General features: G+C 46.6%; 1 protein-coding gene and 1 long non-coding RNA gene across 2 annotated transcripts; one reads left to right on the top strand and one right to left on the bottom strand.

Moving 5' to 3' along the window:
• Nucleotides 1-28,353: 28,353 nt before the first annotated feature.
• Nucleotides 28,354-91,785, bottom strand: LOC136631998 (uncharacterized). The gene is made up of 2 exons (XR_010793126.1): nucleotides 91,695-91,785; nucleotides 28,354-30,687 (listed from the first exon to the last, which is right to left on the bottom strand). It is a non-coding gene; the product is annotated as an uncharacterized lncRNA (long non-coding RNA).
• Nucleotides 80,850-118,137, top strand: LOC136631997 (phospholipase A2 inhibitor and Ly6/PLAUR domain-containing protein-like). Its single transcript, XM_066606526.1, has 5 exons — nucleotides 80,850-80,992; nucleotides 82,705-82,812; nucleotides 111,967-112,113; nucleotides 116,826-116,966; nucleotides 117,806-118,137. The coding sequence occupies exons 1-5, from the start codon at nucleotides 80,938-80,940 to the stop codon at nucleotides 117,937-117,939; spliced, it is 585 nt and encodes a 194-aa protein (XP_066462623.1). The 5' UTR covers nucleotides 80,850-80,937; the 3' UTR covers nucleotides 117,940-118,137.
• Nucleotides 118,138-144,179: the final 26,042 nt, after the last annotated feature.

Below are 144,179 nucleotides of genomic sequence, written 5' to 3'. Positions count from 1 at the left end.
AGGCTGCTACTATTACTGAGATGAAACTAAGACTGCGCTCCCACTATACTGCTGCTTCGGAATTGTTACTGGGGCCTGTGTAGGCTGCTACTATTACTGAAATGGAACTAAGACTGCGCTCCCACTATACTGCTGCTTCGGAATTGTTACTGGGGCCTGTCTAGGCTGCTACTATTACTGAAATGGAACTAAGACTGCGCTCCCACTATACTGCTGCTTCGCAATTGTTACTGGGGCCTGTCTAGGCTGCTACTATTACTGAAATGGAACTAAGACTGCGCTCCCACTATACTGCTGCTTCGCAATTGTTACTGGGGCCTGTGTAGGCTGCTACTATTACTGAAATGGAACTAAGACTGTGCTCCCCCTATAATGCTGCTAGTGATATGTTAGTGGGGCCTGTCGCTAATGCTACGGCTGAACTGTTACTAATTATGGGCTCTGCCTGTACCGCTGCTAATGGTATGTCTCTGGGGTGTGGAAACAGAGGCTTCCCAAAGACATGATGGCGGCGAGGCCATTTCCCACCAACGCTGTTACTGTTAAGGTGCATATAACCACGGACACGTGGAGAGGACACGTAGTGCCTCAAAAACATCCCCCGCCACGGCCCACTTAATCCTGGCCACATTCCGAAAACCAACAAAATAAAACCGCGCTACTAGGTCCGCAGTCACCACCACATTACCACCAACGCGGTTACTGTTAAGGTACATATTACCAGTCTGACTGGGGCATGCAGTGTGGGCCGAAGCCCACCTGCATTTAGCACGACATTACTACCTCAGCTGTGTTGGGCAATGCAATGGGATGTATTTATGTACCGCCGGTGGCTTCCTGGCACCCACCCATGCTGTGGGTCCACAGGGAATTATAAATGCATCTGTTTCCACTTCTAAAGAACCCCAGTCAGACTGGGGCATGCAGTGTGGGCCGAAGCCCACCTGCATTAAGCACGACATTACTACCTCAGCTGTGTTGGGCAATGCAATGGGATATTTTTGTGTACCGCCGGTGGGTTCCAGGGAGCCACCCATGCTGTAGGTGCACACGGAGTTTAACCTACATGTGTCCACTTGTAAAGAACCCCAGTCTGACTGGGGCATGCAGTGTGGGCCGAAGCCCACCTGCATTTAGCACGACATTACTACCTCAGCTGTGTTGGGCAATGCAATGGGATATATTTATGTACCGCCGGTGGCTTCCTGGCACCCACCCATGCTGTGGGTCCACAGGGAATTATAAATTCATCTGTTTCCACTTCTAAAGAACCCCAGTCAGACTGGAGCATGCAGTGTGGGCCGAAGCCCACCTGCATTTAGCACGACATTACTACCTCAGCTGTGTTGGGCAATGCAATGGGATATATTTATGTACCGCCGGTGGCTTCCTGGCACCCACCCATGCTGTGGGTCCACAGGGAGTTTAACCTACATGTGTCCACTTGTAAAGAACCCCAGTCAGACTGGGGCATGCAGTGTGGGCCGAAGCCCACCTGTATTAAGCATGACATTACTACCTCAGCTGTGTTGGGCAATGCAATGGGATATATTTATGTACCGCCGGTGGGTTCCAGGGAGCCACCCATGCTGTCGGTCGACAGGGACTTCACAATAGGGAGTTGTACCTGCCTGTGTCTATGAATTAAAAAGCCCGGTCTGACTGGGGCATGCAGACACCTTGACAGAATGAATAGTGTGTGGCACATAGGTTCCCCATTGCTATGCCCACGTGTGCAGCTCCTGATGGCGGTGGCACAGGATTCTATTTCTCATTGCTTCTGTACAGCATTGTGGGCTATCGCCCCGCCCCTTTTAAAGAGGGTCGCTGCCTAGCCGTGCCAACCCTCTGCAGTGTGTGCCTGCGGTTCCTCCTCATGGCAGACGCACTTATAAATAGACATGAGGGTGGTGTGGCATGAGGGCAGCTGAAGGCTGCGCAGGGACACTTTGGTGTGCGCTGTGGGGGGGGGGGCGGTTGGGCAGCATGTAACCCAGGAGAAGTGGCAGCGGAGTGTCATGCAGGCAGTAATTGTGCTTTGTTGGAGGTAGTGTGGTGCTTAGCAAAGGTATGCATTGCTAATGAGGGCTTTTCAGAAGTAAAAGTTGTTAGGAGGGGGGGGGCACTCTTGCCGGTATTGTGGCTTAATAGTGGGACCTGTGAACTTGAGATGCAGCCCAACATGTAGCCCCTCGCCTGCCCTATCCGTTGCTGTGTCGTTCCCATCACTTTCTTGAATTGCCCAGATTTTCACACATGGAAACCTTAGCGAGCATCGGCGAAATACAAAAATGCTCGGGTCGCCCATTGACTTCAATGGGGTTCGTTATTCGAAACGAACCCTCGAGCATCGCGAAAATTTCGTCCCGAGTAACGAGCACCCGAGCATTTTGGTGCTCGCTCATCTCTAATTACAACCAAAATGGAAAAAAGAGGCAAAGAATCAGAACCTGAAAAAAAACTAAAACTGAGCTTTGTTTGTACATTTCTATTAGATTCCACTAATAAAGAAACAAGAACTAATGAGGATAATGGAGGAGCTACTATATTCTCTCTGCTGCCTCCACAGCATTGAATCATTCACAGGGGTTAATTAGGTTTCTTCAGGCCGCTGGCTCTATGCAGGTAGAGACGGGAATTTGTGGATGATTGCAGTAAATATTTTCAGCAGTCTTATTTCAGTAGTTGAGGCAGTTTGGTGTGGCTTGGCTTTGATGTCTCTACAGTCCAGCCCCACAGGGCATGATGCCTCCTGGGTAAATATCATCACCCTATATCTGCTTCTGCATCCTAGAAGAGTATATAAGAAGCCCAGATGACATCCCTGACCACTACCTAAAAATTTCATCTCACTCACATCCTTTGAAACTGTTGTCAAGATGAATGTCTTCTCTACTGCTATCCTCATCGTCTTCTGCTCCTTGTTGGGCTCAGGTCAGTTTACATTCGGGAGAGTTATGAAAGTCGGTAGAGTTTGGATTGCTTAGTATGCAGGTGACACAGGAAGGAAGAAAGACAAAAGGCTGAAACAGGTGTTATACAGGAGGGAGGAAAAAGAAGAGGTGAATCAGGTATAACACAGGAGGGAAGGAAAATGTGATTGTTCCCAGCTAGAGAAACCACGTAATCTTGTAGATATGATACCTTTTAATGGCTAACAAAAATACATGACGTAATAGCGGGCTTGAAAACCTCTGGGGTTCTTCTTCAGGCTAAAATGAAATAGATCTGAAGAGGCATGAATATTTATACACACTTATAACATACATACTTATAACAAGGCACAGAGGACATAAAGCTGAACCAGATTTAAAACAAGAGGGAGGAAAGAAAAGCAGTGAACTATGTATAACACAGCAGGTAAGAAGGAAAATAACTCAACCTGGTGTGACACAGAGGGGAGGGGGGGGGGGGGTTGTGATTGTTCCCAGCAAGAGAAACCATGTGATCTTGTAGATATGATACTTTTTAATTGCTAACAAAAATGAATGATGTTAGTGCTTCCGAACCAATGCATGGTTTTTCTTCAGGGTTAAATGAAATAGATCCAAACAGGCATGCATATTTAAACACACATACTTAATACAAGCCACAGATATATATGCGATTGGTGTGCACTTAAAGGAATACTGCAACAGAAACACAAACATTTTTAACTAGACACTGATAAGGAGTGAAACTTTTATGGTCCGTGAATTATTGTTGGGGGGTCACCAGGCCAGCAGTCTTATCTGTGCTATAGATGTCTCATACCTCCCATTCACGCATGAATCCTCATGAAGAATTTAATCCACTCTTCAAAGTGCCAAAAGTTGTTATAAATTTATATTCCCAAATTCTTCTATGGCTTCGAGACTTGAAACCGTCCTTTAGTATCATAACATTCATATGTTCTATGTCGTGTCAATAACTAGAAAAGTGCTCGGCCACAGGTAATTCTGTTTTTCTCTGTTTACTTGTGTGGCAATGAGATCTCATCCTGGCTTTCAGTTTTTGTCCTGTTTCTCCAACATAAAGGCCCCCAACCGGACATTTACTACACAGGATCAGGTACACAACATCAGACATGGAACATGTGAATGTCCTCGGGATCTTATAATCCCATTGTGTGTTGGAGATTTGTATCCTGTCCGTGGTCAGAACATGTGAGCAGGTCGTGCAGCTCCTTACATTGCGGGGATAAGTTCCTTTCTGTGTGTCAGAGGGCAATGCAATCCTGACTATGAAGTTCCTCAAATTTGGAGGTTGCCTGTAACACAGAAGTGGAGGGTCCGGGAATATGATTTTCACATGGGCATCCTTGTGTAGGATATGGTGGAGTACAGGGGGAGGAAGGACATAAAGCTGAACCAGGTGTGACAAGGGTGGAAGGAATGACAAAAAGCTGAACTAGGTGTGATATGGGGGAAGAAGAGTACAAGAAATGAACCTGGTGTGACAAAGGAGGGAGGATGGACGAAGAACTGAACAAGGTCTAACACAGGATGGAAGAAAGACTAAAGAACTGAACCAAGTGTGACATGGGAGGGAGGAAGGACATAAGGCTAGACTAGGTATGACATAGGAGGGAAGGAGGACATAAAGCTAAATCAGGCCTGACATGGGAGGGAGGAAAGACAAAAGAACTGAACCAGGTGTGACATGGAAGGGAAGGAGGATAAAAGGCTAGACCAAGTATGATGTGGGAAGGAAAGAAGACATAAAGTTGAATCAGGTATGATACAGGAGGAAGGAAGGAAAATAAGTAAACTAGGTATGACACTGGAGGAAAGGAGGACTGAAGAATTGAACAAGATGTGACATAGAAGGAAGAAAGGACATAAGGCTGAGCCCAGTATGGCACAGGGGTGAAGTAGGACATAAAGCTGAACCAGGTATAAACTGGAAGGAAAGGAAGTATAAGAAAAAAAATAAAGCGAGCACCACTAAATATTCATTTACCATAATGTCCATCCTGACAGCACACATGGAGGTTGCCCCTCTTGAGTTCATTGTGACAGGAAGAGGAGAGTTCTTAAGGCCACCTCCCACCACCATTCTCCAGTGTTTCTTTCTGTCCCAATGGACACAGAGGGAATTCTCTGTGCCGGAGGATAGACGTGAAAAATTACTCACCCAAGAGTCCAGATTCTGGTGCCCGTTCTGGAGAGTGGAAAGGTGGTGGGGACACCGCCGGTGGTCAAGAGATTGCAGCCCTTCGGCAAATGCCTTAGCAACCCTTCGCTTGGGTCCGGCGTCTAACGGTGGCCGGCTCGGAATGATGACACCGCACCGTGTGCGCTGAGATCAGACACACGCTCCATCGGCGGCGGTGCGCTAAGGGAGAAAAAAAGTGCCAGATTTCAATCCATGAGAGCTTTTCCTACGGGATTTAAGCTCTGCATAACCTCCCAAATGCCATGGATAGTGTGGATGCTGACAAGGGGAATCTACCAACTGTAAGTAGTCCACTTGGACAAACCAGAACTGCAAAAGACATTTGAATGTTGGTATGATGGCTTCTCCTATTTACAGGATGAAGCATTAAAGGCAAAAATTGACAAAAAAAAAGAGTAAGGCGATGTGCATTGTGTGCAAAAAAATTGGACGACAGTACAAAACAGCTGATATGTATAGACTGTACAGCATAGATCGTTAAGGACGAGCAATGATCTGCCTTATGGTGAGAGAAGAAGTGCAGGCTATGCATTTGGAGCTGGTCTCCCGAACCTCAACCCGGATTTTCCAGATAGGCTACAAGGGCCTGTACACGGGACTATATGCTGTCCTCTTCTGAACCCTCTGAGTTGGACTAATCTGAGGATGAATCATCCGAGTTGTCAGCACCTATCGTAATGGAAGAGAATGATAAGACATTTTATTTTTCTAACCAGGACCTTGAGGAGTAAGAAACGGGAGTACATAACACCATGGAAGTGATTGAAGTCCAGCAGCCAAGATCAGTGCAAGATGAAATGTTTGGGGGTCTCAAATCTTGACGCAAAAAATGTTCCAGTCAATGAGAATTAAACTTTTTCATTTTCAACTCAAATTGTTAAAAAAATTCCTCAAACACCTGTGTGTTCAAAACGCTTACTACACCCTTTAATACATTTACTGAGAGGTGTAGTTTCAAAATGGGGTCAGTTTCTGGGGGTTTCAAATGCACTGGTACCTCAGGGGCTGCAAACACTGCAGGGGGTCCAAAAATTATTCCAGCAAAATCTGCATTCAAAAAGCCAAGAAGCGCTCCTTACTTCTAAGTCCTGCGATGTGCCCATACAACAGGCTACATCCACATATGGGGGATTTCTAAAAACAGTGGAATCTCGGTAATACATTCCAAGTTTTGTTTCTTTGCTAACTCCTGCTGTTTTATAGGAAAAATGGTTTTAAATTGAAAATCTGTAGAAAAATTAAACTGTTCTAATTTCTGATGGACGTTCTTCTAATGTAATGTAAAACATCTAAAGGGTTAATAAACTTCCTAAATGTCATTTTGAATACTTTAAAGGGTGCAGATTTTAAAATGAGGCAATTCATGGGGGATTCTGATATACAGGTTCTTAAAATCCACGTCAGAACTGATTTGGTCCTTAAAAAATTCAGATTTTGAAATTTGCTAGTAAATGTGAAAAAGTAATGCTAAATTTATATATTTTGTGGAGTCTGCAAAAAATAAAATAACACTTAAAAATTATTGCAGTATAAATAGAGATGAGCGAGCACACTTGTCCGAGCTTGATGCTCGCTCGAGCATTAGGGTACTCGAGATGCTCGTTACTCGAGACGAGCACCACGCGGTACTCGAGTCAGTTCCATTTCCTTCCCTGCATGTTTAGTGCCATTTTCTGGCCAATAGACATGCAGGGAAGGCATTACAACTTCCTCCTGTGACGTGCCAGCCCTATCCCACCCCCCTGCAGTGAGTGGCTGGTGAGATCAAGTGACCGCAGAGTATTTAAAGCGGTCCTGCCCGCGGATCGCCACAGACACACGCTGGCAGAGATTAGGGAGAGTGCTGTTCCTGCTATAGGGAGAGTGTTAGGCTACTGTTAGCGTCTTCAAGAACCCCAACGGTCCTTCTTAGGGCCACATCTGACCATGTGCATTACTATTGTGGCTGCTGGGATCAGTTTTGCACATTTTTTTTTTTCATCTTGGGCTGTGCAGGCTATAGCGTTCTCAGTCTGCAGCCAATTATACAGAGTATAGGGGCAGTACTGTTGAGGCAGGAACAGTGCTAGTGTAGAATCCTGTCAACAAGTCCCCCAAAAAAGCTCCTTCTTAGGGCTACCTGTGACCGTGTGCATTGTACTGCGTGGCTGCTGGGAGTTGCCTCACTATTACCCAGCTAGGCCTTTTTGCAGACTTGCGTATAACTTTTTTAGGACTGCAGTGTGCGTTACATAACCGCTGTCAGCCTCCAACTGCACGCCAATAATTGCATAATTATTCAGACCGCTCTGTGTCTGCTCTATTCGTAATCCACCATGCTGAGGGGTAGGGGTAGGCCTAGAGGACATGGACGCGGGCGAGGACGCGGAGGTCCAAGTGAGGGTGTGGTCACAGGCCGAGTTCCTGGTCCAGGTGAATCACAGCCGGCTGCTGCGGGATTAGGAGAGAGGCAAGTTTCTGGAGTCCTCAGCTTCATATCACTATTTATGGGTCCACGTGGTAGACCTTTATTACAAACTGAGCAGTGTGAGCAAGTCCTGTCGTGGATGGCAGAAAATGCATCCAGCAATGTATCGACCACCAAGTCTTCTATGCCGTCCACTGCTGCAACTCTGAATCCTCTCGCTGCTGCTCCTCCTTCCTCCCAGCCTCCTCACTCCATGAAAATGACACATTCTGATGAGCAGACTCCCAGGAACTGTTCTCGGGCCCCTGCCTTGATTGGGAAAAAATGGTTCCTCTCTCACCTGAGGAGTTTGTCGTGACCGATGCCCAACCTTTGGAAAGCTCCCGGGGGATGGATGATGAGGCTGGGGACTTCCGGCAACTGTCTCAAGAGCTTTCAGTGGGTGAGGAGGTCGATGATGATGTGACACAGTTGTCTATCTGTGAGGTAGTAGTAAGGGCAGTAAGTCCGAGGGAGGAGTGCACAGAGTATTCGGAGGAAGAGCCGCTGGACGATGAGGTGACTGACCCCACCTGGTTCGCTAAGCCAACTGAGGACAGGTCTTCAGAGGGGGAGGCAAGTGCAGCAGCAGGACAGGTTGGAAGAGGCAGTGGGGTGGTCAGGGGTAGAGGCAGGGCCAGAGCGAAGACTCCCCCAACTGTTTCCCAAAGCACCCCCTCGCGCCAAGCCACCCTGCAGAGGCCTAGGTCTTCAAAGGTGTGGATGTTTTTCAGTGAGAGCGCGGACGACCGACGAACAGTGGTGTGCAACCTGTGTCGGGCCAAGATCAGCCGGGGAGCCACCACTACCAGCCTCACCACCACCATCATGTGCAGGCATATGATGGCCAAGCACCCCACAAGGTGGGACGAAGGCCTTTCACCGCCTCCGGGTCGCACCACTGCCTCTCTCCCTGTGCCCCAACCTGCCACTCAGATCCAAACCCCTATCAGGACACAGGCACGAGCGCCTCCCAACCTGCACCCACACCCTCACCTCCGCTGTCCTCGGCCCCATCCAGCAATGTCTCTCAGCGCAGCATCCAGCTGTCGCTAGCGCAAGCCTTGGAGCGCAAGTGCAAATACGCCGCACGCTCAAGCTTTAAACGTGCACATAGCGAAATTGATCAGCCTGGAGATGCTGCCGTACAGGCTTGTGGAAATGAAGGCTTTCAAAAACATGATGGCGGCGGCGGTCCCACGCTACTCGGTCCCCAGTTGCCACTATTTTTCCCGGTGTGCCGTCCCAGCCCTACACCAGCACGTCTCCCGCAACATCAATCGTGCCCTCACCAACAAGGTTATTGGGAAGGTCCACTTAACCACGGACACGTGGACAAGTACTGGCGGGCAGGGCCACTATATCTCCCTGATGGCACATTGGGTGAATTTGGTGGGGGCTGGGACCGAGTCAGAGCCTGGGACCGCAAACGTCCTACTCACACCCAGAATTGCGGGTCCTTCCTCGGTTCTGGTATCTGCGGCGGTCTATGGCACCTCCTCTAAACCCTCCCCCTCCTCCTCCTCCTCCTCCAACAATAAAAACATTCTAGGCAAATGCTTTCACTTTGGTCCATCTTGCGCCGGTCCAAGAATTTCACCTCTAGCGGCACAATACGAATGCCCCCGGCCATCCCTCCAAATCATGGCCCCAGTTCCGAAAACCAACAAAATAGAACCGTGGTCCTATTCCATTATTCCTAGCTGAAACATTCAGCCGACCCCCGGTATAAGGAGAACCTTTCCACTCTCATTCCCGAAGAGGAAAGGGGTTCGAGAGTGATGCAATAACACAGGGCCCTGGTGGACAAACTGGTGGTAAACTTCCCCTCTGACAGTGCTAGCGGCAGAAGGTGCAGTTCCGAGGGCCAAGTAGCAGGGGAGGCGCGGAGATCAGGCAGCATGTTCAGCGCAGGCAGGGGAACACTCTCCAAGGCCTTTGCCAGCTTTATGGCTCCCCAGCAAGACTGTGTCACCGCTCCCCAGTCAAGGCTGAGTCAGAGGGAGCATTGTAAAAAGATGGTGAGGGAGTACGTAGCCAATCGTACCACCGTCCTCCGTGATGCCTTAGCTCCATACAACTATTGGGTGTCAAAGCTGGACAGGTGGCACGAACTTGCACTGTATGCCCTGGAGGTGCTTGGTTGCCCTGCCACTAGCGTCTTGTCAGAGAGGGTGTTTAGTGCTGCTGGCGGAATCATCACGGACAAGCGTACTTGCCTGTCAACTGCCAGTGCCGACATGCTTACACTCATAAAGATGAACAAAGCCTGGATTTCCCCAGAGTTCTCTTCTCCACCAGCGGAGAGCAGCGGGACCAAAAGAATCTTTTCGCTGCAACCGCAGATAAAAGCACTCCTCTCTATCACCGGGAAAACAGGGCATTTCTCTTTGTCAATCTGTCTCTGATATTATTCCTCCTCCTGCTACTCCTCCTCCAGAAACAACATGTCATCGCGCTGAACGGCCAATTTTTCTGCAGCCCAAAAGGCTCATCTACATCTACCAATGTTTTTACAATTTTTCTAAGTTTCAAAAGTATTGCGACTGTTACATGAACCAATTTTTTTCAACAGGGCTGCCTACAGGCTGTGTTACAAATTAAGCAACAGTGAGCTGTATCTTTAAAAAAATGTTTATGGGTTTCACCTGCCCTCTCGGTTGATAAATTTTTCATAGTTACACTTGTACTCTTGGTACACTAGTTTTTGAGGCTCACGCCTACACTCTTATCCAGCTAATTTTTCCGGTCTTCGCCTACGCTCATGGTATCCCAATGTTTCAGAGGTTGGCCTATACTATTACTACAGAAATTTTACTGGGCTCTGCCTGCCTATACTTCTGCTACGAGAGAGTTACAGGGGTCTGCCTATACTGCAGCTACTTACATGTTACAGTGTCTGAAATTGCAGCACGGCATGCACCTGAAGAGAAAACTTCTGCTGCTGGAGCAGAATTATGTAAATGATTACTTTTATGATATAACTGAGTAGTGCCTTTAACCCCTTCAGCATGCAGGATTGCATTTTTGTTTGTTATTTTTTTTTATGCAGATTAATCCCGCCATTTCTCAGTTTTTTTGTATATACCCTGTTATTAGAGATGAGCGAACGTACTCGGTAAAGCACTACTCGTCCGAGTAATGTGCTTTATCCGAGTAACGCTCTGCTCGTCCTGAAAGATTCGGGGCGCGCCGCTGCTGACAGGTGAGTCGCAGCGGGGAGCAGGGGAGAGCGGGCGGGAGAGAAGGAGAGAAAGATCTCCCCTCCATTCCTCCCCGCTCTCCCCTGCAGCTCCCCGCTCCGCGGCGCGCCCCGAATCTTTCAGGACGAGCAGAGCGATACTCGGATAAAGCACATTACTCGGACGAGTAGTGCTTTACCGAGTACGTTCGCTCATCTCTACCTGTTATCCTGAAAATAAAACTTACCCTGTAAATAAGACCTAGCATTATTTTTCTGGATTTTTGAGGATGCTTCAAATATAAGCCCTACTCCAAAAATAAGCCTAAGTTACAGTTAATGAAAAAAAGCCAATTTAAATAGTGCCCAGGCAGCCATACATGTAAAAAAGCTAAAATATTTTGAAGCAAAAATTAATATAAGACCCTGTCTTATTTTTTGAGAAACAGGTGTGTAATCTTGTAGATGTGATACCTTTTATGACTAAGACAAAAAAATTAGGTCATAGCGATATATATATATATATATATATATATATATATATATATATATATATATATATATATATATATATGTTTCTTCAGATGTTTTGCTATGCCAACCTGGTGAGGAGGCCTAAGTAGCCTTGAAAGCTTGCTGCTGGTATAACATCCTTTCTTTTAGTCATTTAAAGGTGTCACATCTACAAGTTTATTTTGTTTCTCTTACTGAGAACAATAATAATTTGGTTTGTTTGGCACACTCAGGGTCATAACTTTTTTATGTTTTTGTCAAAGTACAGAAGTTGTATGATGCTTGTTTTACTTTTGCAGCCATTGCATTGACTTGGCATGTCCTCGTAGATATCTACCAATAGTAGACCAGGGGTTTTTGTCAGTCCCCACCTGCTATGGCAATCCATCAGAATGTCATGGCGTTACAGATAGGTGGACAGACAGAGCTTTATTCCTTTGTCAAACACCTTATGTGCCATGCCTTACAGGGCCCACACATTCACTGCATCCTAATAGTTTGGCAGTTGCTAGTAACACCTCACTAACTGCCAAGAACTCTTAGGGTGACTACCCACTACAGTTTTTTTTTCCCTGCGAAATTCGCAGCATTTTTTTTTCTGCAGGGGTCTATGGGACTTGTAATGTTAAAATCGTGATCGAGCAAAATAGCAATATACCGCGAAATCGCGATTTTGCGCGATCGCAATTTTAACATTACAAGTCCCATAGAGCCCTGCAGAAAAAAAATGCTGCGAATTTCACAGGGAAAAAAAAAACTGTAGTGAGTAGTCACCCTTAGGGTGGATTCAGACGAACGTATATCGGCTGGGGTTTCACACCCAGCCGATATACGTCTTCTCTCTCTGCAGGATCGGGGGCCTGGAAGAGCCAGGAGCAGTGCTCTGAGCTCCCGCCCCCTCTCTGCCTCCTCTCCGCCCCTCTGCACTATTTGCAATAGGGAGAGGCGGGACAGGGTGGGGATAATTCTCAAAACTTAACCCCGCCCCCATCCCGCCTCTTTTTGTTGCAAATAGTGCAGAGGAGCAGAGAGGGGGTGGAGAGGAGGCAGGGAGGGGCCAGGAGCTCAGCTCCTACTCCTGGCTCTTCCACCCCCCCCCTGCAGACAAGGACACCGTATATCAGCTCGGCGTGAAAACTGAGCCGATATACAGTCGTCTGAATCCACCCTTAGCCTGCAGCGTGGAAAAAGATTAAACCTGAGGTGAGCTGTGAGAGACCTACATGTGCGTGTAAACTATAGGCAAGTCCTGTAGCTTTTAACTCATTCCTTTTAAAAATTTAGTGTGCAGTGGGTGAGTAATTTCCCAAACCACTGTAAATATACAGCATAGTGATAATGACTGCTATGGATACAGAAAAGAGCCTGCTGCAACAACTGGGACCAGAGATAGAAACATATAGTTCCAATCCTGGCCATTTAACTACTTTGATGCCAGGGACCACTGCATTTTAAAGGGGTTCTGACATAAAAAAAAAAAAATTTTACTCACCTTGCCTGGCCTGGCCCGATCGCCAGGCATGTCATGTCCCCTCCAGCCGGCATCTTCTTCTGTGCCTTGTAAAAGCAGAGCAGGAGCAGTCAAAAAGACCGCTTCCTGCTCTGCTCCATCCATTAGGCACTTCCGAGGTGAACGGACGGGCCGCCTACAGCAAGCACGTCACAAGCAGTGCTTGCTGTGGGCGGCCCGTCCGTCCTGCTGAACTCCGAGATTCTGCGCATGCGCAGTGGAGACGCGGCCCATCCTGACTCCTGTCAGAGGGCACCTCTCCACTGCGCATGCGCTCGATCCCGGAGCGGCGCGGCTCGTGCAGGAAGAAGAGGATGACCCTGCTGCTGACAACCATAACAGAAGAAAAGGTAAGTATAAGATTTTTATGCTTTAGCAGCCATTAAACCATGGGTTCCCTGTGTCCATTAGGCAGAGCAGGGAACAATGGCTGCTAAAGCATAAAAAAATTATTTGTGTCAGAACCCCTTTAAGGAGTTTGACAGAGGGACTTTCACTTTCAGAGGGAGATTGCTGGATGATGGTGGATTGTCATAGCAATTAGGGGCCAAATGAAGGTAATCAACTCTGCTATCTTTGAATACCTATGAGGCATAATACGCTGCAATACAGAAGTACTGCACAGTATTATAAGAGTGATTGACAGATTACATAGTCTAGTTCCCAGTAGGGTTAAGAAATGTAAAAAAATAAAAAGGTCCTACTTCCTTAAATGACAGTGACCTCACCTTTTAAAGATAATGAGATGCCTCTAGTGAGAGCAGTCTAATTTTAATGAGATGTCTCTATTGACTTTTCCCTCCAATGATAATGAGAGGTGTCTGATAACTTCACCCTCTAATAATAATAACAAATAATCTTTATCTATATGGCGCCAACATATCCTGCTGTGCTTACAATACAGGGGAGAACAGATACAAAAAATATAGATACAAAAAGCACTGTTACATGTAGTAATTGATTGATGGAAAAAGTAGGGGTGAGGGGCTCTAACGAGCTTACATACTACAGATAATAGGGGGAAACAGAAGGTAAAGGGTCTGGAGATGGCGAGGTGGAGAGTGAGGGATGCTATACACACAGACAATGGACAGACCTAAGCTGTGTGGTGGCAGAATCAGTGTGACTGCAGGGGATGGTTGATTATGGCTAGCAGGGATTGTAGTCAGCAGGATACGGAGCATGTTATCAGGCAGAGTACAGGGGGGTTCGGTTTAGGAGATGTGGTATGTCTCCCTGAAGGGGTGCGTTTCTAGAGCATACCTGAAGTCGTGCGAGTGCCCGGATAGTTTTGGGTAGCACATTCTATAGGACTGGTGCTGCTCTGGAGAAGTCTTGGAGGCAGGAAAAAGAGGTTCGAATTAAAGGGACACAATCTCATTGTGTTAACGGAGCGAAGGGCGCTGGCTGGGTGGTGGATTGAGATGAGGGAGGCAATGTAGGGCGTGGCGGTGCTGCAGAGGGCTTTGTGGATGAGGCTAGTGAGTTTGAATTGCATTCTATATTTGACAGGCAGCCAGTGCAGTGACCGGCACAGGGGAGAGGCGTCTGAGTAGCGACTGGACAGGAAGATGAGCCTGGCTGCCGCATTCAGAATGAATTGGGGTGGATAGAGTCTGGAGCAGAGGAGGCCAATCAGCAGCAAGTTGCAATAATCGAGCCAAGAGTGGATGAGGGCAACAGTGAGCGTTTTTTGTTGTTTTTTTCTTAAACTTGTTTTATTGACAGTATGTATTACATACATTGCATGAATAAACAACTTTGGTTACATCATAGGCTCTTATGATTGTATAATTACATTTAAATACGTTACATTAACATTAACACATGCTAGAGTTGAATACAGTGTGACAGTGTATTTGTTCATGGAGTCAGTGGAGGACCGTTACTTTCTCATATTTTACCGGTTCGTTCTAGGTACTGTTACTCTCAGCAGGCTTTGGAATTGGTCTTGTGTGAATATTGTACTCATTGATCCGCACCATCTTTCCCACACCCTATCGAATTTCTCGGGGCATTTTCTATTTTTGTACACTATTTTTTCATATGGTAGGATAGCATTTACTATGCTCTGCCATTTTGAGAGTGTCGGGGGTGTCTATCCATCCATCGCAGAGCTATTGCCTTGCGGGCATAGAATAGTGTCTTAGTAAGAAATATCCTGCCTGATATTGCCACTGTTCTTCGTCTAGAATGCCCAGTAAGCAAACTGCTGGGTCTTGTGGTACTGGTATACCCATCAGTTGGGTTAGGAACTCTGTGATTTCTCCCCAGTATGTGTAGATGTTGGGGCAGCTCCATATTAGATGATTGAAGTTTGCATTGGGGGCTCTACATCCATGGCACTGATTTGTGGGTATCCTATTCATTTTATGCAGTCTAGTCGGCGACAAATAGCACTGGTGTAATATATATAATTGAGTTAGTTTGTTGTTTGCAGCTGGTGATACCGCTGTGTACGTGGACATTGCAGTTTCCCAGTCCTCATTAGTGAGGGTGGGAATGAGCTCTTTCCATCTTTCCACCACTGTCATTGGCGTTTCAGGGATCTTGGATTGTAGTAGGTGGGTGTACAGTGCCGATATCAATCCTTTGGGTCCCTGGGTGCACAGTATACCTATTAATGGGTACTGTGAGAAGGGTTGTCTGGGTTCTGGGAATTGTGCTGTTAGGGCGTGCCTGAGTTGTAAGTACCTATAGAAGCCTGTTCTTGGGATTTGGTGTAATTCTTGTAGTTGCTCGAAGGAGAGTAGTACTTGATCAGTATATAGGTGTTCTAAAGTAGTGATTCCTAGATTTATGCAGAATTGTTTGTCTGGTAGATTCACCAGATGCGGTAATGCTCTATTGTCCCATAGAGGGGTCTCCAGAGGGGTGCCTTCCCGTTTGGTCAGTAGCTTGCATGCCTGCCATACATTAGTCGCAAGTCTGTGAATGGGTAACATCTGTTTCGTCAACAATCCTGGTTTCTCCAAGAGGATCCAAAGGGACGCCTCCGACAGGAAAAACATCAGGTGGTGCTCGGAGTTGGGGAGAGAAGAGCCCGACAGCCAGTGGCGGATATATCTGACCTGACCCGCTAAATAATAGAGCTTTAAGTCTGGTAATGCCATTCCTGCCATTTCTTTGGGTCGCTGTAGGGTGTCCATTCGAAGTTTGGCTCTAGTATTCCCCTAGATAAATGATACTATTAGGGAGTTGGTTTTTTTGAAGAATTTCTGTGGTATTGTTGTTTCTGCGTGTTCTAGACAGTATAGATACTTGGGGAGTATTATCATTTTTATGAGATTTATTCTGCCTGCTACGGACAGTGGCAGCGAGCTCCAGGCTTTCAGTTTTAGTTGTAGGGTTGTCAGTAAGGGGGTGATGTTTAGGTCAAGGCTCAGGGTATGGTCCCTGGTAATATGGATCCCAAGGTATTTAAACTGGGGGGTGACCTGTAGATTACAGAACACCTCCCCCGTCTGCCAGCCCTCTGGTTTTAAAGGCATATATGCGGATTTCTGCCAGTTTATGCGGAGGCCCGAGAAGTTTCCAAACTGGTCTCTTAGGGTGATAGCTAGTGGTAGGGTACTCTTGGGGTCCGACATATACAGTATTATGTCATCCGCGTATAGCCCTATCCTGTCTTCTCTGGGTCCCACTTGGACGCCTCTATATGAGGCATGTTGTCGGATCCTCAAGGCCAGGGGTTCTATGGCAATTGCGAATAGGAGAGGGGAAAGCGGGCAGCCCTGTCTGGTCCCTCTGTGAAGCAGGAAGGAGGCGGAGGTCAGGCCGTTTACCACCACCCTAGCCGTCGGTGCCTTGTATAGAATAGAGATCCATCTGACAAATGCATCCCCGAATCCAAACTTCCGTAAAGTCCTCATCAGGTATGGCCATTCAACCAAGTCGAATGCCTTAGCTGCATCCAATGAGGCCAGGGGCCAGTCTGACCTCCACCTCCACCCCACCTGTGTAATTACCTGCGTCCTTCTAATGTTATCTGACGTGGACATTCCAGGGATAAAGCCTGTTTGGTCTGGGTGTATAATGTTTTTTATGACTTGGTTTAGGCGTGAAGCCAGTATTTTAGTGAGGATTTTATAGTCTGTGTTCAGTAATGAGATAGGTCTATATGAACTACAGTATATTCACTGAGACAGAAGGGTTAACTGTATGTTACTGGAATGTTCTGAGACGGGATCCTGATCTAGCGGAGTGCCTTTTGGAAAAACCTTTAATAACGTACAGGAAAGGGAGAAGTCTAAAAGATAGGCTTGTCCATAGCCACTTTGTCCCGCCACCCGACACAAATAACTGGTTAGGTCGTAACCTGAGCGTTGGATCTTTCAGATGTTCAGGATGTAAGGTCTGCCCGTTCATGGAGAGAACGGCTTCGTTTACTTAAGCCGCTACAGGGAAATCATATGACATCAGGAGCTTTATAAATTGTCGATCGACTGCAGTCATCTACGTCGCAACCTGTCCCTGCCCAAAAGATTACGTGGGAAAAACAATGCAACAGCTGAGAAGACGTGTTCTAGCCCACTTAGGAAATATAAATCGCGGCGAAACAACCAGTCTGGCGAACCACGTTCGTGAGGCACATGGGAATGATCCACATGCAGTAAAATTCAGAGGTATCGAGATACTCAGAGTCACTGCACGCAGAGGTAACGTGGACCGTATTTTACTCCAAAAGGAATCGGCGTGGATACATCGTCTCAACAGTGTGGCCCCTAATGGACTAAACGAGTGCCTGTCTTTTGCCCCCTTTATTTCGTAAAATTCACCCGTCACTAAACCGATAAATTAGGCCCTGACACCCGTACTTGCCTAGTCCTTTGATTTATAGGGCTTCTTTAACGTGTCATAAATCCGAACCGGCCTCTACACGTCTTAATGTTGATCTGCCACTCAGTGGCCATTTCAGTACTGATTCAGTTCTGTCTATGCGGTTTGAGAGGCTTTCACATCCACTATATGCCCATGTGGTTACGATATACCCTGGGCACGCTTAGTCAACATTATCTATACCTTAATATACATCGGCTAGTCAGTTATCTCTTGAAATCTGACTTGCCTGTTCAGAATATGTGCTAAGGCATCCAGTGATCCCCTCCGAACTCTACAACTACCTGGCGTTTGACACTATGATTTATTTGATTGGTTACCTTTGTACTTACCGTATCTGCATTAACTTGATAGAAGAAATCTCGTGGAAATCGTAAAAATTCAGCCAAACTCATCAATCATCATCTTAAATTTATTTATTTTTCAGGTGTTTGGACACAATATACATGATAATTCATGCAGTTTCCTCTCAACTTCAGTGTACTTAGATGACGGTACATCATAGTTTTATCACCCAATGATGAACTTTCACTGCAGCAGCATATTTCTGCAGTATACAGGCACTGCCCCATATAGTCTCCTAGCAAAATGCCGAAAGGACGTTCCTGAGATGACAGGGGATGGTCACATGACCGCATCTCGGAGCGTCCCTCTGCTGCACCCATAGAGGAAGTGGATGGGTACATGATTACATCTGAGAACTTGCCACTGTGGTATCCTGCAGACGCAGGCTCTGGAACTGCAGATAACATGACAGCTCTCACGAGAGCAGCACTGTGATGCAGCATCTGGGGGAGAATCAGTGAGAGGTCACATGATCATCCGGCCGGAGCCGACTGGCCCCGCCCCTAAATGATGATTTGTGCTGAAGCAGACGAGCCTCCATGAGAAGAGGTGGAGCTAGCCCTACTTAAACACCACTAGGTCCGCTACTTACCAAGTCTGTCAGATGGTTGTGGGACGTTGATCCCGACAGTTATGTGTGTGTGTTGTGGAAGTGATTACCTACTATTATAGATCTTAGCAGGCATTTGGGCGCTGTATTCTGGTAGCTTTCTGGGGCAAACTATATCGGACCCTGAGTGCTGAGGCCATCATCTTGGTCAATGCACTTATCATTTAGGGCAAAAGTCTATGTATTCAAATAGACCTAACCATAGGTTATTTGACAGCTCAAGGCTGCAGCACATTTAAGCGAATACTACTTACTCTAGTCGCTTTTATCATTTTGACTGAATAGTAGTATGATCAGAAGTCCCCACTGCCAAATACGCAGCAGCAGTCCTGTCAAGTGCTTATAGTAAGCAACACCTCCACCTTTACCCTGCGTACAGATCTCAATCACGCACAACACTTAACAAGGGTGTATAACACGTAACCTATCCACAATAATCTGATATTCAGTCTTCCTATCTGTTCTAAACACAACCTCCTAACTCACATTACAACTGTGTATCGCTAATGTGAAAATAGGAGTTATCAGTCCACGCCAAAAATTGACAAAGGACTCTATAGCTCTAGCTCAAGAATCCTGATGAATCAATTGTATATTTTTTGCAATTGAGGAAACGCGTTGATTTTTTTGACTACTTCAGGAGCTTATTTTTCTAGAACCTGGCTAATCAGGTATCAGCAACATGGTACCTGTAGTACTTTTGCATTAAATGCCATAAGAGCCATAAGGCCCCTTTCATCTGTGGTCCTTGATTGAACAGTAATTACTGTATGTAGACAGACTTATTCTCTATTCAACGGAGTGTTATAGATCCTAAATAACAGGACACATAAACTCCGTTGTTTCTTTCTTTTATAACTAATGACCACAAGCTCTTAACACCATACTCCAAGGTCCACGATCCGATTTGGAGTCTTCTGAGGTTTAAGGGTACGATCTCTTCTTCCAGCTACAACAGCAACCAAGCAGAACATTGATAAACCCTGGAGCAATAAAAGCATACTAGGTGTTTCGTTAAATGTGACTTATTCTAGTCTATCTGGAAGCGACGGAATTATCAAGAAAAACTTTCCTATCAACTTCCCTGTTACTCTATGATAACCTAGTACCTGTATTTCATTGATTAATTGCTTTAGTGGTCAGTATTTGTCGTTGAAACCCATGGGCATAACCTGGGCAATTCTCGACACTCTGTGTATGAAGTGTTCGTGTTTGTAATAATGAGTTCCACTTTTTAAAATATCCTTATTAAAAGTTAATTTTTAATTTTTCATCAAACAAGTCGTGGGTTTTCTCAGTGAATCCTATATGAACTACATGTCTTCTGGGCTTTTTCCCGGCTTTAAGATGAGGACTATGGTGGCCTCTAGCATTGATTCTGGGAGCTGTTTTTTATCGAATATGTGTTCGTATAGGGAGAGTAGATGTGGTATTATTTCTTGTTTGTATTGTTGATAGACCTCTATCGGTAAGCCGTCCGGCCCCGGGGTTTTGTTCTTTGCCATGTCGTTTATTGCTTCCTCAATCTCCTCGTTTGTTATGGAAGAGTCTAATAGGGACTTATGGGCGTCTTGTAATTCTGGGAATATTATGTCTGTTAAGTAGGTTTCCAAGTCCTCAGGTGAGTAGTCCGTCTGTGTTTGATATAGGTCATTGTAATATTGTTGAAATCTATCCATGATATCTTTTGGGTCCGTGAGTGTCAATCCCTGGGCTGTTTTGACTCTTAGTACGGTCGGGGGCGCAGTTTCCTGTCGGGCCATCCAGGCTAATAGTTTGCTAGATTGGTTTCCCAGTTCAAAAAAGGATTGTCGAGTGTAGAAAAGATTCCTCTGGGCTTTTTCTCTAAAGTATAGTAAGTAATTCCTGCCCGTTTGGAGCCATCTGTCTTTTTTGATGTCTGTTGGGTCTGCAATAAATTCTCTCTCTAGCAGTTGGCATTGCTCTGCTAATTTTTCTCCTTCTCGTGCGGTGGCTTTTTTTTATGAAGGAGATTGAGGATCTAAAGCATCCTCTAAGGTAAGACTTGAATGCCTCCCACACTAGCGTCTTATCTGAGTGTGCCTCATGTGCCTCATAGTAAATTTGAATCTGGTCCGGTATGCGGTCGTTAGGGCCGAACAGCGAGAGCCAGAATGGGTGTATTTAAAGTCTTTTGTGTATAGTCAGACCTGGGTTTTTAAGGGTCATACGGATTGGTGTGTGATCCGAGATTCCACGGGGAAGGAATTCTATGGAGCCAATTTTAGGAAATAATGAAGGGGACCCGAATATGTAGTCAATTCGACTAAGTGCATGGTTGTGGGCTGCGTGGCAGGTGAATTCCCGTGATTGTGGATGGAATATGCGCCACAGATCCAGCCACCCCACCACTGATATAATGGAAGCCAATCGGGTCACTCCGGGGTCTCCCCCCCTCCGAGCACCACCCCCGAATCTGTCCGCAATGGGGTCCATTACCATTTTCATATCCCCCATACAAATAATGGTTGCATCTGGTGAAAATGATGCAAATTGAATGCCATCTGCTAAAATAGCTGTTGTTGCTGGTGGTGGGTTGTAACAGCATAAGAGGACAAATGGGTCATTATTGATTTTAGCTCTTACAAATATATATCTACCCTCCGGATCTCTCCTAATTTGTTCTACTTCCCATCTTAGTGATCTTCCTATCAATAGGGACACCCCTCTGGAGTATGTCGTGTGACACGAGTGAGCGGACCACTGAACCCATGGCTTTAGTAAGACTTTTGTAGTTTCGGGTGTAAGGTGGGTCTCCTGCAAACATAGTACATGCGGCTGCCAGGAGCGTATTAAAGAGTTTATTGCTGATCGCTTTCTGGCTGATCCCATGCCCCTGAGATTCCACAACACGAAAATTACCATAGGCAAGGACAGGTTAATCGAGTCCGGATAACTTTTTTTGTGGTTTTCTGTCTGTCAGGAGTTCCCCCCTGACGCCCGATTACCTTTTTATCATACGTCATGCAACTGTATTTCAGCACATTTCTAATAACAACATAGAGCACTTGATGTACACAACTTCTTAACATTTCAGTAATATATTACCAACTTAGAACTCAAACTTTTCTTTAAACAAAAGCTAAGTTTGAACGCTTTCTCTACTGAAAGAAAATTCGTGGCAAACTGTTATTAGGGGGAACCTACATAGTATAGCTCTAACCTTGGCTATACTTGAGGTATTGTTATGTTTAGTAAAACAGTAGTAAAAGCTGGCCTTAGCCTGTTGGGTTTTGACCCTTTAGGTGGGAGGGGGAGGGGGGTTCCTTCTCTCTTGGCTTTCCGGGGGGAAGGGAAAGACATGGTAGGTCAAGCAGGGGTAGGTGATTATTGCTTGGGGGGAGGGCGTCTTGCCGTTGTTATCTGAGGGGTGTGGGTTAAGTATTTATCTAAGGCAGTAGGGGTCTCCATTTTGCATCTCAGTTTTGAACAGTGACACATTATTTCTAGGGCGCTGTTGCTGGCATAGATTAAAAGAGTTTTAGGTATACGTTTGCATATTTATACTAGAGTCCCGTCACCTAGAAGGGGGAGGGAAAATGGTTATGTATACGTTACAGTCCTTCTGGTGGACGTCTGGTAGCCAGCCAGTCTTCTGCTTCGGATGGTGAAGTAAAGAATCGGGTGCGTTCTCCATCCACTACTCGTAGTCGTGCTGGGTACCCCATGGAGTACGATATTTGCAGGTCTCGTATGTTGCCTTTTGATTCCGAAGAATGATGCCCGTTGTTTCTGAAGGTCTGCTGAGAAATCCGGGAATATGGATATTGCAGCGTTGTCGTAGCGCAGGGGACATAGGCGTAGCGTCAGGGGGTGCTGGGGTCGCCATGGCGACCCGGCCCGTAAGCTCAGGGGGCCCCAGAGCCGCCCTCCGACATACCCCCATGCACATTCAGTGCATTAATGGCTGACCGTTCTTTCTCCCGCATGATGCGGCAGTCAGAATCAGAACAGCCAGCCTGAGAGGAAAAGCAGGGAGGTACTTACATGGGCCGGCAGGGGAGGAGGTCACATGGGACGGCAGTGGAGGAAGTCACATGAGACGGCAGGGCACAGTGATCATGTGCTGCCCCCCCTGCTTCCTGCTGAACGGGGAAGCTTCTGAGTTTACCTCTCCTGCTGCTGCTGTCACATGGAGGAGAAGTGGACCGAGCCCTGGGGTAAGTGTATATATGTGTGTGTATCTGTCTGTCTCCCTCCTCTATCTATCTCCTATCTATCTATCTATCTATCTATCTATCTATCTATCTATCTATCTATCTATCTATCTATCTATCTATCTATCTATCTATCTATCTATCTATCTCATATCTATCTATCTCATATCTATCTATCTCCTATCTATCTATCTCATATCTATCTATCTATCTATATCTCATATCTATCTATCTATCTATCTATCTATCTATCTATCTATCTATCTATCTATCTATCTATCTATCTATCTCACATCTATCTATCTCATATCTATCTATCTCATATCTATCTATCTCATATCTATCTATCTATCTATCTCATATCTATCTATCTCATATCTATCTATCTATATCCTATCTCATATCTATCATATCTATCTATCTGTCTATCTCATATCTATCTATCTATCTATCTATCTATCTATCTATCTATCTATCTATCTATCTATCTATAAAACAATGTAAATCAGAAGCGGCGCTCCAATGGTATATAGGAATCTAAACAGAAACAGAAATGATGCGGAAAGGGACTCACCGCAACTGAACCGGACCTACGTTAAAGGAACCGGTCAGTTTGTTATCCACGTGAGCCTTTTTTCTTACTTTTCATTATCTATCTATCTATCTCATATCTATCTATCTATCTCTATCTCCTATCTATCTATCTATCTATCTATCTATCTATCTATCTATCTATCTATCTATCCCCTATCTATCTATCTATCTATCTATCTATCTATCTATCTATCTATCTATCTATCTATCTATCTATCTATCTATCTCTATCTATCTCCTATCTATCTATCTATCTATCTATCTATCTATCTATCTATCTATCTATCTATCTATCTATCTATCTATCTATCTATCTATCTATCTATCTATCTCTATCTCCTATCTATCTATCTATCTATCTATCTATCTATCTATCTATCTCTATCTATCTCCTATCTATCTCCTATCTATCTCTATCTATCTCCTATCTATCTCCTATCTATCTATCTATCTATCTATCTATCTATCTATCTATCTATCTATCTATCTATCTATCTCCTATCTATCTATCTATCTATCTATCTATCTCTCTATCTCCTATCTATCTATCTGTCTATCTATCTATCTATCTCCTATCTGTCTATCTATCTGTCTATCTATCTATCTATCTATCTATCTCATATCTATCTATCTATCTATCTATCTATCTCCTATCTATCTATCTATCTATCTATCTATCTATCTATCTATCTATCTATCTATCCCCGATCTATCTATCCCCGATCTATCTATCCCCGATCTATCTATCTTTCTATCTATCTATCTATCTATCTATCTATCTATCTATCTATCTATCTATCTATCTATCTATCTATCTATCTATCTATCCGGGGTATAATTTACACATCTCCCTGGATTTACTGTATTTATTTGCACCCTTTACACGCAATTAAAAAACGCATCAAAACCGCATGCGGTTATTAATAGTGTCTGCTGCTCCTTTAGGGTGACTGCCCACTACATTTTTTTTCACGGCGAAATGCGCAGCGTTTTTTTTTTTGTAGGTGTCTATGGGACTTGTAATGCTAAAATAGCGATCGCGCAAAATCGAAATTTACCGCGAAATCGCGGTTTTGCGTGATTGTGACTTTAACATTACAAGTCCCATAGACCCCTACAGAAAAAAAAACGCTGCGAATTTCACCGTGAAAAAAACCTGTAGTGGGCAGTCACCCTAATACCGTACGCGGTCTTCAAATACTGCATGCAGGTTTTTTATGTGTCTTAATTGTGGTTCTAAAGTGCAACATAAACATGACCCCCCTGAGGCCGCTCTCACATGTGTTCAGAAAACGCAGCTCAAAATCGTGGCATTTTTACCGTAATTTCGAGCAGCGTTTTTGAACACAGGTTACAGCGATTGACAGCACTCTTCAATGCACCCCATCATTGTAATGGGTGAGGAGGTGCGTTAAAAACCACAAAAATGCAGGAACAGAACAGACAGCTCTCGAAAATCACAGCGTTAGAAACACCGTGTTCGAGCGCAAATTTGAGTAACTTCATTAAAATCTATGGGAGTGTTGTACCGCGGTTAGTACGGCGCTCGGGACACCGCGCTAATAGCGGTAAAAAGAGGTGTGTGTGAGAGTGGCCTGGGGGCTACAAACAAATCTTCATGTGCAGGAAATGCATCATGTTTGGAAAGATTACGCCAAGGGGCAGATCATGTATGCAGCACGATATGGGTATGGGTACGGGGGCGTGTGGGGTGGAGGCCCGGGGTGGGGGGGCCCCGAGCTGAACTTTTGCACCCGGGCCCCTGAGCCTTTAGGTACGCCCCTGGCAGGGGACCTCCTTTTCTTGCAGCTTGCAGGATTGTGTCCCGGTCAAGGGAGTTAAGTAGTTTCACCAGAAGGGGTCTAGGTGGTGCAACGGGTATGGGTGGTTTCATGGGCACCCGGTGCGCTCGCTCGATTACAAAGACTTGTGAGAGTCCTGCATTAGGGAAAAGTTCACAGAGCCATTTCTCCATAAATTCTTCCGGTCTCTGCCCTTCAGCGCGTTCTGGTAGACCCACTATTCGTAAATTATTCCGTCGGGAGCGGTTTTCGAGGTCGTCCGCTTTTTGTTTCCAATATTCGGCTTTTTGCGTGAGGTCTCTTATTGCGGCCGACATTGGGGATACAGTATCATCTAGTGTAGAGATTCTGTTTTCTCTATTTGTGACTCATTCTCTCAAGTTTTGAAGGTCTTGCCTTAGTAGGCTTACGTCCATTTTTACTTCGTCAATTTTGCCAGTGAGAGTAGCTGTAGACGTCTGTATTGCGGATAGAAGTTGTTCAGACAGTTGTTGTAAATTTGGACTGTGCCCCCAGGTGGTCTTGGGCTAACGTCTTTTGCCGCTGATGTTTCTGCTGTGATGGGTGTAGTGGGCTCAGGGCCAGGGTCTTTACGTGTATCTCCTCTGGCGAACGCTTTTAGTTTGTCGGCTGCATGGTTCTGCCTGGTAGGGCCCATTGTGGTATCTTTGGATATTACTCTTTTAGGAGGGGTAGTTCTGCAGAGTGTGGAGGTCCCGGCAGGGGGCCTATAAATGTCTCTGCTCTGTTACACAGCTTCTTTGGGGTATTTGCTATTTGTGTTAGTTGGTGAGTGCACCGCTGCTTAGGGGTTGCTGTGGCCGCCCTTTGGTGGTTATTGTGGCACAGGTAATGCCCTTTAGTCAGGCATATATTGTTTACTGTACTGTGTGTACTGCTCTTTTCTCACTTTTGGCTGTGCTGGTGCTTCTGTTTGCCAGGAGTCTGTGCTTATGCACTCCTGGAGGTGGCTTTAGTACAGCGGTGCCAGCTCTGTGCGCTGCTTTCTCTGCTGCTCACTCTCTGCAGCTTCCCCCTCGGCCACCCCGCAGTTGTGGCGGGAAAGAGCTCAGCTCCCGTTCTTAGGGCTGTAAGTATGTGCCGCTTTGGTCGCTTCCCCTCCTGCCTCCGCTCAGGAGGCTCTGTCCCCGTGCCGTTTCGTCCCTCCGGGAGTCTTTTCCCTGCACTCCCCGAATCTCCTCTCTCCCCGCGGCCGGCGCTGTTTCAAAGATGGCGGCGGCAGCGGTCGCGGCGTTGCGGGTCCGCTGCCGGTGTTACCTTCGCCGTCTGTGCTGTATGCGCTCTGCTAGCGGTTCGTCCTCCTCTCCCCTCACTGCAGGTGATATTTGTGGGGTCCGGGGCCCTCAGGATGGGTTCAGGATCGCGGTTTAGGTGGCTTGGGTAGGAGCCTCTCCTACATGCGGCCGGTCTGCTCGGCTGCTTGGCCACGCCCCCCACAGTGAGCGTTTTTAATGTGTCCACAGTGAGAAAGGGGCGAATTCTTGTGATGTTCTTGAGGTGCAGCTGACATGTTCGGGCCAGAGATTGGATGTAGGGGGTAAAGGACAGATCAGGGTCGAATATAACCCCAAGGCAGCAGGTGTGCTGTCTGAGAGTTATGGCGGTGCCACACACTGAGATGGAGATGTCAGGATGAGGTCGGTCAGCAGAGGGCGGAAACACCAGTAGGTCAGGTTTTGAGAGGTTCAGTTTTAGGTAGAGAGAGGACATAGTGTTAGAGGCAGCGGACAGACAGTGGGTGGCGTTCTGGAGGACTGGTGCTGTTATGTCATGGGAAGAGGTGTATAACTGGGTTTCGTCAGCGTAGAGATGGTACTGATAGCCAAATCTCCTGATGGTTTGTTTAATAGGAGCTGTGTAGATGGAGAAGAGGAGGGGGCCGAGGACCGAGCCCTGGGGGACCCCAACAGCAAGGGGAAGAGGAGGGGAGGTAGAGCCAGCAAAGGAGACACTGAAAGAGCGGTCAGATAGGTAGGAGTAGAACCAGGAGAGAGCAGTGTCCTTTAGTCCAATGGAGTGATGCATACTAAGGAGGAGCTTGTGGTCAACAGTGTCAAATGCTGCAGAGAGATTGAGAAGGATCTGTAGGGAGTAGTCGCCCCTCGATTTGGCCGTCAGGAGATCGTTTGACACTTTAGCCAGGGTGGTTTTTGTTGAGTTTAGGGGGCGGAAGTTAGACTGTACGGGGCTGAGAAAACAGTTTTATGAAAGATAGCTTATAAAGCGGGAGAAAACCATAACTAAATGACTTTCTGTACTCTAATAACAATGAATGACTTGACTGACTCTGTTCTTTAGGGCTAATGACACGACTGTGATGACCGCACCCTCTAATGATGAAGGTGGAGACATCAGAGTCATGTCATTATCACTAAAAAGCAGAGTTAATCCGTTATCTAATGATAATGCAATGACAATAAAAGCCGTTTTACGCACAACGATTATCGCTCAAAATTCACTCAAAAGCCATCTTTTAGGTCGCCTGCAGACAAGCGGGTCGGATCCGGCGGCGAGAATTCTCGCCGCTGGACCCGACCCGAGCGCATGCAGGGATGAGCGTGTACTCACCCACGCCCGGCGGCCCCGGCTCTTTCATGTGCCGAGCCTCGCACAAAAATAGGACATGCCGCAGTTTGTTTGCCGCGCAAGATTTCGCGCGGCCAAACCGCGGCCATCTGCATAGGATTGCGTTTGTTAACGCAATCCTATGCAGGCTTTGAGTGGCGGAAATCCCGCGGGAAATCCCGCTGCGGGATTTCCGCTCGTCTGCAGGCGGCCTTAAGTGATAATCATTGTGTATAAATGTGCGCCCATCATGCACTTACCATGCACTTTTTGTCCATCGCTGACTTCGGGTCTGCATGAAATCCTCAGGACGATAAGATAAGAAGCACCGTGTGTTGATTTCTCCATGGACAGGGCTGGTAACATTCTTTAACAACTGTTAACAGTTGCTGTCCCCCTGGAGAATAATAGCGATGTATTTAGAGAACAGACCACCCGCTGTTCTCTAAATACATGCACATGAAGTACTAAAGGGCTGATTAGCCCAGTAGTAGTTATGCAAAATGGCATCCGAGTTCAGAACATCTCACAGAAATTGCGTTAATTCAACTGTTTAATAATTCATGTGTTGCCAAAATAAATCAAAACAGTGGTGGAAACCAAATTTTATTACACAACATGGACAACAAGAAGACACGGCTCTGTGTTCATTGTAACATTGTACACTTATAACATGTATTGGTTCTTTAAAAGGACTGATATATGGACACTGATTGGTTAAGAAGCTGTCACCATGCAATTGCGTCCGCTAACCAGAAGCAGAACTCCGGGCCCCAATGTAATAGATCCCCCACCTACCGTGCGCCATTTATCATTCTGTTATTTGGTCAGGGGTTTGAGCCCCTTCTGGACTGCATCCGCTATAGCTGCACTAAAGGGAGACCCAGGCAAAGTCTTACTGTTTCAGGTGTCACATGATCTTCCTTTACCTGAGCTGTAAAAAGTACGAAAATAAAGCCAGCGGCAGAATAATGCTCTTAATTCTGTACACTTAGGGCGGCTTCACACGGACGTATTTCTACGCACAAATTTTGGAATACGCATTGAATAGAGCTCATTGATCTCAACGGGTTCGTTCAAATGCGGGATTTTTTTAATGCTATTTTGGCCGCGCAAAAAAAAAGAAGCTCTATTTTCCTGCATATTCGCACACCAATTGTCCCCATGGAAGTCCACGGAGATATGCAGGAAATACGCAAGGGGATGTGTGAAGAAGACCACATCTGAACCCCATTAGCCATTTCAATTGGTGCATTTATTTACTGCGAATGAACTTGCCCTGTGGAAAAGATACAGTAAAATGCACGAATACGTGCGCAAAAACCTCGTTTATAGTGCAAAAATGTTGCTCTAAGCTGCGCAATTGTGCTTATATACGTGTGATGCCCTTAAAGGGGCAATTCTATGCCAGACAGACATTAAAGGAGTATTTTATCCACAAAGTAACTTGCCAATCAGTGGGGTCCAACTGGTGAGACCGTAACCGATCCAGAGAAATCACCCCTGGCACGTCCCTGAGGTTTGATAGCGATGGCCGCGCCATTCACTTCAATAGGAATTCCCAGATATTGTCAAGCGCTTGAACTCCACTATCTCCAGCATTCCCATTGAAGTGAATGGCACCGTGGCATGCGTGCCCGGCCACCACTATCAAACATCAGGGGTGCACCAGGGGCAAGTTCTCTGGATCAGTGGGGGACCCAACAGTCAGACCCCTACTGACTAGCAAGTTATTCCTGTCCTGTGGTTTGCTGAGATGGGAATACCCCTCTAAGGGACCTTTCACACTGGACGGAATTACGCAGCAGGACGCCGCCAAATCCGAAGCTGCAGAATCTTACACCAAAATCCGCACGTCTAACTGCAGATTTTGACGCAGAACTTTAAGGCATTTTCAATTCTGCATCAAAATCCACCGGAGCCTGCGGGGTCCGAGGTCACATGACGCTGGTGTAAACAACGCGTTACACCTGTTATGTTTGAGGGCTTCCTCAGACGACTGCATGTGCGCGTGTTTTTTGCGCGTGTAAAGTATACGCACGCAATGAGCAGAGAATAGAAGCCATTGATGTCAATGAAATACTCTGAATGCTCGCGCAAAAAATAGGCATTTTCCTGCATATTTGCGCACCAAGGGCTGCATAGAAGTTTTTGGGAGGTGCGCAAAAGTGCAATACGCTGCGCAATTCCACAATAAAATGAACATCTGGACCTCATTAGACTAAATAGCCTTTTAAATCACAGAAACAGCATATTGCCGCATGTGAACTGGCACCGCATGCGTAAAAGGTACAGTACTATGCGCTGATACGCGCTTGAATCTATCTCATCGAGCCGCATTGACTGCGCAAATATGTTGCGCTGAGATGAGGCTATTTGCGCATACGCTCATCTGAAGTCGCCCTAAAGGAGGATTCCGGTTTTAGCAAATAAATGTTATGTTTTCTAAAGTGATACAATTTACAGATATACTTTCTTTATCAGTTCCTCGTGTTTTCCAAGATCACTGCTTGCTGTCATTCAAGAGGAATCTCAATCCTTTGGCTTATTACATCCGATCCTCAGAGCGCAGTCAGGCAGCTGCGTGTCTATCCCTGGACCACCGCTGATTTTTATTCCCGGGGAGCAAACAATAAATGTTCCTATTGAATGACAGCAAGCAGAGATCTTGAAAACTGCGAGGAAATAATAGGCCAAAAAATGCGTCTATTTTGGTACTTGCTACAAAGACTTCTCAAGGGTTAAGAAATGGCTTTCATAAGGAGAAGCGCAGCCAGCAGCAGGAGGGCCGGAGCGAGGGGGTCTTTCCCACTGGAACATGTAAAAGTGATTTCAGTTGTCTGTGCTCCATATTGAAATCCTCGGTCCTTACCGCACCATTCCGGCGTGCCGCAGCCACTCACTGAGGTTGTAGAAGAAGTTTTTCCTGTATAAAGAAAAAATGGGTAACGCCACCTTATCTCGGAGGTTCAGGCGGATCGTGAACTTAAAGGGGTTTCTTATGTTTGTATCAATAATACTTAAAGGGAATGTATCATCTACACCATGCTGCCTAAAGTATGGGGGCGCACGTAGAAGGCGATGTTAGGCCACCATTGGCATCAGAGACTGCAGTCACCCTACTCGGCCGCTTCCCACCAAATTCCCATAATGTGTGGAAGCAGAGGCGTTACTTGAAGCTGCTGAGCCCCAGGGCAAATTCTGGAACCGGGCCCCCAACTATATGATAGTATTAGTTTGCAATATGTCACAGTAGGGTTCAGTTAAGTCTCTAAGACATAGCTTTTATTGAAAAACTAAATAAAAAGGAGTTTGTATCACAAAGTCCTAAACTCTAGACACACAAATACATAAATAAATAAAAAACTGCACCCCTATGTCAAATGAGGGGAAAGCAGTATATGCGTTGCCTAGGAACCGATATTTTCTACCAGCGGAATTAAAGTTTCCATCTTTGTTCTCCGTGGTATATATCCTAGAGCTAGTTGGATAGGCTCATTAAGAATGGTGTTCCAGCTTATATAGACAGCTATAGATATTCAATGGATGGGGGACTTGTATCCGCTTTTTAGAGCACGTGCGTTATTCCTCCCATATAGAGAAAAATGCATAGACTGTCAAAAAATGCCGTAGGTGAGATAATATTCACACTACTTTGGCTAGTTTCAGAGAAATCAGATATAAAGCTGATATTAGAATGCTGTAGCTTGCCAATGCTTTTTGTGAGTTGTAGCCACCAAAAGTTATAATGCAGTACACCAAACTGCCAGCTCAATTATTTTGTAGGTTCGAAAATCATTGGTTCAACGCGTTTCCGCTACCTATAACGTAGCCTCATCAGGAACCATAAGAGAATTTTTACAAACAAATCAGCTTCCAGCTAAACGGTTAATCCCCAGATTGGGATATTGTAACCTTTAGGAGGAGGGAGGTAGACAATCCTATCACTAGGTAGATCAAGGTAAATGAACCCAATTTCCCCCCAAGAAAGTAGCTTCCAGCTAAACGGTTAGTCCCCAGATTGGGAAATCATAACCTTTAAAGAGAGGGAGGTAGACAAATCTATCACTAGGTAGATCAAGATAAATACACCCAGTTTCCCCCCAAAGATAGCAGGAACAAAAACAAAAAAAGGCAGCAGCACCAGCCTCTGTGGTAGACTGGCGGCTATCAACGCGTTGAACCAATGATTTTCGAACCTACAAAATAATTGAGCTGGCAGTTTGGTGTACTGCATTATAACTTTTGGTGGCTACAACTCACAAAAAGCGTTGGCAAGCTACAGCATTCTAATATCAGCTTTATATCTGATTTCTCTGAAACTAGCCAAAGTAGTGTGAATATTATTTCACCTACGGCATTTTTTTGACAGTCTATGCATTTTTCTCTATATGGGAGGAATAACGCACGTGCTCTAAAAAGCGGATACAAGTCCCCCATCCATTGAATATCTATAGCTGTCTATATAAGCTGGAACACCATTCTTAATGAGCCTATCCAACTAGCTCTAGGATATATACCACGGAGAACAAAAATGGAAACTTTAATTCCGCTGGTAGAAAATATCGGTTCCTAGGCAACGCATATACTGCTTCCCCCTCATTTGACATAGGGGTGCAGTTTTTTATTTATTTATGTATTTGTGTGTCTAGAGTTTAGGACTTTGTGATACAAACTCCTTTTTATTTAGTTTTTCAATACAAGCTATGTCTTAGAGACTTAACTGAACCCTACTGTGACATATCTATTTTTCATCAAGGTGTTCGTCCTGCAACTGTGAAACCCCTAGTTTGCAATATGTGGAAGAGAGACCTTATGTGCCCCCTAGGGCTAATGGGCCCATGTGCGACCGCACCCCCTATCCTTACACCCCTGTTTGGAGGGATTTGCCTTCGTTCCTCGAGGAGAGCTTCGCATACTAATGTGGGGGATGATGGGCGTGTTGGGTGTGCACCGATACAGTTGTAGTTCTTCCCAAAATGGGATTGAGATCCGGACGTTGGGCCAGCCAATGAAGTTTGCAGACATTCTGCTCCTCAAACCAAGCCTAAAACCCTGTGTGCCGTATGGCATGGTGCTCGGTCATGTTGGTAGAGACACGGAGCTCTAGCAGAGAAATGCCACAGGTCAGGTAATGCCACATTGTCCCGGATATCTCTGTTCCCATTGGCGTTAAGGTGGATTTCACTATAACCAATGGTCCCAGTTAGAGATGAGCGAGTATACTCGCTAAGGCACATTACTCGAGCGAGTAGTGCCTTAGCCGAGTATCTCCCCGCTCGTCTCTAAAGTCCGGGGACTGGCGCAGGTGACAGGAGAGTTGCGGCGGGGAGCAGGGGGGAGCGGGGGGGAGAGAGGGAGAGAGAGATATCCCCTCCGTTCCTCCCCGCTCTCCCCCGCTGCTCCCCGCCCCCCGCCGGCCCCAAATCTTTAGAGACGAGTTGGGAGATACTCGGCTAAGGCACTACTCGCTCGAGTAATGTGCCTTAGCAAGTATACTCGCTCATCTCTAGTCCCAGTCCTTCCCAACAGAAACCCCCCAACACCATAACAGAATCTCCTCCAAACTTCACTGTTGAGGCGATGTAGCCGTATATAGTGATATGGAGCATGCTGGTATAACCTGGCACACGATATACCAACATGGTTGATATCACTATTTACAGGATGTATAACTTATACCAGCTGTACATATATAATTATATACAGGAGATACCCAGGTCACATCAGCATGCTCCATATCACTATATAGAGGGGGATGTACGTCTCCCTGTATATAGTGATATGAATATGCTGGTATAACCTGGGTATCCCCTGTATATAATTATATATGTACAGCTGGTATAAGCTATACATCTCCCTGTATATAGTGATATGGAGCATGCTGGTATACCCTGGCCCAGGATATACCAACATGGTTGATATCACTATATACAGGATATATAACTTATACCAGCTCTACATATATAATTATATATAGGAGACAGTTAGGGTGGTTTCACATCTGCATTGGGGATTCTGCTATTCGGGAGCAAGAAAGGAGAATCCCCACGGCCGAACGGCTCCGTTTCTGGATGGAACTGAACAGCACCAGACGGACTCCATTGACTATAATGGGGTTTGTCCGCTATCCGTCCAGCTGCCTGGCTGCATGCAGCGCTTTTTCATCTGGTATTTTGAGCCCGATCTGTGACAGAATCTCCAGATGAATTGTGTACAATGAGGTTCTGCAGCAGCGGAGTTGATGTCTTATGTTCTACTAAAGTGTGTTCTGTGAGGGTCTGCAGTAGCTAAGCTGTGTATTGTGACTATTTGCAGCTAAGGTGTGTACAATGGTTGGGGTGTGTAATTTGAAGTTCTGCAGGAGCTGAGACGTATTATGAGACTATGTAGTAGGGGAGAAGCCTATTATGACGTTCTGCAGCAGCTGAGGCGTATTATGAGACTATGTAGTAGGGGAGAAGCCTATTATGATGTTCTGCAACAGCTGACGGATATTATGAGATTCTGTAGTAGGGGAGACCCCAATTATGATGTTCTGCAGCAGCTGAGGTGCATTATAAGATTATGTAGTAGGGGAGAAGACTATTATGATGTTCTGCAGCAGCTGAGGCATATTATGAGACTCTGTAGTAGGGGAGAAGCCTATTATGATGCTTTGCAGCAGCTGAGGCATATTATGAGACTCTGTAGTAGGGGAGAAGCCCACGTTGTGTAGAATCGCCTCTTTCCAAGCGGATCTTCGTTTAAATGGCGAATTCAAACCGTTGACGTTTAATGACAGGAGTTTCACATCCATGACGTTGGCAATTGAAGATAGCACTGCAGCCGTGGGAGATCTTGGTGTATAGTGATGCCTGTGGAAACAAAACAACGGAAAAAACCAAACAAGGTCCTCCTTTCGTATAACTCTGCTAGGCAGATGTAGGTTTGACACAGAAGTCAATTTGAAGAGGACAAGAACGATAAACAGTTTAAAAGGAACAAAGCAAGACAGGACTTGCATTTTCACTGGGGGGTGAAAAGTCCAGCTACAGCGGGCAGGCACTTCATGTGGAAATGTTTCGTAATCAGCGAAGCAAATTATCAGGATTTATTTCAGAGAGGAGAAATCACGGTTTCCACTTTGTTGGTGAGTTTTAGCTGCAGCGGCGGCTGGTGAGTGGGGTGTTTCCTGGGTTGTTATTCCCCAGGACCTCAGGGTGTCAGTTGCAGATTTTGGATCTTGGAAAATGTGGTGGGTGCTGTCTTTAGTAGCTATGATTTTGGTTGGGAATTCCCACTTATAGGGAATATTCGCTTTTCTCAAGGCAGCGGTTACTTCTGCAAAGTTCCTTCTTGTTTCTAGTGCTGCTTGAGAAAGATCGGTAAAGAGACGCAGGTCAGAATATGGTTGTGTCTATTTCTATCCTCCAAATCTGTTAATTTGAGTTGTGATTTGGTGACTTTTTCTTCTAGTTCGGAGTGCGCATCAATCAGTGAGTTGTGCGAGGTAACTATTTCTTCCATTTTCTTTTAATTTTTTTCTATCTTATTGGTAATATCCAGAACTGAAGAATTTCCTTTAGAGGTCAGGACTAGTATATCGGCTTGTATGGTATCTCTAAGGGCCATTACCGCCTCTTTTATGTATATTTCAGTCACTGGTTTGTTTGATGCTGTCAGATTACTCAGTCCTCCCTCCACAGCTTTCTCATACGCATTATCATTTTCACTTTCATCACCTTCGGCAGTGGACATCCTCTGCCATTGTTTTTCTGGTCTGCTAGTGGGTGATCTGCCCTTTTATGATAATATGGTCAGCGCCATCTTAGGTGGTGAGGGTTTTAAGTTATTATTGCCTTTATCTACTGACCTCATGCTCTCCGGTGAAGACAGGTCCTGCTGAGCATCGCTGCCGGCTCTGTTCATGTCTCCAGAGGCTCTTTCCTCCGTTTCTACTTCTATTGCAGCCCCGATGCAGTCACCGCTCTCCTTCTCCAAGGGATCGGAAGTCAGCGCTTCTCCCGCGGCCATTACTGGAGGGGACCCGCGCGCCATGAAAAAGGTCTCCAATCTTGCTGAAGCGGGTTTAGATGCTCTTCTTCTGGACATCACTGTAGTCCTGAAGCCTTCATGGAGTTTTTGTGTGATAGCTGATCTCTGATGAGTGCTCTGAGCAGCTAGAAGTGCCTTTGCCGAGCGGAGCTTAGGGTTTCACTGCCGTCTCGGTGCCTCTCCAAGCCACGCCCCCCTTCCCCCCCTGGCTGCTCCTTTCTTTCATTTTGGGCCCCGTTGAGCATAAAGACATAAGTTTAGAGCCACAATGGTTATGTTTCTGAACACAAGACAAACGGGGTATCCATTTTGGGGTGTAAATTCTGATTTTCATGTGCACAATAAGAAAAGCTGCCTTTAAAATGACCTATTTGCAAAAATATGAAGTTTTATTTTTTTCTCCTCTAAATTGCCTGAGCTCCTAAAAAAACTGTTGGTGTCAAAATACTCATGACACCTCTAAATGAATATATTAAGAGTGTAGTTTTTAAAATGGGGTAAGTTGTGGGGGTATCTATCATTCTGACACCTATGAGCCTTTGCAATCTTGGCTTGGTGTAAGAAAACAAAATAATGCTAAATAAAAACGGTGGGGTCAAAATACTCATGACACCCCTTAGTGAATATAACAAGGGGTTTAGTTTTCAAAATGGGGTCACTTGTGGGGGTATCTATCATTCTGACACCTATGAGCCTTTGCAATCTTGGCTTGGTGTAGGAAACAAAGTGTTCGTCAAAATGTTAATCAATGTTATATTAATATGTCTCCTCAATGGTTAAAAAAAACTAAAGTTTTTCAAATGTGTGTCCAGAAAAAAGTAAACAGATGGAAATATACAGTATATCTTATCAAAATTTTGTACAGTTTGTTTGCACATATCTAAGATATCGCAATTGAAAATGTAAAAAAAAAAGACCATTTTTAAAACATTTTCCCAATTTTGGGGCTTTTAATAAATATACACAAAATGTTTTGACTATTTTTACCACCTGAATGAAGTGCAATATGTGGTGAAAAAACAATAACAGAATCACTTGGATATGCAAAACCTTAACTGAGTTATACTATGTTAAAGGGACACATGTCAGATTTTCAAAATTTGGCTTGGACATTAGGGCATTAACAGAATGACAATTGTATACTACTGAACCTTGGAATCTTTCTCCTGTAGCTTTAGCTGTAGAATTGAGTAGAACAGCTGTAGTACAACCTGTGACTGGATAGACCAAACATCCCCGGTGGCAAGTTAATATGACAAAGTAGAACTAATAAACTTTTTGAATTTAGGGATGAAGATGGTAGATAGTAACATAGTTCGTAAGGCTGAATGAAGACAATGTCCATCTAGTCCAGCCTGTCTAGCCTCCTGTTATGTTGATCCAGAGGAAGGCAAAAAAGCCAAGAGCAGAAGCCAATAGCCCATTTGGGGAAAAAAATTCCTTCCCAACTCCCTAATGGCAATCAGACTGTTCCCTGGATCAACCCCTAATAGTTCCTACCTGCCTGTATACCCGGATTAACAAATAACCTAAGATTTATAACCTATAATATCCTTCCTCTCCAGAAAGACATCAAGTCCCCTTTTAAACTCCTATATGGATTTTGCCATCACCACTTCCTGAGGCAGAGAGTTCCACAGTCTAACTGCTCTAACAGTAAAGAACTCCTTCCTATGTTGGTGATGAAACCTGCTTTCCTCTAAACGTAGCGGATGTCCTCTTGTTACCGTTGCGGTCCTGGGTATAAACAGATCCTGGGAGAGATCCTTGTATCGTCCCCTCATGTACTTATACATGGTTATTTGGTCGCCTCTTAACCTTCTTTTTTCTAGAGTAAATAGTCCCAATTTTGATAGCCTCTCTGGGTATTCCAGTCCCGTCATTCCATGTATTAGTTTAGTTGTCCTTCTTTGAACCCCCTCCAGTACTGTAACATTTTTCCTGAGCACCGGTGACCAGAACTATACACAGTATTCCATAATAAACCCCTCAGAATTCTTGAAATGGGTACTGTTCCAATAGATGGGATGCAGATAAGCTTCTCTGTTCAAAGTAAATTAGAAATTGTTCAATCTGGTAATAGTGTAGGAACTAGTGAGATTTAAAAGATTCCCTCTATTCTTTTACAAGAATTACATAACTCTTCCTGGCCTTATGCAATCACCAATTGCAGATGCTACACAGTGTATATAGTTGGGACGGTATTATAGATTTGAAGGAGAAGTAAGGGAGTCCTGAGAAGCAAATAATGGAGTGAGACTTGGAGCACAAGATCTCACTGAAGGTCAGCCTGTAGTCACTTGTAGCTCTAAAGCTTATTCTGAAGAACTTACTGCACGTAACGATACTGCTTGGTGTTTGTTTCCTGATACTATATTATTTGCATATATTGCAGATGCCTTTATACATGAGAAGCAGGTTAAACTCCCTGAGGAAATGTATGCAGAACATGGTAATAAGACATAAAGTTGGATGCCACAATGTGTACGTGTGATATGTACACTAGCTAAGTTGGAATCAGCAATAAAGGTGTGGCAGAATGATTGGAGTTCCTTCACATGATGCAGACAACAAAAAGCTAAATTTCACACATATGCACTGGTTATGGAAAACAAGTGCAGCTTTGGGTGGTCCTATAGGCATGATATTCATGATACTCTTTGAGAAACACTCACTTGATAGAAGCACAAGGAGATGCCTTTGATAAATAATATAACAGATACCGTGTTTGATAGTTGAGAATGAGTATACAGCATCACAAGGAGGGTTGTGCCAAATAGTGGGCCCATCATGTTGTCATTATATTAATCCATCAGGAACATTGTTGATTACACATGACATAGAACAAGCCAGAAATGTGAAGGAACTGTATTGTAAAGCACTATCTGAAAAGGGAAATGGCATGGCCAGAATGGTTATCTTATTTAAATCCACTAAATTGGTTTCAAGGATTGGGTAGTATGTAGAGATGAGTGAGCATACTCGATAAGGCAAACGAATCGAGCGAGTAGTGCCTTATTCGAGCACCTGCCCGCTCGTCTCTAAAGATTCGGCTGCCGGCGCAGGTGAGAGGTGAGTTGCGGCGGTGAGCAGGGTGGAGCGGGGAGGGGGGGAGAGAGAGATCTCCCCTCCATTTCTTCCCGCTCTCCCCCGCAAGGTGTTGAGAACTGCGGATATCTGTCATCACCTTAAAGATTGAAAGAAAGTCACATATTGTTATATACACAAGAGCATTCAATAGACTATTATTGAACTTCTATTCTTTATGGACTAAGAAACTAACCACATGAGATCAACTCAATATTTGCATACTGTATATATAAAGAAGAAAGCCCTCACTGAGTCACTGACTGACTGACTGACTGACTGACTGACTCGCCAAAAGTTCTCCAACTTCCCGATGTCGTAGAAAAATGAATTTTGGCACAAGCGTAGATTATCTCCAATATAGGAAAAGCTAATGGGTCCCAACTCGATTATTCAATTCTAGCGCAAAAGAATTAGCGGCGAAATTTAACGTACATAATCTAAATCTCTCACTTCCCAATGTCATAGAACCGTGAAATTTTGCACGAGCATTGAATATGTCATAAATAGGAAAAGTTAATGGGTCCCAACTCGATTATTCAATTCTATGCGAAAAAGAATTAGTGTCCAAATTTTACGTACGGAATGTAATTTTCTCACTTTCCGGTGTCATAGAAACATGAAATTTGGCATAAGCATTGATTATGTCATAAACAGGAAAAGTTATTGGGTCCCAACTCGATTATTCAATTCTAGCGCAAAAGATCTAGCGTCCAAATTTTACGTACAAAATCTAATTTTCTTACTTCTTGGTGTCATAGAAACATGAAATTTGGAACGGGCATTGATTATGTCATAAATAGGAAAAGTTAATGGGTCCCAACTTGATTATTCAATTCTAAGTCCAAAAGAATTAGCGTCACAATTTTACGTATGGTATCTAATTCTCTCACTTCCTGATGTCATTTTATATAAAGGAAACATAGCATGGTTACCTCCCCGTGGTGTTTCCTGGGTAACGCAAGAACTATACAAAATGGTGAACATATATTTTTCCCATTATCTCTAAAGTAACCACGACTTCATAAGATTTTCCGTGTGAACACCAGATAAACACCAGTACCAAACTGACTCGGGCGAAGCCGGGTATATCAGCTAGTTATGTCATAAATAGGAAAAGCTAATGGGTCCCAACTAGAGATGAGCGAACGTACTCGTCCGAGCTTGATGCTCGGGCGAATATTAGGGTGTTCGTGATGCTCGTTACTCTTAACGAGCACCACGCGATGTTCGGGTTACTTTCACTTTCATCTCTGAGACGTTAGCGCGCTTTTCTGGCCAATTGAAAGACAGGGAAGGCATTACAACTTCCTCCTGTGATGTTCCAGCCCTATACCACCCCCCTGCTGTGAGTGGCTGGCGAGATCAGGTGTCATCCGAGTATAAAAATCGGCCCCTCCCGCGGCTCGCCACACATGAGGTCTGACATAGCTGAGGGAAAGTGCTGTCTTAGTGGAGCTGCTATAGGGAGAGTGTTGGGGTTCTTGAAGCCTACACTAACTCCTAACGGTCCTTCTTAGGGCCACATCTAACCGTGTGCAGTACTGTGGAGGCTGCTTTTTTGCAGTGTTGCACCCGTTTTTTTTTTGGTATCTCGGCCGTGCAGAGCATTGCGCCCTGCAGTAATACTACAGGGACAGAAGTGGTGGTTAGGCAGGGAGAGTGTTAGGAGTGATTGTAGGCTTCAAGAACCCCAACAGTCTTTCTTAGGGCCACATCTAACCGTGTGCAGTACTGTGGAGGCTGCTTTTTGCAGTGGTGCACATTTTTTTTTTTCCAAATCGGCCGTGCAGAGCATTGCGCCCTGCAGTAATACTCCAGGGACAGAATTGTGTAGGCAGGGACAGAAGACATATATTATTGATTGAATAGACGCAGTGGGCCTTTTCTAAAAAAAAAAAGGGCAAAAAATCTATTTGGCCTGCCTCTCACAGTGCTTAGCGTTCTGGGTACGTGTGTGCTGGGTGGAGAACTTAAAAAAAATCATACGCAGCCAGCTAAGTTTTACAGCAGGCTTGCGCCAATTTGTTTCCTGCCTGTGAAATCACCGCTCTGCTGCAGTTAATAAGAGTGCAACACTGCAGTTCTGTGACACACTACAGGGCCACAACACATATATTATTGATTGAATATACGCAGTGGGCCTTTTCTAAAAAAAAAAGGGCAAAAAATCTATTTGGCCTGCCTCTCACAGTGCTTAGCGTTCTGGGTACGTGTGTGCTGGGTGGAGAACTTAAAAAAAATCATACGCAGCCAGCTACGTTTAACAGCAGGCTTGCGCCACATTATTTCTTACAGCGTTCTGTTTCTGAATTACTGGTAATACAGCATGCTGAGGGGTAGGGGTAGGCCTAGAGGACGTGGACGCGGCCGAGGACGCGGAGGCCCAAGTCAGGGTGTGGGCACAGACCGAGCTCCTGATCCAGGTGTATCGCAGCCGACTGCTTCGGGATTAGGAGAGAGGCACGTTTCTGGCGTCCCCACATTCATCGCACAATTAATGGGTCCACGCGGGAGACCTTTATTAGAAAATGAGCAGTGTGAGCAGGTCCTGTCGTGGATGGCAGAAAGTGCTTCCAGCAAGCTATCGTCCACCCACAGTTCTGCGCCGTCCACTGCTGCAAATCCGAATCCTCTGGCTGCTGCTCCTCCTTCCTCCCAGCCTCCTCACTCCACTACAATGACACATTCTCAGGAGCGGGCAGACTCCCAGGAACTGTTCTCGGGCCCCTGCTCAGATTGGGCAGCAGTGGTTCCTCTCCCACCAGAGGAGTTTATCGTGGCTGATGCCCAACCATTGGAAAGTTCACGGGGTCCGGGGGATGAGGCTGGGGACTTCCGGCAACTGTCTCAAGACATTTCAGTGGGTGAGGAGGACGATGACGATGAGACACTGTTGTCTTTCAGTCAGGTAGTAGTGAGGGCAGTAAGTCCGAGGGAGGAGCGCACAGAGGATTCGGAGGAAGAGCAGCAGGACGATGAGCTGACTGACCCCACCTGGTTTGCAACGCCTACTCAGGACAGGTCTTCAGAGGGGGAGGCAAGGCCAGCAGCAGGGCAGGTTGCAAGAGGCAGTGCGGTGTCCAGGGGTAGAGGCAGGGCCAGACCGAATAATCCACCAACTGTTTCCCAAAGCGCACCCTCGCGCCAAGCCACCCTGCAGAGGCCAAGGTGCTCTAAGGTCTGGCAGTTTTTCACTGAGAGTGCAGACGACCGACGAACAGTGGTGTGCAACCTTTGTCGCGCCAAGATCAGCCGGGGAGCCACCACCAACAGCCTCACCACCACCAGCATGCGCAGACATCTGATGGCCAAGCACCCCACAAGGTGGGACGAAGGCCGTTCACCGCCTCCGGTTTGCACCGCTGCCTCTCCCCCTGTGCCCCAACCTGCCACTGAGATCCAACCCCCCTCTCAGGACACAGGCACTACCGTCTCCTGGCCTGCACCCACACCCTCACCTCCGCTGTCCTCGGCCCCATCCACCAATGTCTCTCAGCGCACCGTCCAGCCGTCGCTAGCGCAAGTGTTTGAGCGCAAGCGCAAGTACGCCGCCACGCACCCGCACGCTCAAGCGTTAACCGTGCACATAGCCAAATTTATCAGCCTGGAGATGCTGCCGTATAGGGTTGTGGAAACGGAGTCCTTCAAAAGTATGATGGCGGCGACAGCCCAGCGCTACTCAGTTCCCAGTCGCCACTACTTTTCCCGATGTGCCGTCCCAGCCCTGCACGACCACGTCTCCCGTAACATTGTACGCGCCCTCACCAACGCGGTTACTGCCAAGGTCCACTTAACAACAGACACGTGGACAAGCACAGACGGGCAGGGCCACTACATCTCCCTGACGGCACATTGGGTGAATTTAGTGGGGGCTGGGACAGAGTCAGAGCCTGGGACCGCTCACGTCCTACCCACCCCCAGAATTGCGGGCCCCAGCTCGGTGGTGGTATCTGCGGCGGTGTATGCTTCCTCCACTAAAGCACCCTCCTCCTCCGCAACCTCTGTCTCGCAATCTAGATGTGTCAGCAGCAGCAGGACGTCGCCAGCAGTCGGTGTCGCGCGGCGTGGCAGCACAGCGGTGGGCAAGCGTCAGCAGGCCGTGCTGAAACCACTCAGCTTAGGAGATAAGAGGCACATGGCCCACGAGCTGCTGCGGGGTCTGACAGAGCAGACCGACCGCTGGCTTGCGCCGCTGAGCCTCCAACCGGGCATGGTCGTGTGTGACAATGGCCGTAACCTGGTGGCGGCTCTGCAGCTCGGCAGCCTCACGCACGTGCCATGCCTGGCCCACGTCTTTAATTTGGTGGTTCAGCGCTTTCTGAAAAGCTACCCACGCTTGTCAGACCTGCTCGTAAAGGTGCGCCGGCTCTGCGCACATTTCCGCAAGTCCCACACGGACGCTGCCACCCTGCGCACCCTGCAACATCAGTTTAATCTGCCAGTGCACCAACTGCTGTGCGACGTGCCCACACGGTGGAACTCTACGCTCCACATGTTGGCCAGGCTCTATGAGCAGCGTAGAGCTATAGTGGAATACCAACTCCAACATGGGCGGCGCAGTGGGAGTCAGCCTCCTCAATTCTTTTCAGAAGAGTGGGCCTGGTTGGCAGACATCTGCCAGGTCCTTGGAAAGTTTGAGGAGTCTACCCAGGTGGTGAGCAGTGATGCTGCAATCATTAGCATCACCATTCCTCTGCTATGCCTCTTGAGAAGTTCCCTGCAAAGCATAAAGGCATACGCTTTGCGCTCGGAAACAGAGCCGGGGGAAGACAGTATGTCGCTGGATAGTCAGAGCACCCTCCTGTCTATATCTCAGCGCGTTGAGGAGGAGGAGGAGGAGCATGAGGAGGATGAGGAGGAGGGGGAAGAGACAGCTTGGCCCACTGCTGACGGTACCCATGCTGCTTGCCTGTCATCCTTTCAGCGTGTATGGCCTGAGGAGGAGGAGGAGGATCCTGAAAGTGATCTTCCTAGTGAAGACAGCCATGTGTTGCGTACAGGTACCCTGGCACACATGGCTGACTTCATGTTAGGATGCCTTTCTCGTGACCCTCGCGTTGCACGCATTCTGGCCACTACGGATTACTGGGTGTACACACTGCTCGACCCACGGTCTAAGGAGAACCTTTCCACTCTCATTCCCGAAGAGGAAAGGGGTTCGAGAGTGTTGCTATACCACAGGACCCTGGCGGACAAGCTGATGGTAAAATTCCCATCCGACAGCGCTAGTGGCAGAAGGCGCAGTTCCCAGGGCCAGGTAGCAGGGGAGGCGCGCAGATCAAGCAGCATGTACAGCACAGGCAGTGCAACACTCTTTAAGGCCCTGGACAGCTTTATGGCTCCCCATCAAGACTGTGTCACCGCTCCCCAGTCAAGGCTGAGTCGGCGGGAGCACTGTAAAAGGATGGTGAGGGAGTACGTAGCCGATCGCTCCACCGTCCTCCGTGACGCCTCTGCCACCTACAACTACTGGGTGTCGAAGCTGGACACATGGCCTGAACTCGCGCTGTATGCTCTGGAGGTGCTTGCTTGTCCTGCGGCTAGCGTCTTGTCAGAGAGGGTGTTTAGTGCGGCTGGGGGAATCATCACGGATAAGCGTACCCGCCTGTCAACCGACAGTGCCGACAGGCTTACACTCATCAAGATGAACAAAGCCTGGATTTCCCCAGACTTCTCTTCTCCACCAGCGGACAGCAGCGATACCTAAGCAATACGTAGGCTGCACCCGCGGATGCAAGCATCGTTCTCTATCACCATCAAGAACGGGGACATTTTTGCTTCATCAATCTGTGTATAATATTCCTCCTCCTCCTCCTGCTCCTCCTCCTGAAACCTCACGTAATCACGCCGAACGGGCAATTTTTCTTAGGGCCACAAGACTCAGTCATATAATTTTTTGAAACAATTTTTATACGTTTTAATGCTCTTAAAAGCGTTGAAACTTTAACTTGAACCAATTTTTATTTAAACTGGGCTGCCTCCAGGCCTAGTTACCAATTAAGCCACATTAACCAAAGCGATTAATGGGTTTCACCCGCCATCTTGGTTGGGCATGGCCAATTTTTCTCAGGTACATTAGTACTGTTGGTACACCAATTTTTTTGGGCCATCACCAACAGTGTAATCATAGTAATTTGTATGTTCTTCGCCTGCACTCATGGTACAGCAAGGTGTGTGGGGTTGGCCTACACTTTTGCTACATAAATGTAACTGGGGCCTTGTCTATACTGCAGCTACTGAAATGTGAAAGAGACTGTTATCTCCCTAAACTGCTGCAATGGGAATGTTACTGTGGCCTGCCTTGACTGCTACTACTACTGAAATGGAACTAAGACTGCGCTCCCACTATACTGCTGCTTCGGAATTGTTACTGGGGCCTGTCTAGGCTGCTACTATTACTGAAATGGAACTAAGACTGTGCTCCTCCTATACTGCTGCTTCGGAATTGTTACTGGGGCCTGTCTTGAGTGCTACTATTACTGAAATGGAACTAAGACTGCGCTCCCACTATACTGCTGCTTCGGAATTGTTACTGGGGCCTGTCTGGACTGCTACTACTACTGAAATGGAACTAATACTGTGCTCCCCCTATAATGCTGCTAGTGATATGTTAGTGGGGCCTGTCCCTAATGCTACCGCTGAAATGTTACTAATTATGGACTCTGCCTATACCGCTGCTAATGGTATGTCTCTGGGGTGTGGAAACAGAGGCTTCCCAAAGACATGATGGCGGCGAGGCCATTTCCCACCAACGCTGTTACTGTTAAAGTGCATATAACCACGGACAAGTGGAGAGGACACGTAGTGCCTCAAAAACATCCCCCTCCTCCTCCAACAATGAAAACATTCTTGGCAAATACCTTTGCATTGGTCCGTCTGGTGGCAGTCCAAGAATTTCACCTTTACCAACACAACAAGAGAGCCCCCCCACCATCCCCCCGCCACGGCGCACTTAATCCTGGCCACATTCCGAAAACCAACAAAATAAAACCGCGCTACTAAGTCCGCAGTCACCACCACATTACCACCAACGCGGTTACTGTTAAGGTGCATATAACCACGGACACGTGGAGAGGACACGTAGTGCCTCAAAAACATCCCCCGCCACGGCCCACTTAATCATGGCCACATTCCGAAAACTAACTAAATAAAACCGCGCTACTAGGTCCGCAGTCACCACCACTTTCCCACCAATTTGTACCTGCCAGTGTCTACGTATTAAAAACTCCGGTCTGACTGGGGCATGCAGTGTTGGCCGAAGCCCACCTGCATTAAGCACGACATTACCTCAGCTGTGATGGGCAATGCAATGGGATTTATTTATGTACCGCCGGTGGGTTCCAGGGAGCCACCCATGCTGTGGGTGCACACGGAGTTGAACCTACATGTGTCCACTTGTAAAGAACCCCAGTCTGACTGGGGCATGCAGTGTGGGCCGAAGCCCACCTGCATTAAGCACGCCATTACCTCAGCTGTGATGGGCAATGCAATGGGATATATTTATGTACCGCCGGTGGCTTCCTGGCACCCACCCATGCTGTGGGTCCACACGCAGTAGAACCTACATGTGTCCACTTGTAAAGAACCCCAGTCTGACTGGGGCATGCAGTGTGGGCCGAAGCCCACCTGCATTTAATCTGACGTTAGCTCTGCTGTCCAGGGCACTGCAATGGGATACATTTATGTACAGCCGGTGGGTTCCAGGGAGCCACCCATGCTGTGGGTGCACACGGAATTCCCATTGCGGAGTTGTACCGGGCTGTAACTATTTAAAAAAAACCGCGGTCTGACTGGGGCATGCAGACACCTTGACAGAATGAATAGTGTGTGGCACATAGGTTCCCCATTGCTATGCCCACGTGTGCAGCTCCAGATGGAGGTGGCACAGTATTGGATTTCTCATTGCTTCTGTACAGCATTGTGGACTATCACCCCGCCCCTTTTATGGGGGGGGGTCGCTGCCTAGCCATGCCAACCCTCTGCAGTGTGTGCCTGCGGTTCCTCTGGCAGACGCACTTATAAATAGTCAAGAAGTGGCAGCGGAGTGTCATGCAGGCAGTGATTGTGCTTTGTTGGAGGTAGTGTGGTGCTTAGCTAAGGTATGCATTGCTAATGAGGGCTTTTCAGAAGTAAAAGTTGTTGGGGGGGGGGGCACTCTTGCTGCTATTGTGGCTTAATAGTGGGACCTGTGAACTTGAGATGCAGCCCAACACGTAGCCCCTCGCCTGCCCTATCCGTTGCTGTGTCGTTCCCATCACTTTCTTGAATTGGCCAGATTTTCACACATGAAAACCTTAGCAAGCATCGGCGAAATACAAAAATGCTCCGGTCGCCCATTGACTTCAATGGGGTTCGTTACTCGAAACGAACCCTCGAGCATCGCGATAATTTCGTCCCGAGTAACGAGCACCCGAGCATTTTGGTGTTCGCTCATCTCTATTGACTACCTAAATATATCCCCCCCTCCCCCACAAACTCTGCGCCCTTTTCGGCGTTCGCAAATCTTAGATAAAAGTAATAATGTGAACTGCGTGGTATTTCCGAAGACAGGGGTAATTACAGAGGCTGGTTAAAATGGGCCCATGGGGCAATAAAACCGGGTATCCCCCCTCCTCTCATGCTTTTTGGGGGTATTTTGTGACCTCAGTAGCGGGTATGGGGTGTAAAAAGTGGCATTCCGTGAGTCTCCGTAAGCTTGCGGAGATGCGGCGGTCTCACACAGAAGGCGCTCAACAAGCTGCTCCTGGAACTGCATGAAGGCGAGCGTTCCCGGGGCTTCTTGTAAATTATGTATTACAGGTAGCGGTGTGAATAACGCCGTGCTCACGCAGCCGTAGGCAGAATCCGCTTGCGGAGGCCCGCAGCGGATCTCATCTGTGAGCCCGGCTGTGACCCTGCGTACGGCCGCGTAATGTACTGCGCATAACTGCATACTCAAGCAGGCGGTCATGCGCAGTACACCTTTTTTTTGTTTGTATTTCCCACACCGTCGCTTAGCGATGACGCGGGTACAAGGAGCACGTATACAAGGTAGTTGCGTATGGGCTGCGGGTATATCCGCGACCATGGAGCACAATGGGCTCTATGTTGCGGATAGCCACGGTAAAAGAGAACATGCTGCATTCTCTTTTCTGCGAGTGGATTACGCAATTCCGACCCGCTAATGTGAGCGGAATTGTGTAATCCAATGCGATTGATCTGCATATTAGCGCGGATAGGACACATGCATAATCCGTAATTCCTATCTGGTCATGTGAGACCGACCTATGTTAGAGCGCTACTTTTTTATTACGTGACCGGCGACCGCTCAACGAGGCCACCCGTCACTGCTCCAGGCTCTCGGCGACCATTGGTCGCTGAGAGCAAGGAGATTTTAAATTTCCTGGGCTCCCCGACTCCTGCGCATGTGTCCGGCTTTTTGCCGGCAATCACATGTGCAGAATTCGGGAAGGTTCACGGAGGAGGATCGCGTCGGGGTTCAAATACGGAGGCCTCCGTTAAAAAGTTTCATTTCCTCTCACCGATCGCATCGGTGAGGCGAGAGGAAACTTCAAATTTTTTTTTTTACTTTTACGGATCGCCATTATTGGATAATGGTGAACACGTGACCAGGAACCGCTCACCGCGGCCCCCCGTGAAAACTCCATGCTCTTGGCTACGTTTTGTAGCCAGGAGCAGGGAGAATTTAAATTATCCTGGTAATCCACGGCTTTTGCTCATGCGTCCGCTATTTTGGCGACGGGCACGTGCGCAGAAGCTGGGGTAAGGTCCGCGGATAAATCAGGGGGCCTTATGTACGTACTCTCATCCTCCCTCATGGATATGATCCGTGAGGGGAGATGAAACGTACGCTTTTTTTAAACTTTTTTAAACTTTTTTTTACTTTTTTACATTTTTTTTTACTTTACATGATCACTGCTATCCATTGGGTAACAGTGATCATGTCCCCGGTATAATCTCTCTGCTCCTGGCTACACATGGCAGCCAGGAGCAGAGGGATTTTGAATTTCCCGGGGCTCGAGCCCCTCTGTGCACACGATGATTGACATCGGGCGCGCATGCGCAGAGGGGGACTTCGAGTCCCAGAACATCGGGGACATCGGCGGACCTGAGGTGAGTATTTTCACCTCCCCTCAAGAATCCGATCCATGAGGGGAGGTGAAACTTTACTTTTTTAAAACTTTTTTGCACTTTTCCGCGATTGCCGTTATCCATTGGATAACTGCGATCGCGGTACCGGGGACCGCTCACCGCGGTCCGGGCTGACATCTCCTGGCTCCCGGCTACCTACAGGAGCTGGGAGCCAGGAGATTTTAAATCTCCCGCGCCGCCGGGCATTTTGCGCATGCGGCTGACGTAATGCCGCCTGACGCGCATGCGCAGAAGACTGGCTTCGAGGCCCGGTGCAGCAGGAGAGCGGGGAGCAGTGCGGCGGACCTGGGTGAGTAATTTCAGCTGAATCTTTAACTTTTTTTGCACTTTTATTTACTTTTTTGCGATCGGCGATCACAATGCCGGGGGGGGGGGTGGGGATCCGTACAGCCCGGGATGACAGCTCCATGCTGTCAGCTACCTGCGGGCACCAACAGCATGGAGCTGTCATGTCCAGAGCCCGAGGGGCTTTATTCTCTGTAGGACGCATGTTTTTACGTCCTCAGAGAATAAAGCCCACTTCGGGAGGACGTAAAAACACTATGGGCTGGTCGTTAAGGGGTTAAGGCTACATATGAAGTTTTTGTAATTAGTATGTATAGAAAAATAGAATTAGTATACATATAAAAAGAAAAACACATAACGATATATTCGTATTTTCTACCTACAAATGTATATATTTCCCTCTCAAGCCTGTAGTCACATGTAGCACTAAAGCTTATTCTGAAGAACTTACTGCACGTAACGATACTGCTTGGTGTTTGTTTCCTGATACTGTATTATTTGCATATATTGCAGATGCCTTTATACATGAGAAGCAGGTTAAACTCCCTGAGGAAATGTATGCAGAACATGGTAATGAGGCTTATAGGTGGATATCACAAGGTGTAGGTGGGATAGGCACACTAGCTAAGCTGGAATCAGCTATATTTGTATTTAACTTCCTTATCAACAAGTTCCTTCACATATACTATACTAGCCCGGGTACCGAATACAGAATGCAATTGCAATTTTGAGGCTAGAAAATCGTGGTTTTGTTCACGCAATGTTTGAGTGGAAGCATGCATTTTTTTTAGAATAATCTTTTATCACTAGAGATGAGCGAGCACCAAAATGCACGGGTGCTCGTTACTCGGGACGAAATTTTCGCGATGCTCGAGGGTTCGTTTCGAATAACGAACCCCATTGAAGTCAATGGGCGACACGAGCATTTTTGTATTACGCCGATGCTCGCTTAGGTTTCCATGTGTGAAAATCTGGGCAATTCAAGAAAGTGATGGGAACGACACAGCAACGGATAGGGCAGGCGAGGGGCTACATGTTGGGCTGCATCTCAAGTTCCCAGGTCCCACTATTAAGCCGCAATAGCGGCAAGAGTGGGCCCCCCCCTCCCAACAATTTTTACTTCTTAAAAGCCCTCATTAGCAAGGCATACCTTAGCTAAGCACCACAATACCTCCAACAAAGCACAATCACTGCCTGCATGACACTCCGCTGCCACTTCTCCTGGGTTACATGCTGCCCAATCGCCCCCCCCCCCCCCCCCCCCCGCACGACTGGATTTTATAAGGATTGTAAAGTTTTGCTTTAATTGATCACGGCTGCGTCTTAGCTGGGTGTTGTCTCAGTAACTATAGCAACATCCACCACATAACACCACTCCCATCGCATCACCTATTGGTTGAATCTTTACACACCTCTGATGGGCGGTATCATGGGATTACTATATAAAGCAGAGAGGACTGCTTGCTCATTATGCTGTCAGCCCACCACCAGGACTGACATGCTGCCGTTTTTTTTCACTTATTTATTTTGATTTAAATTTTTCCTGGGACTTTAGATGTAGGGTTTAGTTTATTCAAAAGACTACTGCAGATAGAAACTACCTAGTATAACCTGCACAGCATCTGGGTATCTTTAAAACCATTTAACCCTTTATGGCTATATCTGTGCCTAAATTTTTAGATGCAGAGTTTTGCTTTATCTAGAAGTTTACTGCAGCTAGAATCTACCTATAATAACCCGCATAGTACCATAGTGTCCCAGGGAGTTATCTTACCCCGTAACGGCTATATTAGCCCCAGGCTCATTATCCCGGGCTAATTTATCTGTTTGAGACTAGACCATATTCTGAGAGTAATCTGATAACTATCACGACCAGATTACTCCTTTTTGCTTATGTCTTGGACACAGTTTGTCTGTGAAGACGATCATACAATGAACTGGCTCTGGTCTTAGAGCCACTTCCAGACAGCTGTATATTCGAGTCTGAGTTGTCTGGCTCTATTCTTCCAGACACCCCTGAATTCTCGTCAAAACAATTGTGCTAGCCACAACCCAGTACACTACTGGTATAGCGTATTGATACCCCTGAGGAACCCACCAAGTGGGTGAAACGCGTAGGGTAACGCTGGTTAACGCCTAAATGCGTGTCAATTTTATTTTATACATGACACACAACTAACAGGACTGACTATTTTAGTCACGTTTGTTGACCAATAACCTACACAGGTCGAGTCTTAGTGCTTTACTTTGACTTTGCGGGCTGAGTGGTACCGGTCGACTCTAACACGATTGGTCTCCATCTATGTGTGGCAAATGCTCTCATTATCGTTTTATACGATTTATTAATTGTTTGTTTTGTTTTTCTCTTTTCCTTATTTTAGTTATTTCTAATAAAAGTAAATTTTTAATATTATTAGCTTTACGGTCCATACAGTTAAGTCTTTCTCAAGTTTATACTTGGACCTATACTGCATTTGTAAACTTGTATGGAGCAGAGGCATCACGAAGGACGGTGATACGATCGGCTATGTACTCCACCACCATCTTTTTACAGTGCTCCCTCCGACTCAGCCTTGACTGGGGAGTGGTGACGCAGTCCTGCTGGGGAGCCATAAAGCTGGCAAAGGCCTTGGAGAGTGTTCCCCTGCATGCGCTGAACATGCTGCCTGATCTCCGTGCCTCCCCTGCTACTTGGCCCTCGGAACTGCGCCTTCTGCCGCTAGCGCTGTCAGATGGGAAGTTTACCATCAGTTTGTCCACCAGGGCCCGGTAGTATTGCATCACTATCGAACCCCTTTCCTCTTCGGGAATGAGAGTGGAAAGGTTCTCCTTATACCGGGGGTCGAGAAGGGTGTACACTCAGTAATCCGTAGTGGCCAGAATGCATCTAATGCGAGGGTCACGAGAAAGGTAGCCTAACATGAAGTCAGCCATGTGTGCCAGGGTACCTATACGCAACACATCGCAGTCCTCACTAGGAAGATCACTTTCCGGATCCTCCTCCTCGTCCACGGGCCATACATGCTGAACAGATGGGAGGCACGCAGCATGGGTACCCTCTGCAGTGGGCCAAGCTGTCTCTTCCCCCTCCTCCTCCTGCTCCCCCTCCTCCGCCTTCTAAACGCGCTGAGATATAGACATGAGGGTGCTCTGACTATCAAGCGACATACTCTCTTCCCCGTCTCCTGTTCTGAACGCAAAGCATCAGCCTTTATGCTTTGCAGCAAACTCCTCAGACTCCTCAAAGTTTCCGAGAACCTGGCAGATGTCTGCCATCCAGGCCCACTCCTCGGTAAAGAATTGGGGAGGTTGACTCCCACTACGCCGCCCATGTTGGAGTCGGTATTCCACTATTGCGCTACGCTGCTCATACAGCCTGGCCAACATGTGGAGCATTGAATACCACCGGGTGGGCTTGTCGCACAGCTGCTGGTACTCTGGCAGCTGAAACCGATGTTGCATGGTCTGCAGGGTGGCAGCGTCCGTGGTGGACTTGCGGAAATGTGCGCAGACGCGGCGCACCTTGCCGAGCAGGTCTGATAAGTGCGGGTAGTTTTTCAGAAACTGCTGAACCACCAGATTGAAGACGTGGGCCAGGCATGGCAAGTGTGTGAGGCTGCTGAGCTGCAGAGCCACCACCAGGTTATGGCCGTTGTCACACACGACCATGCCCGGTTGCAGGCTCAGCGGCGAAAGCCAGAGATCGATCTGCTCAGTCAGACCCTGCAATAGCTCGGGGGCCGTGTGCCTCTTGTTACCTAGGCTGAGTAGTTTCAGCACGGCCTGCTGACACTTGCCCACCGCTGTGCTGGCGTGCCGCACCACACCGACTGCTGGAGACATGCTGCTCACATTTCTTAGTTGAGGGGTAGAGGTTGCGTAGGAGGAGAGGGAGGGTTTAGAGGAGGTGGCATAGACCGCCGCAGATACCAGAGCCGAGGAAGGACCCGCAATTCTGGGTGTGGGTAGGACGTGAGCGGTCCCAGGCTCTGACTCTGTCCCAGCCTCCACCAAATTCCCCCAATGAGCCGTCAGGGAGATATAGTTGCCCTGCCCACCAGTACTTGTCCACGTGTCAGTGGTTAAGTGGACCTTCCCAGTAACCGCGTTGGTGAGGGCACGATTGATGTTGCGGGAGATGTGCTGGTGTAGGGCTGGGACGGCACACCGGGAAAAATAGTGTCGACTAGGGACCGAGTAGCGTGGGACCGCCGCCATCATGTTTTTGAAAGCCTCCGTTTCCGCAAGCCTGTACGGCAGCATCTCCAGGCTGATCAATTTGGCAATGTGCACGTTTATAGCTTGAGCGTGCGGGTTCATGGCGGCGTATTTGCACTTGCGCTAGCGACAGCTGGATGCTGCGCTGAGACACATTGCTGGATAAGGCTGAGGACAGCGGAGGTGAGGGTGTGGGTGCAGGCCGGGAGGTGCTCGTGGCTGTGTCCTGAGAGGGGGGTTGGATCTGAGTGGCAGGTTCGGGCACAGGGGGAAGAGGCAGTGGTGCAATCCAGAGGCGGTGAACGGCCTTCGTCCCACCTTGTGGGGTGCTTGGCCATCATATGCCTGTGCATGCTGGTGGTGGTGAGGCTGGTACTGGTGGCTCCCCAGCTGATCTTGGTGCGACACAGGTTTCACACCACTGATTGTCGGTCGTCTGCACTCCAAATGAAAAACATCCACACCTTTGAAGACCTAGGCCTCTGCAGGGTGGCTTGGCGCGAGGGGGTGCTATGGGAAACAGTTGGGGAAGTCTTCACTCTGGCCCTGCCTCTACCCATGGCCACCCCACTGCCTCTTCCAACCTGTCCTGCTGCTGCACTGGCCTCCCCCTCTGAAGCCCTGTCCTCAGTAGGCTTAGCAAACCAGGTGGGGTCAGTCACCTCATCGTCCAGCGGCTCTTCCTCCGAATCCTCTGTGCGCTCCTCCCTCGGACTCACTGCCCTTACTACTACCTCACAAATAGACAACTGTGTCTCATCATCATCGACCTCCTCACCCACTGAAAGCTCTTGAGACAGTTGCCGGAAGTCCCCAGCCTCATCCCCCGGACCCTGGAAACTTTCTAAAGGTTGGGCATCGGTCATGACAAACTCCTCAGGTGGGAGAGGAACCATTTTTTTCCAATCAAGGCAGGAGCCCGAGAACAGTTCCTGGGAGTCTGCCTGCTCATTAGAAAGTGTCATTTTCATGGAGTGAGGAGGCTGGGAGGAAGGAGGAGCAGCAGCGAGAGGATTCAGAGTTACAGCAGTGGACGGCGTAGAAGACTGGGTGGTCGATGCATTGCTAGATGCATTTTCTGCTATCCACGACAGAACCTGCTCACAGTGCTCATTTCGTAATAAAAGTTTACCACGTGGACCCAAAAATTGTGATAGGAAGCTGGGGACCACAGAAATTTGCCTCTCTCCTAATCCCACAGCAGCCGGCTGCGATTCACCTGGACCAGGAACTCGGCCTCTGCCCACACCCTCACTTGGACCTCCGCTTCCTTGCCCGCGTCCACGGCAACGTCCTCTAGGTCTACCCCTACCGCTCAACATGGTGTATTTCGAATAGAGCAGACACAGAGCGGTGTAAAAATTATGCAATTATTGGCCTGCACTTGGAGGATCACAGCGGTTATGTAACGCACACTGCAGGCCGGAAAAATTATACGCTAGGCTGCAAAAAGGCCTAGCTGGCTAAGAGTGAGCCACTACAACTCCCAGCAGCCACGCAGTAAAATGCACACGGTCACAGGTAGCCCTAAGAAGGAGCTTTTTTGGGGTACTTGTTGACTGGATTCTACACTACCACTGTTCCTGCCTCACCACTACTGCTCCTATACTCTGTATAATTGACTGCAGACTGAGAACGCAATAGTCTGCACAGCCCAAGATGAAAAAAAAAAATTGTGCAAAACTGATTCCAGCAGCCACAACAGTAATGCACACGGTAAGATGTTGCCCTAAGAAAGACCGTTGGGGTTCTTGAAGACGCTAACAGTAGCCTAACACTCTCCCTATAGCAGGAACAGCACTCTCCCTAATCTCTGCCAGCTTGTGTCTGAGGCGAGCCACGGGCGGGACTGCATTAAATACTCGGCGGTCACTTGATCTTACCAGCCACTCACTGCAGGGGGGGTGGGATAGGGCTGGAACGTCACAGGAGGAAGTTGTAATGCCCTCCCTGCATGTCTATTGGCCAGAAAATGGCGCAAAACATGCAGGGAAGGAAATGGAATTGACTTGAGTACCGTGTGGTGCTTGTCTCCAGTAACGAGCATCTCAAGTACCCTAATACTCGAGCGAGCATCAAGCTCAGACGAGTACGTTCGCTCATCTCTAGTATGGAACCATCTGGTACACCAACTTCCATAGCCTGCATAGTTTGAACAATCTAGCCACTCATTTACAGCAAATGTGGTGCGATATGTGGGAGATACCATACCGAACAGAATGAATACTGTGTGGGCACATGGACTTCCCATTGCTATGTCAGTCGCGGCACCTTGGGTCTCACAAGGTGTTTGCTGGGACCGAGCCTGGCTAGGGGCCCGCTGACATCCTTCCCACACAGGCTACAGCGGGTCCTGGTCTGCCTTGTTTGGACACTATCATTCCTTCATGTTTATTACTGTCTTTGGGTTCCTTCGACTCGCCTATGCTGTGGGTGCACACAGACTTCCCATAGCGGAGATTTGCCTGTCCGGCACAGTCACTGACTGACTTGTGTGGGGTGCATAGTGCAGAGGCCTTTCCCCTTGCGTTGTCGCTAGAGCTATCCAACACGTAGATGGAATGAATAGTGTGTGGGCACATGGACTTCCCATTGCTATGTCAGTCGCGGCACCTTGGGTCTCACAAGGTGTTTGCTGGGACCGAGCCTGGCCAAGGGCCCGCTCACATCCTTCCCACACAGGCTACAGCGGGTCCTGGTCATGGTTTCTTGGCCTTGTAAGGCCACCTCCTCCTCCTGCTTGGGGTCAGGGGATCAGCAATGTGCATCATGTATTTTCTCTCGTGTTACCACAGTTATCTGAGAAACTGGTTTGGGCCAAAGGAGAGGAGCGTTACTGCATTAATGAGACGTTCACTGCTGTACTAGCATCAGAGTCCGCTTCATGCCCGCGATTGCTGAGGCTGTGGGCCGAGGACAATGTCCCGGGGGAACTGCAACTGCGCCAGGTTGGGCCTGTGGAACTTTTTCCTGGCTAATCCAGTCTTTGGAGCGGTGAAAGAAAACGTAACTGATTTAATGAGACCTTCACAGGTGTACTAGCATTGAAGTCCGCTTCATTCCCACGATTGCTGAAGCTGTGGGCCGAGGCCTGTGTCCCGGGGGAACTGCAACTGCGCCAGGTTGGGCCTGTGGAACTTTTTCCTGGCTAATTCAGCCTTTGGAGCGGTGAAAGAAAACGTAACTGATTTAATGAGACCTTCACAAGTGTACTAGCATCGAAGTCCGCTTCATGCCCGCAAGTGCTGAAGCTGTGGGCCGAGACCTATGTCCTCGGCGCAGTGTAAGTCTGCCATGTTTGGGCACTCTGATTTCTTTATTGTTCATGTCTTGGGTTGCCTAGGACCCACCTATGCTGTGGGTGCACACAGACTTCCCATAGCAGTGTTTGACCTGTCTGGCACAAAGACACTGACTGACTTGGGTAGGGGGCAGAGTGCAGATCGCTTTCCCCTTGCGGTGTCGATTGAGCTATCCGACACCTAGACAGAATGAATACTGTGTGGGCACATGGATTACTTATAGCTTTGTAACTCATGCCACGTTTGCAGCTCCTGACGGAGGTTGGCACTTTATTGGAATAAAGATCGAACGTCAATTTCACATTGATTCTCAACTGCATTGTGGGCTATCACACTGCCCTTTTAAAAAAGGGTCGCTGCCTGGCTCTGCCAACCCTCTGCAGTCTGTGCCTCCCGTTTCTCCTCATCGCAGACGCACTTATAAATAGACATGAGGGTGGTGTGGCTATGAAGCGAGCATGTGGCATGAGGGCAGCTGAAGGCTGTGCAGGGACACTTTTGTGTGCGCTGTGGACGCTGGGTCGTGCGGAGGGTTGGGCAGCATGTAATCCAGGAGAAGAGGCAGTGGTGTGACCCGCAGGCAGTAATTGTGCTTGGTTGGAGGTAGTGTGGTGCTTAGCTAAGGTGTGCCTTGCTAATGAGGGTTTGTCCGAAGTAAAAATTGTTAGGGGGGGTCACACACTTGCCGCTTTTGTGGCTTAATAGTGAGACCTGGGAGCCTGAGATGCAGCCCTGCATGCTGCCCCTGCCCTGCCCTGTCCGTTTCTGTGGCGTTTCCATGACTTTCATATGTTTTCCAGATTTTCACAAGTGGAAACCTAAGCGGAGCATCCGACAAGTGGAAACCTAAGCGGAGCATCGGTCATATACAAAAATGCTCGAGTCGCCCAGTGACTTCAATGGGGTTCGTTACTTAAAACAAGCTCTCGAGCATCGCGGGAAGTTCGACTCGAGCAACGAGCACCCGAGCATTTTGGTGCTCGCTCATCTCTAGGAGGCAGGCATCTGATGGGACCAGAAGAGTACTGAACCTCATGGCAGTGGCGAGGTCAGGCCCTGTTCCATCTTTGCTTCTGGCTTTAGATGCAGAAGAGGCCTTTGACAGGCTACATTGGTAGTTTGCTTTTGGCACTCTAGAAAAATTTGGCAATCAAGGTGATTTTCTCAAGGCCATACCATCTCTCTATAGAACCCCCTCTGCTAGGGTCCTGGTAGATGGCACTTTCTCAAGAGCCTTCCAAATAACAAATGGAACTTGACAGGGGTTCCCCTTGTCTCCATTACTGTTTACTAGAGATAAGCGAGCGTACTCGTCCGAGCTTGATACACGTTCGAGTATTAGGGTGTTCGAGATGCTCGTTACTTGAGACGAGCACCACGCGGTGTTCAAGTCTATTCCATTCCCTTCCCTGAAAGATTTGTGCCATTTTCTGGCCAATAGAAATGCAGGGAAGGCATTACAACTCCCTCCTGTGACGTTCCAGCCCTATCCCACCCCCGTGCAGTGAGTGGCTGGAGAGATCAAGTGACTGCCGAGTATATAAAGTGGCGCCGCCCGCAGCTCGCCACAGACGCACCCTGGCAGAGATTAGGGACAGTGCTGCTGCTGATATAGGGAGAGTGTAAGCGTCTACAAGAACCCCAACGGTCGTTCTTAGGGCCACAGCTCACCTAGTGCACTACTGTTGTGGGTGCTGGGAGCAGTTTTGCACTTTTTTTTTGTATATCGGGCGTGCAGCCCCATTACAGCTATAGCGTTCTCAGGCTGCAGTCTGTACTACGTAGTATAGGGGAAGTATTGGTGAGGCAGGGACAGTGGTAGTATGGAATCCTGTCTACAACAATCCCAACGCTCTTTCTTAGGGATACCTGTGCATTTAACTCCGTGGTTGCTGGGAGTTGTAGTACCTCAGCATTGCACTGCAAGGCCTGAGTTCAGCCTTCAGTCACATTTTTTGCTGGGGGCAGTTAACGTAACGTAAGCGCTCTCTGCCTCCAAGTGCACGCCAAGAAAGCACTAATTATTTTCACCGCTCTGTGTTACCAGTCAGTTGCCGGCACAGTGTACGGTGCCAGACAGCCATAGAGGGAGAGTCCAATACACGCTCCATTGCCTGCATTGCATTGGAAAAAAACCACATTTAAAAAAGAAAACCCTTTTTACGGCTGCTTGTAACCCAGTGCATATTACTGCGTGGCCTGTGGGACTTCAGGTGCCTCTCAACTGCATAGTGCACAGCAAGGCCTGCTTGCATCCTTCCTTATAATTTATCTCTGGCTTCATTTTGCGTTGTATAACCGTTGGCAGCCACAAACTGTGCGGCAATAATTCACACAATTCTTTACACCGCTCAGTGTCTGCTCGATTCTTAATCCACCATGCTGAAGGGTATGGGTAGGGGTAGGGGTAGAGGACGTGGACGCGGGCGAGGACGTGGAGTTCCAAGTGAGGGTGTGGATATAGGCCGAGTTCCTGGTCCAGGCGAATCACAGCCGGCTGCTGCGGGAGTAGGAGAGAGGACAGTTTCTGGGATCCCCAGCTTCATATCACAATTTTTGGGTCCACGTCGTAGACCTTTATTAAAAAAACGAGCAGTGTGAGCAGGTCCTGTGGTGGATGGCAGAAAGTGCATCCAGCAATCTATCGACCACCCAGTCTTCTACGCCGTCCACTGCTGCAACTCTGAATCCTCTGGCTGCTGCTCCTCCTTCCTCCCAGCCTCCTCACTCCATGAAAATGACACATTCTCAGGAGCAGGCAGACTCCCAGGAACTGTTCTCGGGCCCCTGCCCAGATTGGGCAACAATGGTTCCACTCCCACCCGAGGAGTTTGTCGTGACCGATGCCCAACCTTTGGAAAGTTCCCGGGGTTTGGGGGGATGAGGCTGGGGGACTTACGGCAACTGTCTCAAGAGTTATTAGTGGGTGAGGAGGACGATAACGATGAGACACAATTGTCTATCAGTGAGGTAGTAGTAAGGGCAGTAAGTCCAAGGGAGGAGCGCACAGAGGATTCGGAGGAAGAGCCGCTGGACAATGAGGTGACTGGCCCCACCTGGTGTGATAAGCCAACTGAGGACAGGTCTTCAGAGGGGGAGGCAATTGCAGCCGCAGGACAGGTTGGAAGAGGCAGTGGGGTGGCCAGGGGTAGAGGCGGGGCCAAAACGAATAATCCACCAGCTGTTTCCCATTGCACCCCCATGCGTCAAGCCACCGTGCAGAGGCCAAGGTGCTCTAAGGTGTGGCAGTTTTTCACTGAGACCGCGGACGACCAACGAACAGTGGTGTGCAACCTTTGTCGCGCCAAGATCAGCCGGGGAGCCACCAGCCTCACCACCACCAGCATGCGCAGGCATATGATGGCCAAGCACCCCACAAGGTAGGACGAAGGCCGTTCACCGCCTCCGACTTGCGCCACTGCCTCTCCCCCTGGGCCCTAACCTGCCACTGAGATCCAAACCACCTCTCACTACACAGGCACGACCGTCTCCTGGCCTGGACCCACACCCTCACCTCCGCTGTCTTCGGCCCCATCCAGCTATGTCTCTCAGCGCAGCGTCCAGCTGTCGCTTAGAGAATCGTTGGAGCGAAAGCGCAAATACGCCGCCACGCACCCCCCGCTTGCTTAAGCTTTAAATGTCCACATAGCCAAATTGATCAGCCTGGAGATGCTTCCCTACAGGCTTGTGGAAACTGAGGCTTTCAAAAACATGATGGCGGCGGCGGCCCCACGCTACTCTGTCCCCAGTCGACACTATTTTTCACGGTGTGCCGTCCCAGCCCTGCACGACCAAGTCTCACGCAACATTGTACGCGCCCTCACCAACTCGGTTACTGGCAAGGTCCACTTAACAACGGACACGTGGACAAGCACAGGCGGGCACGGTCACTATATCTCCCTGTCGGCACATTGGGTGGATTTAGTGGAGGCTGGGACCGAGTCAGAGCCTGGGACCGCTCATGTCCTACCCACCCCCAGAATTGCGGGCCCCAGATCAGTGCTGGTATCTGCGGCGGTGTATGCCACCTACACTAAACCTTCCTCCTCCTCCTCCTCCAACGCAACCTCTACCTCGCAATCAAGACGTGTCAGCAGCAGCACGTCGCCAGCAGTCGGTGTCGCGCGGCGCGGCAGCACAGCGGTGGGCAAGCGTCAGCAGGCCGTGCTGAAACTACTCAGCTTTGGAGAGAAGAGGCACACGGCCCATGAACTGTTGCACGGTCTGACAGAGCAGACCGACCGCTGGCTTTCGCCACTGAGCCTCCAACCGGACATGGTCGTGTGTGACAACGGCCGTACCCTGGTGGCGGCTCTGCAGCTCGGCAGCCTCTCGCACGTGCCATGCCTGGCCCACGTCTTTAATTTGGTGGTTCAGCGGTTTCTGAAAGGCTACCCACCCTTGTCAGACCTCCTCGGCAAGGTGCGCCGGGTCAGCGCACATTTACGCAAGTCCAACACGGACGCTGCCACCCTGCGGACCCTGCAACATCGGTTTAATCTGCCAGTGCACCGACTGCTTTGCGACGTGCCCACACGGTGGAACTCTACGCTCCACGTGTTGTCCCGGCTGTATGAGCAGCTGAGAGCTATAGTGGAATACCAACTCCAACATGGGCGGCGCAGTGGTAGTCAGCCTCCCCAATTCTTTACTGAGGAGTTGGCCTGGATGGCAGATATCTGCCAGGTCCTTGGAAACTTTGAGGAGTCTACCCTGATGGTGAGCGGCGATGCTGCAATCATTAGCGTCACCATTCCCCTGCTATGCCTGTTGAGAAGTTCCCTGCAAAGCATAAAGGCTGATGCTTTGCGGGCGGAAACGGATGCGGGGGAAGAGAGTATGTCGCTGGATAGTCAGAGCACCCTCATGTCTATATCTCAGCGCTTTGAGGAGGAGGAGGAGGAGGAGGAGGAGAGGGAGGGGGAGGAGCCTGAGGAGGAAGAGACAGCTGGGCCCACTGCAGAGGGTACCCATGCTGCTTGCCTCTCATCCATTTAGCATGTATGGCCTGAGGAGGAGGAGGAGGATCCTCAAAGTGATCTTCCTAGTGAGGATAGCCATATGTTGCATACAGGTACCCTGGCACACATGGCTGACTTCATGTTAGGATGCCTTTCTCGTGACCCTCGCGTTAAGCGCATTCTGGCTACTATGGATTACTGAGTGTACACACTGCTCGACCCACGGTATAAGAAGAACCTTTCCACTCTCATTCCTGAAGAGGAAAGGGGTTCGATAGTGATGCAATACCACAGGGCCCTGGTGGACAAACTGATGGTAAACTTCCCATCCGACAGCGATAGTGGCAGAAGGCGCAGTTCCCAGGGCCAAGTAGAAGGGGAGGCGCAGATATCAGGCAGCATGTTCAGCGCAGGCAGGGGAACACTCTCCAAGGCCTTTGCCAGCTTTATGGCTCCCCAGCAAGACTGTGTCACAACTCCCCAGTCAAGGCTGAGTCGGAGGGAGCACTGTAAAAAGATGGTGAGGGAGTACGTAGCCGATCGTACCACCGTCCTCCGTGACGCCTCTGCTCCGTACAATTACTGGGTGTCAAAGCTGGACACGTGGCACGAACTCGCGCTGTTTGCCCTGGAGGTGCTGGCTTGCCCTGCGGCTAGCGTCTTGTCAGAGAGGTTGTTTAGTGCAGCTGGGGGAATCATCACGGATAAGCGTGCCCGCCTGTCAACTGCCAGTGCCGACATGCTTACACTCATAAAGATGAAGAAAGCCTGGATTTCCCCAGACTTCTCTTCTCCACCGGCGGAGAGCAGCAGAACCTAAAGATTCTTTTCACTGCAAAAGCACTATTCTCTATCACCGGGAAAACGGAGCTTTTATCTTTGTCAATCTGTCTCTGACATTAGTCCTGCTCCTGCTACTTCTCCTCCAGAAACAACATGTCATCGCGCTGAACGGCCAATTTTTCTGCGGCCCAAAAGGCTCATCTACATATACCAATGTTTTTACAATTTTTCAAAGTTTCAAAAGTATTGAGATTTTAACATAAACCAATTTTTTCAACAGGGCTGCCTACAGGCTCTGTTACAAATTAAGCAACAGTGAGCTGTATCTTTCAAAAAATGTTTATGGGTTTGACCTGACTTCTCAGTTGATAAATTTTTCAGAGGTACACTTGTACTCTTGGTACACTTATTTTAGGGGGCTCACGCCTACACTCTTATCCAACTAATTTTCCCTGCCTTCGCCTACGCTCATGGTATCCCAATATTTCAGAGGTTGGCCTATACTATTACTGCAGAAATGTTACTGGGGTCTGCCTGCCTATACTTCTGCTACAAGAAAGTAACAGGGGTCTGCCTATACTGCTGCCACTTACATGTTACAGGGGTCTGCCTATACTGCTGCCACAAGGACGTTACTATGGTCTGCCTATACTGCTGACACTTAAATGTTACAGGGGGTCTTCCTATACTGCTGCCACAAGGATGTTACTGGGGTATGCTATACTGCTGCCCCGTTAATTTTTCAGGGGTTTGCCTATACTGCTTCCACAAGGATGTTACTAGGGTCTGCCAATACCGCTGCCACGTAAATGTTACAAGGGTCTGCCTATACTTCTGCTACAAAAATGTTACTGGGGTCTGCCTATATTGCTGGCATGTAAATTTTTCAGGGGTTTGCCTATACTGCTGCCACAAGGAAGTTACTAGGGTCTGCCAATACTGCTGCCACGTAAATGTTACAGGGGTCTGCCTATACTTCTGTTACAGAAATGTTACTGGGATCTGTCTAGAAATGTTAAGGGGCTCTGTGTATACTTCTGCTACAAAAATGGTACTGGGGTCTGCCTATGCTTCTGCTGCATGAATGTTACAGGGGTCTGCTTATAATGCGGCGACAAACATGTTACTCGGGTCTGCCTTTACTTCTACAGAAATGGTACTGGGGCCTGCCTATACTGCTGCTACAAAAATGGCACTGGGGTCTGCCTATGCTTCTGTTACATAAATGTTTCAGGGGTCAGCTTTTACTGCTGCTACAGAAATGTTACTGGGGTCTGCCTATACTTCTACTACAGACATGTTACAGGGGTCTGCCTATGCTTCTGCTACATAAATGTTACTGGGGTCTGCCTATACGGTTACTACAGAAATGTTACTGGGTTCTGTCTATACTGTTACTACTGAAATGTTACAAATACTGGGCTCTGCCTGTACTGCTGCTACTGAAATGTTACAGGGGTCTGCATTAGAGATGAGCGAGCACCAAAATGCTCGGGTGCTCGTTGCTCGAGTCAAACTTTACGCGATGCTTGAGGGTTCGTTTCGAGTAAGGAACCCCATTGAAGTCAATGGGTGACTCGAGCATTTTTGTATATCAGCCATGCTCCGCTAAGGTTTTCATTGGTGAAAATCTGGTAAACCCAAGAAAGTGATGGAAACGACACAGAAACGGATAGGGCAGGCGAGGGGCAACATGCTGGGCTGCATTTCAGGTTCCCAGGTCCCACTATTCAGCCACAATAGAGGCAAGAGTGCCCCCCCCCCCCCCGTAACAATTTTTACTTCGGACAAACCCTCATTAGTAAGCCACACCTTAGCTAAGCACCACACTACCTCCAACTAAGCACAAGCACTGCCTGCGGGACACTCCCCTGCCTCTTCTCCTGGGTTACATGCTGCCCAACCCCCCCCCCCTCCCCGCACGACCCAGTGTCCACAGCGCACACCAAAGTGACCCTGCGCAGCCTTCAGCTGCCCTCATGCCACACGCTGGCCTTACAGCCACACCACCCTCATGTCTATTTATAAGTGTGTCAGCCATGAGGAGGAACCGGAGGCACACACTGCAGAGGGTTGGCAGGGCCAGGCAGTGACCCTCTTTAAAAGGGGCAGGGCGATAGCCCACAATGCTGTACAAAAGCAATGAGACATCCAATCCTGTGCCACCTCCGTCAGGAGCTGCAAACGTGGGCATAGCAATGGGGAATCCATGTGCCACACAGTATTCATTCTGTTAAGGTGTCGCATAGCTCAATCCACACTGCAAGGGGAAAGCCATCAGCGCTCTGCCCTCTACTCAAGTCAGTCAGTGTCTTTGTGCCAGACAGGTCAAACACTGCGATGGGAACTAAGTTTGCTTGATCTGAGCGGCCAAACATGGTAGACTTGCACTGCGCCCACGACATAGGCCTCGGCCCACAGCTTCAGCAATCGTAGGCAGGAAGCGGACTTTCACTGCACCCAGGACATAGGCCTCTGCACAAACCCTCAGCAATCGCGGGCCTACAGCGGACTCCTATGCTAGCGTAGCTGTGCACGTCTCATTAGCGCTGTATTGCTCCTGTAGTTTGTCCCAATGCAGTGCCACGGATAGTAGAGCTAACGTCAGATTAAATACAGGTGGGCTTCGGCCCACACTGCATACCCCAACCTGACCGGGGTTTTTAATACATAGACACAGGCAGGTACATCTCCCTAATGTGAAGTCCGACAGCATGGGTGGCTCCCTGGAACCCACCGGCGGTACATAAATAGATCCCATTGCAGTGCCCTGGACAGCAGAGCTAACGTCTGATTAAATACAGGTGGGCTTCGGCCCACACTGCATGCCCCAGTCAGACTACAGTTTTTTATGAGTATACACAGGCAGGTACATCTCCCTAATGTGAAGTCCGTGTGGACCGACAGGATGGGTGGGTCCCATTGCATTGCCCAGCACAGCTAAGGTAACGTCAAATTAAATGCAGGTGGGCTTCGGCCCACACTGCATGCCCCAACCTGACCGGGGTTTTTAATTCATAGACACAGGCTGGTACTAATCCCCCATGTGAAGTCCGTGTGGACCGACAGGATGGGTGGGTCCCATTGCAGTGCCCAGCACAGCTGAGGTAACATCAGATTTAATGCACTTTGGCTTCGGCCCACACTGCATGCCCCAGTCAGACTGGGGTTTTTAATACATAGACACAGGCAGGTACAAATCCCTAATGTGAAGTCCGTGTGGACCCAAAGCATGGGTGGCTCCCTGGAACCAACCGGCGGTACATAAAACAATTCCATTGCAGTGCCCTGGACAGCAGAGCTAACGTCAGATTAAATACAGGTGGGCTTCAGCCCACACTGCATGCCCCAGTCAGACTGTAGTTCTTTATAAGTAGACACAGGCAGGTACAACTCTGTGTGGACCGACAGCATGGCTGGGTCCCAGGAAGCCACCGGCGTTACATAAATAAATCCCATTGCATTGCCCAGCACAACTGAGGTAACGTCAGATTAAATACAGGTGGGCTTCGGCCCACACTGCATGCCCCAGTCTGACCGGGGTTTTTAATACATAGATACAGGCAGGTACATCTCCCTAATGTGAAGTCCGTGTGGACCGACAGCATGGGTGGCTCCCTGGAACCCACCGGCGGTACATAAATAGATCCCATTGCAGTGCCCTGGACAGCAGAGCTAATGTCTGATACAATACAGGTGGGCTTCGGCCCACACTGCATGCCCCAGTCAGACTGGTAATATGTACCTTAACAGTAACCGCGTTGGTGGGAAAGTGGTCGCGACTGTGGACCTAGTAGCGTGGTTTTATTTAGTTGGTTTTCGGAATGTGGCCAGGATTAAGTGGGCCGTGGCGGGGGGATGGTGGGGGGGCTCTCTTATTGTGTTGTTAATGGTGAAATTCTTGGACTGCCACCAGACGGACCAATGCAAAGGCATTTGCCAAGAATGTTTTCATTGTTGGAGGAGGAGGAGGGGGATGTTTTTGAGGCAGTACGTGTCCTCTCCACGTGTCTGTGGTTATATGCACTTTAACAGTAACTGCTTTGTTGGGAAATGGCTCGCTGCCATCATGTCTTTGGGAAGCCTCAGTTTCCACACCCCAGTGACATAGCATTAGCAGCGGTATAGGCAGAGCCCAGAATTAGTAACATTTCAGCGGTAGCATTAGGGACAGGCCGCAGTAACATTTCAGTAGCAACAGTGTAGTCAGACCCCAGTAACATTTCAGTACCAGAAGTGCAGACAGACCCCAGTCACATTTCATTGGCAGCAGTGCAGACATACCCCAGTAACATTTCATTGGCAGCAGTGCAGACAGACCCCAGTAACATTTCATTGGCAGCAGTGCAGACAGACCCCAGTAACATTTCATTGGCAGCAGTGCAGACTGACCCAGTAACATTTCAGTTCCAGAAGTGCAGACAGACCCCAGTCACATTTCATTGGCAGCAGTGCAGACAGACCCCAGTAACATTTCATTGGCAGCATTAGGGACAGGCCCCAGTAATATTTCAGTAGCAACAGTAAGTCAGACCCCAGTAACATTTCAGTTCCAGAAGTGCAGACAGACCCCAGTGACATTTCATTGGCAGCAGTGCAGACAGACCCCAGTGACATTTCATTAGCAGCAGTGCAGACAGACCCAGTAACATTTCAGTTCCAGAAGTGCAGACAGACCCCAGTCGCATTTCATTGGCAGCAGTGCAGACAGACCCCAGTAACATTTCATTGGCAGCATTAGGGAGAGGTCCCAGTAATATTTCAGTAGCAACAGTATAGTCAGACCCCTGTAACATTTCAGTTCCAGCAGTGCAGACAGACCCCAGTAACATTTCATTGGCAGCAGTGAAGACAGACCCTTGTAACATTCCAGTAGCAACAGTATAGACAGACCACAGTAAAACTTCAGTTCCAGCAGTGCAGACAGACCCCAGTGACATTTCATTGGCAGCAGTGCAGACAGACCCCAGTAACATTAACATAAAAGCAGTATGGGCAAAGCAGCAGATTCACATTTCCCTGGCAGCAGTGTAGGGAGAGCACAGCATTTGTAACATTTCAGTAGTAGCAGTATAGACAGGCCCCAGTAACATTTCCGTTGAAGCATTATGGGCAGAGCCTGTACGCTTGTCCGTGATGATTCCCCCAGCTGCACTAAAAATCCTCTCTGACAAGACGCTAGCCGCAGGGCACGCCAACACCTCCAGGGCATACAGCGTGAGTTCGGGCCACATGTCCAGCTTTGACACCCAGTAGTTGTACGGAGCAGAGGCGTCACGGAGGACGGTGGTACGATCGGCTGCGTACTCTCTCACCATCTTCTTACAGTGCGCCCTCCGACTCAGCCTGGACTGGGGAGGTGTGAGACAGTCTTGCTGGGGAGCCATAAAGCTGGCAAAGGCCTTGGAGAGTGTTCCCCTGCCTGCGCTGAACATGCTGCCTGATCTCCGCGCCTCCCCTTCTACGTGGCCCTCGGAACTGCGCCTTCTGCCACTAGCGCTGTCAGATGGGAAGTTTACCATCAGTTTGTCCACCAGGGCCCTGTGGTATTGCATCACTTTCAAACCCCTTTCCTATTCGGGAATGAGAGTGGAAAGGTTCTCCTTATACCGTGGGTCAAGCAGTGTGTACACCCAGTAATCCGTAGTGGCTAGAATGCGTCTAACACGATGGTCACGAGAAAGGCATGCTAACATAAAGTCAGCCATGTGTGCCAGGGTACCTGTACGCAACATATGGCTGTCCTCACTAGTAAGATCACTTTGAGTATCCTCCTCCTCCTCCTCAGGCTATACACGCTGAATGGATGAGAGGTAAGCAGCATCGGTACCCTCTGTAGTCGGCCCAGCTGTCTCTTCCTCCTCAGGCTCCTCCCCCTCCTCCTCCTCCACGCGCTGAGATATAGACATGAGGGTGCTCTGACTATCCAGCGACATACTGTCTTCCCCCACCTCCGTTTCCGCCCGCAAAGCATCAGCCTTTATGCTTTGCAGGGAACTTCTCAACAGGCATAGCAGGGGAATGGTGACGTTAAAGATTGCAGCATCGCCGCTCACCATCAAGGTGGACTTCTCAAAGTTTCCGAGTACCTGGCAGATATCTGCCATCCAGGCCCACTCCTCTGTAAAGAATTGAGGAGGCTGACTCCCACTTCACCGCCCATGTTGGGGTTGGTATTCCACTATAGCTCTAGGCTGCTCATACAGCCGGGACAACATGTGAAGCGTAGAGTTCCACCGTGTGGGCACGTCGCAAAGCAGTCAGTGCAATGGCAGATTAAACCGATGTTGCAGGGCCCGCAGAGTGGCAGCGTCCGTGTTGGACTTGCGTAAATGTGCGCTGACCCGGCGCACCTTGCCGAGGAGGTCTGACAAGTGTTGGTAGCCTTTCAGAAACCGCTGAACCACCAAATTAAAGACGTGGGCCAGGCATGGCACGTGCGTGAGGCTGCCGAGCTGCAGAGCCGCCACCAGGTTATGGCCGTTGTCACACACGACCATGCCTGGTTGGAGGCTCAGTGGCGAAAGCCAGCGGTCTGTCTGCTCTGTCAGACCGTGCAACAGTTTGTGGGTCGTGTGCCTCTTCTCTCCTAAGCTGAGTAGTTTCAGCACGGCCTGCTGACGCTTGCCGACCGCTGTGCTGCCGCGCGGCGCGACACCGACTGCTGGCGACGTGCTGCTGGTGACAAGTCTTGATTGCGAGGTAGAGGTTGCTTTGGAGGAGGAGGAAGGTTTAGTGGAGGTGGCATACACCGCCGCAGATACCAGCACTGATCTGGGGCCCGCAATTCTGGGGGTGGGTAGGACATGAGCGGTCCCAGGCTCTGACTCGGTCCCAGCCTCCACTAAATTCACCCAATGTGCCGTCAGGGAGATATAGTGACCCTGCCCGCCTGTGCTTGTCCACGTGTCCGTTGTTAAGTGGACCTTGCCAGTAACCGAGTTGGTGAGGACGCGTACGATGTTGCGTGAGACGTGGTCGTGCAGGGCTGGGACGGCACACCGTGAAAAATAGTGGCGACTGGGGACAGAGTAGCGTGGGACTGCCGCCGTCATCATGTTTTTGAACGCCTCAGTTTCCACCAGCCTGTAGGGGAGCATCTCCAGGCTTATCAATTTGGCTATGTGGACATTTAAAGCTTGAGCATGCGGGTGCGTGGCGGCATATTTGCGCTTTCGCTCCAACGATTCTCTTAGCGACAGCTGGACACTGCGTTGAGAGACATAGCTGGATGGGGTCGAGGACAGCGGATGTGAGGGTGTGGGTCCAGGCCAGGAGACGGTCGTGTCTGTGTCCTGAGAGGGGGGTTGGATCTCAGTGGCAGGTTGGGGCCCAGGGGGAGAGGCAGTGGCGCAAGCTGGAGGCGGTGAACGGCCTTCGTCCCACCTTGTGGGGTGCTTGGCCATCATATGCCTGCGCATGTTGGTGGTGAGGCTGGTGGTGGTGGCTCCCCGGCTGATCTTGGCGCGACAAAGGTTGCACACCACTGTTCGTCGGTCGTCCGGCGTCTCCATGAAAAACTTCCACACCTTAGAGCACCTTGGCCTCTGCACGGTGGCTTGGCGCGATGGGGGGCTTTGGGAAACAGCTGGTGGATTATTCGCTTGTGCCCTGCCTCTACCCCTGGCCACCCCACTGCCTCTTCCAACCTGTCCTGCAGCTGCAATTGCCTCCCCCTCTGAAGACCTGTCCTCAGTTGGCTTATCACACCAGGTGGGGTCAGTCACTTTATCGTCCAGCGGCTCTTCCTCCGAATCCTCTGTGCGCTCCTCCCTCGGACTTACTGCCTGTACTACTACCTCACTGATAGACAACTGTGTCTCATCGTCATCGTCGTCCTACCCACTGAAAGCTCTTGAGACAGTTGCCGTAAGTTCCCAACCTCATCCCCCGGACCCCGGGAACTTTCCAAAGGTTGGGCATCGGTCACGACAAACTCCTCCGGTGGGAGAGGAACCATTGCTGCCCAATCTGGGCAGGGGCCCGAGAACAGTTCCTGGGAGTCTGCCTGCTCCTCAGAATGTGTCATTTTCATGGAGTGAGGAGGCTGGGAGGAAGGAGGAGCAGCAGCCAGAGGATTCAGAGTTGCAGCAGTGGACGGCGTAGAAGATTGGGTGGTCGATACATTGCTTAATGCACTTTCTGCCATCCACGACAGGACCTGCTCACACTGCTCGGTTTTTAATAAAGGTCTACCGCGTGGACCAAAAAATTGTGATATGAAGCGGGGGATCCCAGAAACTGTCCTCTCTCCTACTCCCGCAGCAGCCGGCTGCGATTCACCTGGACCAGGAACTTGGCCTATGCACACACCCTCACGTGGACCTCCGCATCCTCGACCGTGTCCACATCCTCTACCCCTACGCCTACCCCTCAACATGGTGGATTAAGAATCGAGCAGAGACAGAGCGGTGTAAAAATGTTTGTGAATTATTGCCGCGCAGTTTGTGGCTACCAGCGGTAATATAACGCAAAATGAAGCCAGAGATAAATTATAAGGAAGGCTGCACACAGGCCTAGCTGTGAACTATGCAGTTTGGATGGACGTGAAGTCCCACAGGCCACGCAGGCACATGCACTGGGTAACCGTTAGCCGTAAAAAGGAATTTTTAAAAAAATCTCCTTATTTTACTCTGCAATGCAGGCTGAGGCTAGGCAGTGTGTATTGCACTTTCAATCTATGGGCGTCGGGCAGACCGTGAACGTCTGAGACAGCACACGTATAACAGAGCGTTGTAGAAAATGTGTGGTTTCTTGGCGTACACTTAGAGGCAGACTGCAGTGAGGCTACACGAAGTGCGGACAGAAAAATATTTATAAATGAAGGCTGCACGCAGGCTAGGCTGTGCAATGCAGAGGTACTACAACTCCAAGCAACCACGGAGTTAAATGCACACGATCGCAGGTTGCCCTAAGAAGAACCGTTGGGGTACTTGTAGACAGGATTCTACACTACCACTGTCCCTGCCTGACCAATAGTGCCCCGATACTGAAGTACAGACTGCAGCCTGAGAACGCTACAGCCTGCACGCCCGATATACATAAAAAAAAAATTGGTGCAAAAGTGATCACAGCACCCACTACAGGTACTACAACTCCCAGCAACCACGGAGTTAAATGCGCACGGTCGCAGGTTGCCCTAAGAAGAACCGATGGGGTACTTGTAGACAGGATTCTACACCAGCACTGTCCCTGCCTGACCAATAGTGCCCCTATACTGAAGTACAGACTGCAGCCTGAGAAAGCACGCCCGATATACATTAAAAAAAAATTGTGCAAAACTGCTCACAGCAGCCACAACAGTAATGCACTAGGTGAGCTGTGGCCCTAAGAAGGGCCGCTGTGGTTCTTGAAGACGCTAACACTGTCCCTATAGCAGCAGCAGCATCAGCAGCACTGTCCCTGATCTCTCTTAGCGTGTGTCTGTGGCGAGCCGCGGGCGGGGCAGATTTGAATACTCGGGGGTCACTTGATCTCGCCAGCCACTCACTGCAGGGGGGTGGGATAGGGCTGGAACGTCACAGGAGGAAGTTGTAATGCCTTCCCTGTGTTTTTATTGGCCAGAAAAGGGCGCAAATTTCTCAGGTAAGGAAATGTAATTGAGTCGAGTGCCGAATGGTGCTCGTCTCGAGTAACGAACATCTCGAACACCCTTATGCTCGAACGAGCATCAAGCTCGGACGAGTGCGCTCGCTCATCTCTAGTCTGCATATACTGCTGCTACACAAATGTTACTGGGGTCTGCCTATACGTCTGCTACTAAAATGTTACTGGGGTCTGCCTATACTTCTGGCACGTTAATGTTACAGGGGTCTGCCTATACTTCTGCTACAGAAATGTTACAGGGGTCTGCCTATACTTCTGGTAATGAAATGTTACTGGGGTCTGTCTATAGTGTTACTACAGAAATGTTACTGGGGTTTCTCTAGATTTCTGCAACATAAGTGTTACTGGGGTCAGCTTATTCCTTTGCTACAGGAATATTACAGGGGTCTGTGTATACTATGGGTGCATAAGTCTTCCCATCGCGGTGTTCTACCTATCTGGCCAAAAAAAACCCAGACTGACTAGGGCATGCATTGTGGGCCGAGGCCAACATGTATTTTTTCTCACGTTACCACAGCTATCCGGGGCACTGCAATGGGATTTCTTTATGTACCGTCTGTGGGTTCCTGGGAGCCACCCATGCCATGGGTGCACACAGACTTGCCAAAGCGGAGTTGTACCTGCCGGGCACTTTAAAAAAAACCCAGACTGACTAGGGCATGGAGTGTGGGCCGAAGCTAACATGTATTTTCTCCCACGTTACCTCAGCTATCCGGGGCACTGCAATGGGATTCTTTATGTACCGTCTGTGGGTTCCTGCTAGCCACCCATGCTGTGGGTGCACACAAACTTGCCATAGCGGAGTTGTACCTGCCTGGCACTTTAAAAAAAAACCCAGACTGACTAGGGCATGGAGTGTGGGCCGAAGGCAACATGTATTTTCTCTCACATAAGCTCAGCTATCCGGGGCACTGCAATGAGATTTCTTTATGTACTGTCTGTGGGTTCCAGGGAGCCACCCATGCTGTGGGTGCACACAGACTTCCCATAGAGTTGTTTTACCTGTCTGTCCCCAAAACACTGACAGACTTGGGTATGGTGCAGAGTGCAGATGGTTTACCCCTTGTGTTGTTGATGAGGTATCCGACACCCAAACAGAATGAGTAGTGTGTGGACACATGGAGTCCCCATTGCTATGTCACTCGCAGCACCTTGGGCCACACAAGGTGTTTGCTGGGACAGTATTGCTGCATTGTGCAGATTTGTAGAACTGCTGGGCTGGCAGCTGAATCCCCTTTATGCCCTCGTTTGCAGCTCCTGACGGAGGTGGCACAGGATTGGAATGAAGATCAAACGTCAATTTCTCATCGATTGTCTACAGCATTGTGGGCTATCGCCCCCCCTTTTAAAGAGGGTCGTTACCTGGCCCTGCGCCAACCCTCTGCAGTGTGTGCCCCCGGTTCCTTCTCATGGCAGACGCACTTATAAATAGACATGAGGGTGGTGTGGCTATGAAACCAGCGTGTGGCATGAGGGCAGCTGAAGGCTGCGCAGGGACACTGTTGTGTGCGCTGCGGACGCAGGGTCATGCGGGGGGGGGGGGTTGAGCAGCATGTAACTCAGGAGAAGAGGCAGCGGTGTGTCCCGCAGGCAGTGATTGTGCTTGGTTGGAGGTAGTGTGGTGCTTAGCTAAGGTGTGCCTTGCTAATGAGGGTTTGTCCGAAGTAAAAATTGTTGGGGGGGGCACTCTTGCCGCTATTGTGTCTTGTAGTGAGACCTGGAAACCTGAGATGCAGCCTTGCATGTTGCCCCTCGCCTGCCCTATCCATTTCTGTGTTGTTTCTATCACTTTCGTAGGTTTTGAAGATTTTTACAAATGAAAACCTTACCGGAGCATTGGGCATATACAAAAATGCTCAAGTCGCCCATTGACTTCAATGGGGTTCGTTACTCAAAACGAACTCTCGAGCATCGCGGAAGGCTCGACTCAAGCAACGAGCACCCGAGCATTTTGGTGCTCGCTCATCTCTAGTTGCTAATATAGTAATATACCTTTATTTGTTACTGAGGCAGTGACAGATATGTATGTTATATATGAGACTAGGTGATATACCCGGCTTGCCCCGAGTTAATTTGGTACTGGTGTTTATCTGGTGTTCACACGGAAAATCTTATGAAGTTGTGGTTACTTTAGAGATACTGAGGAAAAACATATGTTCACCATTTTGCATAGTTCTCTGCGTTACCCAGGAAACCCCACGTGGAGGCAACCATGCGACGTTTCCTTTATATAAAATGACATCAGGAAGTGAGAGAATTAGATTATGTGCGTAAAATTTGGACGCTAATTCTTTTGCGCATAGAACTGAATAATGTAGTTGGGACCCATTAGCTTTTCCTATTTATGACATAATCAATGCTTGTGCCAAATTTCCTGTTTCTATGACACCGGAAAGTGAAGAAATTACATTCCGCACGTAAAATTTGGACGCTAATTCTTTTGCGCATAGAATTGAATAATAGAGTTGGGACCCATTAGCTATTCCTATTTATGACATAATCAATGCTCGTGCCAAATTTCCCGTTTCTATGATACCGGAAAGTGAAAAAATAACATTCCGCACGTAAAATTTTGACCCCAATTCTTTTGCGCTAGAATTGAATAATCGAGTTGGGACCCATTAGCTTTTCCCATTTATGACATAATCAATGCTCGTGCCAAATTTCACGTTTCTATGACACCGGAAAGTGAGAAAATTAGATTCCGTACGTAAAATTTGGACGCTAATTCTTTTGCGCATAGAATTGAATAATGGAGTTGGGACCCATTAGCTTTTCATATTTATGACACAATAAATGCGCGTGCCAAATTTCCCGTTTCTATGACACCGGAAAGTGAAAAAATTACATTCCGCACGTAAAATTTTGACGCCAATTCTTTTGCGCATAGAATTGAATAATCGAGTTGGGACCCATTAGCTTTTCCTATTTGTGACATAATCAATGCTTGTGCCAAATGTCCTGTTTCTATGACACCGGAAAGTGAAGAAATTACATTCCGCACGTAAAATGTGGACGCTAATTCTTTTGCGCATAGAATTGAATAATCAAGTTGGGACCCATTAGCTATTCCTGTTTAGGACATAATAAATGCTTGTGCCAAATTTCCCGTTTCTATGACACCGCAAAGTGAAGAAATTACATTCCGCACGTAAAATTTGGACGCTAATTCTTTTGCGCATAGAATTGAATAATCGAGTTGGGACCCATTAGCTTTTCCTATTTATGACATAATTAATGCTCGTGCCAAATTTCCCGTTTCTATGACACCGGAAAGTGAAAAAATTACATTCCGCACGTAAAATTTTGACGCCAATTCTTTTGCGCTAGAATTGAATAATCGAGTTGGGACCCATTAGCTTTTCCTATTTATGACATAATTAATGCTCCTGCCAAATTTCCCGTTTCTATGACACCGGAAAGTGAAGAAATTACATTCTGTACGTAAAATGTGGACGCTCATTCTTTTCAGCTTAGAATTGAATAATCGAGTTGGGACCTATTAGCTTTTCCTATTTATGACATAATCAATGCTCCTGCCAAATTTCGAGTTTCTATGATACCGGGAAGTGAGAGAATTACATTCCATACGTAAAATTTGGACACTAATTCTTTTGCGCATAGAATTGAATAATCGAGTTGGGACATATTAACTTTTCCTATTAATGACATAATCAATGCTCGTGCCAAATTTCCCGTTTCTATGACACCGGAAAGTGAAAAAATTACATTCCGCACGTAAAATTTGGACACTAATTCTTTTGCGCATAGAATTAAATATTCGAGTTGGTACCCATTAGCTTTTCCTATTTATGACATAATCAATGCTTGTGCCAAATTTCCTGTTTCTATGACACCGGAAAGTGAAGAAATTACATTCCGCACGTAAAATGTGGACGCTAATTCTTCTGCGCATAGAATTGAATATTCGAGTTGGGACCCATTAGCTTTTCCTATTTATGACATAATCAATGCTCGTGCCAAATTTCCTATTTCTATGATACCGGAAAGTGAAAAAATTACATTCCGCACGTAAAATTTCGACGTCAATTCTTTTGCGCATAGAATTGAATAATGGAGTTGGGACCCATTAGCTATTCCTATTGAGGACATAATCAATGCTTGTGCCAAATTTCCCGTTTCTATGACACCGGAAAGTGAAGAAATTACATTCCGCATGTAAAATTTGGACGCTAATTCTTTTGCGCATAGAATTGAATAATCGAGTTGGGACCCATTAGCTTTTCCTATTTATGACATAATCAATGCTCGTGCCAAATTTCCCGTTTCTATGACACCGGAAAGTGAAAAAATAACATTCCGCACGTAAAATTTGGACGCTAATTCTTTTGCACATAGAATTGAATAATCGAGTTGGGACCTATGAACTTTTCCTATTTATGACATAATCAATGCTCGTGCCAAATTTCACGTTTCTATAACACCGGAAAGTGAGAGAATTAGATTCCGTACGTAAAATTTGCACGCAAATTCTTTTGCGCATAGAATTGAATAATGGAGTTGGGACCCATTAGCTTTTCCTATTTCTGACATAATTAATGCTCCTGCCAAATTTCGAGTTTCTATGACACCGGGAAGTGAGAGAATTAGATTCCGTACGTAAAATTTGCACGCTAATTCTTTTGCACATATTATTGAATAATCGAGTTGGGACTCATTAGCTTTTCCTATTTATAACATAATCAATGCTCGTGCCAAGTTTTAAGTTTCTATGACATTGGGAAGTGACAGATTTAGATTATATACGTAAAATTTCGACGCCAATTCTTTTGCGCTAGAATTGAATAATCAAGTTGGGACGCAATTACTTTTCCTATTTTGGAGATAATCTATGCTTGTGCCAAATTTCCTGTTTCTACGACATCGGGAAGTTGGAGAACTTTTGGCGAGTCAGTCAGTGAGTGAGTCAGTGAGTCAGTCAGTCAGTGAGTCAGTGAGGGCTTTCGTCTTTATATATATATATAGATATGGGCTCTATATTCTTGATAATATAGACGTTCTTGAAATACAACAATTGCAGTCTTAGGCCTCATGTCCACGGGGAAAATATGATTTAGGATCCGCAGCGGATCTCCCGCACGCGGATCCGCATTCCCATAGGGATGCATTGACCACCTGCGGGTAGATAAATACCCGCGGATGGTCAATAAAAGGGATTTTAAAAAAAATGCTCCATTTTCGTGCGGGTCTCCCGCGGGGACGGCTCCCGCGGGCTTCTATTGAAGCCTATGGAAGCCGTCCGGATCCGCGGGAGACCTAAAATAGGAATTTAAAAGAATTACTCACCCGTAGCGGGCGGGGAAGGTCTTCTCTTCCTCACGGCCGGATCTTTCTTGCTTCGGCTCGGCGGATGTGCCCGGCGCATGCGCGCGGCACGTCGGCGACGTGCCGGCGACGTGCCGCCGGCGTGACGAAAAAGAAGATCCGGCCGCGAGGAAGAGAAGACTTTCGCCGCCCGCTACGGATGGGTAAATGCTTTTAAATTCCTATTTTCAGCGCTCATGTCCGCGGGGCAGGAGGGACCCGCTACGGATTCTCCATGGAGAATCCGTAGCGGGCCTGATTTTCCCCGTGGACATGAGGCCTTACAAAGGCAGCTATTGTAGTAATACAGCTCTATCAATAAAAGATAGAGAGATGCTATCACAGGCACCCGGATGCGGAGCCGTTGCCCAATAGTGTTATGTAATGGCCGGGATAACCCTATGACGTAGTTCCCCGCACATGCGTAGTAGCTACTGATGAATCTGACGTCACGGCCGCGCATGCTCAGTGTGATCTGAGGACGCGATGCCATTCATATTGGAGTCGGGTTGCCGCCATGCTTCTCCATGTCTCTCTCAGCGGATCCTGCAGGTGAATGTTTTGTACACATATGTTTTATATGTATATATTATTACTGTGATTGTTGATTGGTGGATTGTTTCTATTTATACATTGTCTTGTTGAATGGAGCATTAGCTTGACAAAGGCCCAATTGCAGGGCCGATACGTGGCTGCTTGCTTCATCCTTGTTTTAATGGATCAATAAAAGGAAAACATTTTATTTACCTTTTTGATGCTGCCCTATTGCCTTACTTTACCTTTGGATATATGGGGACTTTTGGAGTCAGCTCCCTATATGCACTTTTGCATTTTTTGTGCCTCATACCAGCGGTAGAGACATTGTGAGTGCTGCTGTTAACAATTATATGTTTGCTAGCAGTCACTCCTCCCCAATCTCGGCTGGGTTGAGTGAGTGTCTGCATTGAACAAGTAGCTGCTCAGTATCATAGCCTGGCTCACTGCATTGTACTAGGGATTATGGTGATTGTGCCTGCCATGCAGTTTATCAGGTGTTTCATTATTGGCTTATTTTTCAGTGAATAATGTCTTTTGTTTTTTCTCCCACTTCAGTGATTTTGAGTATGAAGCTAAGTTTATGCTGAAAAGACGAAGGAGAGAGAGAGTCAGAGAGAGTTTACAGAGCAGAGATAGTGAATTAGAAGATAGAGAGAAAAGGAGAAAGAGTCAGGAGCAAGTCATCAGTTAACCCTTCCTAGTTCCCGGTCACTAATGCAATTTATAGTGCATGATGCACATGGTGTTGGTGATCTCCTTCGGGTCGCCATAAAGTGGTTTATGTACTGTTCAACTGGGAATGCAGAACTATATATATATATATATATATATATATATATATATATATATATATATATATATATATATATATATAGTGAAAGCCCTCACTGACTGACTCACTACTAATACTCTAACGTTCCATGAAATTTGGCATGGTCATCCTTTACGTCCTTGATAGGAAAAGTAAAGGGGTCACAACTTTATTATTTAATGCTAAGTTCAAAAGTATTGGTACCCCTTTGTAATGTACCTAATCTAATTCTCTAACTTCCCGGTGTTGTACAAGCATGAAATTCGGCATGACCATTCTTAAGGTCCTAAATAGAAAGTGTAAAGGGGTCACAACTCGATTATTCAATGCTAATTGCAAAACTAAGTGCACCCCTATGTAATTTAACTTCCTGGTGTTGTACAAGTTTGAAATTTGGTACAACAATCTAACTGACTTATGTGTGTATATACTGAGGAGAATCTACCTCACCTCTATGTGTATATACTGAGGAGAATCTACCTCACCTCTATGTGTATTTACTGAGAACAATGCAACTGACCTCTATGTGCATATGCTGAAAGGCTGTAAAGTGCATAAGGAAGTGGCCATGCAGTGCAGGGATGTAGCATACCTTTTAAGGCTAAAAAAGGACTGCAACTTCCAGTTAAATTTGAATAAAAATGGGTGTTATCTTTAAGAGTAAAAAGTGAGGAGAGTGTGAGTGGTGGCACATTCTGCAGAGGGACATCGGTTCATGCAGTCTGAGGAGAATCTAATGCTCCTCTATGTCTATACATATATTATTCCTTGGTTACTATGAAGTAATCATATCTTCATTAAAAATTTCCATGTAAGCAACGTGTAAGCACCTGTACCAAAGTAACTCAGGCGAAGCTGGGTATATCAGCTAGTGTCTAAATAAAGCTGGAAATTGCTTTCATCTAAAGACTGTTTCCTGAAAGTACTTTCCACCACCAACAACAACTGCACTGGGTACCACACAGCACTGCAATTTTTACATTTATTGTTTCTGCCTAGAACAGGTCCCTACCCGTTTACAGGTTGGCGTCAAGACAAAACAGCATCTTACCCTATCCGACTTCACGAGTAGCAGGTCGTAACAACTACCTATTTTTATTTTGTTTTTATTAGTTTTATTATTATTTTTACCACTGACTGTAGCATGATCGCAGACTGGCATTTTTCCACTCTGCCAGGAGGAGCAGCAGAGCCACCACGACTACCATCTCAATTTTTGCTCCTTACTGCTCAATACCTCCTAAGTCTGGGTCACTGCAACAGTATATTTATTGAGGATCATTAAAATGTCTTTTCTATAGCAGCAAACCTCATGGGATAATTTGAGTAGAGCCATGTCACCCAACCGTCTCGAATTCTGCAGGACAGTATAGGATTTTTGGATCTATCCCGCTGTGTTGGGAGACAGAAGAAATGTACTGCTCCCCTTCATGCTCTATTATCACCCTACATTCAGCTGTCCGTAACCATCTTCTTTCTTCGTTCCTCAGGACTCGACTGTCACACAGCGCTGTTCTGTGTAATGGCACTGGTACAGCATTACCAGACTCTGTCCCCCTCCGGACTGCTGTGTTTTCCTCTGGACTTCTGTGTTCCCCTACAGGTGAGGATTCATTCTTAGGGCCCTTTTATATGGGATGATAAATCATTCCCACATCCAGCAGAAATCTTAACAATTATTGTTTAGCGTAAATGCATGCCCCGACTTAATGACAAACAGCTCGTTCGCTGCAGAAAACTGAGCGATGGATCGTCTGGTGTAAGCAGGCAGGCATTCATTTATGAACCACTGCCTGTTTACTATGAATGGAGACAGGCAGGCCATAACGATCCCCCACCAGCTATACCTCTATTGACTAAGCGATGATATAAGAATCAAAACCAGATATAAGAATTTATCATCAAGACAAAGAAGGGATGGGAGGTCACCTGTAACTTTAATCTCCTAGCAAGCAGGTTTTCATTTCTTTGAAACTACTAAGCTCCTCCTGTGTCCTTCCCGAGCCCAAAAAAAAGATAAATCAAGAACCTCACCCAAGATTTCCATTTCTTGAGAGCATCTGAGGTGAATGATGACTTCTCTAATTGTAATTCTGAGCCTTGTCTCAACTCTTACAGCAACAAGTAAGTTGAATTATTTGACTTTGTACTTACTTTATTACTATAGATTTCTCATTCACACTTCTGTTAAAACTATCAGTTACAATTCTGTCTCTGATCTATTCAGAGAAATGAAATTAATTTGGAAATAAACATTTCAGTTTTTTCCTAGTAATTTCAATAGCTAGAAAAAAAACTAAAAAAGGAAACAGAGAGCTTTCAGCCTGCTTCCATTTCATTAGGTGTATGTGTTGTAATTGAGCAAAAAGCGCAATCTGCAGAGCTAACAGAAAGGAAGCAAACTGTAAGCTTTCAGTTTTTTTTTTTAAATCTATCACATTGTGCTCCTGGGACTTGTAGTTCTATGGGTTCCAGAAGCACACTGCTGCAGGTATGTGGTTGATTTGGCTGTCTGATGGTGTGGATTTCCCCAGCCAACCAATCGCCCTAAATGTCGATGAGTATCAGACCCTCTTGCTAGGGTGCTGGTCATTATCTATTCCTAAACATCTCCTTGCAGAACCCAGGTGACTACATTATTTGTTCAAATAAAACGATTTGCTGTACGATATGTTTCTGAGGTCCAAATTCAGTAAGTGGATAGCTGTGGCCAGGAAATAACTCCCACCACAACACAAACGGACATGCTCAAACGTTATCTGTTTACTGATTGACAAGCAGCAATTTTTATAGAGGCACATGCTTCGATTACAAAAATTCTAATTTATTATAATTCATTTATTAGCATTGGTCGATAAAACATCAACACAATATGAATAGGCAAGATAAATAATTTAACATCTAAAATGCCAAACGCAGCACAGGTGCAGTAGAATCATACATGATTAGCTTCTCAGAACACAAAAGTACAGTAATGCTTAAAGGGGTTGTCCCGTGAAAGCAAGTGGGGTTATATACTTCTGTATGGCCATATTAATGCACTTTGTAATATACATCGTGCATTAAATATGTGCCATACAGAAGTTATTCACTTACCTTCCCTGCGCTGGCGTCCCCGTATCCATGGCTCCGTCTAATTTCAGCGTCTAATCTCCTGATTAGACGCGCTTGCGCAGAAGGGTCTTCTCCCATCTCTTCGGCCCGGCAGCAACGGTGTTCTGGCTCCGCCCCCTTGTACGCGTCATCGCGTAGCTCCGCCCCCGTCACATGTGCCGATTCCAGCCAATCAGGAGGCGGGAATTGGCACATGTGACGGGGGCGGAGCTACGCGATGACGCGTACAAGGGGGCGGAGCCAGAAATGCCGGCTCGTGACGGAGCGAAGAGATGGGAGAAGACCCTTCTGCGCAAGCGCGTCTAATCAGGAGATTAGACGCTGAAATTAGACGGCACCATGGAGACGGGGACGCCAGCAACGGAGCAGGTAAGTGAATAACTTCTGTATGGCTCATATTTAATGCACGATGTATATTACAAAGTGCATTAATATGGCCATACAGAAGTGTATAACCCCACTTGCTTCACGGGACAACCCCTTTAATAATGACAGAAATAATAAATAGCAGGAATTGTAGTGGTAATGAGACATATTAATACTTCTATTACAGCAGGATAAGTCTCTGTATGACAACTATTACCTCTCCTCCTGTTCATACTGGGAGATAAGCTTTTAGACATCTGTCTCCGATGCCGCTGATCTCTGTAACTTTGCAGCAGAAAACAAGAGTGTAATAAGAGATAATTGTGCTGACTGTGTGCTGTGTGACATCTCTCTAGGTTCCGCTCTCTGGTGTACGGTGTGTAAATCTGAAAGCTCAACATGCTCAAGCATACTTTGTCCTCCAGAAACTATGTGTGGAACTGTATACTCGCAAAGCCTTATTGGTGAGTTCTATGACTAACCCTTTAATGACCAGGGTTATTTTGGTTCTTTTTTTTTTTTTTTTATTTGTAAGCAACTTCTTTTTTTTTTTAAATGTAAATTCTTTATTAAAGGGTTTTTCATTGACAGCACATTGACCCAGAACATTTGCAGGTCATATACAATACACCTTGGAGGGTGTTAAACATAGATAATTATAGGTAGGTTGCTGTACTTATTTAAGACATCTGTCTGCATTAGTTCAAGGAATTTAAGAGACCAGCCTAACAAAACATAATGCTACTCTTTACATTTACAACTTGCAACATGGGGGCAGGGGGGTAGGGTCAGAGGGGTGGAGGGGGAAGAGGGGGGGAGGGAGGGGTGTTGGTAATGCCTCCACATTTACCTCTCAGAGGGGGTTCTCACAGGCTCAGATACCATTTTCAGTGGGCCTCCAGGTCCAGTTATTCGCGCCATTACAGGGGGGGGGGGGGGGGTCAGCGTAAACTGCTTTCCCTCTAGTCCTCCTTCAACGTCCAGGGTGTTCCTCCACGGTGGGCTAGGAAAGGGAGCCCTCAGTTGGGATGAGAATGCTCTCTACAGGGCCAGCTCCCTTGGGGGCCATGAGAGAGTGGGTCCACTCCTCTTGTGGTGAGTTAAGTAAAGGTTCTAAGTCATGCGCTTCCACAACTCCCACTCCCTTATGAATTTATCATGTGTATTCCTTTTCCAGCTGGTGAGTTCCTCCAAATTATAAATCAAGTCTAGCTTGTCTTTCCACTGGGATGCAGTAGAGGATGACTTTTGCAGCCACATTGTCGGGATGAGAGCTTTCGCCGCGTCTATGAGAAGGGCGATCAATTTGTCTTTCAGGGGGTGGAAGAAAGATGAGGGTTTCCATAGAAAGATTATCTCAGGTGACAGTACGAAATTTGGCCTGATGCTTTTGATAGTTCTCAACCTCCCTCCAGAAAAAAGAGATGGCCGGGCAATCCCACCAAATGTGTTGGTACGATCCGACCTCGGCTTCACATCGCTTGCATCTGTCGTGTGTGGCTAGCTTATGTGAGAACAGCCACTGGGGGGTCCTATACCATCTGGTTAGAGCTTTATAATGGCATTCTTGAAGCAGAATGCACGGTGAGAGGCCGAAGGCCACTTTCAGGATGAGTTTTGTGTCCTCTGAGGAAAAGGAAATGTTTAGCTCTCGTTCCCACGAGGTTAGAAACACTGGCTTATAGCCTGTAGAGGGGCTAATGAATTTTCATGTTTATATTTGGGGGCTCCCTCGGAGAAGAATTTTTCGAAAGGGGTGAAAGGTATAGTGGATCTAAACTTCCTGAAGAACTCTTCTATTGATTTGGTGATGTGTGCTTTGTGCAGGAAAGAGATATGTAGGCCTGAGGTCAGGATATGACCAGCCTCTCCAGATCCCTGGCTCATCAAGGCTTGTACGTCCCCTAAATTGGTGTCTGTGAGTCTGTTCCATGTGCTCCTGATACTCGGGTCTGTTGTCATGCCCAGCAGACTGCATATGGTACTCAGTGGGGCTATTGGGGAGGGATCGGGAGCTAGGCTGGCCCTCAGTATTCATTCTGTCAAGGTGTCGCATAGCTCAATCGACACCACAAGGGGAAAGCCATCTGCACTCTGCCCCCTACCCAAGTCAGTCAGTGTCTTTGTGCCAGACAGGTCAAACACCGCAATGGGAACTAAGTGGGCACCAACAGCATAGGTGGGTCCTAGGCAACCCAAGACATGAACAAAAAATAACTCTGAGCGGCCAAACATGGCAGACTTGCACCGCGCCCACGACGCAGGCCTCGGCCCACAGCTTCAGCAATCGAAGGCAGGAAGCGGACTTTCACTGCACCCAGGACATAGGCCTCTGCACAAACCCTCAGCAATCGCCGGCCTACAGCGGACTCCTATGCTAGCGTAGCTGTGCACGTCTCATTAACGCTGTATTGCTCCTGTAGTTTGTCCCAATGCAGTGCCCCGGATAGTAGAGCTAACGTCAGATAAAATACAGGTGGGCTTCAGCCCACACTGCATGCCCCAGTCAGACTGGGGTTTTATAAGTAGACACAGGCAGGAACAACTCCCCTATGTGAAGTCCCTGTGGACCCACAGCAGGGGTGGCTCCCTGGAACCCACCGGCGGTACATAAATAAATCCCATTGCAGTGCCCTGGACAACAGAGCTAACGTCAGATAAAATGCAGGTGGGCTTCGGCCCACACTGCATGCCCCAGTCAGACTGGGGGTTTTTATAAGTAGACACAGGCAGGTACAACTCCCTAATCTGAAGTCCGTGTGGACCAACAGCATGGGTGGGTCCCAGGAAGCCACCGGCGGTACATTAATAAATCCCATTGCATTGCCCTGCACAGCTGAGGTAACATTAGCTAAAATACAGGTGGGCTTTGGCCCACACTGCATGCCCCAGTCAGACCGGGGTTTTTAATACATAGACAAAGGCAGGAACAACTCCCCTATCTGAAGTCCCTGTGGACCCACAGCATGGGTGGCTCCCTGGAACCCACCGGTGGTACATAAATACATCCCATTGCAGTGCCCTGGACAGCAGAGCTAACGTCAGATTAAATACAGGTAGGTTTAGGCCCAAACTGCATGCTCCAGTCAGACTGTTTTTTTTTTATATGTATACACAGGCAGGTACATCTACCTAATGTGAAGTCCGTGTGGACCGACAGCATGGGTGGGTCCTAGGAAGCCACCGGTGGTACATTAATAAATCCCATTGCAGTGCCCTGGACAGCAGAGCTAACGTCTGATTACAGTGCCCTGGAAAGCAGAGCTAACGTCTGATTACATACAGGTGGGCTTCGGCCCACACTGCATGCCCTAGTCAGACTGGGTAATTTTTTGGGTAATTTTTTGGAGGGCTATGTACGTGGAACTCTGCGATGAGAACACTTAGTGCACCCATAGTATGCACCGACTCCTGTAATACTCCTGTAGCTAAGGTATACGCACACCCCACTAACAGTTATCTTGCAGAAGTCTAGGGAGACCCTATTAACACTTCTGTAGTAACAGTATAGACGGACCCCAGTAACATTTCAGTAGCTGCAGTATAGGCAGAGCACAGTATCCGTTAAATTTCAGTAGTAACGGTATCGACAGACCCCTGTAACATTTCCGTAACAGCAGGATAGGCATAGCTCAGTATTAGTGGGATTTCAGTAGTAACAGTATGGACAGAATGACAACACCTTTGTGGAAAAGCTAGTATTTTCTAAGACAAGAGAGGGGCATTTCATTGCAATGACAAGTATACTCAAGGTACTGAAAGTCTGCACTCCTTCTCATCTCAAGCTGGAAAATGGAAAGGCTTCATTCCTATGGTTTCTGTTGTCCATTTCAAAGTGTTAGCAAATAGCAATCCATGTTTCCGGCTACTACCACACAAGCATCTTTCTAAGGAATTACCAACGATGATCACAAGTAAAGGCCTCATAATTGGTCAGTCCAAAATCATTCAGGGAATATGTGGTTCTCAGCTGGCCTGCTTCCATTTAGGGTCGGTACCTGCTGCAACTCTGTCCCTTGGCCTGCAGGGATGCTGTGTTCTATAGTCACCTGTATTCCGACCTCAGCTGTATGCAAATCTTTGGACTTAGCAGTACCAACAAGTTGGAAGCCACTATTGCTCTACCAGTCGGCGGAAAGCTTCAGCTAGGGATAACTGAATACTACCACGATTGTATTTAGTTGGTTTTCAGGATGGGGCCAGGATTAAGTGGGCCTTGGCGGGGAGCTGGTGGGTGGCTTTCTTATTGTGTCGTTTAAGGTAAAATTCTTTGACTGCCGCCAGACGGACCACTGCGAAAGCATTTGCCAAGAATGTTTTCATTGTTGGAGGAGGAGGAAGGGGGTGTTTTTGAGGCAGTACGTGTCCTGTCCCCGTGTCCGTGGTTATATGCACCTTACCAGTAACCACGTTGGTGGGAAAGTGGTCGCGACTGTGGACCTATTAGCGCGGTTTTATTTCTTTGGTTTTCGGAATGTGGCCAGGATGAAATGTGGAGTGTGGATATAGTAGCGCGGTTTTATTTAGTTGGTTTTCGGAATATGGCCAGGATTAAGTGGGCCGTGGTGGGGGGCTTTCTTATGTCATTTAAGGTGAAATTCTTGGACTGCCGCCAGACGGACCACTGCGAAAGCATTTGCCAAGAATGTTTTCATTGTTGGAGGAGGAGGAGGGGGTGTTTTTGAGGCAGTAAGTGTCCTGTCCACGTGTCCGTGGTTATATGCACCTTCCCAGTAACCGCATCGCTGAAAAGTTGTCGCGTCTGGGGACCTAGTAGCGCGGCCTCGCCACCATCATGTCTTTGGGAAGCCTCAGTTTCCACAACCCATGTAATATAGCAGTAGCAGCAGTATAGGCAGAGCCGAGAATTAGTAACATTTCAGTGGTAAGAGTCTGGACAGACCCCAGCAACATTTCATTGGCAGCAGTAGGACAGACCACACTAACATTTCATTTGCAGCAGTATAGACAGACCCCAGTAACATTTCAGTAGTATAAGTATAGACAGACCCCAGTAACAGTTCAGTAGTATAAGTCTAGACAGACCCCAGTAACATTTCAGTTCTACCAGTGTAGATAGACCCCAGTAACATTTCAGTAGTATCAGTTGTGACATGCCCCAGTCACATTTCAGTTCCAGCAGTGCAGTTAGACCCCAGTAAAATTTCAGTAGTATCATTAGGGACAGGCCCCAGTAACATTTCAGTAGCAACAGTATAGACAGACCCCAGTAACATTTCATTTACAGCAGTATTGACAGACCCCAGTAACATTTCAGTAGTATCAGTTGCGACATGCCCCAGTAACATATCAGTAGTATCAGTTGCGACATGCCCCAGTCACATTTCAGTTCCAGCAGTGCAGTTGGACCCCAGTAAAATTTCAGTAGTATCATTAGGGACAGGCCCCAGTAACATTTCAGTAGCAACAGTATAGACAGACCCCAGTAACATTTCATTTACAGCAGTATGGACAGACCCCAGTAACATTTCATTTACAGCAGTATGGACAGACCCCAGTAACATTTCAGTAAAAGCAGTATGGGCAAAGCAGCAGATTCACATTTGCCTTGCAGCAGTGTAGGGAGAGTGCAGTATTTGTAACATTTCAGTAGTAGCAGTATAGTCAGACCCCTGTAACATTTACGTAGAAGCATTATGGGCGAAGCAGCAGATTCACATTTCCCTGGCAGCAGTGTAGGGAGAGCATAGTATTTGTAACATTTCAGTAGTAGCAGTATAGTTGAACCCCCGTAACATTTACGTAGAAGCAGTATGGGCAAAGCAGCAGATTCACATTTCCCTTGCAGCAGTGTAGGGAGAGCACAGCATTCGTAACATTTTAGTAGTAGCAGTATAGACAGGCCCCAGTAATATTTACGTAAAAGCAGTATGGACAAAGCAGCAGATTCACAATTCACTTGCAGCAGTGTAGGGAGAGCATAGTATTTGTAACATTTCAGTAGTAGCAGTATAGTTAGACCCCAGTAACATTTACGTTGAAGCAGTATGGGCAAAGCAGCAGATTCACATTTCCCTTGCAGCAGTGTAGGGAGAGCACAGCATTTGTAACATTTCAGTAGTAGCAGTATAGTTGGACCCCAGTAACATTTACGTAGAAGCAGTATGGGCAAAGCAGCAGATTCACATTTCCCTTGCTGCAGTGTAGGGAGAGCATAGTATTTGTAACATTTTAGTAGTAGCAGTATAGTTGGACCCCAGTAACATTTACGTAGAAGCAGTATGGGCAAAGCAGCAGATTCACATTTCCCTTGCTGCAGTGTAGGGAGAGCATAGTATTTGTAACATTTTAGTAGTAGCAGTATAGTTGGACCCCAGTAACATTTACGTAGAAGCAGTATGGGCAAAGCAGCAGATTCACATTTCCCTTGCTGCAGTGTAGGGTGAGCACAGCATTTGTAACAATTTAGTAGTAGCAGTATAGACAGGCCCCAGTAACATTTACGTAGAAGCAGTATGGGCAAAGCAGCAGATAAACATTTCCCTGGCAGCAGTGTAGGGAGAGCATAGTATTTGTAACATTTCAGTAGTAGCAGTATAGTTAGACCCCAGTAACATTTACGTTGAAGCAGTATGGGCAAAGCAGCAGATTCACATTTCCCTTGCAGCAGTGTAGGGAGAGCACAGCATTCGTAACATTTTAGTAGTAGCAGTATAGACAGGCCCCAGTAATATTTACGTAAAAGCAGTATGGACAAAGCAGCAGATTCACAATTCACTTGCAGCAGTGTAGGGAGAGCATAGTATTTGTAACATTTCAGTAGTAGCAGTATAGTTAGACCCCAGTAACATTTACGTTGAAGCATATGGGCAAAGCAGCAGATTCACATTTCCCTTGCAGCAGTGTAGGGAGAGCACAGCATTTGTAACATTTCAGTAGTAGCAGTATAGTTGGACCCCAGTAACATTTACGTAGAAGCAGTATGGGCAAAGCAGCAGATTCACATTTCCCTTGCTGCAGTGTAGGGAGAGCATAGTATTTGTAACATTTTAGTAGTAGCAGTATAGTTGGACCCCAGTAACATTTACGTAGAAGCAGTATGGGCAAAGCAGCAGATTCACATTTCCCTTGCTGCAGTGTAGGGAGAGCATAGTATTTGTAACATTTTAGTAGTAGCAGTATAGTTGGACCCCAGTAACATTTACGTAGAAGCAGTATGGGCAAAGCAGCAGATTCACATTTCCCTTGCTGCAGTGTAGGGTGAGCACAGCATTTGTAACAATTTAGTAGTAGCAGTATAGACAGGCCCCAGTAACATTTACGTAGAAGCAGTATGGGCAAAGCAGCAGATAAACATTTCCCTGGCAGCAGTGTAGGGAGAGCATAGTATTGGTAACATATCAGTAGTAGCAGTATAGACAGGCCCCAGTAACATTTACGTAGAAGCAGTATGGGCAGAGCCCACTATTAGTTACATTTCTGTTATAGCAGTATAGACATGCCCTAGTAACATTTCCTTTGAAGCAGTATGGGCAAGCGCTGGATGAATTTTCGGGGAAGGGCTTAAAATATAAGCCCTTCCCTGAAAACCATACTACCTGAACTGCTCCCTGTAGTATTCAGCAGGCGGGGATTTAAAATCCCCGCCAGCTGAATGGTCTGCCTCTGATTGGTCGCAGCCCTCACCAATCAGAGGCAGCTTTCACTCACCCATTCATTGATTCATGAATGGGTGAGTGAGTGCTGCCTCTGATTGGCTGAGCGCAGTTACCAATCAGAGGCAGCTCTCAGCTATTGAATGACAGCTGAGAGCTGCCTCTGATTGGTCCCTGCATGAATTCATGAATGGGTGAGTGAGTGCTGCCTTTGATTGGTGATGGCTGTGACCAATCAGAGGCAGCCCATTCAGCAGGTGGGGATTTAAAATCCCCGCCTGCTGAATACTACAGAGAGCAGTTCAGGAGAACTGACGGACTGACGCGGCTGAACTCCGGCTGCAGGAAAAAGGTGAGTATTCCTTTTTTTTTTTTTTTTTTTACACATTTTCAGGATGGTTTTCAGACAAGGGCTTATATTATAAGCCCTTCCCCGAAAATTCATCCAGCGCTTGCCGGCAGCCCATTGCTTTCAATGGAGGCGGCTGTGGCAGAGGATAGCGGGTAGCGCTGGTCCGTTTCGCTGAAGACGCTGCTAGGTGCAGATTTTTCAGCGAATCGTCGGCCCCGGTCACGTGGTTTGCGGATGCGCATCCGTTATGCGATCCGCAAACCGCGCGAAAAAACGCCCGTGTGACTGAGGCCTCAGTTAGTCAAATAACTGCGGATTTACTTCTCTGAAAAATAACTGATCTAACTGCACTGTATCTTAAGTTGTGACATGTAATGGTCAAGTTGGTCGTCTGTTTCATCTGGGTCGTTATGTAGCGTGCATGTGACATGTATGTATATATCTGCAGGCTGTTTCCTTCTGTGTCATCAGTCTGTTTAATGCTTAAAAGGTCTTATTTCCCTCAATCAAAGGGAGTCTCTTTACACACGCAATCTTGTCATCACATATACAATCATCATTGACATATTAAACCTATCATATTCATACATTATTTCTAAGGCATATGAAGCACAGAAACACTGTCTACAGAATTATTATAACAGCAACCAGCAAGTCAAGATCAATATCATGCAATCCAAGCATGCAAGCAGATGTGCCCACAAAGCCAATAGATCTTTTTCCAGCAAGAGCAAACGACAGACAATACAAGAAAAGTCACACAAACTCGTGAATCCACCGGTTTATGCATTAGCAACTTTGGTATGTTCAGAGCCTGTACAATCTACTCCACTCGCTCCGTCCTCCCCCGATCCTGGGTGAGCCGTGCAAAAGGGCTGCATACACCCAGAACCAACTTGCGTGACTTAGGTCTGGGATTATTTTGTACGTATAGCTACTTTGAAGATGCAGACTATGAGGAAGATAGTGTTACCACTATCAAAAGGATTACCGTCTTCCTCAGTGGTGGATCCCCTACCTATATTGATGTGTATATAGTTATTATATGCGTCACACTCATTGGGTATCACTAATACAAGACAGTCTTTCACATAAAACACGCTCTGGCCTGTTGCGCCTCATATGGGTCCCAACGAGAAAAAGCAGAGCTCCTGACCCAAACAAACTGAACAGCTTTTACCACTGTCACTTCTCGCAGCCTCCCCCATTAGAGGCTCATCAAGTACTCTCAGAATCATATGCATTATAAGACAAATTAAGCATATAGAAAGCAGATCACAATTCACTGGTACACTTCAAATTGCATCACGTCACACATCAAACCACAGAACAGTGAGCAGAGCTCAGGAGACAGGCAGTAACACAGTGAGTTACTTACCGAAGTCTTCCTGTGTCGTGGTCCCCGCCTATAGAGTGTCCGTGACTAGGGGTGCTGTTGTGAGGCCCGCTTCATTCTCCACCAAAAATGCTACGACAAAAATGTATGGCCGTTTAAGGAAGTCTGAGTGTACCTTGTGAATGATGTCATATGACCCATGTTACGGCGATAGCCTGCTGAGGGACAGCAGAGTGTACCCTTTAATTGAAGTTCAGGTGGCCTGTGCAGTAGGGCTGCTCACACCAAGACTTCAATATGTCATATGACAGAGGAATTAAATGACAGAGCCCACAAAGTTATGGATACATCAAAGAATTCCTACCTGATGGTTATCAGGCATCTTTATCTATAGCCCCCTTACATTGGGGTGACACAACATCATTGGACAACTAACTATGCAAGTTTATTGGTTAGTTTTCAATCCAACATTTCATAGGTCAATTTAAGACATCTTCGTGTCCATTGGTTACATCTCATTATTCTTAGTATAATTTTTAAATTCCAAGAAATATCATAGTTTATTAGACAGTTCTCAATCTAACCTTTGATTGGTTACTTCTTAGACACTACATGGCATTCATTGAATACATTCTGATTCTCTTGACAAAATTCCAAGTTGCGCAGTAGAAACTTCTTAAAGTTCTCATCTCAGCATGTGTCCCTGTATATAGCTAAGAACACGGTCACGTGGTATCTAATACATTCCATGATTATTCTGTGGCATAGGTAATAAATCAAACATCACACACACACTATATATAATATATACACACACATATCTACACACATACACACACACATATACATACATTCAGTCCATGATTACTTTTCATTTCATTATTACATTATTCTATCGATTAATAAAGGCATCAACGCTGTCTACTAGTTATATCTTGAAATTCTTGGTACAGCTTCTAAGCCAAATGTGGAACCTTCTTGATACTCCTATCTTATCTTGACATATGTCTCTCGGTACATACAGAAATTAGACAAGTTGTTTTCTGGTATATCGACGGTGTTTGCTACTATATATATATAGTATGAATATCCATAATCAAATATTTTCCATTACACAGTGCAAAACCATGGAGGGGGCAATGGAGGGGGCTTGCTTTTAGGGTCAACGATGGTCGTGAACAACTAAACTGCTAACAATAACATACGTGAAGTGAGTGGTAGGGTTTCTCTTTCACTAGTCTATTACCATCTTACACATAATCCCTATCATGTGGGCAATAAACAAACTTCGAAATACAATCAATAAAACTATCTCTGGCTCAAAACTCAGAATTCTCAGTTAGAACAATAACTATCATCATCCAAACCAAGCTCAAACAGTACTCACATAATTCACTTAACTACTCTGCCATGACCAATGTCCACAGCTGGCAGATGTTACATTCACTGGTCGGGAACAGGTCAATCAAACACTTTATTTCCCCTTTGTGACACGATCACACTACAAGCACAACAGTAATAACATTTCACAATTTGACAATCCTATTTACTTCCATCACAGAACTTACATTTACATAAATAACAGCAAAAATGTATATTTTGCCTGGTTCTTTAGACAAGGCACAAACACTAAAGTAGTGTCTATTTCTGCCCACCAGGCTACGGTCACTGACTTGGTATAGGAAAGTACAGATATAAGTGAAAAAATAAGCTTCTTACTTGTTTCATCACCATGTTTGCTAGCAAAATGGAGCGCTACAGGTATATTCTTGTGTTCCAAATTAAGGGTTAAAATTTAAGCAGCTCAGAGAATCATCAACACTTCACACTGTGTAAATTGCAAATTATTCCATTTATTTGCTAACCAGTCAAAGAATTTATAGTCCTTTAAGACAAATACATTGAGAGTGAGACATTGGTCTCTGGGTCTGCACGGTTTGCCAACTCTCTGAGTTCCTTAATTGGTAATCTATAAGTAGTTCTGAGGGACTTTTTCATGTTAAAAACTAGAGATGAGCGAGCACCAAAATGCTCAGGTGCTCGTTGCTCGAGTTGAGCTTTCCGTGATGCTCGAGAGTTCGTTTCGAGTAACAAACCTCATTGAAGTCAAGTGGCGACGCGAGCATTTTTGTATATGACCAATGCTCGCTAAGGTTTTCATTTGTGCAAATCTGCAAAACCTACCAAAGTGATGGAAACGACACAGAAACGGATAGGGCAGGCGAGGGGCAACATGCAGGGCTGCATCTCAGGTTCCCTGGTCTCACTATTAATAATAATAATAATAATAAACTTTATTTGTATAGCGCCAACATATTCTGCAGCGCTTACATAGACAGGGGGGATACAGAAAGACAAAAGTACAAACATTACAGAGCCACGGTTACGTAGTAATCAATTGATGGAAACAATAGGGGTGCGGGTCCTGCTCCAACGAGCTTACATACTACAGGTAATGGGGTGATACAGAAGGTAAAGTGGCTGGCAGTGTGCAAGGTATGGCGAGGTGGAGAGTGAGGGATGCTATACACATAGACAATGGTCAGACATTTAGCCGTGTGACGGCAGAAACAGTATGACTGCAGGAGCGGTTTATGATGGCTAGCAGGGATTGCAGTCAGTAGGTCAGGGAGCATGTTATCGGGGGGAGTACAGAGGGGTTTGTTTAGGGAATTCGGTTTGCCTCCCTGAAGAGGTGCATTTTTAGAGCGCGCCTGAAGTTCTGCGAGTCCTGGATTGCTCGAGTAGCCTTTGGTAGTGCGTTCCAGAGGACCGGTGCTGCTCTAGAGAAGTCTTGGAGGCGGGAATGAGAAGTTCAAATTAAAGGGGCGCTCAGTCTGGTTTCGTTAGCAGAGCGGAGAGCCCGGGCTGGTTGATGTATTGTGATGAGGGAGGCGATATAGGGGGGCGCTGCACTGTGGAGGGCTTTGTGGATGAAGGTTGCGAGTTTAAATTGAATTCTGTATTTAACAGGCAGCCAGTGCAGTGACTGGCACAGGGCAGAGGCGTCCGAGTAGCGGCTGGACAGGAAGATGAGCCTGGCTGCCGCATTCAGGATGGATTGGAGAGGGTAGAGTCTGGTGCAGGGGAGGCCGATCAGCAACGAGTTGCGATAATCGAGCCGGGAGTGGATGGGGGCAACAGTAAGCGTTTTTAACGTGTCTACAGTGAGAAAAGAGCGTATTCTTGCGATGTTCTTGAGGTGCAGCTGACATGTTCGGGCCAGAGATTGGATGTAGGGGGTAAAAGAGAGATCAGAATCAAATATGACCCCAAGGCAGCGGGCATGTTGTCTAGGAGTTATGGTGGCGCCACACACTGAGATGGAGATGTCAGGAGGAGGTCGGTTAGTGGAGGGTGGAAATACCAGTAAGTCAGTTTTAGAGAGGTTTAGTTTTAGGTAGAGAGAGGACATGGTGTTAGAGACAGCAGTCAGACAGTTAGTGATGTTTTGGAGTAAAGGTGCAGAGATGTCACGGGAAGAGGTGTGTAGCTGGGTGTCATCAGCATACAGGTGGTATTGGAGGTCAAATCTCCTGATGGATTGTCCAATAGGGGCTGTGTAGATAGAGAAAAGAAGGGGGCCGAGGACAGAGCCCTGGGGGACCCCAACAGCAAGGGGAAGAGGAGGGGAGGTAGAGCCAGCAAAGGAGACACTGAAAGAGCGGTCAGATAGGTAGGAGGAGAACCAGGAGAGGGCAGTGTCCTTTAGGCCAATGGAGCGTAGCATACTGAGGAGGAGTTTGTGGTCAACAGTGTCAAATGCTGCGGAGAGGTCGAGGAGGATCAGTAGGGAGTAATCGCCCCTCGATTTGGCTGTCAGTAGGTCATTGGATACCCTTGTAAGGGCAGTTTCTGTTGAGTGTTGAGGTCGAAAGCCAGACTGTAGGGGGTCTAGGAGAGAGTGCTCTGATAGGTAGCTTACAAGGCGGGAGTAAACCAGGCGTTCTAGTAGTTTGGAGATGAAGGGGAGGTTTGAGATGGGTCGGTAGTTGGCAGCATCAGTCGCGTCCAGAGTCGGCTTCTTTAGCAGTGGGGATATGATGGCGTGTTTGAAAGAAGAGGGAAAGATGCCAGAGGTCAGAGAGAGGTTGAATATAGTGGTGAGATGGGAGATGACCACTGGGGAGAAGGAACGGAGGAGGTGTGAGGGGAGGGGGTCGCTAACGCAGGTGGTGGGGCGAGCAGAGAAGAGCAATTTGGAGACTTCTTCCTCTGTCGCTGGTCTGAGTACAGACAGTGAGCAGGAGCTAGATGCAGTGCTGACAAGACTAGGGTCAGGGCTAGTCTGGGATTGGGAAGTTATTTCCTGACGGATGTCATCAATTTTCTTTTTGAAGTAAGCAGCCAGCTCTTTGGCACTGAGATCCGTCACCGGGGCTGTGGTTTAGGGCTGAGAAGGAAGTGAAAAGTATCAAAGAGACGTTTAGGGTTGTGGGATAGTGAGGAGACTAGAGAGGTGAAATAGACTTGTTTGGCGTGGTGGAGGGCAAGGTAGTAGGTTCTGAGCATGAATTTGTAGTGGAGGAAGTCTGCGGACGTTTGCGATTTCCTCCACAGCCGTTCAGCACTTCTAGAGCACCGCCGGATGAAGCGCGTTTGAGGCGTGAGCCAGGGTTGCCGCAGTCTGCATTGGATGGCTCAGGTCCTGGGGGGCGCCGCTTCATCCAGGGCATGTTTGAGAGCGGTGTTGTAGTGAGCGGCAGCCAGGTTGGAGCAGGTGAGGAGAGAGATGAGGGACAGAGAGCACTGTAGGGATTCAGCAAAGTTCTGGGTGTGAATGGCCTTAAGGTTCCTGTAGGTACGGTAGGTAGGTGGGTCTGGAGAGATGTTAGGGAGCGTGACAAAGAAAGAGAGGAGGTTATGATCCGAGAGCGGGAGAGGGGAGTTAGTGAAGTTGGAAGCAGAGCAGAGCCGGAGGAAGACCAGATCCAGAGTATTGCCATCCCTGTGAGTGGGAGAGACTGTGAGTTGAGAGAGACCAAGGGAGGAGGTGAGTGAAAGAAGCTGAGAGGCAGATGGGGAGTTGGGGTCATTAGTATTAAGCCACAATAGCGGCAAGAGTGCCCCCCCTCCCTCCCCCCAACAATTTTTACTTCGGACAAACCCTCATTGGCAAGGCACACCTTAGCTAAGCACCACACTACCTCCGACCAAGCACAATCACTGCCTGCCGGACACACCGCTGCCTCTTCTCCTGGGTTACATGCTGCCCAACCCCCCGCACGACTCCGCGTCCAATGGGGACTCCATGTGTCCACACACTACTCATTCTGTTTGGTTGTCGGATACCTCATCGACAACGCAAGGGGTAAACCATCTGCACTCTGCACCCTACCCAAGTCTGTCAGTGTTTTGGGGACAGACAGGTAAAACACCTCAATGGGAAATCTGTGTGCACCCACAGCATGGGTGGCTAGCAGGAACCCACAGATGGTACATAAAGAAATCCCATTGCAGTCCCCCGGATAGCTGAGGTTATGTGAGAGGAATTACATGTTGGCCTCGGCCCACAATCCATGCCCTAGTAAGTCAGGGTGTTTTTTGGGGGCCTGATGGGTAGAACACAGCGATGGGAAGACTTAGTGCACCCTTAGTATACACAGACCCCTGTAATATTTCTGTAGCAAAGGTATAAGCTGACCCCGGTAACAGTTATGTTGCAGAAGTGTAGGGAGACCCCATTAACATTTCTGTAGTAACAGTATAGACAGACCCCAGTAATATTTCATTAGCAGAAGTATAGGCAGACCCCTGTAACATTTATGTAGCAGCAGTATTGGCAGACGCATGTAACATTTGTGTAGCAGCAGTATATGCAGACCCCTGTAACATTTCAGTAGCAGCAGTACAGGCAGAGCCCAGTATTTGTAACATTTCAGTAGTAACAGTATAGACAGACCCCAGTAACATTTCTGTTGTAACAGTATAGACAGAGCCGAGTAACATTTCTGTAGTAACAGTATAGGCAGACCCCAGTAACATTTATGTAGCAGCAGTATAGGCAGACCCCTGTAACATTTCTGTTGCAGCAGTATAAGCAGACCCCTGTAACATTTCTGTTGCAGAAGCATAGGCAGACCCCTATAACATGTCTGTAGTAGAAGTATAGGCAGACCCCAGTAACATTTCTGTAGCAGCAGTATAAACAGACCCCCTGTAACATTTACGTGGCAGAAGTATAGGCAGACCCCTTTAACATTTATGTGGCAGAAGTATAGGCAGACCCCAGTAACAGTTATGTAGCAGCAGTATCCGCAGACCCCAGTAAAACTTCTGTAGTAATAGTATAGGCCAACCTCTGGAACATTGGGATACCATGAGCGTAGGCGAAGGCCAGGAAAATTAGTTGGCTAAGAGTGTAGGTGTGGGCCCCAAAAATTAGTGTACCAAGAGTACAAGTGTACCTCTCAAAAATTTATCAACCGAGAGGGCAGGTGAAACCCATAAACATTTTTTTAAAGATACAGCTCACTGTTGCTTAATTTGTAACAGAGCCTGTAGGCAGCCCTGTTGAAAAAATTGGTTCATGTTACAGTCTCAATACTTTTGAAACTTTGAAAAATTGTATAAACATTGGTAGATGTAGATGAGCCTTTTGGGCCAGAGAAAAATTGGCCGTTCAGCGCGATGACATATTGTTTCTGGAGGAGGAGTAGCAGGAGGAGGACTAATGTCAGAGACAGATTAACAAAGCTAAATGCCCCGTTTTACCGGTGATATAGAAGAGTGCTTTTATCTGCAGTTGCAGTGAAAAGAATCTTTAGGTTCCGCTGTTCTCCGCCGGTGGAGAAGAGAAGTCTGGGGAAATCCAGGCTTTGTTCATCTTTATGAGTGTAAGCATGTCGGCACTGGCAGTTGACAGGCGGGTATGCTTGTCCGTGATGATTCCCCCAGCTGTACTAAACACCCTCTCTGACAAGACGCTAGCCGCAGGGCAAGCCAGCACCTCCAGGGCATACAGCGCAAGTTCATGCCACGTGTCCAGCTTTGACACCCAATAGTTGTATGGAGCTGAGGCATCACGGAGGATGGTGGTACGACCGGATGCGTACTCCCTCACCATCTTTTTACAGTGCTCCCTCCGACTCAGCCTTGACTGGGGAGTAGTGACGCAGTCTTGCTGGGGAGCCATAAAGCTGGCAAAGGCCTCCCCTGCTACTTGGCCCTCGGAACTGCGCCTTCTGCCGCTAGCTCTGTCAGATGGGAAGTTTACCATCAGTTTGTCCACCAGGGTCCTGTGGTATTGCATTACTCTCGAACCCCTTTTCTCTTCGGGAATGAGAGTGGAAAGGTTACCCTTATATCGTGGGTCGAGAAGGGTGTACACCCAGTAATTCCTAGTGGCCAGAATGCGTCTAATTCGAGGATCACGAGAAAGGCAGCCTAACATGAAGTCAGCCATGTGTGCCAGGGTACCAGTACGCAACACATCGCTGTCCTTACTAGGAAGATGACTTTCAGGATCCTCCTCCTTTTCAGCCCATACACGCTGAACAGATGAGAGGCAAGCAGCATGGTTACCCTCTGCAGTGTGCCCAGCTGTCTCTTCCCCCTCCTCCTCCTGCTACTCCCCCTCCTCCAAAACGCATTGAGATATAGACATGAGGGTAGTCTGGCTATCAAGCGACATACTGTCATCCCCCGTCTTCTGTTCCAACTGCATAGCATTAGCCTTTATGCTTTGCAGTGAACTTCTCAGCAGGCAAAGCAGTGGGATGGTAACGCTAATGATTGCAGCATCGCTCACCATCTGCATAGACTCCTCAAAGTTTCCAAGGACCTGGCAGATATCTGCCATATATGCCCACTCCTCAGTAAAGAATTGCGGAGGCTGACTACCACTATGCCACCCATGTTGCAGCTTGTATTCTACTATTGCTCTACGCTGCTCATACAGCCTGGCCAACATGTGCTGCGTAGAATTCCAGCGTGTGGGCTTGTCGCACAGCAGTCGGTGCTCTGGCAGCTGAAACCACTGTTGCAGGGTCCTCAGGGTGGCAGCGTCCGTGGTGGACTTGCGGAAATGTGCGCATACGCAGCACACCTTGCCAAGTAGGTCAGACAAGTGGAGGTAGTTTTTCAGAACTGCTGAACCATCAGATTGAAGACATGGGCCAGGCATGGCACGTGTATGAGAGGCTGCAGAGCCATTGTTACGGCCGTTGTCACACACGACCATGCCCGGTTGCAGGCTCAGTGGCGAAAGCCAGAGGTCGGTCTGCTCTGTCAGACCCTGCAGCAGCTCGGGGGCCATGTGCCTCTTGTCACCTAGGCTGATTAGTTTCAGCACGGCTTGCTGACGCTTGCCCACCGCTGTGATGCTGCACCGCGAGCTACCGACTGCTGGCGACGTGCTCACACTTCTTAATTGAGAGGTGGACATAGTGGAGGAGAAGGAGGAGGGGGCTTTACCTTATCCAGCTTGTGCAGGAGCCAACTAGGGGAAGGGCCACTCTGGAATTACTATTAACTAATAAATTGGGCCGAATCACGGGGGTGCAGGTGCAGGGACACTTGGGAAAAAGTGACCACAATATAATCAAATTCCAGCTATAGTTCAGTAGGAAATCTTATCAGGGAGCAACAAAAAAACTAAACTTTAGTAAAGCAATATTTGATCAGCTCAGAACTACTAATCGGCAACATTAATTGGGACAACATCCTCATAAATAGCAGTACAGATGACAAATGGGAGGAGTTTAAAAACACCCTAATTGCCTCAGATGAGCAGTTAAAAGCAAAAGTTTTACAAGACAGTAAGGAGGGCAATACACGAAAAAAAGAAAGCGTTTCAACTACTAAAACAAAAAAGGCAGCAAAGAAGAGTTAAAATCATATGGGGAAAAAACAAAACATGTAAAGAAAAGATCAAAATTGCTAAGAAGGAGGCAGACAGACTGATTGCAAAAAAAAGCAAAAATAGGCCTAAACTATTCACTGGCCCTTTAACAAATAATGAAGAAACCTTAGAAGATGATGGGGGTAAGGCAAATCTATTAAATAGTTTATTTTTAAGTGTATTCACGAATGAAAAAAAAATGTCACACGAGATGCAGGGGAATAAAATGAACCCCCTGCTAAATATTGCTTGCCTAACACAGGAGGAAGTGCAAAGCCAGTTAAAAAGGATTAAAATCAATAAATCTCCGGGCCCAGAAGGATTACACCAAAGAGCTCCAAGGAAACTAAGTGACGTGATAGCTGGACTGCTATAACTTATATTTATGGACGCTATTGAGACAGGGGTTTAACCACTGGCTTGCTGCATTGCCAATGTGGTTCCAATATCAAAAAGGGGTCAAAAAGAGAGCCTGGTAACTACAGGCCGGTAAGTCTCACGTCAATAATTGGAAAAATATTCAAGGGGTTTCTGAGAGTCGCCATCCTAGAACAACACAAGGAAAACAGCGGTATAACCCCTCATCAGCATGTGTTTATGAGGGGGGGGTCGATCATGTCAAACCAATTTGATCAGCTTCAACGATGAATTAAGTTCTAGGCTGGACCGTGGAGAGCCTATTGATCCCATATGTCTGGATTTAAAGCATTTGACACCTTGCCGCATAATAGGTTGATATTAGAGATGAGCGAGCATGCTCATCCGAGCTTGATGCTCGTTCGAGCATTAGCCTGCTCGATGTAAACGTTACTCGAGCCGAGCACCACGAGGTGCTCAAGAAAATTTTACCCTCTCCTCCCCACATGTTTTACGCCTTTTTTTTAGCCAATAAACATGCAGGGAAGGCTTTGGCATCTCTGGCTATGCCGTGCAACCCTGTTCACGTCTATAGCAGTGACTGGCTGGCCGGAACAGGTGACCTACGAGCATAAAAACTCAGGTCACTTGATGCTCGCCTCACACACAGGCTGGATTAGTTCAGGGACAGAGCTGCTGCTAATCAGGGAGAGTGAAAGTGTGGGTTAGAGGTTTCGTTTAGGGAGGGATCCACTGTACAAGAACCCAACAGTCCTTTTTGGGACTACAAGTCCTCTTTTATTCATGTGCAGTTTGGCTGGCTGAGAGCAGTAGTGCGCACCAACTATTCGCAAGCATTACGGCTGTATACTGCACACTGTTACCAGTTTTATGCAGTATACTGTTAGTGGTGTACAGAGGCTAGATAGGAATTAACAAAACTCCTATCATTTATATTTTTTAAATTTTTTTGGGGGGGGCTCAAGGTGAACGCTGCATACCCGTGTGTGGGTGCTGTCAATCCATACTATATAACAACGGTATACACTGTTTAAAACAAATGGGGGGGGGGGGTCTCAAAGCAAACGCTACATACCCGTGGGTGGGTGCTGTCAATCCACGCTATCTAACAACAGCATACACTGTTTAAATTGGTCTTTTTGGGGCTCAAAGCCTATGCTATATACCCCTGTATGGGTCCTGTCAATCCACACTATCTAACAACACTATACTCAGTTTACGGTGTCCATTTTGGCCTAGAAGCGTACGCAAAATAACTCACAGTTTGTGTAGCATTTTGACCAAGTGCATTATCCAACATGATGTAGATCAGGGGTAAGGGTCGAGGACGTGGGCGTCCGAATGAGGGTGTGGGCAGAGATCGAGGTCCTGGACGGGGAGAGACAGTGCTTGCTGCTGAGGGAGAAGTAGAATGCCGTGAATCTACGCTCCCTAGCTTCATCTTACAGTTTGCAGGTCCGCGTGGTAGACCATTATTAAAAGCACAACAGTGCAAGCAGGTGATGACGTTGATAGCGGGTAACACGTCCACTAATTTATCCAACTCACGCTAGCCAAGGGACTGGACCTCTGAATCCTCACGCTACTCCTCCTTCCTCCCAGCCTGGTCACTCCAGGCAAAGAAGAGATTCTGAACAGGCAGATTCCCAGGAACTGTTCTCGGGTCCCTTCCCTGAGTCAGAAAAAAATGGTTATTGAGCCACCTGAGGAGTTTGTCGTGACCGATGCCCAAAATTTGGACCTTTCACAGTCTCAGGGTAATGAGGGTGGGGACTTCCAAGTAGTGTCTCAAGAGGTATTTGTGGATGATGATGATGAGATACAGTTTTCTGTCAGTGAGGTTGTTGTTAGGTCATTAAGCCTGAGGGAGGAGCACACTGAGGAGTCAGAGGAAGAGCTGGTGGATGATGAGGTGACTGACCCGAACTAGGTTGGTAAGCCTACTGAGGACCACACTTTTAAGGGTGAGGCAACTGCAGCACCAGAACAGGTTGGAAGAGGCAGTGGGGTGGCCAGAAGGAGAGGCAGGGCCAGAGATACTAATCCCTCAACAGTTGCCCACAGCACCTCCTCGTGGCAAGCTCCTGTGCAGAGGGCTAGGTGTTCGAAGGTCTGGATGTTTTTTTCTGAGAGCGCGGACGACCGACGAACAGTGGTGTGCAACCTGTGCCAAACCAAGATCAGCAGGGGAGCCACCACTACCAACCTGACCACCACCAGCATGCGCAGACATATGATTGCTAAGCACCCGACGAGGTAGAACACAGGCCATTCAGCGCCTGTGGGTCACACCACTGCCTCTTCCCCCGCCTCACATGCTGGCACTAAGATTCAATCCCCCTACCAGGATGCAAGCACGAGCGTCTCCCGCCCTGCTTCCACCCCTTCGGCTGCACAGTCCTCCACTGCCTTCACCAATGTGTCCCAGAGAGTTTAGCTGCCCATTAGAGAAGCCTTAGAGTGCACGCGCAAATATGCAGTCACCAACTCGCATGCACAATCGCTAAATATGCAAATAAGCAAACTGCTGAGCCTGGAGATGCTGCTATATAGGGTGGTCAAAAGTGCAGTTTTCCGCAACCTCATGGCGATGACCGCTCCACACTACTCAGTTTTTCCCGCTGTGCCGTTCCCGTCCTACACCATCACGTGTCTAGGAATATGAACCATGCCCTCACCAATGTGGTTACTGGGAATGTCCACATAACCACCGACACGTAGACAAGTGCTGGCGGGCAGGGACACTACATCTCTCTGATGGCACATTGGGTTAACCTGGTGGCGGCTGGGACCAAGTCTTACCCTGGGTCCGCTCATGTGCTACCCACACCGAGGATTGTCATGGTTTCTCCGGCTTATTATGCCCCCTCCTCCAACCCCCCCACCTCCTCCACCTCTCAATTACCATCTGTGAGCATGTTGCCTTCAGTCAGTAGCTTGAGGCGCTGCAGCACTGCTGTGGGGAAGTGTCAACAGGCCATGCTGAAACTCCTGAGCTTAGGTGACAACAGGCACACCACCCAAGAGCTGTTACAGGGTTTGACAGCGCAGAAAGATCTGTGGCTTTCGCCACTAAACCTCCAACCAGGCATGGTCATGTGTGACAATGGGCGTAGCTTAGTGGCGGCTCTGTAGCTTGGTAGACTAACACATGTGCCATGCCTGGCCCACGTCTTCAATCTGGTAGTTCAGCGCTTTCTTAAAAACTACCCCAATTTTTCTGAGCTGCCCAGCAAGGTGCGTCGCGTGTGCGCACATTTCAGAAAGTCCACCACGGATGCTGCCATCCTTAGGATACTTCAACAGACCTTCTAGCTGACAGTTCACTGACTGTTGTGCAACGTGCCAATGAGCTGGAATTCAACATTGTACATGTTGGCCAGGGTTTATGAGCAGCGTAGAGCCATTGTCCAATACCATGCCCGTCGGGGTGGAGGTCAGCCTCTACACTTTTTCACAGAAGAGTGGGCATGGATGTCTGACATCTGTCAGGTGTTAGGAAACTTTGAGGAGTCTACACAAATGGTGAGCAGTGATGTGGCCATTATCAGCATAACCATCCCGCTGCTTTGCCTGCTAAGAAGATCACTGCTAAGCATTAAGGCCGACACATTGCGGATAGAACGGGAGATGGGGGATGACAATACGTCGCTTGATAGCCAGACCACCCTCACGTCTGAGGAGGAGGAGATGGGGCAAGAGACCGCTGCTCACACTGCTGAGGGTATCCATGCTACTTCCCTCACATCGGTTCAGCATGTATTGGCTGAAGAGGAGGAGGCTGAGAGTCATCCTTCTAGTGAGGACAGCGATGTGTTGCGTACCGAGACTCTGGCACACATGTCTGACTTCATGTTAAGCTGCTTTCCCGTGACCCTCGCGTTGGACGCATTCTGGCCAACACGGATTACTGGGTGTTCACCCTTCTCAACCCATGGTATAAGGAGAACCTTTCCATTCTCATTCCCGAAGAGGAAAGGAGTACAAGAGTGATGCAATACCACAAGGCACTGGTGGAAAAGCTGATACTAAAGTTTTCATCTGACAACGCTAGTGGTAGAGGACGTAGTTCAGTGGGCCAACTAGCAGGGGAGATGGAGGGAAGAGGCAGCATGTCCAGCTCAGGCAGTGGAACACTCTCCTAGGCCTTTGCCAGTTTTATGGCACCCCAGCCAGACTATATCACCACTGCCCAGTCTAGGCTGACTAGGATGGAACAGTGTAAAAAGGTGGTGAGGGAGAATATAGCCAACTGCACCAATGTCCTCTGTGATCCCTCTGCTCCATACAACTATTGGGTGTCAAAGCTGGACACGTGGCACGAACTTGCGCTGTACTTCTTAGAGGTGCTGGCCTGCCCAGCCGCTAGCGTGTTATCAGAGAGGGTGCTTAGTGCTGCTGGGGAGATTATCGCGGATAAGCATTCATGCCTATCAACTGACAGCACCGACAGGCTTACACTTATTAAGATGAACAAAGGCTGGATTTCCCCAGACTTCTCTTCTCCACCAGTGGAAAGCAGCTTAACAAAAGATTCTTTAAGCTGGTACAGGAGAACCATGCACCCTCTATCACCCCAAAAAGGGGGAGAATTAGCTTGGTCTAATCTTCTCTGATCTTCCTCCTCCTCCTTCTAATCCAGCATGTCAGCACGCGGAACAGCCAATTTTTCAGAGGGCCAAAAGGCTCTGTAAAAACTAATTTTTTGGAAGGCTGCCTCTAGGCTCGGTTAGCAAATTAAGCAAGTAAGAGCTCTATGTTAAAAAAAAAATTCAGGGGTTCACCTGCACTAAGGGTAAACAAATTTTTCTGGGGCTCGCCTATACTCTTGATACACAAATTTTTAAGGGGTTCACCTATACTCTTGGTCAACAAAATTTTCAGGGATTTGCCTATACTCTTGGAACACAAATTTTTAAGGGGTTCCCCTATACTCTTGGTAAAGCAATTGCTTCTGGAGTTCGCCTATACTCTTGGTATACAAATTTTTGGGGGGTTCACCTATAGTTTTGGTACACAAATTTTTCAGGCGTTTGCCTATACTCTTGGAACACAAATGTCTCAGGGGTGTGCCTATACTCTTGGAAAACAAAATTTTTAAGGGGGTTGCCTATACTCTTGGTAAGGCAATTGTTTCTGGGGTTCGCCTATACTCTTGGTATGCACATTTTTCTGGGGTTCACCTATATAGTCTTGGTACACAAATTTTTCAGGGGTTCGCCTATACTCTTGAAACAAATTTTTAAGGGGTTCACCTATACTCTTGATAAAAGCAATTGTTTCTGGGGTTCTATACTCTTGGTACACAAATGTTTCAAGGGTTCGCCTTATACTCTTGGTCAACAAATGTTTCAGGGGTTTGCCTATATAGTCTTGGTACACAAATGTTTCAGGGGTTCACCTATACTCTTGGTACACAAATCTTTCAAGGGTTTGCCTATACTTTTGGTAAACAAATCTTTCAGGGGTTCACCTGTACGCTGGGTAAAAAATGTTTTGTTGTAGAATGGTTTGTTGAATTGTGGAGATATGTATAAGTACTGGCATCTGAGTCCGTTTTATGCCCCCGTTTGTGGCTCATTAAATTTTGTGACGGAGGTGGCATAGGATTGGAATAATTGGAACCTAACACTCCTTTATAAGACTACAACTTCACTATTGTGAATCATCAGTTTGGCTGCCTGGGACCAGTAGTGTGCACAAAGCATTCACAAGCACCCTGGCTGTATACTGCATACTGTTACCGGTTTTATACAGTATACTGCTACTGGTGTAATCAGACTAAATAGGAACTAACAACATTCCTCTTATTTTTCATTCTTTTATTTGTTTTTTGCTGAAAGCATCTGCATAATAGGCCCAACTGTGTGTCCCGTTGATAGAAGTTGCTTGATCTATCCTTCTCCTCCTCCTAAACCAGCATGTCAGCATGCTGAACAGCCAATTCTTCAGAGGGCCCCATAGGCTCTTTAAAAACATTTTTTTTTTTTTACCAGGGCTGCCTCCAGCCAATGTCAAAACTATTTTTTTCGGAGGGCCACCTCCAGGTTCTCGCCATCAATTTTGAAGAGGTTCACCACTACAGTTTAGCAAACGTGCTGGTTCCAGCATCATACGCCCACCGAGTCCACAAATGTATCCCAGCGCAGTGTCCAGCTATCTGATACCTAGACAGAATGAATTGTCCTGCTTTGGCCACTCAAAATGCCTCATGTGTCCGACTGTCCTTGTAGCGATCAAAGGAAGCGTAACTAATTTCATGAAATATTGACAGTTTTAATGTATACCTGTGGTGGCAAATTTTTGTGACACCTCCTGCTTAAAACAAATCTTTTGTTTTAGAATGCGTTGTTGAATTGTGGAGATGGGTAGAAGTACTGGCATCTGAGTCCACTTTATGGCTACGTTTGTGGCTCCTTACAATTTTGTGATGGAGATGGTATGGGATTGCAATTATGATCAGCACTGTATAACAAGACAGAACTCATTGTACACTGTCTGTTTTTGGATTTAAGTGGACGTAAAATACTCTGAGTCATAAACAGCCGGATTGGTTTATGCCTGAGAAACACACACATCCCTGAGGGTCTGCGATCGTTGGTATATAAAATCTGCTCTCGATCCATTGTGCAGCGCAGGGTCCTGCTTTGGCCAATCAAATTTCTTCATGTGTCTCACTGTCCTCGAAGCGATCAAAAGGAAGCTTTACTGATTTAATGAGACTTCCACAGGTTCACTGTATACCTGTGGTGACAACTTTTGCGACACCTCCTGCTTCAAACCAATCTTTGGTTTTAGAATGCGTTGCTGAATTGTGTAGATGGGTAGAAGTACTGGCATCTGAGTCCCCTTTTGGGTCTCCTGGCAATTTTGTGACAGAGGTGGCATGGGCATTGGAATTCTGATCAGCACTGTATAGCAAGACAGAACTAATTCTACACTGTCTATTTTTGGATTTAAGCAGATGTAAAATACCCTGAGTGGTAAACAGCGCTGGTTGGCATGTATTAGCTCTCATTTTACCACAGTTATGCGAGATACTGGATTGCAGCGTTCACAGGAAGCGTAACTGATTTAATGAGACTTTTACAGGATCACTGTATACCTGTGGTGGCTACTTTTGCGACACCTCCTGCTTCAAACTAATCTTTGGTTTTAGAATGCATTGTTGAATTGTGGAGATTAGAGATGAGCGAACGTACTCGGTAAGGCCGATTTTGCAATCGAGCACCGCGATTTTCGAGTACTTCGCTACTCGGGTGAAAAGATTCGGGGGTCGCCGGGGGGAGTGGCGTGGTGGAGCGGGGGGTAGCAGCACGGAACAGGGAGGAGCCCTCTCTCTCTCCCTCTCCCCCCCTACTCCCCTCTGCAACCCCCCGCTCACCCACGGCGCCCCCCGAATCTTTTCACCCGAGTAGTAAAGTACTCGAAAATCGCGGTGCTCGATTGCAAAATCGGCCTTACCGAGTACGTTCGCTCATCTCTAGTGGAGATTGATAGAAGTACTGGCATCTGAGTCCCCTTTATGGCCAAACAATATTGTCACAGGGGTGGCACGGGATTGGAATTCTGATCATACATTAATATATCATCAATTCTCATCAGCATAGTGAGATATTGCCCACAATTTCAAAGAGGGTCGCTGCCAGGCCCTGCCAACCCTCTGCAGTGTGTGTCTCCTGTTCTCCTCATCCAATACGCACTTATAAATAGACATAAGGGTGGTGTGGCTATCAAGCGACTGTGAGGACAGCTGAATGCTGCACTGGGAAAAATTTGAGTACGCTGTGGACGTAGGCTCGTGCCTGCATCCTGGGGGAATTGGACAGCAATGCCAGCATGTAACACAGGAGAAGAGGCAGCGGTGTCACCCATAGACAGTGATTTGCCTTCGTTGCACCTAGTGTGGTGCTTAGCTAAGATGTGCCAGTGCGTATGCCTTTCTGATTATGGTCTGGCCCAAGTAATTCGTTAGGGAGGGTGACCACCAGGCTCTTGCCCACAATTTGGCTTAATAGTGCGACCTGGGAGCCTCAGATGCATCCATGCATGCTGCCCCTGCTGTTCCCTATACAGTCTGTGTTGTTTCCATCACTTTCTGATGTTTTTAGGTGACTCACACACCCTTCCCTATGCAGAGCATGGGTCACCTTGAAAAATGAGGTTTGTTACCCGAAACAAGTTCTTGAGCATTCCAAAAAGTTCGACTCAAGCAACAAGCACCTGAGCATTTTGGTGCTCGCTCATGTCTAGTTCATATATAAAATGAGACAGCTCGGTCTGGGTGAAAACGTGTGCATCTATTTGCTCAGAGATAGAAATCAGAGGGTGGTAATAAATGGTTCGTACTCTGATTGGGCCACCGTCACTAGGGGGTGCCACAGCATTTAGTATTAGGCCCCATTCTGTTCAATATATTTATCAATAACCTGATAGAAGTAAAATATCAATATTTGCAGATGATACAAAATGGCATGGGTAGAAAAATGGCAAATGAAGTTCAGTATTGATAAGTGTAAGGTTATGCACATCGGCAGGAGAAATGGATGTCACCAATATACAGTAAAAGGGGTACTGCTAGGGAAAAAATGATATGGAAAAAGACCTCAAGGTACTAGTTGACTGTAGATTTAACTGGAGCAATCAATGCCAATCAGCTGCTGCAAAAGCAAATAAAGTCTTGGGGTGCATTAAAGTATATATAGGGTTAATGGACGAGAACATTATTCTTCCACTATATAAGGCACTTGTCAGGGCTCACATAGATTACTGTGTAGAGTTCTGGATACCAGTGCTCAGGAAACATGTTGCAGAGCTTGAGGGGGTACAAAGAAGGTAAACTAAATTAATAATTGGAATGGGAGGACTGGAATACCCAGAGAGGCTATCAAAATTGGGATTATTTACCCTGGAAAAAAAAAACATCTAAGGGGCGATCAAATAACTCTGTATAAATACATGAGGGGACAATACAAGGATCTCTCCCATGATCTGTTTATACCCAGGCCTGCGACAGTAACAAGAGGGCATCCTCTATGTCTTGAAGAAAGCAGGTTTCATTACGAACATAGAAGGGGGTTCTTTACTGTAGGAGCAGTGAGACTGTGGAACTCTCTTCCCGAGGACGTGGTGATAGCAAATTCGATAGAAGAGTTTAAGAGGGGACTAGATGTCTTTCTAGAGCGGAAGGATATTACAGGATATAGACATTAAACAACCAGTGGGGTTGTTGATCTCAAATGTTGATCCAGGGATTACTCTTGCTGCCATTATGGAGTCAAGAAGGACTTTTTTTTCCTCCAAATTAGCTAAATTGGGTGGTTGGTTTTTTTTTTTCTTCCTCTGGACCAACAAGGGGGGGTTGAAACAGGCTGAAATAGATGGACATGGTCTTCATTCAGTCTAACATACTATGTTACTATGTATCTGAGGGCCACTTAGGGACAGTAATAGGGAAAGATTAAGGAAGACACAGAGAGGTAGCATTAGGGAAAAGATTCCTCTGGTTATTTATATTCCATACCATCTGCTTCAGTTTCCACTGTCATTTTCGATATAATCATTTTCATCCCCCTCATCCGGTTACCTGCATCTTATGTCCTGGAATCTAATGGGGAGTTTTTAATTTTTGTATGTGTTGTTTATACTGATTTTTGTTTCTTATCTATTTTTGCTGACCTTCCAGTTATTACACTGTTCAGATCTACAGTAGAGGTGCTTTCACACGGAACGATCATTGTTCAGATTCCTGCAATCCAGTGAGAATCTAAACAAATATCTTGCAGTGTAAATAAATGCACAGACTGAACAACGAACGGGACGTCTTTCACTTTTCATTCATTGTTTAATTTCTGCATTATGAACCACTGCCTGCTTACTGTGAATGGAGGTGGGCCGTAATGACAATACTGGCCCTACTCCGACTCCATTAACTACCGCACTTCCAGTCAGTGATGCTCGTTCCTTAAAAGCACAGGAATGATAATTGCTGGAACGGCCTGTCAGGTTCTGCTGCGCTCCAAGTCCTGCAGAAAACTGTTAGTACCAAGATTAGGCAACTACTAAAAGTGAAGGTAAGTTCTGTTTTACATTTAGCTGGTGTCGTTCATATATATGAACACAAATTTTGACCTTCTATTTTAGGAGTTATTGTACTTGTAACTTTTTGCTTGGGTTGCATTTTTAGCTGCTAGATTCACTGGCTATACTCCCTTAAGGCTGTGTATTCCCGTCGGAAATCCCGCAGTTTGGCCGCAGCCGAAACCGCGAGATTTCCGACGGGAGAACCGCCGCGGAAAAACCTGCGGCGGCTTTGAAGCGGCCCGGACGCTCGCTTTTCCGCCGCGGCCGGCGCTCCCATAGAGGAGAGTGCGGCCGCGGCGGAAAGAAAAAAAGAATGGACATGCTGCATATTCTGAAACCGCGGCTGCGGCGGCCGCAGCCGTGGTTTCAGACGAACTTACCGCAGCGGATTGGCCGTCCCGTGTGGATGAGATTTCTCAGAAATCTCGTCCACATGGCTGGCTAATCCCGAGATTAGCGGCCGCAGGCGGATTTTCCGCGGCGAAATTCCGCGTGGAATTTCCACGGCAAATCCGCCCTGTGTGAACCCAGCCTAAAACATAACTTTTAATAATAATAAACACTAAAATTTGTGGCTTGTAAAGACAAACAAAACATATAAAAGAAACGGTCTACCCTGGCAGACCAGGTAAACAAAGTGGACGGAAAGGTCTTATCTTGCAAAAAGACCAAACAGTGTGAATATGACCCACCAAATATTTGGCTAATACCATTTTTTATGCATCTGTTATGACAAATTAACAATTTAACACAATTTTGAATGAAGGTGTCTGTATACTATATGCAAAGTGCTGAGTGGCATTTTGACAATGAGCCAGGTGTCTACTCTCAGAAAATATATGGGTACAGTTGGTCAGTATGATTTTTTTTTATTTCACAATTTAGGTTTTATCTGTAAATGTCAGAAATTTGAAACTCGTCCTAAATACTGGAGGTGCAAAATGCACAGATGCCCCCGGCAATAGAAGGGTGAAATTTACATGAGGAAATCTTTGATCTTTCTATTTGCAGCGGGAATAATGACTCAATCGCTGCTCAGAGCATGCCTACCTTTATCTGAATGCGACATCAGCGGCACCATAAGCATAAAGCAAGAACGATTTGGGGTTGGCATTTCATGCTGCAACTCTGACAACTGTACTCCCGGTCTTCTCAAACGTAAGTCATCCATCACTGCTTTTTTTTTTCTAAATAGAAACGTGGTTTGGTAAATCTTTCATAGACTCTACAGCTCCTAGTTTACCAGCACAGCAGAATTACCATTCTGAATAATTACGGAATAATGTATAATTCGGTAATGCGGCACAATATTACTCGGGTCTGTACAATATTCAGCTCCTTACAATAGCCAAAAATGTTGTCTTCCCCTTTCATAATCCCCCACAGATCCCATGCAAAACCTATTTGTTTGCTCCACTCCAGCAATCATGCTTCATTTTGATGCATGACCAGGGTATGCCAGACTCACCACAGGCATACTACCCTCCTCCAGTACCCCCAATAAATAGACCAGACCATGTCCTCTTTTGGGATATTTTGGCCACAGCAGCCATTTTATTGAATAACATAACAAATTACAACTTTTAAATAACAGAGAGGAGGCCCTTGGTGACACAACCAAAACTTAAGGTGGCCTGGTGTTTTGTACATAAAAATTGAACCTTGCCCTCAACCATACCCCCCCCCCCCCCCCCCGGCTCGGAGACACCAGTAGGCCCCCCATTGGGAGGCTAGAAAATCAAAAATTGATCAAGTCCACCCGATATCCCTTCTCTGGCTTTCTCCAATGCACCAGGCCCAACCACGATGAACCAACAGGGTAGGAATTCTTACAGGTGAGGCCGTACCCACCATAACTCCCTCCACCCAATATAAAACCCACTTCGAAGGACGCCCCCCATCCGCCACAGCCTGCCACGACATGATATACAATTTTCAAACCTACCCTAAACCTTATAATTCCAACTCTGCCTTCAAGGACACCATTTTCTGACGCCTCTCTATAGGGAGGGTGGGTGAGACTCTCTTCTCTGTCTTTTTAAAGATGGTGCCCCCGCCTAAACGCTCCTCCCGCTTTTAACCCTTTCTATTCCCTCACTCCATCAGCTCTCCACCAATCACATTTGAACTACACTTCTACCCACTCCTACTAACTAATTTCATCACTCCTACATCTAAATTAACCCCTTTTTGCCTTCCTCTGCTCACTGACAATCCTGTCATGCAGGGCCTCGCCTTGTGGGCCCTTCTGGGGGGCCCCGCTACGGCCCTGTGCTTTTCAGCTGCATGTCACTCCATCATTAGCACTGTCATTATCTCCAACTACGTTTGTACAAGAATGCACAATTAAACTATAAGAGGAAGAAAAGAAAAATACATTTTATTATCAGCACATTTAAACAACCAGAAACCAATTACAAACATTTAAAAATCCTAAAATAGCCCCAATGCCCACGAATAGATTATAGCTGCGGAATTCATGGCCGGACGCCCGCCACGAATTCCACAGCAATGTCCATCCATAGACATGCTATGTTAAAAGATTCTCCCCTGCCCACAAGCGGAAAGCAACTGCGATTTTCCGCTCAAGGGGGGGAAATCGCAGCATGTTCTATTTTGTGCAGAAAATTGCATGGACGGCTTTCATTGCAGTCAATGGAAGTCATCCGTTCCACGATACGTTTGCAGTGAGTACTGCGGAAGTATCACGGGACTATGTGTCATAGCCCAGTGCTGATGCTTCATGTGCTGCACTGCGAATGCACGCCAGCTCATCTGCCAAGACACTTGCGGCGGATCTGGACAGGTGAGTATAGGGTCTCTTGGGGGCATTGGGTCTGATTCCGCTGCGATATTCCGCAGTCTGAATCCGACCCAGCTGTGGGCATGAGGCCATAATTTTAAAAAGGTAAAAGCAGACACCTATAATAAACAGTGACCCCCATAAACATTATTATAAACACACAAGTGCAAAATATTACTAATATGAAAATACAAATACAGTAACTCATACCTTAGGTATGTATCATTTACAAAGGCTGTTAAAGGGATTCTTAAAACAACATTATATTAAACTGGCCCCGCAGCGCTCCCCGGCATATTACACATGAGGGCTCAGTCAGACAGGCGTTTTTAGCTGCACATGTTTTTGCGTTTGCAATTTGCATCTATTAGAACCAATGCTTTTCAATGGCAGTGGTCAAATGTCCAATTTTTACCTGCGCAAAAAATTTCCACAGGTCAAAAATAGGACAGTGAATTGCAAAACGCACGTAACTGCAGCATCAGGATTCTTTGGATGTGATCAATGGGGCCCGCGGCAGTAGCGGCGTCCACATTGACAACATACAGAGAAGACCGCGATCCTCTGCCACAGCTGTGACAGCTGTGGCCACGGATTTCTTCATCCCCGCGGGGAGTCTCCTCATCACTGAACACTGTGACAGCACTGTCACAGTGTTCAGTGACAAGGGGACTCCCCGCGAGGATGAATTCCCCTGCCACAGCTGTCACAGCCTGCTTAAAGGGCTGCCTCTGATCGGCTGTGCGCTGTGACCAATCAGAGGCAATGCTCAGCCATTGAATGACAGCTGAGCACTGCCTGCGATTAGACCCTGCACTCAGCCAATCAGAGGCAGCGTTTAGCCATTCATTGAATTCAATAAATGGCTGAATTATTTGAGTGACGCAATTTTTTGCCACATGTCTTGTGCGTGCGTTTTACACAAGTAAATGCGCAGCAAAAAACACTCATCTGACTGAGCCCTGAGGACGCTTCCACAAGGGGTGACAACCATATTGATGCGTTTCATGGAGGCGGGGATTTTAAACCTCCAATCCAGGAAGGGCTGCCGGCTGTCTACAGAAAAGTGCGCTGGAGATGATAGTGCCTGGTAGGTGATGTATTTTTTATATTTTTTTTATGCACATAGGCCTTACTTTAGGGCTTTGACAGTAGGATTTCCTACTGTCAAAGTTGCATCTCATTGCACGAAAACCGTCCATAGGAAACAAGGGCTACAAAATATCACAAATCACAGCTGTATAGAGCATGCCACAATTTTGTATTCTCGCAATGTGACATCCTACAAAACATTGTTCATGTGGTAGTACCCATTGGAAAGGATGGGCTCCACATATATACAATTTGTAGCACTGTTGCATTGCAAGAAAATCACACAATTTTGTTGCCTGTGTGGAAGCGGCCTAAATGTCACAGGCGTATTACAGCAAGCACTTTCCTTATTTTTGTAAAGACTGCACTTTTATTGTGCCCCAAGCCATATGCAAATCGGCTCACCGTGAGTCACGGAGGCGAGACGCTCAAAGCACCAAGTCACTCTGTCCAGTCATCCTGCATGCCCCTCCAGCATTCTGGCTCCCCAACCCTTTCTGCTTATGTCAGCACAAACAGCGCTGTGCGGCTCTCGGAGACAACTGAACGTGGACTTGTGCTTTTTGTGCACAGTGTCATATGTTGTACACAAAGCAGAATCAGTCTAGGTATAAAGATGTACAACCAGCACTGATGAAGCAAGCCACATATAAAGTGCACAAAGCATGGTCAGCCAAACTGAGTAAAGAATTTACCAGAGCAAAGGGGAGGATTGGGCTGATACCCCACACATATGACTCCAGTACAGGGGCTTCTTCAAGGGTTACCAGAGGCGGCTCATGTGTTTTTATATAAAGGAGGATAATGGAAGGCTAACAGGCATCACCTGCAGCAACAAGCACCAAAAATTGCACTGACAGATCAGTGTTAGCATGCAAAAGGAAAAAAAAAAACAGGCCTGTTCATTCCAAGTTGGAAGTCACAAGAATGCCTTGTGTGACCTCTTGTGTCTGTGTATTGCATGGACAATCACTGATTTCTTTTTACTGTACAGAGAAGGGGACCAAGAAGTGTCTTGATTGTGATGTTAATGTAGTGGCCCGGAGTTGGGGTGTCTTTAGAGTAGGTGTATGTCTGTTTTGTGTAAACTGTCTTGTGAGTATCTGTGTATACTTGTGTGTATCTGTCTCACCTAACTTGTTCGTTGTGTCTGGTATTGTGATAGTTCAGAAGTAGTTGAGAGGCTGAGTCTAGAGTAGTGGAGAAGAGAGTGTGTAGAGATGTAGTCGATGGAGGAGGAAGTGTCAGTGGGAGGGTGAAGCCCTCCGGGGACTGAAGCTCAGAGTAATAGCTTCTGTTATGACAAACTGGGAGGAGTCGCTAGCTGACGAGGAAAGGCAGGAATTGTGTGGACCCACCGTGTCAGGAATGTACGCCCAGGGATCATCTATCAGATAACTTGGACTGAAGACACCTAGAATCGAGAAGGAAAGTGCCTCCTAGAAGAACGTGTGTAACAAAGGTGAATCAAAAGGAAGCCTCCGGAAGTGTTGTGTCTAAAAATATCATTTTGCTTTATTCTTGGAAAATCAAAGTTGGATTCTGTGAGTAAAGAAAATCGTGTACCTCCAGTTTTGAAAACTATCTTTGTCTGTGGACTCTTTCATTAAATGATGAGCAACAGTTTTCTGGAAAAAACGTACTGGCATTACGTGAAAACACCAATAAGACTGTTCACTAATGTTTACATTTGCCTGTTCTTTTTGCACTGCGCTCGACCAAGCTGGACTTTTTGCCGCCATTGTTGCGGAGAGATCACAGAGCCACCCGTAACAACCATGTTAAGAACCCCGTGGTCTCTTCCGCTAAGGCTTGCCTCCGCTCGCCGGCCACATTAATAGGCTCTAACACAGGGACAACTGCTTCATCAAAGAGAAGGGTAGAGGTCATCAGGTTCTTCATAGGTTGATACATTATGGTTTATGTGTTATGCAGATAAGTCAACTTCTTATTTCTTTCTCCTGTTCTCTTATAGCTCTAACAAAAAGCTCTAACCCTAATGGAGTGATCTGCCCATCGTGCACTACTATGGAATCTACCTGGTGTGATGCCTCAGATAAAATCCAATGTTCAGAGGATGAGAATATGTGTTTTTTCAAGACAACAGAAGTACCAGGTTTCAATAACTATTTAATTTTTGTACTTTGGTTTATAGGGAACCATTGATTAAGATTGAAAGTATCTCTACATAAGATTTCTTACCAACACTGAACTAGTGAACTAAATAGTCCTTGACTGCCCCTTTGGGGGCCAGTAAAAGTATATGCTGTTACTAGAATGGCCAATTGAAGAAAAACCTTTCCCGTTTTCACGTGTAAACATCTTATAGCTTATCGGGTTTGTAAGTCCGGTACAAAACATATACCAAATAAACCTCATTTATGAAAGATACTATTTCACTGGGTAGATTCTAATCTCTGTGCTAAAACTTAACCTTTAATAATATTAAAGGTAACAAATACAGAAACATCTGACGTACACACAAGGTGGGCATACGGCCACCTATATAAAATCAAAGGGAGGAAAAATAGTGCAATACCCAAAAATGCCCATGGATTCGCTATAAATGATGTGATTGTTCTGTTAGTGCATCATCTACCCATTTTTAGGCATTGCACTATTGTTCCTCCCTTTGATTTTATATAGGTGGCCATGTGCCCAACTTTTGTGTGGACGTCAAATGTTTCTCTATTTTTTAAATTTAATATTATTAAAGGTTATGTTTTAGCAGAGATTAGAATCTACCCAGTGAAAAAAAGTGAATTTGAAAATTTAGATTCTTCTGCTACAGTGAATAAGTCATTTATGAAAGAAGTCTCTCAGGAAAAAAAGAAAAAAAATACCCTATCACAGCAAAGCTTTTATTTCAAGGAATATTTATGAAAAAGCTGTACTTTGATCAGATTTTATGAGGCCTCATATTGTGGAACATGACATCTTTGTGTATCTTTGCAGGAGAACTGTCAACAGCTGAGCGAGGATGCACAACAAGGTCCCTCTGTGATCTTGGCAGCCAGTCCCATAACACTGGAGTATCAGGACCTAAAGTTACATTTACCTGCACCAGTGGCGACATAAGTACCCAATAAGTCATCCTGACTCCAGCCATTGTGTGTCTTCTACTGCTGAAATTCTTCCTCTAACAGTTGTGAAGGATCCTGAAAGAAGAGAAGTTTACAGGATGGGATATTTTATAGGATTCCTTTATGGTGTCGGGTTTTTGTTTCTAATAATCCTTCGCTGGAAATGATCTTGGCTAATACAGTAATAAACACTTCTTTGCTGCATTTATTACTTTTATTGCTTTTTATTCTCTAATTTTACTCTTCCTTCCCATAGAGCTTCCACGGTTAATTCAATAACTTGTGAAAGGACTCCTCCCCCACTTCACAAAAAAAAACCCTACTTTTTCTTCCTCATCAGTTGCAAATACTGTAAGCTGAAAGCATCTTAAGATATCTGTTCAGTTCATCCCACTTTCCCTCCATGTACAGTATACAATTTTTGTATTTTTTCCCTCCCTTTGTGAAGCGCTGTGTAATCAGGATCTCCATCACATACGATATGATCATTTCATAGATGACATCGATGAGACGGAGATACTGCAACAGATGAGACCGAGATGCAATGTGTTGCATCTCCTAATGATGATATTAATTTCAAGATGGTAATTTTGACAAAAAACATGATGAATTTCCTAGCTGTCTCACTGATTGGGCATGTGACACTAGGGAAAGAGAGGACTGCACCTAATTGCAAGGAAATTACAGGTAATACTATTCTTCATGCTACAAAAAATCACGTATAACACACGATTAAAGCTAAAGCGGTAGGAGAGCTTACAAGAATTAAACGTCTGTGGGGATGATGAAAAATATAAGATACAGGCTGCATTCATACGAGTGTTGTATGATGGCAATTTTGCCGCCATAAAATGTTGGCCAAAAATCGCAACCATCTGATGCATTGGATTCCAATGCATCCGTTCAGATGGGCAATTCTCCGGTGCGCAAAAACGGCCACCCGAAAAAGATAGCGCATATATAGCACATTGTGTCCGGCCAATTTTACGCCAACCAGAAAAGATAGGTCTGGAGCTATCTTCCAGCCGGAATATACCGGCCGGTCCCACAGACTCCTATGGAAGCTACTGAAAAAGGGTGGTTGGAGGAAGTTTAGCAGTGGCTCTGCTAAACTCCCCCCACCTTCCATCTCCCTCTCTGTCCCTTGCCAGCTGATGGCAATGGGAGAGGGTGAGACTGGGTGGGAGATTAGCACACTAGCTTTGCTAAGCTCCCATCATGTCCTGCTCCCTCCCAATGCCATAGGCCAGCAAGGGGCGAAAAGGAGGAGGAAGTTTAACAGAGCTAGTGCGAAACTTCCTCCCACTACTCTTTTCTGGCAGCTCCCATAGGAGTCTATGGGACCGGCCGGCATATTCTGGCTGGAAGATATGTGCACATGAGCATGTGGTAAAACATTGTTTCTCACGCATGCGCTCATGCACAGGCTTCCTGGTCTCATTTTTTAAAATTTCTTGTTCTGTCACTTGGCGACATTGCATACTACAGACGTTTATATGTGCAATACAATTGCATATGTACAGCATTTTGTACGCATCTATAGAGAACAATAGGGCTCCATCGTGAATAATACGGGGTAAACTAGCACATGCTGTGTGAGTGTAACAGCGAAAGATTTATGTATTTGAATTGCTGCAATGTACAGCTTTTTATAGGTGCATTTTATCCTGAGATTGGCTGCACGTGGCTATCCTATTTATTCTCTTAAAAGAGTCCAAAATAAGAACAGAAGTTCATTATTATAAGGGTGACTACCCACTAGCGATTTTTTTCACTGCAAAATTTGGAGCGTTTTTTTTTTTCTGCAGGGGGTCTATGGGACTTGTAAGGTTAAAAATCGCGATTGCGCAAAATCACCATTTACCACGAAATCGCGATTTTGCGCGATCGCAATTTTAGCTTTACAAGTCCCATAGCCCAGAGACCCCTGCAGAAAAAAAAAATGCTGCGAATTTCGCAGTAAAAAAAACGCTAGTGGATAGTCACCCTTAGGCCAGCTTCACACGAGCGTGACGGGCTCCGCCGTGGAATATTCCGCGGCGAAGCCTGTCACGGCGCCCCCCAGAGACCCCATACTTACCAGCGGAAGATAGCGTGAAGACGCTTCCCCACCCACTGCCGCCGCGTCATGTGACACGCCTACCGCGTCACATGATGCGCCGGCCATTTGTGTTACAGCGGGAGATAGCGTGAACGGACGGCTTCCATTGACTGCAATGGAAGCCGTCAGCGCGTACACCCGCGGCAAATAGAGCATGCCGCGGGTGAGGACGGGAGATTTCACCGTGCGGAATTCCGCGGTGGAATTCCGCATCGTGAGCATTGTGCTATTAGGTTCAATAGAACCTAATAGCAGCGGGCAACGCAGCGGATTTTCGCCGCGACTTACGCGGCGTAAATCCGTTCGTGGGAAAGAGGCCTTAGGGCTCCTACCAACTTGCGTTTTTTTTACTGCGAAATTCGCAGCGTTTTTTTTTTTTTCTGCAGGGGTCTTTGGGCTATGGGAGTTGTAAAGCTAAAATCGCAATTGCGCAAAATCGCAATTTCGCGCAAAATCACGATTTTAACATTACAAGTCCCATAGACCCCCTGTAGAAAAAAAAACCCCTGCGAATTTCGCAGTGAAAAAAAACGCTAGTGGGTAGGAGCCCTTACAAGTGAAAAATAAACGTAAAAGGTCAAAATGTTAAGACACCTGAGATTACTTCCTCTACACAACAGTAATGAATACAACGGCATTGTTGGATTGGTTAAGACAATTATGATATTATATTAAGATGACCTATTAGATAAGGTTATTAAACCATGGATATCGATTGGTTGGTAAAAGGGGCCGGACTGCGGGAGATGTTTTATCACCGAGTACTTTTACTAGTAAAGCAATGAGGGAAACCCGGTTAAAGGTAATTCTAGGTATGGGCAATAGATGCAAGACATGGAAATACACATGAAATTGAAAAATTGGGATAGTTCATATTCTTCTAATATTCCCATACCCCACATGTTACCATTGGCTTTATCCGAGTACCGCTGTGCTCGGGGCTAAAGATTCGGGTGCCGCTGCGGCTGACAGGTGAGTCGCAGCGGGGAGCAGGGGAGAGCGGGCGGGAGAGAAGGAGAAAAAGCTCTTACCTTCGTTCCTCCCCGCTCTCCCCTGCAGCTCCCCGCTCCGTGCCGGCACCCGAATCTTTAGCCCCGAGCACAGCGGTACTCGGATAAAGCCAATTACTCGGACGAGTAGGGCTTATCCGAGTACGCTCGCTCATCTCTAATTAACACCTTAAGGATACAGTCTATTTTCGCTCAAAGTGTGCTACAATTTTTCATCTCCACTTTTTAAAAGCCATAACTTTATTTCTCCGTCAACATGGCTGTATGATGTGTTTTTTTTTTTTAAATCAAACTTTAATTGGGGTTTTCAAAATTCACACACATATCGTCCCAAAGGGGGACACATCATATATCATGGTCTTGCTTAACGGAGTAAATATACAGCAATAAATGCTAGATTGTTGAACATATATTGGAGCATATATTGTGTTTGAGTCAGCCCTTCTGGGCCACCAATCTTTTCAAATTAAAATAACCCAAAAGAATGGGGGGGGCTAGAATATGTTAGACAACAGCCCAGTCTTTATCAGTCCGAGGTCCATTCAGCTACTCTCTCATAATAGGAAAAGTGGTATGTCCCAAAAGAGCAGGAAGGCACTCCACTCCACCATCCCTACAACATGTCTAACAATGCATGAGCTTCTAAAGCCCTTAAAGGGGTTGTCTCACGCCGAAACGTTTTTTTTTTTTTTTCAATAGCCCCCCCGTTCGGCGCGAGACAAACCCAATGCATGTGTTAAAAAAAAAAAAAAAAGTTTAGTACTTACCCAAATCCCCGCGCTGCGGCGACTTCTTCCTTCTTCTTCCTTACCTTACTAAGATGGCCGCCGGGATCTTCACCCACAATGCACCGCTGGTCTTCTCCCATGGTGCACCGTGGGCTCTGTGCGGTCCATTGCCGATTCCAGCCTGCTGATTGGCTGGAATCGGCACACGTGACGGGGCGGAGCTACGAGGACCAGCTCTCCGGCACGAGCGGCCCCATTCACCGCACAGAAGACCGCACAGCGCAAGCGCGTCTAAAATCGCCAGAAGAGGCGATTTTAGACGGATCCATGGAGACGGGGACGCTAGCAACGGAACAGGTAAGTGAATAACTTCTGTATGGCACATATTTAATGCACAATGTACATTACAAAGTGCATTAATATGGCCATACAGAAGTGTATACCCCCACTTGATTTCATGAGACAACCCCTTTAAGGTCTCTGATCGAGACACCTCCAAGGACTCCACGTCTGCACAAATTCATCATGGTTGCCTTTTGACCAACTTGAAAGTTCTTCTAAATGATAAATTAGGTCTACTTTCTATCTCCATTGAGCTAAAGTTGGAGGAATCTTCTGTAGCCAGTGGAGAGGGATCAAAGCTTTTGCTGCGTCCAGGAGGGACACAATCAGTCTGTTTTTCAGGGAATGAAAGTTTAAGGAGTATTTTCACAGAAAGCCCCCATCCGCTGAGAGAATAAAACCCGGTTTCAGGGACCGCAGTACCCTTTCTACGTCCCTCCAGAAAGGAGCAATGACTGGGCATTCCCACCAGATGTGCGAAAAGGAACCCTCAGCCATATCGCATCTCCAACACTTCACATAATGGCTTGTTTTTGTTGCGTTGTGAACTGTAGTTTTTAATGGTAACGTTTTTGTGTACAAATAAAACTTCGTTTTTTTTAGAGGGCAGTAAGAGCAAACACATCAATTCTGACATTTGTTTATTTATTTTTCAAGTGTTAATCATGCAGCATAAATAACGTGATACATTTTTCTGCGGGTCAGTACGATTACAACACCAATTCTTCTTTTCCCTTTTGTACAATAAAACCCCCCTTTTTTTATTACATCATTACATTCAAAGTCCCAAAACTGAGCACTTCTCTAACCGTGGACATGACATAGGAGATATGAGAGTTTTGATATTGAAGGGTGGTTTCAAGTTACAAAACCACAGAAGAATTTGGGAATATAAATTGATAACAACCTTTGACACGCTGAATACTGGGTTAAATTATTCCCCAGGATTTATGCATGAATGGGAAGTGTGAGACATTTATTATACAGATAAGACCCCCATCAACAGTAATTCAGGGACCATAAACTTTCACTCCCTTATCAGTGTTTAGCTAAAAATGTCAGTGTACCTCTTGTAGCATTTCTAGCCTGCCGACTCATTCCCCCCAACAGTAATTTAGGGACCATAAAACTTTCACTCCGCTATCCGTGCCTAGACAAAAAAAGTTTGTTTGCTGTTGCAGAATTCCTTTTAAGTGCGAACCAATCACATCCATATCTGTGCCTTGTCATAAGTATGTATGTTATAAGTGTGTATAAATATCCATGCCTCTTCAGATCCAATCCATAAGCCTGAAGAAGAACCCTGCGTTGGTTTGCAAGCTCGCTATTATTACATCATGTATTTTTGTTCGCCATTAAAAGGTATCATATCTACAAGATTACCTGGTTTCTCTTGCTGGGAACAATCACATTCAAAGTCCCATATCCTTTTTTTTTTTTTAGTTATCCATGAATTGAGCTCTGAGTTCTTGTTTTTCACATGACAAGCTATAGTTTCTGTTTTGTCTTCTTACACGTTCACACAGTGTGCAGTCTGATATTCAGTTTAACCATTTCTGTCTTCCAAATAAACAAACCGTTCTTCTTCATCTGACAGGTTTATTGGTTAGCAGATCGTAGCATACGAATGTGCATTCGTGATGATGATAATGTGTGATTGGTTGCTTGTGATTGGTAAAATTTTAATTGACACAGATAATTGACATAAGTATGATGCATAGGAAGCACGCATAACATACATAACAGCAACATGAAGGTACATGGTAAAATGGCTGCTACATGGTATTGCATAGCTAACTAAACAGTTAAACCTCCCTGAGTAACAACACAACTGACCACTGAACAGCTCTGCATAACATACTGTCTCAGAGACAAAGGTAGCTTTCTTACCAGATATACTTTTACAAGGATAGTGGAACTTGAAGAGGAGGGTGCAAAGGCAAGTCTGAACTCTGTCTGTCTCTGGCTGAAAGTTCCTTCTTCATACAATGCCTTGCAAACTAACCATAATGCATCAGTCTTTATGATAGAAAAACAAGGTGTCATACATTTTTAACACAGCTAGATGGTGCTGTAACCACTAAACACCTAAAATGGGCTGTTATGTAGCTTCAATTTTCTGCTGGGAAGAACACTCCCCGTCTGGCGTCAGACGTCACTATTGAGTCTTTCTGTTGAAAACAACAAAACAAGTTCCGCGACTGGCCTGAGGAATAGCTTGCATTCCCCAAGCTTCCACACTTTGACCTCGACCTTGCGTACCTTTCCATCCTTGCTCGGGAACGTGTTGGTGATGAGTACGAGCAGAATCATGACATGATGATGCCCGAGAATTACCATAGGATGTTACTCCTTAAATTTCACTTTGGCTGCTTGTAGGCCACCTCCTATTCTTAGTGACCCATCTTGGTCAATGAAGGGATCAAGCTTCTTCAAAGCGCTATCCTTGGAGACTGTTTGGCCTTTGCTGAGGTAGTCTATTTCTTTAGCATAACATTCATGTTGTATAGTGTGAATTATTATGCTCTTGGCCCTGTCCAGATTGGTAGCGGTAAAGGCGTGTTTACAGTGATGCCAACCCTTGCAAGGTCTTTGACTCACAGGTAATGTTGACCTAAAAGGCTGAGCTATATGGCTTAGACAGGCTATAGCACTAACGAGCGACATCCAAGTGGAGAATCTGTTAAAACGATGGGATTTGAGTTGGTTTTCCAAAGTCACCGTGCATAGAGCAGATACTTCAGGTCGGATTTCTTCATCAGTATCTGGGTTTACCAATTCAAATGAGTCGGATCCAATGCTGCAAGACGTTGAACGGTACAGGAATGCAGGACCCGTAAACCATGTTGTATTCTTAAGGTGACCCGCTGCTACAGATCTAGTTGCATGGTCTGCCGGATTATGGTGTGTAGGAACATAGTGCCATTGCTTGGGACAAGTGGATTTCCCGATCCTTAGCACCCTATTGCTGACATAGACGTAAAAGCGTCTGGTTTCATTGGAAATATATCCTAAGACTACCTTGCTGTCCGTGTAAAATTCGACTTCCTCGATTTCCTGATTCATTCCTGATGTTATATGTTCAGCCAATTCTACCGCAAGCACAGCAGCGCATAGTTCCAGTCTGGGTATAGTGTGCTCGTGGAGTGGCGCCAGTTTGGCCCTGCTCATAGCAAACCCTATAGGGCATTGTTCCTTGATGTCTATGGTCTTTAGGTATGCTATGGCAGCAATCGCCTTGACTGAAGCGTCGCAGAAAATATATAGTCTTTGCATCTTGATTTCCGTTGAAGGCACGGAAGCATACGGACATGCCACGTGAAGACTGGACAAAGCTTCAAGAGACTTTCTCCAACCTGCCCACATGTCTTTTTTCTCCATGGGAAGCGGATCATCCCAATTAGACGTCTCTGTGGTAAAGTCTCCTAGCATCATTTTGCCTTGGATGGTAACAGGTGTCACAAATCCCAGAGGATCATATAAGCTGTTTATGGTAGACAGGACCCCTCTGCGTGTGAAAGGCTTTTCTTCCTTGCTGATCTGGAAGGTAAATGTGTCTGCCTTTAAATGCCAGAGCAGACCAAGGCTCCGTTGCATGGGAAGGGGGTCTGTGCTAAGATCCAAGTCCTTTAGATCGTTTGAATGATCTTGGGGTGAGAAGGCTTCCATTAACTCACAGCTGTTGGAGGTGATTTTGTCCAACCTCAGATTAGATTGAGCGAGCATTTCTTGAGCTCTTTTCAGGAGACTGATCGTGGTCTCGTTCGTGGGCGTAAACTTCAATCAGTCGTCCACATAGAAATCCCTTTCTACAAAGGACCTGACATCAGACCCGTATTTTGCTTCACCCTCTCGGCTGAATGTCTGAGACCATAGATAGCAACTGTAGGGGAAGGACTGTTTCCAAAGATGTGCACCCTCATTCGGTACTCTATGATGTCCTGGTTAGGGTCGTTGTTGCGGTACCAGAAGAACATTAAGTAGTTTCTCTGTTCTTCCTTGACCAGAAAACAGTGGAACATTTGTTGTATGTCGGCCATGAATGCTACAGAATCTCTGCGGAAGCGGAGAAGTACCTCTAGAAGTCTGTTTTTGAGGTCTGGACCAGACAACAAGACATCGTTTAGCGAGACGCCTTCACACCTGGCACTCGAATCAAATACTACTCTTATCTGTCCTGGTTTTTTAGGGTGATAAATGCCAAATATGGGTAAGTACCAACACTCCTGGGAGTCTTGGAGCGGTGGTGCCACTTCTGCATGGTTGTTCTGAAATATTCTTTCCATGAAGGTGAAGAAATGTTCTTTTATCTCTGGTGTTCTCTGGAATTTGTGTTTGAGGGAAATAAATCGGCTATAGACAAGTTCTTTGTTGTTAGGTAGGCGTCGTCCCTGGGTTTTGAACGGTAGAGGTGCAACCCAGCTTTTGGACTCGTCCTTTACTATTTCTTGATCCATGATATCCAAGAACAGCTTGTCTTCTATGGACAACGCGATCCTGTTGTCCTCTCTCGTCCTGTGGAACACTGTGCACCCTAAGTGAACTTGCTCACCGTCGCAGGCGTGGTCTTCACAGGAGGGATCTGCTAAGGGACAAGGCACGGGAGTGCTTTGTGGCAACTCTTTTATCAGGAAACTGTTGTGGCATGGCTGGAATAGGGAAGGATGTCCGCTTTCAAGTGTGTTGGTAAGCATGCTGTTGACTGAGGTTAGCTTGTGTGCTCCTCCTAGACAGACATCTCCAATGATGACCTATCCTAGGTCAAGTCTCTGGGTGTATGAAGCATTCTGGGAACCATTAATCTGTCCTCTAGCCTTATGAACTCGTAGTATGTCTCTTCCAAGGAGTAGGACTATTGATGCTTCTGAGTCAAGTTTCGGTATCAGGTGAGCTATACGTCTCAGGTGAGGGTGGTATGTTACTACCTCTGGTGTAGGTATCTCAGACCAGTTGTCAGGAATGTGATTGCATTCCAGTATGGTTGGCAGGGGCAAGCAGGTCTGACCATCTATGGACTCTACCATGTATCCAGTTGCCTTCCTCCCCGCCATCTCAACGGTACCCGCGCACGTCTTTAAGGAGTAGGGAGAACCAGGCCCTACGATGTTGAAGGTGTCAAAGAAGGTGGATTTAGCTAAAGACCTGTTGCTTTGGTCATCTAAGATTGTGTATACCTTGATCGCCTTATCTCGGTGGTCGACAGGATAAACCTTGACAAGGCAGATTTTGGAGCATGACTTCCCTCCTGCAAGTCCTTTACAGATCTCTGTACACTGAGAAGTGACTATTGCTGTTTCTGTCTGCTCTCCCTCCTGTCCCTCTGCTTGGGATGATATCTGAGAGGGTGGTCCAGGGTGTAGAGCCATGTTGTGCTCTGTGCTACCGCATTCCGTGCATGTCAAACTGACCTTACAGTTCCTGGCGAAGTGCGATGTTGTAGTGCAGCACCTGAAGCAGATGTTGTTTTCTTTCAGGAATTCTTTGCGATCCTCTAAAGACTTCTCCCTGAAGGCTCTGCATTTTAGCAAAGAATGTGGTTTCTTGTGCAATGGGCATTGTTTGGTAGGATCCTCATGTTTGTTCTCTTCTCGATGAGGCTTAAACGACCTGTAAGGAGAACCTGTGGAGGCAACATTAGTTTTGTAGACCGCTACTGGTGTTTTAAGAGGTTTGACACCAGGGGTAGTGGGACAAGACAATGTAAAGTCAAAACTGGGATCATTTCTGATCCTTGCCTGTTGAGCAACAAAGCCTACAAACACCCAAAAGGGGGGAAATTGTACATTATGAACCTGTTTGTAATGAAAACCATGCGTGATCCACTTCTCCTGTAAATTATAAGGGAGTTTTTGGACAATCGGATTAACACCCCTGGCGATGTCCAGGAATGCTAGCCCTGGCAGATCTCCTTCTGCCTGAGCAACCTGTACCTCTGTTAACAAGTCACTAAGTTCCCTCAGCTTCTGGTAACTCTTACCCACTATTTTGGGAAAATTATCAATTCTTTTATAGAAGGCATTCTCTATAGCTTCTATTGACCCAAAACACTCATCAAGTCTTTCCCACACCATCTTTAGGCCTTCACCTGGATAGTTTATGTTATTGTCTCTGATTCTTTTGGAGTGTTCAGCAGACTCGCTTCCAAGCCACTTTACCAAGAGCTCTAACTCCTCACTGCAGGAGAGACCTAAGTCCCTTATGGCGTTCTGGAAGGAGGCTCGCCATGCTCTGTAGTTCTCTGGGCGATCGGTGAACTTTATAAGTCCTTTGGTAACCAGTTCTCGTTTAGCAAAGAAGCTAGCGAAGTCCACGATAGCCTGGTTAGCGCCAATACTACCCGGTGTGCTGTTGTTATGCTGAATGGCAGTGTATCACCATACCTTTTAGAAGTTTCTGGCTTAGGGCAGTCTGTTTAATACCGCTCTGAAGCAAAAGTTGTCTCTTTAAGCTGGAGCGAGGGTTGCAGCTTCCTTTTTGTAGGGTGGTAGTCGTGGTCAGCACTGCTTTGTCACATACCGTCCTGTTCGAGGTACTGTGTCTCAAAGTGGGGTCTTTGACGCTCTGTTTGATATACTGGATCATAGTTGACTTCCGCCTTGGGATGCTGATGGACATATTCAGAGACGCACTGTGCTGCATCTTCTTGGTCTAGGTCTAACCCGAGTACCTGGCTGTGTTTCTCTAATTCGGGGAATTCTGCGGCTTCTAGGAACTCTGCTTTGGCTAATGCGGCTGCCACTTCTTTCTCTGTGGCGAGTTTCTCCAGTGAAACCTGCAGGCAGACTTGCTTTAGCTTCAGTTGCGTCTCTTGTGCTGCAAAGGTGGACCTTACTTTTGCTGCCTCAGCTTCTGCGCAGGCGAGGACAGCCATGTTTCTTATTCAGGACTTGCTAGAGCAGCTTGCTCGTGACCTGGTCTTATGTGAGGATGCCTGGATAGTGGACATTGTGTGACTATTTGCTGGCTGCTTAATGTCTCTGTGCAGACTCAGTCCAGGTAGGAACAGACTTCAGCTTGGCTTAGATCGTGCTGCGTTTACTGGGGGCTGCACTCTTGTTTCTTGTGACTAAATGGTGGCCGCTGCAATCTTCTACATAAGACCGCGTGGCTGATGGTGGCTCCGTCTAGTCCGATCCACTATCGCTGGTGACTAGCATCTGTTTTACTGTTTTGTCTTCTTACACGTTCACACAGTGTGCAGTCCGACATTCAGTTTAACCATTTCTGTCTTCCAAATAAACAAACTGTTCTTCTTCATCTGACAGGTTTATTGGTTAACAGATCTTAGTATACGAATGTGCATTCGTGATGATGTGTGATTGGTTGCTTGTGATTGGTAAAACTATAAGAATAAGGATAATTGACATAAGAATGATGCATAGGAAGCACGCATAACATACATAACAGCAACATGAAGGTACATGGTAAAATGGCTGCTACATGGTATTGCATAGCTAACTAAACAGTTATAACTCCCTGTGTAACACAACTGACCACTGAACAGCTCTGCATAACATACTGTCTCAGAGACAAAGGTAGCTTTCTTACCAGATACACTTTTACAAGGATAGTGGAACTTGAAGAGGAGGGTGCAAAGGCAAGTCTGAACTCTGTCTGTCTCTGGCTGAAAGCTCCTTCTTCCCACAATGCCTTGCAAACTAACCATAATGCATCAGTCTTTATGATAGAAAAACAAGGTGTCATACATTTTTAACACAGCTAGATGGTGCTGTAACCACTAAACACCTAAAATGGGCTGTTATGTAGCTTCAATTTCTGCTGGGCAGAAGAGTTTCTATTGTTACCTTTTTGGGGTACAAACTGCTTTTGATCACTTTTATTGCGTTTTTTGGGATGGGATGCAGAATGAACAAAATAAGCATTTTTTTTTACATGCTTTGCTGAGGAGAATAGTGTATTGAATTTATTGTACAGGTCAATATGCATACAATCATACCAAAGATGTGGGCTTTTTAAAATCTTTTACATTTTTATACAAATTAGGGAAAGTACGCATAAAAGTGTTTTTTTCTTTACATTTTTTTACAATATTTAATTTTTTTTCACAATTTTATATGTCTCTCTGGTGACTTGAACCACAACATCTATGATCACTATGATCAGTACTTCTGTACTGCAATGCCCTATCGTTTACAATAGCAATCTTAACCCTTTCCAATTCACTGTTTGATGTCTGAAGATATTCTCATTGAAGGCTGTACAGCTCCGATGTCGGAAGACATCCGGCAGGGAATTCTTACTGTTGATTACTGGCCGCTCTACTGTCAGGGGTCCTCTCCAGCATGTCCCATACCGCAGTACTGGCTCTAGCCAGCAGATGGCACCATTGCATAATGGCAGAAAGAGAAAGCCCCCTAGGAAACCCTGAATCCAAAATAGGATTGCAGAGGGTTAAGCCATGGCAGGCCGGAACACCAGATTACATTCAGAAGGGCCGATAACTCATAGGGCACACGTTCTATCTGTGAACCCTTTACTTGCAGCAATCTACAATTATCACAGCCTGTAAGGTTTTAAAAGCAGAGATCCACGCTGTTGCAGTGGGAGGCCGGCTATCAATCACAGCCGCCTTCTGCTGCTGGACAGCAGGGCTCAGCTTCTGCATCCATAGGACATAAGTTTACATCCGGTTGCATTAAGTACCCTGCAGTCAGGATGTAAACTTGCGTTCTGTGCTGTTAAGGGGATATGAAATAAAAGCTATGTGCAGAAATTTTATGCATTCTTTCTGGAGTTGTTTTCCTCCCTTGGTAAAATGCTAGAGAAGCAGCAATGAGATTTTTTTTTATTATTGAACATTAATTTTACTCATGAGTTTTTAAAACCAGTATTTATTATGTTCAATATTTAAAGTGTTTTGGAGAAAAGGTGCAGAGATGTCACGGAAGAGGTGTATAACTGGGTGTTGTCAGCATAGAGATGGTATTTGAAGCCAAATCTCATGATGGCTTGCCCAATAGGGGCTGTGTAGATGGAGAAAAGGAGGGGGCCGAGGACTGAGCTCTGGGGGACCCCAACAGGGTATTAATATTATTATTATTATTCATGATAAATTTCTAAAACCAATATTAATAGTGTTTAATCTAAGTGTTTTTAACTTTTATTTGTGTCCTTTTTTCAGTAAACTCCAGACATCTCACCAATATACACCAAGGGCTTGGTCTTTTAGAACACTATGAGGATTTAACAGTGTCAGTTCCTCTGGTTTCTGGACCGCTCAGACCTAAGAGCTCCCATCCTCCCAGAGTCATCAGACTGCAGGATGCTCCGGCTCCCAGTCATGCTGACTTCGGCTCTGCTGCATGTGGCATTTAGGAATATTGACAACAGGCTGCTAGTTATTTATATGGCAGATGTTATCTAGGAGTATTCCCGGTTACCAGATAATCTTCTCTTGATCAGTGTCTATTATGGTCACTGGCATACTGCTAGGGGTAGCAAAGGCGACGCGACTCTTGTCGAATGGGGACCATAGGCCCCCACTATATGCTACTTCGCTGCTGAAGATAGTCTCTGGGTGATGCCCAAGGAGGGGAGGATCATTACCTGGCGGAACCAGCCAATTCCACTCTGCAGACTCCCTGGCATGCGGTCCTCCCTTCCACTGAGAAACTGCGGTTGTGATTCATCATAACTGCAGTCTATCAGTGCACTACCAGCTGCGTGATTGGTCCATGTGATTGCCTCATAGTGAAGAGGAGGCGAACGGGGATCATGCGGTGCAATGAGGTATGCGAGTATATAATTAGACATGAATAGCTGGTATAAGTAATACTCTATAGTTTATACCAGCTGTACTTATATAATTATATGCTGGAGAAACCCAGGTTATATCAGCATGCTCCATATCACTATATACAGGGAGATGTGTATAGTGATATGGAGGATGCGGGTGTAACTTGGATATCTCCTGTATAGGATTATATATGTGCAGCTGGTGGAAGTTATACATCCTGTAAATAGTGATATGGACCATGCTATTATATTCTGTGTTTCTCCTGTATATAATTATATATGCATAGATGGTATAAATTTTACAGAATACCTAGTATAATTACATACAGGACATACCCAGGGTCTGCCAGCATGGCCGATTTCACTATGTACAGAAGATGTTATATCAACCATGCTGGTATAACCTGGTATCTCCTGTATATGATTGCACATTTTATACATAATTCAGAAAAACACATCAAACACCTTCAAAATGTTTAAAAAAACATTGGTTAGATCCACATGTGGTTTTTAATAGTGTATGCAGTTTCTTATGGGAAGATGGAACAATACCTCTTCAGCACCACCTATTAGAAGGCAACATTCCAGCAAGTCAAACTTAGACCTTTTAACCCCTTAACGACTGCCCCATTGGGAAACTAAGTCCTCAGTAAGTGGGCTTTATTCCTAGAGGACGTAGTTTTATGCATCCTCTTTGGATTAATGCCCACCTGCCTGAGGACGTGACAGCTCCATGCTGTCGGTGCCCACAGGTAGCCGACAGCATGGAGCTGTCATCCCAGGATGCGGGCAGTCCCCCGCGGCATTGCGATCGGCGCTATCCAATGGATAGCGCCGATCTCAAAAAAGTAAGCAAAAATGTGTAAAAAAGTAAAGATTCAGCTGCCCTGATAGATCGGATCCAGTAGGGCAGCTGAAAATACTCACGGGGCTTATCCGCGGTGTCCCACGAAGATCAGGTCCTCCCGGACCCGCCGGTGGTCTTCTGCCCATGAGGGGAGGTGAAAATACTCACCTAAGTCCTCCCCGATGTCCCAGGACCCGAATCCCCGTCTGCGCATGCGCGCCCGATGATTGACATCGGGCGCGTGCACAGATGGGCTCGAGCCCCGGGAAATTTAAAATCCCTCTGCTCCTGGCTGCCATGTGTAGCGAGGAGCAGAGAGATTATACCGGGGACATGATCACTGTTATCCAATGGATAGCAGTGATCATGTAAAATAAAAAAGTGTAAAAAGTGAAAAAAAAAAAAGTGTAAAAGTAAAAAAAAAAGTTTAAAAAAAGTTTTAAAAACTTTAAAAAAAGTTAAAAAAGCTTGTGTTTCATCTCCACCCACGGATCATATCCGTGAGGGAGGATGATATGACGTACCTAAGGCCCGCGGATTTGTCCACGGACCTTACCCCAGCTTCTGCGCACGCGCCCGTCGCCAAAATGGCGGACGCATGCGCAAAAGCCATGGATTGCCAGGATAATTTAAAATCTCCCTGCTCCTGGCTACAAAACTTAGCCAAGAGCCTGGAGATTTCACGGGGGGCCACGGTGAGCGGTTCCTCGTCACGTGTTCGCCGTTATCCAATGGATAATGGCGATCACGTAAAAGTAAAAAAAAAGGTGAAGCTTCATCTCCCCTCACCGAAGCGATCGGTGAGAGGAGATAAAACTTTTTACCGGAGGCTCCGTATTTGCACCCCGACGCGATCTTCCTCCGTGAACTTTCCCGGATCCTGCACATGCGACCGCCGGCAAAACAGTGGACACATGCGCAGGAGTCGGGAAGCACAGGAAATTTAAAATCTCCTTGCTCCCAGCGACCAACGGTCGCCGAGAGCCTGGAGTGACGGGTGGCCTCGTTGAGCGGTCCCGGGTCACGTGATAAAAAGATAGCGATCTACCTTTGGCCGGTCTCACATGACCGGATAGGAATTACGGATTCTGCATGCGTCTGATCCGCGGTAATACGCAGATCAATCGCATTGGATTACACAATTCCGCTCACATTAGCGGGTCGGAATTGCGTAATCCACTTGCAGAAAAGAGAACGCAGCAGGTTCTATTTTACCGCGGATATCCGCAACATAGAGCCCATTGTGCTCCATTCTCGTGGATATACCCGCTGCCCATACGCAACTACATTGTATACGGGCTGCGGGTACCCGTGTCATCGCTAAGCGACGGTGCGGGAAATACAAACAAAAAAAAGTACTGCGAATGACCGCCTGTGTGAGTAGGCAGTTATGCGCAGTACATTATGCGGCTGTACGCAGGGTCACAGCCGGGCTCACAGCTGGGATTCGCTGCGGGCCTCCGCAAGCGGATTCCACCTACGGCTGCATGAGCCCGGCGTTATTCAGACCGCTACCTGTAATACGCAATTTACAAGAAGCCCCGGGAACGCTCGCCTTCCTGCAGTTCCAGGAGCACCTTGTTGAGCGTCTTCTGTGCGAGACCGCCGCACCTCATCAAGCTTACGGAGAATCATGGAGCACCACTTTTTACACCCCATACCTGCTACTGAGGTCACGAAATACCCCCCAAAAAGCATGAGAGAAGGGGGGATACCCGGTTTCATTGCCCCATGTACCCATCCCAACCAGCCTCCGTAATTACCCCTGTCTTCGGAAATACCACACAGTTCACATTATTACTTTTATCTAAGATTTGGGGAACGCCGAAAAGGGTGCGGAGTGTGTGTGTGTGTGGGGGGGGGGGGGAATATTTTTAGGGAGTCAATTTTTATTCCATACAAATGAACAATAGGGCCTGGGATTTATTCAGTTGTGCCCTGCAATTCAACGGGTGTTCCCTGAATTACAGGCCTAACCATGTGTCCTATAAGTAGATTAGGGCCACAATTGGTATGTTTTTGAACACAGGACAAACGAGGGCATCCATTTTGGGGTGAACGTCTTCATTCCTATGTACACTGTACAAAAAAACCTGTTTTTAAATTGACAAAATTGCCAAAAAAATGAAAATCGTAATTTTTTTCCTACTGCTTTGCTTAGATTTATTCAAAAATTGTAGGGTAAAAATACACAGTACACCCCTAGATGAATTCGTTATGGGGTCTAGTTTTCAAAATGGGGTTATTTGTGGTGTTCTCTGTCGTTTTGGCTGCTCAAGGGCTCTACAAGTGGGCAATGGGGCCTAAATCACCTTCATGCTAAATTTCTGTTCTGAAAGCCACCGACTACTCCTTTCATTTTGGGCCCCGTTGTGCATCCAGACAAAAGATTAGGGCCACAATGGGTATGTCTATGAACACGGGACAAACAGGGGTATCCATTTTGGGGTGCAAGTCTTCATTCATGTGTGTGCTGTACCAAAAAAGCAGTTTTTAAAACGACAGAATTGCCAAAAAAACGAAAATCACATTTTTTTCCTTTTGCTTTGCTTGAATTCATTCAAAAACTGTGGGGTCAAAATGGGCAGTACACCCCTAGATAAATTCGTTAAGGGGTCTAGTTTTCAAAATGGGGTCACTTGTGGAGGTTCTCTGTCGTTTTGGCTGCTCAAGAGCTCTACAAAAATGCTATGGGGCCTAAAACGCCTTCAAGGAAAATTTATGTTCTGAAAGCCACCGACTACTCCTTTCATTTTGGGCCCCGTTGTGCATCCACACATAAGATTAGGGCCACAATGGGTATGTCTCTGAACACGGGACAAACAGGGGTATCCATTTTGGGGTGTAAGTCTTCATTCATGTGTGTGCTGTACAAAAAAAGCAGTTTTTAAAACGACAGAATTGCCAAAAAAACGAAAATCACATTTTTTTCCTTTTGCTTTGCTTGAATTCATTCAAAAACTGTGGGGTCAAAATGAGCAGAATGGATTGCTGCATTCAAAGCCCCATAACTTTTAGATTTTTCCATTGACAGAACTCTGAGGGCTTTTTTTTCTTTACGTGAAGACCTGTAGTTTTTATTGGCACCGTTTGGGGTACATATGGATTTTTTGAAAGTGTGCAAAAAAGTTTTCCTATTTTTTATGTGTGCTTTTCTTGTGATACATTTTTTATGTCCCTGTAGGGGACTTAAACATGTGACCCTAAAATAGCTATGATAATATATTGTATAATACATTCCAAACAGAGGAGGAACAAAAGCGCTACAGATAAGAGGTATATTAATCAAGACCTAAGGGCTCATGCCTACTGTATGGCCATATTAATGCACTTTGTAATATACATCGTGCATTAAATATGAGCCATACAGAAGTTATTCACTTACCTGCTCCGTTGCTGGCGTCCCCGTTGCCATGGCTCCGTCTAACTTCGGTGTCTTATTGCTTTTTTAGACGCGCTTGCGCAGATCTATCTTCTCCATTCGGCTCTCTCCGGCATCACCGGCGTTTTGGCTCTGCCCCCTTGTACGCGTCATCGCGAAGCTCTGCCCCCGTCACATGTGCCGATTCCAGCCATACAGAAGTGCTTAACCCCACTTGCTTTCGCGAGTCAACCCCTTTAACCAATACTTCGGCTGTGCTACAGCCTAAGTATAGCATGACGGGCGGCATCCATTGAGTACAATGGAAGCCGTCCGCGCGTATTCCCGCGGCAAATAATCAATGCTCGTGCCAAATTTCAAGTTTCTATGACATCGGAAACTGAGAGAATTAGATTCAGTACGTAAAATTTGGACGCTAATTCTTTTGCCCTTAGAATTGAATGATCGAGCTGGGACCCATTAACTTTTCCTATTTATGACATAATCAATGCTCGTGCCAAATTTCAAGATTCTATGACATCGGGAACTGAGAGAATTAGATTCCGTATGCAAAATTTGGATGCTAATTCTTTTGCGCTAGAATTGAATAATTGAGTTGGGACCCATTTACTTTTCCTATTTTAGAAATAATCTATGATTCTGCCAAATTTCATGTTTCTACGATATCGGGAAGTTGGAGAATTAGTGGCGAGTCAGTCAGTGAGTGAGTCAGTGAGTCAGTGAGGGCTTTCGTCTTTATATATATAGATTTCAACTTGTCTTTTAAGAGAGTTTTCTGGGTAAATTACAAAAATACTAAACTTTAGGAGGACAAAATTTGACCAGTTCAGAAATTCACTAAACCATACCGAGTGGGACAATGCCCTCAAAAATCGACGATGGACAATAATTAGGAAATGTTTGAAAACATCCTAAATAGTTACTGTGAACGATTCAAACCTTACAAAAGTAAAAGTGTTAGGAATAGGAGAAAAGCAATCTGGCCCACTAAAGATGTAAAGGGCCAATAAATAGCAAAAAGAAAGCATTTAAACTTGCTAAGACAAGGCAGCAAAAAAAAAAAAAAACACTTAAAACCTTCAAAGCGGTTCTGTCACTAAAAAAAGAAAAATGCTATACTTATCTATTCCTCCCCCATCAGTCTACTTACCAGATCTTCAACTCCCCCATGTTCTCCTGTCTCCTTCACTCCAGCTGCCTGATTTTTCTCCTTCCTGTGAGGTTACCTACATTTGGTTGGCAGTCTGCCAATAAACATTATGTCACAGCTCACAGGCCAGCAGGAGGACTGTCTATCTTCTTCAGAGATTGCTCATGCGAGATTACAATTCCTTCCTAGGCAGTGAAGCTACAGCAAAGGGATGTAACCTTCACTGACCCAGCCGGAAGGAGTTTGTGATAAGCAGCCCTCATAACAAGCTGGGCCCAGCCTGCAGTGAGCTGACCTGGGGCACTGGAGAAGCTCAACCAGGAGAAGATGTGATAAGGAGACAGACAGGGAAGGAATAGGTAAGTTTAGATATATTTTTTTAATGACAAAACCCCTTTAAGGAAAAAAATAAATTATGTAAAAATTGGATAAAGGCAGCACAGATGGAGACAGAGAGACTTATTGCCAATGAAAGTAAAACTAACCCTAAACTGTTCTTCAACTATATAAATAATAAAAAAAAACATTTTGAAAGTGTTGTCCCTTTAAAAAAATAATGTAGGAGAAATTGTAGAAGGTGATGAGAAGAAAGCAAATCAATTAAATGTCTTTTTCTCCAAAACATTCACAGAGGAAAATGAAATGTCAGATGAGGTGCAGAATTATGAAGTTAACGCCCCTCTAAGGCTGGGGTCACACTAGGCGTATTCCCGCCGGAAATCCTGCGGTTTGGCCGCAGCCAAAACCGCGAGATTTCCGCCGGGAGAACCGGCCGATTGAAGTGGCCCGGTCGCTCGCTCTTCCACTGCGGCCGGCGCTCCCATATAGGAGAGCGCGGCCGCGGCGGAAATAAACAATAAATAGACATGCTGCATCTTCTGAAGCCGCGGCTGCGGTCGCCGCAGCCTCGGCTTCAGCCAGACTTACCGCAGCAAATTGGCCCTCCCGTGTGGACGAGATTTCTGAGAAATCTCGTCTACATGGCTGGCTAATCCCGAGATTAGCGACCGCAGGCGGATTTGCCGCAGCGAAATTCCGCGCGGAATTTCCGCGGCAAAACCGCCCTGTTTGAATGCAGCCTGAATGTCACCAGTTTAACCCAGGAACAAGTGCTGGTCTGTCTTTAAAAAAATTAAAATAGATAAATCACTGTGTCCCGATGGCATACACTTATGGGTTTCAAGGGAATTGAGTAATGTGATAAACATACCCTTTTTTCTTATATTTAAGGACTCTATAGTGATGGGGTCCATTCAACTGGAATGGTGCACAGTCAATATGGTGCTGATATTCGAAAAGGGGTCAAAAAGTGTACCTGGAAACTGCAGGCAGGAAAGTCTTACTTCTATTGTGGTTAAAAAGTTTTAAGGATTTCTAAGTAGAGTTTAGCAAAAGTACTCTTCCGAGCTTGATGCTCGTTCGAGTATTAGCATACTCGATGGTGCTCGCTGCTCGAGCGAGCATCACGCTGTGTTCAACCCCGCCTCAGGTGTTGGCCCCTCCCCGCTGTGACGTGTCAGTTTTTGCCCCTCCTCGGATCATGGGGTGCATCAAAATAGGTATAGGGGCACATGACACGAATATTGTTTTTACTTTTAAAAGTCACGGGTCAGACCAAAGTGTGTACAGTTTTTGGCACTGGTACTGAAGAAGGATATAGCAAAGCTTGAGAGGGTTCAAAAGCAGGCAACTAAAGTAATAAATGGAATGGGTTGGACTGCAAAATCCAGAGAGGTTATCAAAATTGGGGTTATTTAGTTTGGAAAACTAAATGGGGCGACCTAATATGTATAATTATATCAAGGTATAATACAGAAATTTCTCCCATCATCTATTTATATCCCGGACTGTGATTGTAACAAGGGGGCATCACCTACGTCTACAGGATAGAAGGTTTCATCACCAACATAGAAGTAGGTTTTTTACTGTAAGTGAGACTATAGAACTCCCTGCTTGAGGATGTGGTGATGGCAAACTCACTAAAAGAGTTAAGAGAGGGCTGGACACCTTTCTTGAGCAATAAAATATTATATGTAAGAATCGCTTAGGACGTCAGAAGGGTCGCTGATCCAGGGATTATACTGATTGCCCCACTGAAGTCAGGGAGGATTTTTTTTCCTTAAATGGGGAAAATTGGCTTCTACCTCATTGCTTTTTCTTTGCTTTCCTCTGGATCAACATTGTGGGGGGAAGGGGAGCGGGGGTTATAGGCTGAACTGGATGTCTTTTTTTGGCTTTACATATTATGTTAGTTATTAAAGATGAGCGAACACCAAAATGTTCGGGTTCGCGTTATTCGAAACGAACTTCCCGCGATGTTCGGGTGTTCGTTTCGAATAACGAACCCCATTGAAGTCAATGGGCGACCGGAACATTTTTGTATTTCGCCGATGCTCGCTAAGGTTTTCATGTGTGAAAATCTTGGCAATTCAAGAAAATGATGGGAACGACACAGCAAGTTCTCCTCTGCCACAGCTGTAACAGCTGTGGCAGAGAAGAACGATGTTAACCCATTGAATTCAATGGAGCCGTCAATACAGCCGACTCCACTGAATGCAATGGGCTGCCGGCGATCGCGGGATGAATTGTCGGAAAGGGGTTAAATATATAAGCCCTTTCCTGCAATTCATCCAGAAATGTGTAAAAATAAAAAATATATATATACTCACCTGGTGCCGACAGACGGAGTTCAGCGCGGCAGGCTGCAGTTCTCCTGAACTGCTCTGAACAGCTGTTAGTAGTATTCAGCAGCCGGGGATTTAAAATCCCCGCCTGCTGAATAAGATGCCTCTGAATGGTCACAGCCTGACCAATCAGAGGCCAGCCCTCACTCACACCCATTCATGAATTCATGAATGGGTGAGTGAGGGCTGCCTCTGATTGGCTCAGGGGCAGGAGAGTGAATTCATGAATGGGTGTGAGTGAGGGCTGGCCTCTGATTGGTCAGGCTGTGACCATTCAGAGGCATCTTATTCAGCAGGCGGGGATTTTAAATCCCCGGCTGCTGAATACTACTAACAGCTGTTCAGAGCAGTTCAGGAGAACTGCAGCCTGCCGCGCTGAACTCCGTCTGTCGGCACCAGGTGAGTATATATATATTTTTTATTTTTACACATTTCTGGATGAATTGCAGGAAAGGGCTTATATATTTAACCCCTTTCCGACAATTCATCCCGCGATCGCCGGCAGCCCATTGCATTCAGTGGAGTCGGCTGTATTGACGGCTCCATTGAATTCAATGGGCAAACATCGTTCTTCTCTGTCACAGCTGTTACAGCTGTGGCAGAGAAGAAGGATTTGTCTTCTATATGTTCTCAATGGGGTTGGCGCTGCTGCCGCCGGCCCCATTGAGCGCATATAGAAATGATTTCTCAGGGAAGAAAGTTAAAGTAACCCGAACATCCGAACATCGTGTGGTGTTCGTTACGAATAACGAACATCCCGAACACCCTAATATTCGCCCGAGCATCAAGCTCGGACGAGTACGTTCGCTCATCTCTATTAGTTATGCAATATTAGCCCATGGCCGACCCTAGCAGAGGACAAATGATGCCATACAGGGAACATACTGTGAATCCTTTACAAGGTGTGATCAACATTGATTGCAGCGTGTGAGAAGTTTACAGCAGGGATCATTGTTCTGACCAATCCCCGCTGTTGCAGTGGGAGGCTGGCTGTGAGTCATTTAAGGCCGTTCAGTTCCACCATAAGACAGACCTGTTCAGCCAGGGGATTCCCCTTTACTGCTTCCAAAATGGAATCTCAGATACATGTGTGAACATAGCATAATAGGCATTTGTACTATGTTTTAGTTCACTCCTTTGTTGCACATAGCAACCAATCACAGCACAGCTTTCATTTCTTATACTGCTGAGGTAAAATGAAAGCTGTGTGGTGACTAGTTTATATCACACTATAAACCTGTAGGTCTTTAGATGTAAAGTAGATGATAGGGGTTCACATACTTATATCAGTCATATGAGCAGATATTGGGGGCAACACTGATGTTCAGAGAAAAAAGAAAGATATAAAAGGATGAGCCACAGGACGTAGCCGACACAACATCTGCAGCAGAAAAAGAGAGGCTCAGAGAAAATACTCACTGCTGCTGGGAGTAGCTCAGCTGTCTGTGGCCTGCTGCACAGGAGCTAGGACGGGCCACAGCCTATTACAGGCCCGTATTTTTGTTGGGCCCCGGGAACTGCAGCAGGCTGCGACAAAAATACCGGCCTGTAATATAGTCTGCAGGCAGTCCATGATGCAGGGCATCATGCAGCAGACTCTCGCAGAGAGACTATGGTGTAAAGCTGATGACGCGCCCCTGTCGGGTGGCCACGAGAGCACGGGAAGCCTCATGCATGCGCAATGGGCTTTCGGTAACGCAGCAGACAGCCTGTGGCGGGACTCGGGACTCAGCCGCCAGGCTGCCATTGACATCTGACGTGGCAAAATTAGTACTTGATAGCAGGGTTCTTGCCCTACTGGAGGTTCAGGGGTGGGGGAGGGTACCAAGGCGGGCACTGTTACTACTGGAGCTACTGAGGGGGCACTATCACCAGCAGCCACTGAAATAATGCTGCAAAAAATTGCAGAGAAAAAAAATGCTATGATAAGCCACACCCCTTTTTTACCATGACCAGTATTTTTTCGTGACAAAGGTGGTAAGCCTAGCCACACCTGTAGTCTAAATGCAGGGGCCTGGCATAAATTCAGCTAAACAGCTAAAAGCCCCCTGAGAGTCTGGGGCAGCTGCCCTAAATAAGTATACTGCTGGTCTGCTGCCTGCTACACTCCTTCTTTCCAATTCAGCCGGTCCAGGCTAACTGTTAGGGTGCATTCACATGGCTGAGTTTCTCGTGTTGTGAGACACAGGAATCTTGCCTCAATTTTTTAATTTTTCTGCAAGTTCGAAGAAATCTCGCACAATGTTTCTAATAGGTGAGAAAAAAATCTTACTATGCACTCACATGTACATTTTCTCGCAATTCGCAACGCACTTGAAGTGAACATCACATCCTTGCGGAGATTTTTTATTCCCTGCGAGGATGAAAAAACATCTGCCGTATGTGGCAAAACAAGAAGGTCAGTGTTGGAGAGGTTACGCTTGAGAAAAAGGGAGGGCATGGTATTAGAGACAGCAGACAGACAGACAGTCGGTGATATTATGGAGGACAGGTGCAGAGATGTCATGGGAAGAGGTATATAGCTGGGTGTAGTCAGCATAGAGGTGATGTTGGAGGCCACATTTGCAAATGGTTAGCCCAATTGAGGCTGTGTAGATAGAGAAGAGGAGAGGGCCAATGACTGAGCATTGGGGTACCCCGGCAGCGATAGAAAGTGGAGAGGAGGTAGAGCCAGTGAAAGATGCTAAAAAAGAGTGGTCAGAGAGATAGGAAGAGAAATAGCAGAGAGCAGTGTCTTTGAGTCGGATAGGTCAAGGAGGATCAGTAGGGAGTAGTCGTCCCTAATCTGACTCAATAACATGGCTGCCAGCGTATCGGTTGAGGTAACTGCTCTTGTAGTTATGGACCAGTACTCACAGCAGGTATATGTTGTCAGACAGCATCCAACTTGACTGCAGAGGCATGTGAGAAGATTCCAGGGTTTATTCAGGTAGAAATCTTGTAGAATGCACATTCAGCAGTAGGTAAAAAGAATGATGATTAGCCAAAGCACAAAGTAGAGACTAACACGTGGGCTATAGACAGGAAACTCCCTAGCAGGAGGAAAAGGAGGGGTTATGCCACAGAGGGGGTACAGAGAACCAGAAGGGACAAACTAAAGAAGGCAAACACTTGCAGATACAGTACAGCTTATACATGTCAATGAATAGAGTCAGGCAGATGAGACATGACACTCCCCGTCTGAAATCTTTAGATTTCACTGAATACTGTTTTGACATAATGTCCTTCAAAGTCCAGAAATTCTTGTTCAACCTAAAAAAACAAATAAACAAATGCAACAGCAATAATAAATGAACAAATCAACTGTTGTGGCAAAAGTAATCCACATGTGGACTTCTTCAGTTTCTCTCAGTTGCAGTCTGCGGTGATATGCTCCCCGCCTTGAGCTGTGTAGGATAATCATAGCTTCCTTAGGTGACTTCCTTCCTTGTAAGAAGAAGTACTAGTTCACTGATTGGACGGAAGAAAACTCTTACAGTGCCTCCTTTTGTCCCTTTGACTTCCACTTTTCGAATTTTCCCATCGTCGCTAGGGATGACCTTGGTGACGAGACCCATGGGCCACTCGTTCCGATGAGCCTCCTTGTCTTTCAGAAGAACAAGATCACCAACCTGGAGATTGGGTTTTGGAGTCTGCCACTTCTGATGACTTTGGAGGGTGTGTAGATACTCTATTTTCCAACAGTGCCAGAACACATTGGAGAGATGTTGAACCTGTTTCCACTGACGTCTGTAAATGTCACTACAGTCAAAGTTGCCTGGAGGAATAGTAGCAGTCCCAATTTTCTGGGTGAGGAGCGTGGCTGGAGTAAGAATAAATGGAGAATCAGGGTCTGAAGATACCGGAACTAGTGGTCTTGCGTTGATGATAGCAGAAACCTCAGCAAAAAGGGTGACCAATGTTTCATGAGTGAGTACCGACGACTTGTGATCCATTAACATTGAATCAAGTATTCTTCTTGTAACGCCAATCATGCACTCCCAAGCTCCTCCCATATGGGATGAATGCGGAGGGTTAAACGCCCAGGTGCATCCATTGTTGAGCAAGAAGTTGTCTAGTTGTAGTTCCTTACAGGCTCCTACGAAGTTAGTCCCACAGTCGGACCTCAGCTGTTTGACTGGTCCACGAATGGAGAAGAATCTTCTAAGAGCATTGATGAAACAGGAAGAATCCATAGACGCAATCACTTCAATATGTACTGCACGAATGCTAAGACAGGTGAACAGCACAACCCATCTTTTGCTAT

Source organism: Eleutherodactylus coqui, chromosome 6 (genome assembly GCF_035609145.1).
Source record: "Eleutherodactylus coqui strain aEleCoq1 chromosome 6, aEleCoq1.hap1, whole genome shotgun sequence".
In the NCBI taxonomy this organism is placed as follows: Eukaryota; Metazoa; Chordata; class Amphibia; order Anura; family Eleutherodactylidae; genus Eleutherodactylus; species Eleutherodactylus coqui.
The sequence above is the reverse complement of the archived record's forward strand: the minus strand, read 5'-3'. Positions and strand labels throughout refer to the sequence as shown.

What these genes read in the sequence shown, in the direction of transcription:
- LOC136631997 (XM_066606526.1), top strand. Translation starts at nt 80,938, where the DNA reads ATGATGACTTCTCTAATTGTAATTCTGAGCCTTGTCTCAACTCTTACA. An exon ending in ATACTCGCAAAGCCTTATTG is followed by an intron (nt 82,813 to 111,966) that starts GTGAGTTCTATG and finishes TTCTATTTGCAG; the next exon opens with CGGGAATAATGACTCAATCG. An exon ending in TACTCCCGGTCTTCTCAAAC is followed by an intron (nt 112,114 to 116,825) that starts GTAAGTCATCCA and finishes GTTCTCTTATAG; the next exon opens with CTCTAACAAAAAGCTCTAAC.